Source organism: Podarcis melisellensis, assembly GCF_964234715.1.
Source record: "Podarcis melisellensis genome assembly, chromosome: 12".
NCBI classification, from domain to species: Eukaryota; Metazoa; Chordata; class Lepidosauria; order Squamata; family Lacertidae; genus Podarcis; species Podarcis melisellensis.
The window spans coordinates 60,216,176-60,346,545 of NC_138544.1; the positions used below are offsets into that span (position 1 = coordinate 60,216,176).

Genomic DNA, 130,370 nt, shown 5'->3' on the forward strand with positions numbered 1-130,370 from the left:
AACCTTATAGGGGAGCTGCACCCCCCCCCGCACGCCCTTGATCCTTTCAGTTCCTCTTTCTGAGCCGCCTTCTACAATATCCCTTCTGAGGCGAGGTGACCAGAACTGTGCGCAGGACTCCAAATACGGTCGCACCATAAATTGGTACGAGGGCCTGACGACTTCGTCCATTTTCCATTCCTTCCCTAATGATCCCTAGATCCCACGGAATGGTTTCCTTTTTCACTGCCGCCACATACTGGGTCCACATCTTAATAGAGTAATCCGCTAGGACCCCGAAGTCTTGTTCCTGGCCGTCACCACCAGTTCAGACCTCGTGAGCTTGTAGGTGTAATAATAATAATATTTTCACCAACATGCATCACTTTACGCTTCTATACGTGGAATTGCATCTGCCATTTTATTGCCCATTCAGTTTGAAAAGATCTTTTTGGAGTTCTCCCAGTGTTTCAACGAACCTGAGCGATTTAATATCATCAGAAAACTTGCCCCCCTTGAATGAGGCAGAAAGGGTCAGGGTTGGCCTTAGAACTGGCGCGGCGCCTGAGCTTGATGCGAAGAGGCGCTAGAGCTTCTCAGGACCTTTCCCTGCCGTTTCATGCGTGCGTTAAACAGCAGTGGGGTGAGAACGGGATCTTGTGGGAGCCCAGAGCGAAGCCGCCACTAGGTCGAGCAGGAATCTCTGGGTGGCCCCTTCCGGAATTCAGATCCCCTGTCCAGAGTGGCTCTTTGCAAAAACGTCGTTGGGCGACCTTCTTTTGAGCAAAACGGTGGGTGGGGGACACACACAACCTGTCATAGAATGATAGAGTTGGAAGGGACCCCAAAGGTCATCCAGTCCACCCCGCTGCAATGCAGGAATCTCGGCTCAAGCATCCATGACAGGTGTCCATCCAACCTCTGCTTAAGGACCTCCAGGGAAGGAGATACCACCGCCTCCCGTGGGAGTTCGTTCCCCTGGAAAAGGGGTTGGGTTCCAGGAGGGGTCGGGAAGTGACCCCGCAGGAGCCCCCCTCCAATCACCCCCCACAATCCCGCCGGCGAGGCCTTGGCATCTCCACCAGGCCGCCCCCTCCTTCGGGAAGAGTTTTCTTTTGAGTGGATAGCGGGCTGGAAAGGGTCTCAGCCCAAGAAAGAGCCGTCGGAGCTTTCGGGGGTCCTACATTCCTGAGCAAGAGAGGGCGATGCCCGGCCCAACCGGCGCCTTTGACCTCGGGTTCTCGCCCCCCGCAGTGGGCGCCGGCGGAGGGAGGAGGAGGAAGAGGTCCTGTCGCAGGAAGCAGCCCCGTCGGGCCCCTCCGGGGTCATTGGCGCCCCCGCGGACGCGGGGGTCCCATCCCATGGCTTGCGCCCCGACCTCCCGCGGGGCTCCTGTCCAGGGTCTGGGCGGCTCAGCGGGCCGAGAGGCGACGGGGCGTCCCTGGTCCCGTCCGGGTCTGCGCTCCCGTCCCCTCCCCCGTCCTCCCCGCGGAGCAGCTGGTCCCGCCCCACCCGACAAAAGGCCCTTGTGCGCCCGGCCAGTAATTGGCAATCATCAATCACCAGCCATAATGGCTGATGAGGCGGGAGGGGGCGGCGCCTTCCCAGGGGCCCCCCTCGGCCTCTCCAGTGGGAACCCGCCGCCGCTCCCTGGCCCGGCCGTTGGGCGGGCGGCGCTGGGGGGAACTCAAGCGGAATTTGAGGAAGATGGATGAGCCCCGAGGCAGGGCGACACCCCTTTCCCCCTCCCCTGCCATCTCCTCCCCTCCCCTCCTCCCTCTTTCTCGCCCGCCTTCTCTCTCTCTCGGCAGAAAGCGCCAGCCCAGCGCCAGGCGCGGCAGAGGCGAGCAGAGGCAGCGCGGCGGCGGCGGCGGCGGCGGGGCCAGGAGCGGAGCGCAGCGCAGCGCGGCTCGTGGGCGGCAGCGGAGGAGGCGCCTTCGAAGCAAGTCAGGAAGCCAAAGCAGGCAACGCCGTCTCCTGCGCCGCGCGCGCCGACGGACAAAGTGCCTGTGGCCGGGCTGGACCGACGGCGCGTCCGGCGCCCCTCCGACCCGCGCAGAGTCTGGCGCCCCGCGGGGCCCAGGCCGGGCAGCCCGGCTAGCAGCTGTCGGGGGCCGCGGCCATGCAGAGACCCACCGGCCAGGGCGCCGCCTTCTCCATCGACTCGCTGATCGGGCACTCGCCGCCCGCGCCGCGCTCCGGCCCGCTGCTCTACACCGGCTACCCAATGTTCATGCCCTACCGGCCGCTAGTGCTCCCCCACGGGCCCCTGCAGACGGCCGCTGGCCTCCCTCCGCTGGCGCCGCTGGCCTCCTTCGCCGGCCGCCTCACCAACTCCTTCTGCGCCAGCCTCGGCCAAGCTGTCCCGTCCATGGTGGCGCTCACTACCGCGCTGCCCAGCTTCGGCGAGCCCCCCGACGGCTTCTACCCGACGCAGGAGCTGCCGGCCGCCGGACGAGGCAACGCAGAGCCACCCTGCCGCCGCCGGAGCGCGCCTGACGGCGTGGAGAGCGACGAGCTGCCCCCGGGACGGGACAAAGGGCCGCCGGAGCCGCCCCTCCACTTCCCGGAGCCCTTCCCGGGCCTGGCAGGTAGGCGGGCGGGCGGGCGAAGGGAAGGGGCCCCGGTCGCCCTCCGAGCGCGGCTGCCTGAGGCGCGCGCAGAAACGTCCTGTGGGGCGGGAGGGCGGCGAAGTGAGGAGGAAGCTGCCGGAGGGAGTTGAGAGAACTTTTTTCCGAAGGGGGAAGTTTCCTTCCAAGCGTTTGGGGCAAAGAAGGAAGGATGAGCAAAAGTTCGCCCATGTCCGGGCCGAAGCAGGACCTTTCCCCGAACCCCACAACCAATCCGGTAGTAATGCCACTGGCCCCCTAAACGCAGGAACACGTCACAACAACACCCCCTTAGGCCAGGCATGTGGTGGTCTTGGTGAGACCACCCCCCTGAACTTCCTGGGTGGAACTTTGATTCAGGGTCTCACTTGGGGAGTCCTTTCGTCCACCACCCCCCCCTCCCGTGGGAGTTTCACTTGTGGTCCAGCAAAGGCGCCAAACATGCTCACGGAAGAAATTGAAGGGCGCGCGCGCTAGGGAAAGTATTTTCCATCACACAAGCACACAATCCAAGCCAGCCAAACTGGTGCAGTCAGGGGCCGTCTGTGTCAGGAGATGAGCTCCCCCCTTCTCTCTCTCTCTCTCTCTCTCTCTCTCTCTCTCTCTCTCTCTCTCTCTCTCTCTCTCTGTGTGTGTGTGTGTGTGTGTGTGTGAGGGGGGCAAGAGATTCCTCGCTGTGGGGTGGACGCATCGGCTTGGGGGGTAACCCTCCTCCCACCCTTCTGCGAAGTATACCCGGGCAGCGAGGGCGCGGAGTCCTGGGAAGGAGCGCGGTCCGCTGGACACCCCCGCAAAGAACTGTCCTCGGTGCTGGGACTTCTGTGAGCCGGCTCGGCAGGGGGGAGACCTAGAATCATAGAATCATAGAGTTGGAAGAGACCCCAAGGGCCATCGAGTCCAACCCCCTGCCAAGCAGGAAACACCATCAGAGCACTCCTGACATATGGTTGTCAAGCCTCTGCTTAAAGACCTCCAAAGAAGGAGACTCCACCACACTCCTTGGCAGCAAATTCCACTGTCGAACAGCTCTTACTGTCAGGAAGTTCTTCCTAATGTTTAGGTGGAATCTTCTTTCTTGTAGTTTGGATCCATTGCTCCGTGTCCGCTTCTCTGGAGCAGCAGAAAACAACCTTTCTCCCTCCTCTATGTGACATCCTTTTATATATTTGAACATGGCTATCATATCACCCCTTAACCTCCTCTTCTCCAGGCTAAACATGCCCAGCTCCCTTAGCCGTTCCTCATAAGGCATCGTTTCCAGGCCTTTGACCATTTTGGTTGCCCTCCTCTGGACACGTTTGTCAGTGTCCTTCTTGAACTGTGGTGCCCAGAACTGGACACAGTACTCCAGGTGAGGTCTGACCAGAGCAGAATACAGTGGCACTATTACTTCCCTTGATCTAGATGCTATACTCCTATTGATGCAGCCCAGAATTGCATTGGCTTTTTTAGCTGCCGCGTCACACTGTTGGCTCATGTCAAGTTTGTGGTCAACCAAGACGCCTAGATCCTTTTCACATGTACTGCTCTCAAGCCAGGTGTCACCCATCTTGTATTTGTGCCTCTCATTTTTTTTGCCCAAGTGCAATACTTTACATTTCCCCCTGTTAAAGTTCATCTTGTTTGTTTTGGCCCAGTTCTCTAATCTGTCAAGGTCGTTTTGAAGTGTGATCCTGTCCTCTGGGGTGTTAGCCACCCCTCCCAGTTTGGTGTCATCTGCAAATTTGATCAGGATCCCCTTGAGTCCATCATCCAAGTCGTTGATAAAGATGTTGAATAAGACCGGGCCCAAGACAGAACCCTGTGGCACCCCACTAGTCACTCTTCTCCAGGATGAAGAGGAACCATTGATGAGCACCCTTTGGGTTCTGTCAGTCAGCCAGTTACAAATCCACTGAATGGTAGCATAGTCAAGACCGCATTTTACCAGCTTCTTTACAAGAATATCATGGGGCACCTTGTCAAATGACCCACCTGCAGGTGATCGTGGAGGCGCCTCTCGTGGCCCCCGGCACCTGGGGGTGGGGGGCGACTAGCAGCAGAAAGGCCGCCTCGAAGGGCACTCAGGCACTGGGATCGGGCGACCGAGAATCTCGGCTTGGCGGCCAGCTGTGGTGCGCGTTGTGGGGAGAAAGCTGCTCCTGGTCCACTCCCGGATCTGCCTCCTCTTCGGCCGCGGAGAGCAGGCGTCCCCTAGCCCTGCGCCCCGTCTGGCTTCTTCCGCAAAGGCACCCCGATGCCCGCGCGGGTCTTTGGCGCCCCCGAGCAGGACAGAGCGCGCAGGGAGCGCCGGTCCAGCCGCTGCTTCTGCCTCCCGGTTCGAAGGGGCGCCCACAGATTTCCTCACTCACCCCCGCAGTTCCTCCGGAGCGACATCCCTTTGCCATCCAGCTTTTTCGGGGCCCCGGAATCCGAATTCTCTCCCGCTGACCAGCTGATTCCCGTGGCCCTTGCAGTGGGCAGCCAGGCTTTCAGAACAAGCGAGAATCAAATCACTTTAAAGAGAGAAGCGTCGCAACTCAGTCCTAGACACGTTTACTCAGAAGTCAGTCTCATTACGCTTAATTGGACTTACTCCCACTTAAGAGCCTGTAGAACTGCAATCTCCTTCCAATTGCAGCAAACTTGGGTACCCCGTGGCAAGAGGTTTCCTCTCGGGGAGGCCCGGCTTTCTGCCTTCCTCGCTTTCAGAGGGAAGCCTGAAGACCGACCCCCCCAGGAGGACCCAGGGCGGCCTCAATCCCGGCTGAGATTCTTCGCCTTCAGGAAGCTTCAGGCTGCTGCCATAGTTATTTTATTTGATTTATTAAATCTGTATACCGCCTTTCACCCGAAGATCACGGGGCGGTTCACAACATCAATACATTTCAAGCACATCTCTGCCCCCAAGAATATTTGGAACTGTAGTTTGCCCCTCACAGAGCTAGAATTCCCAGCACCCTGAACAAAATACAGTTCCCAGGATTCTTGTTAGGGTGCTTTGAATTGATGGTATGCCTTTACCTGGAAGTAAGCCCTCGTGGAAATAAATGGGACTTGCTTCTGAGTGGAGGGGGGGAATTGATTCTGGGGCCTGCAGCTTATTAATCGAGGGCTGGGTCTGTTTTAGTGACTGGGGTTTCCCCAACGCCACGCAACTGAAGGGCCCAGGATTTTACCTTCCCAGAAACGCCTCCTTGGTTTTGGCCCCTTCGCTGCGCTGGAGAAAGCGAGGGAGCCCCGGGTGGCGTGGGCTTTCACCACCAGCCCAGGGATTCTCTCAGCTTCCAAAAGGACGCTCATATCGAGGTTTGGGTGAATTTATTTGATTTTTAAAATATTTTTCGATTAATCAACTGAAAATATTTAGTTGGGTCAAGCCCTCCTCTGTATTGCGAAAACCCAGAAATGAGGAACGCCTCTCCGTTGACACCGGGGCCCCTCCCTCCCTCCCTCCCTCCCTCCCTCCCTCCCTCCCTCCCTCCCTCCCTCCCTCCCTCCCTTCCTTCCTTCCTTCCTTCCTTCCTTCCTTCCTTCCTTCCTTCCTTCCTTCTTCCCAGAGCTTTCCTGCCCATGCCATTTCTGTGCCAGGCGCACCAGCGGGTACCATTTCCCCTGCTTATAATTGTAGTGACCGCAAAAGCCATCTAGTCCAGCCCTCTGCGATGCAGGAATCTCAGCTAAAGCAGACCGATATCCAACTTCTGCTTGTCTCATGGAAACTTCTCTGGGCCTTGAAAGGCAGCTGGACATGGCTGAGCGGCAGCGGCGGGGGCTCCCTCCCTCCTTTTGGCATGGAGGGGTCCAAAGGCAGCGGCAACATATTTATTCAGAAATTCATTTGTATACCGCTTTAAAAAAAACAACACACACACAGCGGCAAATAAATGTATGTGTGTCTTTACATTTATTTGTTGTTGTTTTTTAAATAACATGTGTCAATAAAAATTTCACCTGGCCCTCTCTTCCGGGACTGCAGCTCTTCTTGGGCAAGGCCAGTTTCCCGAAGGCGAAAAGTTCTCTTCCCGCAAAGCGGTTTCGCAGCCCCACAACTAGAGAGGGGCGCTGATCAAACAGTGCGATGCCTAGGAGACGGCGAGCCATGGGGCGTAGGGGGGATTCGTTGTGCTGGGGGAGCTGGGGGGGTCATCTGTCCACCCTGCTTCCCTTTCCCCTCAAAATCGCCGGACTGTCGCTCCCCAGAGTAAAACGGAGTGGCCGAGGTGGCTTTACAAGGGAGTCACGGGAAGGACTCCGCCTGGCTTCCTCCAAGGCGCGGCATCCTGCTGGATCCCCAGGGATCGGAGATGGTGGGCGGGCAGTGAGATCGCGCGGGGACAGGAGGCTGCCCAAGGAGCTCAAGAGACGCAAATCGCCCTCCTCCTACCCAGTGACCCCTGCTCACTCCTAGTGGCCGGAGGAGCCTCTGCGTCCTCGAGGGCGCGTTTCCTTCGCCAACAGCCACTTCTGGGCGCTTCAGACCCATCGGTGCCACTTTTTATAGTGACATGGAATTGCAGAATTGGAAGGTACCCGCAACGGCAGTCCGGTCCACGCCATGCAAGGCAGGACTTTCAACAAAATAATCTCTGACTGGTTGCCCCCCCAACCTCCGTTGAAAAACCTCAAATGAATCATAGAGCTGGGAGGGACCCCAGCGGTCATCTAGCCCAACCCCCCGCAATGCAGCAGTCACAGCTCATGAATCCCCGACATGGCCTGGGGAGGGGGGGAGACTCTTAATTCTGCGCGCCAGGCCCACCTCGCGGGACTCCTCTTTCCTTCCGATGGCGCGGGGCCCACAGCCAGCGCTGTTCCTCTCCGCTGGACCCCGGGGAGGCAAGGGCGTGTGTGGGGTGTGTGCTTCTCTAAGGTGGGGTGTGCCCCTTGCACCCTGAGAGGAGGTGGCACCTGCAGCAGAACAGGATCCGAAGGGAAGAGCAGCGGAAAGGGCACCAGGAGAGCCGGGAAGCCGCCAGGCGGGAAAGCTGAGCGCGCTCCGGAAGGAGCCTTCGCGGTTAGGAGTCATCGGCAGCCTCCAACTCCTCCCTGAATTCGTCTCCATGTTGGTGGCCATCCCTGTCTCCCGTGGGAGGGAGTTCCACAGACGCTGCTTTGTGAAGAAGTCCTTGGATGCGTCTCTTCCGACGTCCCTTGGACGTGACTCCGCGGCTTCCTCGAGAGGGAAACTTCCAGTCCCTCCGCACCGCCTTAAACGCCTCTATCAACGCGCCCCCCTTTTTCTAAACTGAAAAGCCCCCAATACTGCAACTTATTCATAAGTGAGCCACTGCTGCAGCCACTTGAGTTATTCGTTTTAGTTCTTTTTTTGTACTGAACCTTTTCCAGCCCTGCCTGCAATACCGTTTCTTGATAGGAACGTGTGAAGCTGCTCTAGACTGAATCAGACCCGTGGCCCTGCAGGTCCCAGGCCTCCCCTGGACTTCTCTGCCCGTGTGAAGAGGTGAACCGGTTTGCCTCTGCCAGTGGCTGCGAGTCCTGCTTTGCAGAGGGTTGGACTGCATGACCCTCGGAGGTCCCTTCGGTCTCTAAAATTCTAGGACTCTACGGGGCGGCGAGGGGACGGCCTCGTGGCAGGATTCCCAGGGGCAGCAGATCCCAAGGCTGATCTTTATTCACCCCTGGGGCGTCATTTCGGGGTTCGCCTCAGGAGCCAACGTGTCTTGGGCCGGCCCTGCCCTCTCTCAAAATTGGCCGCACTGCCCCCCAGCACCGCTTGCTTGTCTCGTGCCTTCTTGAGAAGGCTTTTCCAAACCGAACTGTAGAGGGGGGGTGTCTCTTTCCTATTTTAACCTCCTCTAATTGAGGGGGCGCTGTCTCTGGGCGTGGGGTGGTCTTGCCCACCTTTTTATTGGCCACGCCCACCACTTACGTGCCATCCGGGAGGTAGGGGGGCGTTTTCTCAGAGGAAAGCCCCACCCGTCGACCACATTAACTGCCACCGGCTCTCGAGGGCGACAGACACGAGCCTTTCCCCGCGCGGTTTGTGAGGTAGGTTAGGCTGAGAAACAGCGACTGCCAGCCCCCCCCCCCCAGGGAGCTTCATGGCCGACAGGGTTGTTTTGAACCTTAGTTTCCCCTGTCCTACTCTAACCACTACCCCATACTGCCTCTCGACGGCTCCTCTCAGGGCCGTGGGGTGCTGGGCTTTGCGCACGGTCAAGAGAGGAGCCGCGGGGCAGGGTCTGGACAGGGCATTCTAGTCCCCTCGCTTCTCTCGAAAACCCTGGAAGCGGAGCCAGGATCAGGCTGGACGCCTGAAGAAGCCCAGACGGCGCCAGCGGTCCCTTCAGAGCCACATCTTGCCCAATCCACGCGTGTGGCTAGTCGTGGCCGTTTGAAACAGGTGGCTGTGAAAGGCCAAAGAACGACCTGGTGGAGGGTCCCAGGCTCAACGCCTGGCATGCAGCCTTTCTCAGCCTTAGGCCACAGTATTGTAGAATTGGAAGGGAACCCCTGGGGTCATCCAGTCCATCCCCCTGCAATGTAAGAATCTCATCTGAAGCATCCATCCCAGATTACCCCTCAATCTCTGTTTAGAAACCTCCAGGGAAGAAGAGTCCTGAACCACAGATGCCCCAGAGGGGGGGAGTTGGACTACAACTCCCATCATCCCTAGCTGGCAGAGATCATGGGAGTTGTAGTCCAACAACATAATTTGGGATCTCTTGTTGAGAAAGGCTGGTGGCTAGAGGGCTGTATGGCTCTCCTGTATGGCTCAGGCCCAAGCTATCGGAAAGATGGTATTCCCTCACAGGAACCTGCCCAGGTGCTCAGGTGAGGGTGTGAGGAAGCCCTTCTCTCAGTCTTGGGACTCTCACGGGGGACGTGGGAGGGAGCCTTCTCAGGGGCAACTTTGGAACTCCCTGCCTAGGGAAGCCAGACTGGTCCCTCCTTGTGCTTCTGCTGGCAGGTGAAGACCTTTTTGTTCCAACAAGCTTTTGGGAGCTGACTGCTTTTGAGATCTATCTATCTATCTATCTATCTATCTATCTATCTAGCTGTGTGTTTAATTTTTTTTCAATGATTATTTGCCCCCTATGATTTAACTGTTGTTCTTTTTATCTGTAAACTGCCTTGTCAGGGAGAAATAGAATAAATAGAATAATAACAATAACCATAATAGGGTTGGGAGAGAAATCCTGGAGGGTGGTTGCTGCCAGCCAGTGTAGACAATATTGAGCTAGACGGAGCAATGGTCTGGTTCAGCGAACGGCAATTTCCTCCACTCCTATGTCCACTCTTACTCCTCTCTCTCTCTCCTCGCCCCAACTGCCCCACAAGCTCAGCCAAGCCAGCTAGCCAATTTCCCGTGACCACTAGAGGCTGCCCTCATGCGGGGGTCTATCATGGAACGGGGGCTGCTGTGCAATGCCCAGCTCTGGGTGGCAGCTGCATGAGTTTATTCATTTCAGATGCTTTCATGCGAAGAGACAGAAGTAGGCTTGCAATGGGTTACAGTGCAAAGACCAGTCGCCTCCCCAGTTGGGAGTGGTGGGAGCAATGGGGCAGTTGTCACCTGACTCAGGAACTGCTGCCCCTGGCCTGTCACAGAGTCAGGGAATCATAGGGACACCAAGAGTAATTTAGTCCGGATACTGCCTCTTCTGAACTGAAACACCCCTGCTTTGCTTTTTATTGTGGGAGGCAGTGATGGGCCTGGGACATGATTTTAAGAATGAGAGTGCCTCTGAGCATATGCAGATTGCCCTTCTCTCACTGACTTGCTTTCCTGTGTTATGCAGGAAAGCAAGTCAGTGCAAAGTTTAGCTGTGACCACCTGGTATGGGGCCTCATCCTGCCTAGAGCAGACAGGCATCACCCTCAGGCAAAGAGTCCCACTGGATCCACCCCACCCACAGGGGCCTCTGGCAGCCTCCCTTCACTGTGGCCCCCTCCCCAAGAACTGGCACCCAGGGGTCTGCTACCCCTGAACAAGTTTTTTCGGGGGGGGGGGTTATAGAACCATGGATATTATTTATTTGACCTTATTAGTCACTTTTTAAATGAAAAGTAACTCAATGAGATTTACATATAAACAAACAAACCCACAGACACTGAAACCATCTAAAAGTAAAACAGCGAGTGGCCAAGCTGAAAATAGCATTTATTTATATATAAAAAGCAGGATTAAAACATCCCACCCACTGAAAGCAGCCACAGATGATTAAAGAACAAAGACCCGGAGAAAAATAACTCTTGCTCCTCCTCCATGTATTTTCTCATCCCCCTTTAAAGCCGCCGGTACATCTTGTGGTAGTGCGTTCCACGGATTAAGGCTCCTCTAGATTAAGGTTCCTCCAGGCTGAGGGTGGGCCCACGGCTCTCAGGAAAAGGGCAGGGGCGGCTCAGATGTGAGGTCTCCCACGGCCAAGCTATTTGCCAGGCGGGGGCTGCGTGGTGGGGGGAGGCAGGGACAGCCCAGCTTTTCCAGTCCCAGCTCTGTGCCATGCAAAGGGGCGGCGGGGGCAGGTGGCTCTGGTACTGCCTAAGCCCTTGCGGACCCTCCTCAGCCCACCACTGGTGTGGACGAAGGTGCTCTGCCCAGAGTTAGGCCATTGGCAGACACTGGCTGGCAGCAACGGCTCACCCAAACGTCCTTCAGGCTGCTTGTCACCTGATTGCAGGCGTCGGAGGTAGACTGCACCTGAATGAGGAGGTTTCATTCTGGGCAGGCAATGCTCTTGCCCACTGGTGGGCTTCTCCTGCTGCAGTTGGGTTAGAGCCCTTTCCCAGGCCAAGCCGGGGTGGGGGTCTGTGAGGGGAACCCCCACATTCTTTGCTGGCCAGGACTGGGGCAAGGTGGGGTGACTTTAATGACGTGGGGCATTTGACTTGCAGCCTGCTTGTGTTTGTGTGTGTGGAGGGGTCCCAGGAGTCATCTAGTCCAGCCCCCACTTTCTGGTTTGGCTTCCTAGGTGCAGAGAGCTTTTGAGCCTTGCTTCCCTGGAGGTTTATAAGCAGAGGCTGAACGGCCACCTGTCGTGGATGCTTGAGCTGAGATTCCTGCCTTGCAGAGGGCTGGACTGGATGACCTTTGGGGGTCCCTTCCAACTGTACGATTCTCCTATCAGGCTTCGCACACAAGAGTGATTCCTAGGAGCTTTGCTGCCTCCAACCCACAGCCCCTGGAACTCCAAGCCTCCCATAGCCCTGTGCTATCGAAGCACATTCAAAATACCCACCTGTTCCACACTTGGAATCATAGGAGGGGATCCCAAGGGTCATCCAGCTCAACCCCCCGCAACGCAGGACTTCTTTGCACTGCAGTTTACCACGCACAGAATGAGTTCCCAGAAACCCTGAACTAGCTTAGAGCACCCAGAATTCTTCGGGGTGGCAGAGGAAAAATGCGCTTTCGAGGCGAGCGGTGCACCCAGCCCGAGCCCCGCTTCCGCTGGCTCCGTTCCGGGGCGGGCAGTGTGTCGTGCCGCGACCCCCATCCCCGGTCCCTTCTCGCGGGGCAGGGCTCGGCTCGGCTGCTGCGTTTTGCAGCTGTAGAATTGCAGCAGAGTTGGGCGGGACCCGGGGGTCATCCATTCCAGCCCCGAGCAATGAAGGAATCGCAACTCGACCACGCGCAGGTGGGCTGGTGGGGCAGGGTGGGCGCGCCCGCCGGGTTCCCTTCGCCCCCCCCCTCACGTCTCCCCTCTGCCTGTCTGTTTTCTCTGAGCAGAAGTGAAGGCCTACAGTTCCGACGAGGAGAAGCTGGACGGGCGGCCCGGCGAGGCGGCGGGCGGCAGCGAGCGCGAAGAGGAGGAGAGCTCGGCCGAGAGCGAAGAGGAGCCCTTCCTGGACGGGGCGGGCGGCGGCGGCGGCGGCGGCAGTGCTCTGGGCGCCGGGCCCAAGGCCAAGGCCAAGCGGGTCCCCGGCGAGCCGGCCTCGTCGTCGTCGTCCTCGGGCTCTGCGCCCTCGTCGTCGGGGCCGGGCAAGAGCCGCCGTCGGCGCACGGCCTTCACCAGCGAGCAGCTGCTGGAGCTGGAGAAGGAGTTCCACTGCAAGAAGTACCTGTCGCTGACGGAGCGCTCGCAGATCGCGCACGCGCTCAAGCTCAGCGAGGTGCAGGTCAAGATCTGGTTCCAGAACCGGCGCGCCAAGTGGAAGCGCATCAAGGCCGGCAACGTCAGCGGCCGCTCCGGGGAGCCCGTCAGGAACCCCAAGATCGTCGTGCCCATCCCCGTCCACGTCAACCGCTTCGCCGTGCGCAGCCAGCACCAGCAGCTGGAGCAGGGACAGCACCCCTGAGCCCCCCCCGCCCCATGGACGGACTGCGCGGACGGGGAGGCGGGCGCCCCCGGCCGCCCCCGACCCTCTCCCTGCCCCCCGCACGCGCCCTTGTACCATAGCCCTTATTTATTCGGTGTAAAGTCTATACAGAGGGGCGCTCCTTCCTCAAGGCGGGCGGCGTCGGGGGCCCCGCACAACCCCCCCCCCGCCCGCGTCAATGTGTCAGTTCCGTGCAGAGTCGTGATGAAAGTCAATAAACTTACTTTTCTATTGGCGTGGCCCGCGGCTCAGTGTTGGGGCGACGGGGCGGGAGGTTGCCCCCCCCCATCCCGAAGCAGGAGTCCTTCCCGGCTGCGGCTGCCGTGGCTTCTGCAGAGCCCCCGCCGTACCGCCCCACTTCCTGACCCGCCCCAACGAGGCGGCCCCCTGGGGTGTCTGGCCCCCTGCAGGGAGGGGGGCGCCCCGTCCCCGCCTCCTTAGGCAGCACGCAAGTTCCGAGGGGGCCTCCTGCTTCCTGGGGGGCGGGGCGCGCGCGGTCCCAGCAGAGCTTTGCAAGCCAGATGTGCGGACGGGGACCTCCGACGAAGGCCAGGCGGCATGCGCTGCTCGTTGCGCAAAGAGTACAAGCCCGCTGCTGCCCTTCCACGGAGAAGGCACCCCAAGGCAGGCCCCACTTGCCCCCCTCCCAAGCCCAGTCAGTGGCTGAGCCCCGGCTGGCGGACCTGGGCCCATTCGGGCCACGTTGGAGAAGCTGCACAGGGCGGCCGGACCAAGCCTGGCCTGCTGCTCCCACCAAGCCTCCCGCGCCGAGCCCGCAGCAGCTCAAATGGCAAAGAACACGTCACATCATGTAACATGGTTTTAATAGCAGCAACCGGATCACACGATGCATGGTCCTGCTAGAGTTGTGTGCCTGCTGCCTCCGTGTGCGGGGTGCGAGTGTCACCCACCCCCTTGAAATGGCCCCCCCCCGTTGCCACTCCAAGACCCCATTCCCGCAGCTCAGACTGCGCTCCTGACTATCCCAAAGCCAAGCAGTCGCTCCCATTTGCAGGCAGCAGGGGCTCTTCTTCACCCCCCCTTCACAGGTCACAGAATTAGGTAGTTAGAAAGGATCCCAAGGGTCATCCAGTCTGACCCCCTGCAATGCAGGAATCCCAACTCCAGGTCCTTCCCCACAGGCAGGGCAGGGCAGCCACAATGCCCTGGAGGAGGAGGGAGCGCAACTCTTCTGGCAGGAGAGGCGGAGGCAACTTGTGGGGGTTACCCTGCTCCTGCTTGTGTCTGGACCCAATCCACCCCCCCAACAGGTCTGCCTCACGCACACCCAGATCCCCAGAGCGCAGGATGTGCTGTGGCTGAGCTTCTGCCTCCTCCCTCAGATGCCTCTGCTGTCCCAGGCAGAGCACAGGCAATTGATGCGCCTCCCCTGACGGACTGTGCCTGCTGGCCCCCTGCCCTTGACCTCCCCTGCCAGGGTCCCCACACCCTTGATCAACTGGGTCGCCCTCCCCTGCCCACCTTCCAGCTTGTCAACATCCTCCTTAAATTGAGGCGCCCAGAACTGGACACCGTATTCCAGGTGTAGTCTGATCAATGCAGAATCTCTTGATCTGGACACTAGACAGAAGTCTAGTTGATGCAGCCTGGAATAGCATTAGCTTTTTTTACTGCTGCATCACACGGTGGACTCAAGTTCAGCTTCGCTCCACCAAGACCCCTAACTCTGTTTCATACGGCCTGCTAGTTTGCCCGGCCGCTGGCCCTGCTCCCACCACAGCCAGGGGGTTACTGGGCAGGTGGGGGCTCCCCTGCCGCTCCCCCCCAATTCAGCCCGGCCTCTGTGCCCCCCCCCCCGTCCAGCCTCCCCTGGGCTGGGGGCAGCCCTGGCCCTGCTCCACGGAGGAGAAGAAGGAGAGAGAGCCACACTGTGTGGGGCAGTTGGTGGGTGAGGTGGGGCAGTTCTTTTATTGGGTAGCTGCTCGGTTGCTGCGGCAGGTCTTCCTCGCTCTCGCTCTCTCTCTAGCTCACACACACACACAAACGGCAAAGAAACCTTATTTACAGACCGTCATATAAATATTTCCAATGTACATTTTATACACAAGTGGCTGAGACGGGTGGGAGGCTGGAGAAGGGGGAGCAGCATCCAAAGTAGGGGGGCCACCCCAGGTCTGTCCCAGAAAGGCTGCAGCAGTGGACGCGGGGAAGGCAAGGGGGGGGCTCTATAGTACTGACACACCACAAGTGCAGCCAGGGGGAGGGGAAGGGGCTTCCCTTTCTCTTGGCCCTCTGGGGTCCCGTGTTCCCTTTTTCCTGGGGGGTAGGAAGGAGGGTTGCCCACACGGAGGATGGCAAGGAGAGGCCCTCGGGTGCCTAGGGCCGGTGCCTTTGCCCCACGCCCGTCTACCGCCAGGACCGGCCCCCGCAGCGCTGCCAGGGGGGCTCAGTGGGCCGTGGGGGACGGGGGCTCGGGGGAGAGAGCCCCGGAAGGGGAGGCGTTGTTGTTGAGGTTCCTGCGGGGCAGGCTGGGCGTGAGGGAGCTCATGGGGGCGTCGCTGGGGCACCCGTGCTGGAGCAGGATGTCCACACATTCTTGGCTGCCGGCCCGGCGGGCGTAGGCCATGGGGGTGAGGCCTCGGGCGTCGCGGCTCTTGACGTCCACTCCGTACTGCAGGCAGAGGAAAAACAGCGGCAAGGACGCTGGTCAGGGAGGGGGCAGCTGGGGGGTCCTCTCCTGCCAGCCCCCTGCCCGGCCTCCTCCGCTCCCCCCACCCCCCTGGAAGGCCCTGTGTTACCCAGATGAGGAGCTGCGTGAAGACCACGTTGGCCATGGCGCTGGAGAGGTGCAGGGCGGTCCGGCCGTCTCCGTCCCCGTAGGTCTCGTTCACCTCCTCCTTGGTGCCGTGCGCCAGCAGAGTGACCACGGCCCGCAGGTCGTCCTCCACCACGGCCCGCAGCAGCTGCTGCCCCAGGGGCACGTCCGAGTGGGGCAGAGGGGCCAGGAAGAGCTTCTGCTCATACTTGGCCCGGATCCAACGCTCCTTCTCCTCCCTGCAGAAGCAAAAGCGGGTGGCCGCCTGTCAGGGACGTTTCAGCCGCAACTCCTGCCTGTGTGTTTCGACTAGATGACCCCTGGCTTCCCTTCCGCCTCCACCATGCTGCGATTCCAGGGAAGGGGGCACTGCACAGAGACGTCTCCGTCCTGCACGCCCCCCATAAAGGCGGCCTGCCCCCTGGGATCGCCATCTATCACGCAGCCCCAGCGGAAAGGCCAGCCCCCGCGCTGGAGGGCAGGAGGAACGGGCTAGACGCCGACGGAGTCGCGGCTGCGGCATTATCGCCAGTGGCGTCTTGCCGCCCGCACAAAGGCGCTGGTGCCGAGGGGCCCCCGATCGATGCTGCCGGCACCCCATTGCTATCTGCTGGCCATTCTATCCATCTGCATCTTGCCCGGCGCGATCAATACTGGCGGCAGAGCATGCTCAGTGCCTCCTGCCCCCTGACCTGCTCTTATCCGCTGATAAGGCAGCAGAAAGGGCTCTTGTCTGGGTGTCGGGATGAGTGAGTGACAGCGCAGGGGCTCCGATAGGGACACACAAGGCAGCCTCCCCAGGGGCCGGGGCAGCCATGCAACTGCCTGTAACCCCTTCTTCTCCAGGCGCAGAATCAGCCCTCCTACACACGCTGCTCCTCCTGACTCTCCGGCAAGCAGAGAGGCTGCTGAGAGGGGACCTGCTCTCTTGCCCCCCGTGGCCATGGCAAAGGCAGGGCACCAGCTCTGCCCCAGTGAGCGCTTCAGATCCGTAACACACACACAGTGTCCCAGACAGTTTGGCACCCACTCTGCCCCCAAGGGGAGCTGGCTGGCACCTGATTTTGCTCTCCGCTGTGGCTCAGAGGTGGGGCTGGCCCAGGAGCGAAGGGGGTGCTGTGGTACCTCCTAGTTCAGGCATTTGTGGGAAGCAGCAGAGGCATTTGCCATGCCAAAGTGGGTCCCGACTGCCACCCCCCACCCAGGCAGCACCAGCCCCTCTCTGAATCACTGGGAGCTCTGGCCAAGAAAAGCCACCCGACTTGTGGGGCAGCCAAGCCCTCCTCTGACAGGAGAACCAAGCGTCTTCCTCCTCCAAGGGCTTGCTCAGAGATGGGGGGGCCTGTGGCCTTTTCCAGACGCTGTGAGGCCCCAGCTGCCATCTGCCCCCTGCAGCCAGCATGGCCAATGGTTAGGGCTAAGGGGGGCTGCACTCTAGCAACACATGGAGGGCCTCAGGCACCCCCAAGCCCTGGCAGAGAAGAGCCTGCGAGAACGATCCTTGCAGCTCCTGACAGAAATAGAAACAAACCAATAATAATTATAATAATAATGAAACCACCTTCCACCCGCATCACCACCTCCAGGTCTGGCCTTACGATGCCTCAGAGGAAGCGCATCAGAGCTTCAGAGACCAGGGGACGGGATGATTCCAGAGCGTTAAGCAGTCTCCAGCATTTGCATTTCCTCTTCCTGCCCAGCTGCGCTAATTGCGGAAATTAAGGCTTTACCTGTCTGCTTGGAGCGGGAAAAGAGCCGCGCTGCCTTCCCAGGTCAGCTGGAGAGCTGGCCCTGCTGCGGTGGAGGCACACTGGGCTCTAATGACTGCAGAGATCTCCCTCTCCCTGGGGGTGGGTTCCCCCCTTTGCTCTGCTGCTGCTCCCTTAGGGGTTGAGGCTGCACCATCCTGAGCCCCGTGCCAGTCAGGGAAGAAGCATTGCCACCCCAGGCTGGAACCTGCCTGCTCTCTTGCTGGCTCCCATCATACGGAAAACAGCTTTGACTCTTGAATGTTGAGGAAACTCCCCTTTCAGAGTCTCCTGGGGGTCTGGGCATCCTGGGCCTCACACCCCAAATGCCACCTTGCTAGTTAATGCGGAAGAGCCACAGCCGATGGGGGCCCTGCAACGTCCGTCAGAGGACGAGGGGGATAGCTGGTCCCTCACAGCTGAATGGGGAGGAAGGACCTCAGTCCTTCTGAGGTGCACAGGGAGGCCCCATTTTGAAAATAAAGAAATTTTCCCTTCCAGTAGCACCTTAGGGACCCACTAAGTTTGTTATTGGTATCAGCTTTCGTGTGCACGCACACTTCTTCAGATACCCATTTTGAGGCAGCCATATACAAACGGCCTCTTTTCTAGTTCCTCTATTAACCTGAGTGGAGAATGGGGGTATCTGGAACCATCCAGACACTCTTGCTCTCAGTCACAAAACTGTAAGCAGCAACCTATTATAGATTGTAGAGATTATTATTAGTGGCCGTTTTATTATGTTTGGTGTGACTGCACTGCAGAACTGGGCACTTTGCATGGCAATTTTTCGCTGTGCAATAAAGAGATATTGACTGACACCCCCCCTCCCCCCCAAGTCCATGCATGGGTTTGGGCTACTGCTCCCTGGATGAGACTTTAAATGTTCAGTTTTCAGACGTTCCTAAAAACCAGAGACGCCCATGAACCAAATTTCAGATAAAGAGCTTAGAATGTGGACTTCAAGAAGATCAAACCTCTCTATTCTGAAGGAAATCAGCCCTGAGGGCTCACTGGAAGGACCGATCCTGAAGCTGAGGCTCCAAGACTTTGGCCACCTCATGAGAAGAGAAGACTCCCTGGAAAAGACCCTGATGTTGGGAAAGATGGAGGGCCCAAGGAGAAGGGGACAACGGAGGACGAGATGGTGGGACAGTGTTCTTGAAGTGACCAGCATGAGTTTGACCAAATTGCGGGAGGCAGTGGAAGACAGGAGGGCCTGGCGTGCTCTGGTCCAGGGGGTCACCAAGAGGCGGACACGACTAAACGACTGAACAACAACAACACCAAGTCTATGAACGTCCAGTTCTCAGACTACATGTGTTTGAGGTCACAGAGAAGTGCTCTCGCAATTCTGACGCCCCCCTTTGTGAGTGTGTGCCTTTTGGGGCCTTTCAATCTGGCAGGTCTGAGATGCAAATCCACGCCTTCAAAGGGTCAACTCTTCCTCCTGTAACCTCCACCCTAAATTTACAGCCTTCTGGTTATCGCAAACTGGCTAGGTGTTTGTCCCAGCAGCAGGTGCTGGGGGAGGGTGCCCCCGCCAGTCCCTTCAGTTTGCTAGCCTGCTGCCTCCTCAGTTTTGTCAGAGGGCAGCTGCCCCCTCACCAGCGCAGGGGTAAGATTCAGTGGCCAGGCTAGTTGGCAGCTTGCCCTCGGCCTCAGGCAGCCAGATGTTTTGAGCCTCTCCTCTTATTTCTTGAAAAATGCACACACCACTTTTTTGTTTGCCATCTCAAACAAAAAGCAACTCCCACTTGACTGGAATTCCTTCAGGTTTCAGACCTTTTTCTGAACTTGGTCCTGCCCCGGGAAGGGATTCTTCTCCCAGCCTGAGGCTGTTGCCCCAATCCAACACAAGCACTAGAGAAGTGAGAGGACGGGGGGGCACCTCTGGCCCCCTTTCTAGAACCAGGCACAAGAGCACCTTCCCCCCACCAAGCGCATGGAGGCCCCCACGGGGCAGCCGCCTGAGTGGCGAGTCCTGGGAGCCCTGGCCGCAGGGGGCACAGCGGCCTCCGTCAGAAGCGGCCTACCTGCAGCTCTCCGGGGGCGGCTTGGGGTAGTTCTCGATGGCGCCTTCCCACACGGAGTTGGCCAGTGTGTTGCCGATGGCCGTCATCACCATCACCAGCTCCAGAGGCCAGTCGTCCAGGTCGAGGGAGCGTACGCGAGAGAGGTGCGTGCCCAGGTTGCGGTGGATGCCGGAGCACTCGATGCAAATGAGGGCGCCCAGGTTGAGGCTGGCCCAGTCCGGGTCTGCGGAGGGGCAGGCAAATTAACACCTGAAAGGGACCCCCGTCCTCAGGAGCCCGCCTGCCAGAGAGTGGCTTCTGCTGGCTCCCCCTCCCTCTCTCCCCATAGAAACCAAGTTCAGGTGAGATTTAAGGGTCCAGACGAGGGCAGGGTGTTATGGAATGCCTGGAGACGCCCCCAAAGGACCCATTCAGCACCCCAGGAGTTTCAGCAGAGCACCCCAATAGTCATCTGCACCTGAAGCTGACTTTCCCACCCTGTCCCTCCCTCCGACCCAATACCTTTGGGAATGGGCTGCAGAGCCAGCAGCCAGGACAACAGCTCCCCCCCCCGCCCATGTTTGGCTTTAGACAGAGATGCGTTTGGTGAGGGCTGACCGCTGGCAGCGAGGAATCATCTCAGGGCAAAAGCGCCCCTCTCCTGCCAGAGCCATCCTCACCCAGGCTGGGCAGGTGGGGGAGAAAAGGGTCTGGGTGGGTGGGGGCATCCTGGCTGCAGCCAAAACCCAAGAAGCACTTTTGGCGCAGGGCTTTCAGGAGCCGCTCTCTTCTGTGTGGCCTGGGCACACACTGGCAGAGAGCTTTCCCTCACCCCTCAAGGCAACAGTTTGCCGCCTCCGACTGCTCTGTCCAGACCTGTGGAGGAGCTTCTGTCAGCAGGAAAAGACACCCCTGCTCCTCACCACCCCCCGCCACCGCCAGGCCGTCACTCACTGGGCGCATCGCAATCCACACAGAAGCTGTTTCCGCGCACGGTGCGGATGGACTGCAGAGCGAGCGCATCGCTGTGGCTGCCCAGGCGAGCCTGAAAGAAAGGCAGACATTGCGTCCTGTGAGGGGTTCCTGTCTCCCCCCATCTGCCTCCTTCCTGCTCAGGGCCACTGGGAAAGGAGGGGGAAGCAACAGGAGAAAGCCAATGCACAGGCTGCAGGGGCTGAAGCGCCATCACTGTGACCAGCCCTGCCCAATTTCCTCAGGTACCATGAATCAGAACTGCCAGGATCTTTGGACCTGGATGCTCCCAGCCCCCCTGCTTTCAGATCTGCATGTGGACCCCCAGCAGTGAGAGAAAGTGAGTTTGCCCATGTGCAAGGACACTCCAGCAGCTGGGTCCTGCCTCGACGGCCAGGTGTGCTGTGGGCGTCTTGCAGGTGCCAAGCCAGAGAGACCCTCCTCAACCCAGACAGAGGTGCTACCCCAACCCAGGGCTCTTCTGCTGCCCCTGCCCTCACCCCATTGCTCCGCCTCTCCTGTCTGCCTAGGAGCAGGGCAACCCCACGCCCTTGACGGTGACACAGGATGGCAACGCGGCCCATGATCCCCTCCCGGCAGGCCGCGGATCACAGCCGCTTTGCCCCCCCCGACAGACCTACCTTGTTCTTGCTGCTCTCGCAGCCCTGGAGACTTGCCAGGATCTGGCTCTCAATGGCTTGCACCCAGAGCTCCCTCTCCTCTGCCGTGGAGGCCTCAAAGAGCCACGACTGGCCCGTCAGAGACACAATGACAAACTCAAAGGACTCGTCTTGCTCTGGGGGAGAAAGAGGGGAGAGGCTCGCTTGAAATGAACAACTGCCTGACTCTTAGAAGACATCTGAAGGCAGCCCTGTTCAGGGAAATTTTTAATGTTTGATGTTTTATTGCATTTTTAATATTTCGTTGGAAGCCGCAAAGAGTGGCTGGGGAAACCCAGCCAGATGGGCCGGGTATAAATAATAAATAATAATAATAATAATAATAATAATTATTATTATTATTATTATTATTATTATTATTTGAAGAGGGCTGCCAGATGGCCAAAGCAGGCAAGCTCTTTCTCCAACCCAGTCCCTTGTCTCCAGCAAAGGGGAGTCACGTCACAAACCTCGTTTCCTGGAGGAGAGTCGGGTGGTGCGAGGGATGGCAAAGCCCCCACGCTATTCAGGCTCCAAACCTTGACCTGCAGCCCCTGGCACCGGCTCCCAGGCAACCTTTGTCCCTCTGTTACTCCCCTCCTTTAGGGAAGCACTTAATCCATTTCTACCTGGGAGGAGAGAGGCAGCCCCTCCTCAGGAGAAAGCCTGGGCCCCTGAGCAGCAGCAGCAGCAGCAGCACTGCAGGGTCACCTGAGAAGGGAGGCCCCCAGGGCCCCCCACAGTCCAGGAGGAGCAACTGGTGGCCTGCAGAGCGACTAAATGGCCTCAGGCAAAAATGATGGATGGGTTTTTTTTGGTGGGGGGGCATGCTTTTATTTTAGGACCTAGTCAAGTTTGGGGAGGAGGTGCGCAGCGGCCAGAGCAAAACAGTCTCTCGCCCTTTCCTGCAGGGGCCTCCCAGAGTGGCCCCAGCCGGAGACAGGACAGGGGCCAGAAGATGGGCAGCTTGCAGGGGCTATCGAGGGGGGTTGCCCCCCAGGGCAGATGCCTGCCCAGCTGCTGCTGCTACCGCCCTGGAGGAGAGTTGCCGGGGGCCAGGAGTAATCATCCCATGCGATGTCACAGCCCAGCTCATAGCAAAATGATGTGTAATTCCCTAATTAGTGTTATGCAAATAACATCCTCAGCTCCATAATGTGGCTTCCTCACTCTCTGTGAGAGACAGGCAGGCAGGGCCAAGGGAAGGGAGTCCTGGCCCAGCATGGGTGAGCTCTTGGAGCCAGGCCCTTTCCCCAGACCCCACGCTCCCTCGCCCCCAGGGGCACCTGGCTTGCTCCCCCCACACCCAGTCAGGTCAGGCAGGGGCCTCCAGGGAGGGGAGGGGAACCAGCGAGCAGAACAGGCGCCCCAGAGTCCTCTCCCCCAGGGGGCTGGGAGCCCAGAGCCCGGCCTCCCTCTCCAGATGGCGCCCGCTCAGCTAGGGGTCGGGGCTCCCAGCTCCCTCCTTCCAGCGCCATGCCCTCCCCCAGTGCATCATGGGGAAGCTGCCAAGACTTTAAACCTGTTGCCCCCCACCTCTTGAGGGGCACAGAGAGACAGGTGGGGTCAAGGGAAGAAAGCCTTGGCCAGGCCTTCTCTTGGCTCCCCCCACCTCAGCATCTCCCTTTGAACCTTTCGGACCCCAAGGCCTGCCAAACCCTTCCTTGTGCCTGTCCCCCTGTCCTTGGCTTCATTGCAGGGGGCTGGGCTGGATGACCCTTCCAGCTCTGTGGCTCCAGGCTTCTGTGACCCCTTGTGACTGTCCTCTGCCCCTTCTTAGAGAGGAGAGTGGGCATCGCTGCAGGCTCCGTGGTGCCAGTCACAGGTGCAGCATCAGGAGGCACTGCTTGGGAGGTGACAAAGCCATGGCGCTCTGCCCACATTTCCTTGCCAGCCCGTCGTCCATCTCCGGCCATCTCTGCCCTGGCAGGTGGGACCTTGAGAGCTGCAGCAGGGCTTGGGGGGGGGCCCGGAGGAGACCCCTGGAGGACATGTGGCCTTACGCATGCCAGTCCCTTGCCCATCTCGCCCCCGCAGCCTGTGTCTGGAACAGAGGAGGTTTCTGCCTGGGCAAGGGGTCCTCTCCATCCCTGCGGGACTCCAATGCGGAGAAACAACGGGGAGGGGGAAGAGAGCTCAGCGCCTCGCCATGCAGCCCCCCCATTTCAGTGCATTCCTCTGGGCCCAGCAGCTCGCTCCCCCCTCCCCAAACTCATTAGCTCAGTGACTGACCAACTGAGAAATTAGAGGAGCATTTGGGTAATTTGACGAGAGACTGGGATGGGCTTCTGCGGAAAGGCTGGCGAGGGGGCCGTGGGGGGCCTGGCACGGAGAGTCTCCTGCTCCGGATCTCTCGCTTGCTGTGGGGCTGGCCAGGAAGGGTGTGAGAAGGGGGGAGGGCTAAGCCACGTCCGCGTGCGGCTCCCCAGGAATTAGTGGGCAGTGGAATGAGCGAGTGCGTTTCTTGATTATTTTTTGATGATGTTTCGCAGGCTGAACGCTCTGAAGTACTCCTGAGCAAGCCAGGCAGCCTCCTCGCCGCGGCAGCGGCTGCTAATGGGTGTTAACCCCGCGACCTCGTCTCCAACGCTGCCTGGGCAACAAGCCCTCCAAATGAGAGGGAAATTAGCAAGGCCACGAGGGGAGCAGGGGAGCGAGGCCAGGCGCCCCCCCCGCCAAGCCAGACCCCCCCTCGCCTGCACCTGCCCCCCAGGGCATCTTCCGAGGAGGGAGCACGTGCCGGAGGAGTCCCGGGGGGACGTCCCTTGGCAGGTGCCGTGGAAGAAGGGAGAGATCCGCCACCCCACTCTCTATGGGGTTGGCCCCATGCCACCCTCCGCTGCTCCGCGGCAAAGCACCTGCCCTCTTGCCTTCTTCACACCAGGGCTGCTGGTGCGAGCGGGATCTGCAGCCGGGCCCCTCTCTGGCCCCCCACGAGCGAGGCTGCCCCCTGGCATCATGGCAGCCCCTCATCGCTCGGAGAGGGACTTGGCACCTCCGCAATCGAGCAGGCGTTGTGGGGGGGATGCACGAGGCGGGCGCCATTCGTAAATGTCATTGCGCTACCGCCTCATTTTGCAGCTCATTAAACCCAATATTCCTAACCTGTATTAGTGCATCAGGGACAGACCCCCCCTCCCCCCTCCCCCCCACACTGCCAGGCAGACGGAGGGAGCCCACAAGCACACGGCTGAAGGCCGCCCCATGGAAACGGACAGGGGGAGCCCTCACAAGCGAGGAGTGGGGCCTCCCCCTGGCACAGCCCCTGTGGTTGGGGGCCAGGAAGGGGCAGCCAGAAGTAGGAGGTTGGGGGGCTGGAGAGGGGTGGGGGGCATGGCGGCTTCCTAGCTTGCCTCTCCATTGCAGGAAGTGGGGAGGCAAGGTTCCCAAAGGGACATGGGGCAGGGTGGGGGGGCAAGGATCCAGCAGGGCTGTCAAGGAGCAGGAGGAACATGGAGACCGGGCGTAATCCCTGGCAGTCTGGTGGGGGCCGCTCAGGAGCGCCCACCAGCCGGCAGCAAGGGTTCTCCAACAGGCCCTGACAGGCAGCATTAATCACAGCCACCGCCCCAAAGAAACTCTTTGCCAGCCGCGGTTTCCCTGCGTGGGCTTTGCAACAAAAGCACATCACTGGGCTGCTGCTCAAGAAGGTGCTGAGGGGCTGCCAGGCTGGTGCTGAGCGCCTCCCTCCTTAAGCCCAGGAGGACTTCATTGGCCAGGGACAGACAGACAGCCAAGGGACCCCGGCCGGGAGGAAGTAGCTGAGGAGGAACCCTGCCCCGATCCCTCCCACCCCAGCTCCACCGGCCACGTTTTGCTCCCAGGAGTTCAGCTGCCACACACCCAGCTGGTCGGGGAGTTTGCAAAAGTTGGGCGGGGGGGGGGGCTGCTGCTCCGCCGCCCTCTGCCACGGCTGCCTGACGCGCCCTGGTGCACTTTGCAGACGCTCCCTGAGCAGTTTGACACAGTGGCGGCGGCGCCTCGCTCTTTAACATGCGGCCATGTAAAAAAGCAACAGCTCCGTGCGTGATTTATGATACTTCAGAACAACGAAGATTCAATTGCGCTGCACGTCCTCGCCTCTGATTACCTCCTAAATGAGATAAACTGATGGCAATTCATCCCGAGACCTCACCCACTCTCCCAGGGTGCCAACCTGAGGCACTGGGGCCTGCCTGCCTGCCTGCCTGTGGGGAGCCCCCCTCCCCAGCCCCAAATGCCTCTTCCGCTGGGGGGGGGAAAGGGGGCCCTGGCCTGGGATAGGGGGAGGGGGATGCAGCGAGCCAGCAGATTCCTGGGCGCTGCAAAATGAGGAGCGAGCAGAATGCCAAGGGGGTTTGGGGGCCACCTCAAGCTGCAGGAAAAGAAGGTTGGGTCTGCCCTCCCCCCAAGTCTGCCCCAAATCGTCATTCTGCACAGCAGGTGCAGCGAGGGGTAAATGGGTGCTGGAGCTGAGAATGCAAAGCCCCCCTTCACCCGAGAGGCCCTGGGGTGTTGCCAGAAGGAGCCACGGGGGTTCCTGAGCATGTGAAGATATCCACTAACCAATGCAAATGCCTTTCCTCTGCATTGCCAGCAGATCAAGGGGGGAGGAGAAGGCCTCATCCTTCTTGCTCCGTCTGCGCAGAGAAGGGGCTCACTAACCTGCACCCCTGAAAGCCTCTAAGGATGTGCTAGACCCCCCGGGATATTGCTACGGTTTAACTCAGCCCCCCCGGGACACACAGCTCACAAGCCTAGGCGAGGGGAACAAACACACACACACACACACACACACACACACACACACACACACACTCACACTCCAGGCCAGGCACGGCACAGACTAGGAGGAGACAGGCTCAGCTGAGGTCTCCCTCCTTGAGGACTAGCGGCCTCACAGTCAAGGCAGCAGATATGTATTTCTTCCACCCTGAAACCACTTCTAATGGATATTTATTTCTTCCCTCCTGCGCAACCCAAGCTGCCCCGCTCAGCGCAACCTGGGCAGTGTCTCCTCCTTGAGCACAACGCACAACCCCCTGAGCGAGCGAGAAGCCCCTTCCCCACAGACCCCGGAGGGAAGGCTGGGAACCGTGCCGGACTTTCCTGGGAAGCACAACGCCCCTGCAGGCAGGCCCCAGAAAGAGGCAGGAAGGAGGGCCAGGCCTCGAGGCTCAGGACAGGCCCCTGACCGCTCTCAAGGCCCTCCCAGCTAGGCGGCAACAGAAAGGACTCTGCACATGCTCTGGAGGCTGAAGAAGGATTCACAACACGACTCCTGCACTGCGGGGGCTGGACGAGGTGCCTCTTGGGCTGCCTCCCAAATCTACAGTTCGGTGATTTCGCGCAGCCTCCGAGGAAGCAGCAGCTGCCTGCCTGGGACAGAAGCCCCCCCTCCGTTGCCCTCTCCTGGGGGCGCCTGCGCCTTGAAGGAGGAATCAGGCCCACCCTGGCCCATGCAAGTTCCCCAAGGTACCTTCGGCCACCGTCCCAGCCCCGTCTGGCCGGCTGGTGCCCGTGCTCTTTTTCCGGCGATGCTTCTTCCTGTTGGCGTGGGGGGAGGGCGGGGGCTCCAGCTTGGGGCTGGCGGTGCTGGACACGTTGGGGCTGGAGCTGAGGGAGTCGGCGGTGCCGTTGGCTGGGGGCGGAAAGAGGAGAGAGAGCATCAGATGCGCCGTCCGCGGCACACCCACCCTGCCGACCCCCAGGCCCCACGCAAGCGGGGTTGGTCTGGATGACCCCTGGGAACCCCCCAACTCTGCAATAAAAGCAGGCAACCTACCCCTCCACTACCTTTCTGCCCCTAGGAAGGCACCTCCCCCTTGGGAGATATCGATGCCTCCCCTGCCCCCCACCGAAAGGGCCAGGCCACCCCCCCAGGGGCAGAGCAGATCCCCCCCCACCAATGGGGCAGGAACGGGAGGGTCCCCGCGAGCGCCTTCCATATCCCTGCCTGCCACGCGCCAAATTTATCCTCAATCATACTGTTCCTTACAATTAATAGCAGAATTAGAAACAATCAGGGAGCTGGCTAATTACTGTCAATTAGAGTGCGCTAATCAAGCTCCGATCACACACACACGCACACACGCCGCCACAGCTCTCACCATTAAATGTCAAATTTCATTAGAGACCAGCAACAAAATCAGAAGCCTGACATTCAATTCCAGCCGCGGAGCAGAGAGCGCCAGCTCCCAATCAGCGTAAATGCGGAAGCCCCCCCGCCAGGCGCTCCAGACCCCCCCCGGCCCAACCCCACCCTCCTCGGCTAGGGATCCCGGGCAGTGCGGCCCCTGCACCCCCAAGGGCAGGGGCTTTTGGGGGGGCTCCTTGGGCTCCCTTCACTGGGAGTGGGCTGCCCCCGCCCTTCTGCAAACAGGCCCCCGGCACAAACATCAGGCTCACCTGCGTTACTCAAAAGCCCCCACCGTCCCACCCCCCTGCCGCTTCTCCTTTAGCGGTCTCTGGCCTGACCCCTTTGCAGAACTACCGTTCCCATGGGGGGGCATTTGGGCTTCAAAGTGACATTCTTTTTGCAAACTGCTTTGAGGTTTCCTACAATCAAGGGGCGTGCAAATTTTACGAAATAAAATGAATGAAACCACATCAAGTTGCACTGGATTAAATGCGCAGGGTAGGAGCCGATGTCCTTAATGCCAACTGTTTGTGAGGAGGACTTTGGCCTCCCCCCATAGAGTTTGGGGGAAGCCCCTCTTGCTTCGGAACCCCTGCCATGCCAGGGGGCAGGGGGGACAGGCAGGTGGGGGGGGCTGAACTTCCTTTGGATCCTGCCCTGCTCAGGATGCCCCCCCCCCGGCTGCAGAGGTTAGTGAGGGATTCAGGGCCCTGCAGAGACAAGCCAGCAGGGCCTCAGCCACAGGCGGAGGGGGCAGTGGAAGGGGCAGAGCAGAGAAAGGGGGTCTCTCTCAGCCTCCTCTGCAAAGGGAAAGGGGCCTGCCCACCCCCCAGCCAGGCCCAGGGGGAAGCAGGGGCCCAATCACCCTGGGGGATCCTGTCCTTGGGCTACAGACCCATCGTTGCTCAGCTGTGGGGCTCTGGCCACAGGTAAACGTCTGGCCATGGGGCAGCCCCATGCGTTGCAAACCCAGCCAGGGCCAATGTGGGGAAGGGGCAGAGCTTGGCAGCAGAGGGGCTGCCCTGCAAGCAGGTCTCAGACACACACACCCTAGGCATCACCGTGTGGTGCTGGAAAAGGCTGCTGCCTGTCCGTGCAGACACCACTAGGCCAGATGGACCAAATGCTCCGTCTCGGTATGAGGAGACTGCCTCTCTTCCCAGCATGGCTGCATGAACTGGATGGGGCCCAGCCACGGGGACCTCACCAAGTCAATGGCTTCTGGGCTGGCGTCCGAGTAGAGGACAGGCCCTGCCCTTCTTCTGCTGGCCCTGGAGGATCCACAGCCACGGCGAGTCGTGCAGTGCCAACCTCAGAAGGGCTCCCGACCCCTCAGCCCCCACCCAGGACAGGCGCCTGATTCACGGCCTCCTCCCCACCTCTCTCCTCTGCCGGGGCCCTTACTCCTGCCAGTGCCTCCCAGTCCCGGAGGCCACATGCCACCTCTGGGACCAGGAGAGCAGGCGTTGGGCATCCTAGGTGGCAGAGAGCTCCTGCCCTGTTTGCTAGCCTCCCAGAGGCATCTGGCTGGGCACTGGGGGAAGCAGGAGGTTGGGGCAAATGTGGCAGGAGGCTCTTCTTATTGCCAGATGGGGGGGGGAGGCCTTTCCCAGCCAGAGGGCCACTTTCTCTTCTGGGGGGCATGTGTGGGGCAAGAATGGGCAACCGTAGTGGGCTTCATCATCTGGGCAAGACTCTGCTCACGCCCACCTGTTAAGCAGAGCTCAAGGACGCCTTGGGGCCGGGCAAAAGCTCCCTAGGAGAGCGCAAGGCAGGGCTGGGGAGAGGCCCAGGGGCCAGGCGGAGAGAATGGGAGGGCCACATTTGGCCCCCCGTTTCCCCGTTCCTGCCGGCTGTTCTTCTTTCCAGAGGTTGAGGACCACGGGCAAGGAGGGGGGTGTTTTGGAAACTCTCCCACACCCAGGGGGACCAGGGTGGAATTCGACAGGGCTGGAATTCCTGCCAGGGCTGCAGGAAAAGCCCTGGGAACGGGGCCATGTGGTAGCGGAGGGCACCTCAAAGGTCATCCAGACCAACCCGCCTATACGGGAAGAGACTCCTCACCCCAAGCGACGCTCACGCAGGCAGAGCGGTGAACCTCCCCATCTGCCAAGGGCTCCCAGAGCCGCAGGGGCTCTCCGGCCACTGTTTGCCCCCCCTGGCCTGCTATAAGGACACCCTCCCCTCACTGCCAGGGGCCAGAGCCCCACTTCCACTGCTGTCGCCTCCGGCCAGGGCAGGTCCTGGTGGCGCAGGCAGGGTCCTCCCCACCTGGGCGATGGGCGAGGAGCCCTCTGCCATGCCCCACATCCACTGGCTGGCTGGCTCCCGCCCGCTCACTCGTTCTCTCCCTCTCTCTCTCTCTCTCTCTCTCTCTCTCTCTCTCTCTCTCTCTGCCCCATCAGCAGTAACAGTCTGATTAATTCGCTTCCAGCAGGGAGCTGATGGGGCCAATGATGGAGGCGCTGCATCAGGCGCGCCGAAATTGATAGTTTTTCACAGTTACAAATGAGGAGCCTCCCCAGCTCCAAATGGCGGCAGCGCAGTCGGACTCCGGTAATGATCATAAAGAGGCTCTCTTTAAACTGCGAAAGCCCCTGGGAGGGAGTGGGGGGGCGGCTGCCGCGCTAATGAGAACGACAAGGGGGCGAGCAGGCATGGAAATGGCTCCTCCACTCTTGATGTGCATTTAACTGCTTTTTTAGTGCGGCGGCAGAGCCAGGAAGCACCGAGTGATGGATGCCGCACAGAAGCATTTATTTTCCAATTCGGCAAAGTGGCTACGTTGGGAAATGTATGAATTATTTTAATTCACTCAACTGTCCTGAAACACCCGTGCAGGAGGGAGGGAGGGAGGGGGGAGGCAGGAGAGATTTTTGCTGGGGCTCCTGCTCACTGCAGCCAGCCAAGGGGTGCAGCACATCCGCAGGCAGGCGTGAGAGGGTGGCCAGAGCCTTCCCCTGGGAGGCAGAAGACCCTTGCTGCCTCTCTGCCCCTCCAGGCCTGACCTCCGACCTCCCCTGGCCCTGGGCAAAGCGGGGCCTTGCCTGAGGTGGCCCCTTTCCCCCGCCTTCTCCCCTTGCCAATCCCTGTGGAAACACTTCGGGGCCCCAGGCTTGGAATAAAGAGCAGGACATGGGGAGGGCAAAGAGGAGTGAGGCGGAGGGGACCCCCTCACCTTCCTGGGAGGGGGGGCAATTTCTGGCCTGCATCATGGCAGCAGCCCCACTCCATGGGCTGAGCTCTGAAGACAGGGGCTGAGAGATGGAGGGGCAGCTGCAGGGGCAAACCGCAGCAGGTCTCCCACAGCACAAAACTCACCCCCCCCATACGCACACACGGCTGCTGCTGCCCCTCACTCACCTGGGTTTGGGACGCTGCTAGGCAGGACGACGGCCTCGTTCCACTGGTCTGCGCTGGAGACAGAGTAGGAGCGCTGGTGCATGCCCCCTCCCCCGCCGCCATCCGGCTTCATGCTGAAGCCCACCAGGTTGGTGCCGCTGCCCGAGCGCTCCGAGTGCAGGGAGGTGCTGCTGGCCGAGTGGGGGGCGCCTGCAGGAGAGAGACAGCCCCGGGTGAGGGGGAGACCCATCTGGGCGTGGGGGATCTGCAGGGAGGGATGGAGCCAGACCCAAGGATTTGGGAGGCCACTGGGACCTCTGAGGACAAGAGGAGGGCAGGTGGAGCCACTATATTTCGGCATGGGGGGCTGGCTGCCCTGATGCCCCCCCCATTGCTTGGAGCTCCAGTCCCTCTGCACGCAAAAAGGCACCTTTGCTCCTAAAGGCTACAGGTAAGCTGCTAAATGGCGCTGTTTTACGATGCCTGAGAAACACCTGTCAAGGGCCGCTTGGGGAAACACCACCAAAGTGGGGCAGCAACAAGCTGTGCCCCCCTCCCTCTGCCCCCAGTATGCGGTCCTTGGGGCCACTTGCCCGAGAGGCCAGTCGCAGCTTCCTGTGGTGGGGGAATTCACAAGGGAGCCCGCAGGGAGCTGGGGCTGTGGGGGGGGGGGAACAGACAGAATGGGGCTACGTTCCTGCTGCCCACAAGTTCTGACCTGCCTGTCCGCCTGTGCCTGTAGTGGCCAAGCCCACCCACCTCTGGCCTGGCACCTCCTGACTCATCTGATGGCAAGGACAGCAGGAGGGGCATCAGTGGGAGACAGACAGACAGTGGGGTCCTGTGAGGGATCAGCCTGAACCTCTGGCCAGAGAACCACGGAGGGGATATTGCAGAGCCCTTCAGGATTCCCTCTTTGGCACTGCCAACCCCTTGGCACACAGGAACTCTCACTCTGCCGGGGTGTCCCGGCATTTATATCTTCTTACATTACCGGAACGAAACCTTTGGGAAGAACCAAGCAAAAGCCGCCAGCGCAGACGCTGCTCCCCTCCCATTGCACTGCGCAAGGGGGCCAAGCAGCCCCAGCTGGCCAGCCCATCGCCTGCCCCATTTCAAGGAAGCCCCCCCATCTTCACAGCCCTGGGCACTTCCAGAGAGAAAGTGGGAGAGGACAGCCGCTTCTTCTCGGCCCAAGACTGATCCCGGAAGGCAAGGCCTGGGAGAGCGAGGACCAGGGCAAGGGCGGCAGGGAGCCACAGGCTGGGGCTGAACCTGCCTTGCGCCCCCCCCCCCAGATGGATGGGGCAAGTGGGAGGGAGAGGCTGATGGGGAGACAAGGGGGCACCATCCTGGCTAGACTCCCTCCTTGGAAGGGGGCGGACTCTCCTTCCCTGAAGGTTTTTAAAGAGAGGCTGGATGGCTGTCTGTCAGGGATGTGTTGGCTGTGATTGCTGCATTGCAGGAGGTTGGACTAGATGCCCTTTGGGGGTCCCTTTCCAACCTCTAGGATCTCGGAGCTGGGGGGAGGAGAGAGGCTGGGCCCCCGAGCCTCTGCTGCCCACCCCACACAGCTGGGGCTCCAAGCAACCGCAGCTGCTCTCAAGCCAAACCCGGCCAAAGCCTTGTGGTCCTATTTATCTCTGTGCTATAGAGAGCAAGCCCCGAACCTGACCATTGCCAGGACAGGTGTAAAGGGGTCTGGGGTCCGAGGAGAGCCTTGCTGCTCTGCTGGCCACATCCCCTGCCCCACCCTGGGATGAGTGACAGGGCCGCCCGCTCTCTGCTCCGCTGAGCTCCCCCTCCCTCTGGCGGTTCAGCGCCTGAAAAACACGTGTAAAACCATGACACTGACTTTGCCTCTAATTAGCCCTTAATTTACAAGACATACTCGGAAGGGTAATTAGCTGGTGCTCGGCTCCCGGCTGCCACATCCATCTCTCTTGCTGCCTTGCCTGGCAGGAGGGGAGGGGCCGCAGCAGCGGCAGGCAGGAGCAGCCATGGTCAAGACCCCCCCAGCCAGAAGCTGGAGACGACGGGGAGCCACAAGGTCCCAGCCAGGGCTGCCCGGGAAGGAGATTCACTAGGGCAGCAGATCCCAGCGTTAATCTTCCTTCCCTCCTTGTTCCTAAGGCAGAACTTCTCTTGCCCCTTCTTCCCTGGTGGGGAGAAGGACAGCATTCCGGGGTCCATCTCAGGGGGCAAAATGTCTTGGACCTGCCTCTAGCAGCAGGAGGAGCAAGAGGAGGAGGGCAGCCTTCTCAAGACCTTGACTCCCCCCACCAGCCACCCTTCCGCCTCTGGGCAGAGCAATGGCATCGTGGGCACAGGCCCTCTGGAATGCCCACCCGGCGTCTCCCGGCCTCACACTCCTGACTTCCATCCTAGCGCAAGGTGCAAATCAGGTCTTATTTCACTGGCTCAACAGGCGCATGAGCTTTATGCAGGGAGAGGGAGCTGCCAGGGAGACTAGCCAGGCTGGGTTTTCACAAAAGAAATGGATAATAATAAATAATAATAATAATAATAATAATAATAATAATAATAATAATAATAATATATTATACCCCGCCTATCTGACTGAGTTGCCCCGCCAGAAGCAGAAGCGCTGCTACCTCCATCTGGGGATGTCAGAGTCCGGCCATTGTGCCCATGAGCCACCCAGAGCCCTCCTGGCCAACCCTCTTTTCCAGCCACCCAAGCGGGAGCCCACCACGGCTTTCTGGGGGAGCAAATTCCATTGTTTAACTTTCTTTTATCTGCCCTGAATATTCCCTGGAGTACTGTGTCCAGTTCTGGGCACCACAGTTCAAGAAGGACACTGACAAACTGGAAGGTGTCCAGAGGAGGGCAACCAAAATGGTCAAAGGCCTGGAAACGATGCCTTATGAGGAACGGCTAAGGGAGCTGGGCATGTTTAGCCTGGAGAAGAGGAGGTTAAGGGGTGATATGATAGCCATGTTCAAATATATAAAAGGATGTCACATAGAGGAGGGAGAAAGGTTGTTTTCTGCTGCTCCAGAGAAGCGGACACAGAGCAATGGATCCAAACTACAAGAAAGAAGATTCCACCTAAACATTAGGAAGAACTGCCTGACAGTAAGAGCTGTTTGACAGTGGAATTTGCTGCCAAGGAGTGTGGTGGAGTCTCCTTCTTTGGAGGTCTTTAAGCAGAGGCTTGACAACCATATGTCAGGAGTGCTCTGATGGTGTTTCCTGCTTGGCAGGGGGTTGGACTCCATGGCCCTTGTGGTCTCTTCCAACTCTATGATTCTATGATTCCCACATTCAGCTTCCTAATTTGGAAGTCCACCTGAGATAAGTGTCGTTCCTGTCTCTCCTTAATTTTTTAAAACTACCCCTGCTGAGAAGAAGAGCAGCTCCCAAACTGCTCTGGACTAGAATGACTCAAATTTGTCACTCGCCTGAGATGCCAGACAACCAAGACCTGCAACACACCTGGCTAGGGGGCTCAGAGCATCAGTTAGGTTAGCTGAAGTACTGTGCTGGGCACAGAAAAGGAGGGCCAATGCCCTGCAGGCAAGGATGCCCCCCCCCCCGTGGGGAGGCAGGAGCCAAGCTGCCAGACGTGGTCCCTGCCTGGTGCTGAGGGGGGCGGGCAGCAACTTGTGTTCATGGTGGCAGCTCTCCCTCTGAAGGTTCCCGGTCCTTGGGAGCTGGCATGTGCCAGGCAAGGCAGGTGGAGCAGGGGGGCTTGGGCAGAAGGAAGCTGGAGGCTGAAATTGCCCATCGGCGGCAGCAGCAGGGGGAAAGGGAAGGGGGCACAGGTGCCCCCACAGCCACAAGCTCATTCTGCAGTGCTGCAGAAAATGGGCCCAGCACAGTCCTCAGATGGAGGTCCAAGGGGGTGGGGGGCTCAGAGGACTCGCAGGGGCAGAGCCTCCCCTTGAGTCCCCTGTTCGAGTTTCAAATGAGGAATTCTGAAGAAAGTGGACAATGGGTCACACAACACCCCCCCACACACATTCATTTGCTGTCGTCCTTCATCCATCCAGCCACTCGCTGTGCCAGTTCAAATCCATTGATGGGGAATCAGTCTCTGCCTTCCCCTCCAAGAGTGGGCCTGGAGTGTGTGTGTGTGTGTGTGTGTTGGGCGGGGGGGGGGCAGGTGGAGGCTGCTCCACAGCAAAAGCCCCCTGGAAGGACAGCTCACTCACTGCACCCCCTCTGGGCTGGGCTTTGCCAACAGCGCGTTTGGGAGCAGCAGCCCACAAGGGCAGGAACGGCCAGCCCCATGTGCCCGTGGCAAAACAGGGGCCCACAGCAAAGCATTACGTGGAACCCCTGCCAGGCTCCCTCCCTGGAGGCCTGACGCTTGACAGACAGAAAAGGCCCCACAGCGGCCTCTGGAAGCTTGGAGCCACCCAGTTTGCCCGCTAGGAAACTGGCAGGCTCCAGCCACTGCCCAAGGCACCAGAGGATCCTTTGCCATCGTTCTCTGCAGGTCTCCCGGGAGGCGGCTGAGGGCCAAGAGCGGAGGGGGGGGGGCCTTCTCTTGCAAGGCTCTGGGGAGTCAGGAGGGAGAGAGGGAGGGAGTTTGAGCAGAGAGACACCTTGGAAAGCTATTTCACAGAGCTGTGCAGCTGGAAATGGCATGGCAGGCAGGCAGGCGAGGAGTCGCTGGAGCAGCCCCTGAGTGTCAGGCCCATCAGCACAGATCCGGGCGCCGGGAAGGAAGCAGCTAGAAGCCAGGCTCAGCTGGCAGAGGGCCTTGCTGAGGGAGAGGCCCTGGGACAAATGACCCCCACCCTCCTCTTTATCCTCCAGGTGAAGGGACCCCTGACCATTAGGTCCAGTCATGACCGACTCTGGGGTTGGGGCGCTCATCTCGCTTTTCTGGCCGAGGGAGCCAGTGTACAGCTTCCGGGTCATGTGGCCAGCAGGACTAAGCTGCTTCTGGCGAACCAGAGCAGCGCACAGAAACGCCGTTTACCTTCCCGTCAGAGTGGTACCTATTTATCTACTTGCTAGGTTGGCAGGAGCAGGGACCGAGCAACGGGAGCTCACCCCGTGGCGGGGATTCGAACCGCCGACCTTCTGATCGGCAAGTCCTAGGCTCTGTGGTTTAGACCACAGCGCCACCCGCGTCCCTGAAGGCAGGAAGAGGCTGTGCCAATTGTCTTCTGCTGCTTCAGAGGGGAGGACCCGAACCAGCGGATTCAAAGGAGAAGAGATTCTGATTAAACCTCAGAGAAAGCTTTCTGAGGGTGAGAGCTGCTTGCTGGTGGGATGGACAACCTTGGAAGGTGGTGGGCTCTCCTTGCTGGGTGGTTTCAGAAGTTGGTTGCCACCTGTCAGGGATGCTTCGGCTAGGATTGCTGCATTGCAGGGGGTCAGACTTGATGACCCTTGGCAGTCCCTTCCAACTCTACAATCTGGATTCTAGGATTGCTCACAAGGACAGATCCCGATAACTGCTGAAACACATCAAGGCAGCTGATGGATCTTGCTCCCCTTAGACGGCTCTCTCTGGCAGAAACGGGCACACCTGCGCTGGGGACCAGCTCACCTTGAGCTCCTTGGCGAAAGGTGAGGGGCAAAGGCAGTAAAGGAAGCAAACACCTACGAAACCCCTCCTCCAAAAAAGCCAGCCTTGCGGGGCTCAGGGGCTTAGCTTTCAATACGATATCTTTATTGTCACTGCCCCATACGGAACAATGAAATTGAAAAATCTACATAAGACATTCAAAAACCCCTAAAAACTCTGAAACCCCATTTTAAAGTACAATATACTACAATACAATATACTATACTCCTTATACTGCATTTAAAACCAGAATTGCATTTGGGTAGAAGCTGTTTCTCAGGCAGCTAGTCCTGGTCTTTATAACCCTGGACCTTCTTCCAGAAGGCGGAAGCTGAAAGAGATCATTTCCAGGTTCCCAAGCTGTGTCTGATCGGGAGGGACAGGAGATGCTTAACAGGACATTGTGCTCTTTCTTATCCTATGATGCTCATTTTGCATCAAATGTGCAAGTTGCTCCTCAACTAAAACATGATGCACAACAGCGCAGGGAGCTGCCTTCTACTGACACGCCCCCCTCCGAGGGGCCACCGAACCCAGTCCGGCCAGCACCCCCTGAAATCCCCCTGGCGTTGCTGCCAGAGACCTTGTAAGCAGGAAGTGCCCTGAGAACTGAACGTGGCAAAGCCTGAGCTCCCTGGCCTCCGCCACTGACCAGACTCCTCCCTCCTAAGGCAGGAGCATTCATTCAGTGCCTCCTCAACCACAGTCTCAAGTTGATTCACATATAAAATAAACAGCTAAAAACACAAAGAGCCTCAAGCGCACTTGTCTAAAGCCCTAACAGGTGAACAGTGGTGGCAAAGACCCATTTCTGCAGCTGGCAAAGCCTGTTGAGAGTCGAGAGGAAAAGGCCCCTGGACCCCTCCCCCACCCTCTCTTTATTTACTTGACCTGTGCCCCCTCCATCAGTGGAACTGGCACTATCCCAGGCACCCCATAATACCCTTTCCACATTGGCAAGAACTCAACGATTCCAGAGCTACCCTGTGGAACTCCCTGCCTCTTGACATCCAGCAGGCGCCTTCACTGGACCTTTCACAGAGCCTGCTAAAAATATTCTTGCTTAAACCAGCCTCCCCAGACGCTTAAAAAGTTGCTGTGAATCTGAACTGGTTTTAGTATTTTAATTTTGTGTGTGTCTTAAAACTATTGAAATGTTATCCTGGCAAACCACAACCCGGCGGTGTGCCATTTTACGAAATAAAAAAAACCAAATAAAAATGGAGACCCTTTCAGAATAAAGAGCGGAACAGTAATACTGCCAGGGAGTGGCGCTTTGTGAGGAGAGCTCTGCCGCTGCTAGATTGCTCTGGATGACCGAAGAAGCAGCACTGAGGGAGGCGCTGGAAGGAACACATGCCAGGGGTACATGCCAAGGGTTTTACAGTGGTGCCTCGCAAGACAAAATTAATTCGTTCTGCGAGTTTTTTCGTCTTGCGAATTTTTCGTCTTGCGAAGCACAGATTCCCATAGGAATGCATTGAAAATCAAACTTGCAAGACGTTTTCATCTTGCGAAGCAAGCCCATAGGGAAATTCGTCTTGCAAAGCAACTCAAAAAACGAAAAACTCTTTCGTCTTGCGAGTTTTTCGTCTTACGAGGCATTCGTCTTGCAAGGTACCACTGTAATCTGTTTTAGTATTTTAACTTTTGCATGCTTTAAAGTACAGCTGTATTTTCATCTTGATTTCCTTCCTTTATCCTTTGTAAACCGCTTTGAGGTTTTGGTTTTTAATAATCAAGCAGTGTACAAATTTTTATGACACAAATCAAAATATAAAGGTGCAGGCCCCCCAAGAATGAGCGGCTGGTGCGAGCCAGGCAGACCTGCCAAGCAGACCCCCCCTACACAGTGGTGAGGCCGCTGCTGGCGCCTCCCAAACTCAGGCCCCCTCCGCCCACCGGAGGACGGGGGAAGCTTGGCAGGACCCCTGGGAACAAAGCCAAGGGCCCAGCCAAGGTGTGCCAGCTCCACACCCAGATCACCACCTGAATTCTTAAAGCAAAAATAAAACTTTAAAAAGTGTGGGGGGGGGGGGGGAGCTGAGGGAAGAGACACTTTTTCTCTCCCAAGCTTCTTTTCATGACCGAACCTGCCCCCCCCCCCAGGTGCCTGTTCCCAGTGCCAGGCACAAGGGCATGGGGAATTTAGACAAGGGAAGGGGAATGGCAAGTGGGAAAGGATGAGCAGCCCCCCCCTCCCCAGCCGCAGCTGCAACCTTCCAAGTCAGAACTGCTGCCTCATGGCCTTTGCTAGCCCACCTCTCTGGGCTGTTTTTCAATTTTACAAAACACACGCAGAGGCGGACAGAAGAACGAGAGGAATGGAAAAACAAGCAGATGGACTATGCCGAAATGGCAAAGTTGACTGGAAAGCTCAGGAACCCAAGAGGACAAAAACTTTTAAAAAGAATGGGGGGAAATTATAATCTATTTAGGAGACCACTGCAAGCGGATGAAAACATCAGCAGGATTTTAATCTCACTTGTAACGTAACAAACAAAATAATATGGATAGATTGATTACAGAATAATATGCAGTTTTAAATGTAAATAATAGGACCCATGAAGGGGATGGGGAGAAGTCTGGAGATTCAGAGTAATCTCTATATATATACCTTGGGTTGAAGTAGCTTCGGGATGAATATTTTCGGGTTGCACTCCGCGGCAACCCGGAAGTAACAGAGCATGTTACTTCTGGGTTTCGCCGCTTGCGCATGCACAGATGCTCAAAATGCCATCATGCGCATGCACGGAAGCAGCAAATTGCGATCCGCACATGTGCGGATGCACGGATGCGTTCGCTTCTGGATGCGAATGGGGCTCCGGAACAGATCCCGTTCGCATCCAGAGGTACCACTGCATTTGGACTGTTATAAAATTATATTTGCAAAATCAAATAAAAATGATCAATCCATTTTACAAAACATCAAGAGATCCATGGATCTTCCAGGCATGGATTCAGCGAAGAGAAATGAGTCCATGCCAAAGGTGTGCCTCTTGCTTGGGCTGTGTGGGGCAGGTGTAAAAGAGACACACCTGAGTTAAGGGCAACTCCCATCAGTCTCAGTGTCATGTAGCCCTTGGGCTGATGGGAGTTGTAGTCTGGAAGGCGCCAGGATGGGGAAAACGGCATGCAGTTCAGCGGAAGAGCTGAAGGCCCTGCTGCTCATCACCGATTACATGACGGAGCGGTTTCATTCTCCGAGCCTTAAAATGCAACTTTCTACAAGATTATAAGGTCTGCAGGCTGCTTCTAACCCCCCAAATAACACCTTCCATTTATGATGCATAGCTGGGTTTGCTAAGGAGTCATACACTATATCATTGCATGCTTTTAAAACAGTAAAGGCCTTTGTCTAATTAAGCCATCTATGGCCTTTTAGACTAAAATTTCATTATTGTTGCTGTTATTATCATTTATTTGCATTTCTGATAGATTTCAACACAAGAAAAAAAAACTTTACGGAGGGGGGGGGAGGAAGGGCACAGCTAAGGGGGCATTTAAGGAGGCAGCAAAGGGGATGTGCAGGGAAGAGCAGGGCTGCCTGGACAGAGAAGAGGGGCCGGCCAAGATCCAGTGGGGAGCCACATGGACATTTCTGCCAGGAGAGGAACTGTTTTGCAGCCATGCCTCGCACCTGAGGCCGCTCTGCCTTGGCAGGGAAGAGACCTCTTGAAGAAGGCCGCCCCCATTCCCAGGGCAGGGGAGTCCAGAGACCCCTGCTTCCAGGGGCGAGGGAGGGGTCTTCGCTCTGCCTGCCTCCCTCCGCTGCCCAGCGCCCCCCGCCTCTCCCCCTGCCTCAATGTCATCACCCCCGTAGTGAGCAGCAGAGCAGCAGCCAAACAGGTTTCCCTTTTCTTTGTTAATTCTTCCCTCATTACATTTGAAATTCCACAATCAGTGTGCACTGTAATTGTCGAATTTGATGCTAATGATTAATGAATTAAACATGGATCCATCAATTAGTCCTTGGAGAATAATTCTGCATAAAGCAGCGGATAATGTAATTACAGTAACAAAGATAATGAGATGTTAACATCGACAGAGCCCGACGTGACATGATCACAGCAGGCAAAGCAACCGGGCTTGGGGGAGCCAATCGCGCTCTCTGCCCCTGCGGTGCGGGCGGGGGGACGGGGGGGGCAGGGCACGTGCCTGGCCGGGGCGAAGGGCAGAGCACATGCCAGCCATGCGCGCTTAAGAGGGGAACAATCAAGCCAACGAGCCAGCCCCACGCGCACCAATGACGCCACGGGTGGAAGGGCAGAGCAAGCCCCACAGTCCGGATGCACTCTGCCCCCCTCCACAAGGCCCAAACCTCTCCTTCCTCTTGAACCCAGCGCAGAATTCCAGACGCGCACCAGGCAAGGTGAGGAGCAGACCCCTGTGGAGCCTGGGCAGGCATCCCAACCCGTTCCCCTAAGACCTTCAGGAGGAAATACACCCTTCCACCCTAACATCGACTCCCTTCTAGATACACCGAGGTCCCCTCTTCCTGTGCACCAAGCGCCCATCTGCGTGCCACCCCCTTTGCCCTGCTGGGGTGGGAACATTGTGGCACTGACTCTGCACAGCACCGGGCACTCCAATGTTCAGCAGCAGCAGCAGCACCAGGCAAGGGCAGGGCAGGGCAGAGGCTGCCTGGGGGCCCAGCCCCAACCCATCTGTGGCAGGGCATGTGAGGCTGGCCGGGACCTGGCTCCCAGCTGCAGCGTTGAGAGGCCCCCCCCAGAAAGCCAGCTGGAGGGAGCTGGAGCCATGAATGCCAAACATGCGCATTGGAGCAGAAACAACAAGGAGATTTGTTGTGGATGCAGCTTTTGTGGGATCTCTGAAAAGATTCCGCCACCAGCGGCCAGTGGGCCTTCAGAAGGGCCAGAGGGGACTCTGTTTCCATCGCCACCCATTAAGACCCTGGCCTTGCCCCTCGGTCAGAACACCAGATTTCCTCTTCCAAAAGACTTCTCCCCAGCCTCCAACTTGCCAGACTGAAGGGAGAGGTTCAGCAGGGCTGGCAGGGGAGGCGGGCAGAGGTGGGCAGGCGCCCCGAGCCGGGGGAAACTGCTCCTTGCCGGCACACTCTGTCCACCCACCTGCAGGCAACGGCTGCGTTCGCCCGAGAAACAAAGCCCCCACTTTGCAAACTTCCCAACTTTGGAGGGCTTGGATGCTCAGCCGTAATGGGGCTTTAATGCTAGTTATTTGCATTTAATTAGACACTGAAAACCGTTAATAGAGCCGGCACTTTGCTCATCTTCTCCCTTCCCTCCATCACTCCATCTACATTCCATTAGAGGAACATTTGAGCTGCGAAGTCAAGCGCTCCAAAGTTGGGCAGCGGCGGCCATCCTCTTGCCAGGGGGTGGGGGTGGGGAGAGAGACAGGGGCTGGCCTGTAGCCCTGTGGCCCCTCCTCCTGCAGGCACACAGCAGGGGCAGGCAAGGGGCACCTAAGAGAGGCTGCAGATCAAGGGAAGGGAGGTCTGGGCACTGGCAGGAAGCCGCAAGGCTCCTTGCCAGGTTTGGGCAAAGGGCATGGCAAGGGCAGGCAGCCTCTCCTGTGGGCCTCTGACTGCACCAGCACCTTCCCCCCCCCCCCGGGTCTTTGTGCTTTTGGCTCCCATATGCCAGCCCCACAGCATTTCTTGACTGCCCAGGCCACGCTCCCCCTGCCCATCCGTAGCCTTGCCCCATAGCCAACGCGCCCCGCTCTTACTGGAGCCTCCGGGGAACTGGATGCTGCTCCTCTCCTTGGCCAGCCCGTTGGTTTTGGGGCTGGCGCTGGGGGCAGCGGAGGTCGTGGCCCGCGGAAGCCTCTTGCCTGGCACCTTCACCGTCGTCCTCAGCAGGTCAATCTCCTTCCCGTGGATGTTCTGCATGTAGTCCTGGGGGGGGGGCAGAGGAAGTGGGGCTCAGTCGTCTCTCGCACCATCGGTCTGGCATCCCCCCCCTCGTACTCAGGTTGCCTCCCCCCCCGACCTTGAAGGGGCCTTTCTCTCCGCACCACAACCACAAGAGAGCGCAGTGGAAGCAATGTTCGTGGCCCAAGAACCGGCAAAGCCCAGGACCTGGACCAGCAAGAATTCTTTGCCCAATGGCAGCTGCTCCTGCGACAGCCCCCTTCCTACTCAGGTGAAAGGGGTGGTTTAACCGAGGGGGTGTCTGTGAATACCCTTGGGAGCAATGTGTGCTTTGGAAGAAGTGGCTTTCCGTGAACACAGAAATGGGAGAGAGACTCCCCTTCCCACGCCATCTGGCCACAGGAACCAGGAATGGGCCGGGACCCAACCACAGAAACTCCGCCCCCCCCCGCACTTGCTGATGGAGCTCCCTCCCCCCTCCCATGAGTCTCTGGCTTGCTCTTGCTCTTCCACCCCCCCCCCCAATTTCCAAGCATCTTCTAAGGTCAGACCAAAGAAGCAGTGCTGAAAGAGGGAGGGAGCGCTGTGTCCCCATGTGCACTCTCAGTCCCTGCAGCCCGTCCCCAGCGCAAGGCAAGGAGTGCAGGAACTTCGCCTCCAAGAGAGAGGCGGCAAGGGTCCGCTCCAGTTCCCAAGGAGGTCACCAAGCCGCTTAGGCAGAGTCAGCAGCACCTGCGGCACCAGCACCTTGAGACTCCGGCGAGGAGGAGGAGGAGGCATGATCCTGAGACGCAGCCCAGGAGAGAGAGGAGGAGGCCTCACGGCCGCTGCGGCCTCAAGACACAGGCCTCCACCTGCCGCTGTGCCCCAAGGCCTCCCTGCTCCGCCCGCCCAGCGCAGGGACCCCCAGGAGCCCGAGGATTTCCCCTGTCTCAGCAGAACTGCGTCCTGGTGCTGGCTGGGCTGCCTGCCTGCCTGCCTGCCGGAGAGCACCGCGGTCACCAACGCACCGCATTTATTGCCTGCCATAAAACAGCAATTCCTTCCCAAGCCTCCTCGCTAATTACCCAGCCAGTTCTCTCATTTCATTTTATTACTGGAATTAACAACGAGTTCAAAGCGTGGAAAGCTATTAAGATGTGTGATTAAGCCACATTCAATTAGCTTCTACAAACAATTTAATTGATGTTGCAGATAGAATTAACAGAAGGTGATTGTGTGAATGGCTTCAATGGCTGCAGAATGGGAGGCGCCTCCTTCGTGCGGGGGGGGGGGGGAGAGGGAGGGAGGGAGGGAAGGAAGGAAGGGCAGAGAGGCAGAGGCTGTGCGTGGAAAGATGCTCCAGTGCTCGAGGGGAGCCCAGCCAAGGCAGAGAGAGCCAAGGGTGACCCCCTGGGCGGACGGAGGCTGCCTGATGAGCCCAGGAGGGACCAGGGCACCCCCAGAAGAAGTGGGAAGGGGGCCGGTGCCCCCTTGGCTGCAATGGCCACAGCCCCCCAACCCCCACCCAGAGAAGTTGTGAAACAACCTGTCCCCAGAAAGTCTTTGGCACTTGCTCTGCACCTGCCACTTTCCCTCTGTGCTTGAGAGCCGTGTTTGGCAGAACGGTTTTCCTGCTCTCCAGATTTTATGCCCTTGAGCATTTGATTTATGGAGTGGGGGGCTATATCTCTTTGTCTGCTGCGGAATCCGGAGTATTCTGGTCAGCTGACTAGAGAAGGAAGCCTGGTGGGAGTTATGGAGGAAGAGGGAACCAAGAGGGGAGCGTCTCCATCTTCCAAGACTGCTCCCTGCACAAGGACAAACTTTGCTCTGCAGCTTTGAGATCTAGAACCGGGCTCCCTTCTTTCGAAGGGAGGCCAGAAAGCCAAATTCCAGGCAGGCCACCTGCGGTCCATGCTCTCGGGCGTCCTGGACGCTCTGTGGCCACACAACGGAGGGCTTCTCACTGCCCCCCCCAGCTGAGGAAGACCAGAGTCCCCTGTATGACTGCAGGGTGGGGAAACGGGTCACACTCTTCAGGGCTCAAGCTGTGGTTGTCCAGGGCCGTCAGGAGCCAGGGTCAGGGCCAGGGTGGCCAACGGGCACAGGCCGCCCGGCCTGGGGCAGCCCAGAAAGTGCCACCTTCCCACCCCCCCGCTCCCCGTCCAAGGGAGCCACGCCTTGGGACGCGGCGCCACAGGTTCCCCCTCTGTGTCCGTGGCGGTTCTTCATCTCAGCAGCAAACTGTGCTCAAGAGAGAGAGCGCAGGAAGAAGATGGGGAAGAAGCCATTAGCGCCCCAGCGGGGAAGTGACAGAGACGGATGGGGCGGCCGCCACACACATGTCCCCCCCCTCTTGGCACTGGTGACAAAGAGCTGAGCAGCCACGCAGCAGCCCCCCCCCAGCTCCTTAATCACAGGCCAGGCCAGCCTGGGACCCCGCGGCTCTCCCTGGCGGCGGAGGGGACTCACGTGCAGACTGGGGTGGTAGGTCAGGACTCCGTTGTCGCACAAGGTCACGTACTTCTTCTTCCACTCCTTGTTGAGGGATTTGCTGCTGCGCTTCAGGAGGACGCCCTGGGGGGGGCACAGAGCGGGGAGGTGTTAGAGGGATTCTGCTCAGCAGCCCCCTCTGGCCACAGGGGCGCCCAGTCAGGGGCTCCCCCTTCCCTCAGAAGCTCTCTCCCCCTCCCTGCCCCTGAGCCCAGGCTGCCTGGGCCCCTCTGCCCCTCCCCACCTGGGGACCTGGGGTGCTCGGCCTCTTGGGACAGCAAAGGGGCCCTCAGGCACAGGCAGATCCTTGAAGGGGAACAAGGCCTCTTGCCTCAGCGCCTGGTCAGTACAAAGGCGGGAGGCCTCTTGCCCAAATGCCCCCTGCCCCACCCAGGCTGTGTTTTCCTGCACGGTGAGGGGGCGCCCAGTGCTGCCTCTGCAGGATTTGGCCAGACCAGGCTCCCCGCTGCTTCTGTGAAGACAGCCCAGCCTGAAGAAGCCAAGACAGGCAGGCAGAAATCTCCTGCCCTCCCCAACCGCACCCCAAGAGCTAAATTGCATCTCACGCCAGGACCCGGCACCATCGTCTTGGAGTCGCTTCCTGTCTGTGATCTCCAGAGTGCAGCCAAGAGCCGAGGAAGACGGAGGGGCAGCGAGAGAGCAGCAAAGAGGGCCCCCACAACTGAGCTGGGGCAGCCAGGCCACAGCCCCTCTGCCCAGCCCTATCAGCACAGAAGGTGTTCCCCCCTCCCGCAGAGACTGTGCCTTGTACACACGGCACCCGGATGCACCCCCCCCCCCGCCGAGAGCGCAGTCCCTTCCATGGAAAAGTCCAGGGATGCCCAGAAGCCAAGCTTGCCCTGCCTCAGTCTCTCCACTATGCAATCGACATGGGGCCCAAACATTGGCAGTAAAAAAAAAAGGGGGGTTCATGTTACAGGAATCCAATTTGAAGCAATCCATTTCAGGCATAGGAAAAGGAGAATGCAATGTGTTCCAAAGCAAAATGGACATTCCTGGAAGCCCAAGGGGCTGCCTCTCCGTGGAGGCTGCCTGGCTGCCCTGCGGGAGGCAAGGCCTGAGCCCTCTTCCGCAATCTTCTCAGGCCCCAAACCGAGAGTCAGAGACCAAACTCCGCTGCAGGTGGGGCAAATCAGCCCCCCTGGCCCAGCAGCCCGACAGGCAGGGCCGTTGCCCAAGGGCCAGAGATGGAGGCACAGCACACCAGCCAGTTTAGGGGGTGCCCTGCCCAGTCTCTGCAGGTGGTGCCTTTCCCCCAGCTGTGCCCAGTTGGGGCCAGAGGTCAAGGCTGAGCCGGCCAAAGCCTGCAAGGAGACCACGGGCACTTGGCGGGGGCTGAACTTGGGGTCCCCACAGCCCAAGGAGGCCCCGTGGATGCTCATCCCTGGTTGGGCTGACCATAACCGAGGAAGCCTCTAGGCTTCCCACAGTCCACTCCTTCCCCAGGCAACTGGGAGGGAAGGCAAACGCGGACAGCCAATAGACCAAGGCTAGGCAGGCCAGAGGCAGACCTTGGCTGCTGCTGCTGTTGAAGGGAGGTGGGGTCCAGAAACAGGCCCCTCCATCTGCCTCCCATGCCCCCAAGCAGGCAGACCCTCTCAGACCCTCCTCCTTCCCCACAAAGGCTCCCACCTTGAAGGACGCAAGAACAGCCCTGCTCCATCAGGCCCACCTAGTCCCACAGGGGCCAACAGGGTCCCAATGCAAGAGCCCCCTCCTCTCTCGAGGTTTCCAGCACATTCAGGAGGACACGGCCTTTCGCCCCTGCTCCTCTTTCTTCTCAGGCCACCGTGGGACCACCTTGCTGCTGCTGATGGTCCAGGAGGAGGCCAAGTTTCTTCTGGTCAGCTGAGAACCTCCCATCCTCAGGTCCCCAAAGGAGCAAAATAAAGCCCCCACTACTGCTGGCAAGTGCAGAAAAAGGACACCACCACTGCGGGGGCATGAAGGGAAGTCCTGTTGGGAAGCCCCCTTCTCCAGCTGACAGGGTGAGGGGCCCCCCAAGCATTCCTGGGGGTGGGGGGAAGGTCTGGTTTCTGCGGCGCAACAGACTCCCGTCTAGTCAAGTGTGTCCAAGGTCACAAGGCAGAACGGGTTTGGGGACAAAATGAACCAGGCCAGGAGGCAGGCAGCCCCCCCCCAACACAAGAGATGCCTTCAGCCAATAAAGGGCACTGCCCGCCCCCTCCAGCCAAGCCACCCCCTCCGCCCGGCAGCCACTTCTCCCCCAACCAGTGTGTCCCCACCGGGGGAAAGGGGTCTTCCATGATGGGACAGGCCGCCTTCCTCCCCACATGCACGCATCTCTCCCTCCCCCCCGCCCCCCGCCAAGCCAGGCTGCTAGATTGAGGCTGGAAGAGGAGGCGGCAGCGGCGGCGGCAGCAGCAGCAACAGCAGCAATATGCAGGGTAATGAAGCAGGGAGCAGCAATGGCCCCCACAGGACTCGTTTACTCCACAAATCTCCCTTCCACTCACTTTTCGCTAAGAATTTTAACACCAAACTTAATTGTAAAGTCGCGTATTGATTGGAAAATGCAAATGGCAATTTAAATGTAATCTAAGCTCCCAGCATGATCCCGGCTCCCTCCGAGGAGAAGCCACCCGGCCCAGGCAGCCCAGGAAGGGAGAGCCTCTGCAGGATGGGATGGGGCCGCAGCAACTGCCCCAGGGGCCGGGGAGGATGGGAGCACCCCAGGCAGGACGAGGAGGGAGGTGGTGGGGGGCTGCTCCCCTCTTGCTCAGCCCCACTGAGGAGCCCAGCTCTCCACCAGTGCAAGCCAGGCATGGAGGGCTGGGTTGGGGGGGCTTCTTCCCTCCTGCCTAGCTGCCCCTGGGGGCTGCTGGGGGCAGGGAACCCTAGACTGAGCCCTGTGGCCTGACTCTCAGGCGGTAGGGGGCTGGAGCCGGCCGGGAGGGTCTGCAGGGAAGCTCTGGGGCTAGGACCCTGCCTGCACCTTCCAGTTAGCGCAGAGGGGCAGCCTTGGGTTGGCCTGAACCCTTGGCCACGGGAGTAAAGAGTGCTCTTGTGGGAATCCCACAGGCAACTGTTCAGCCGCAGCAAGAGCAGGATGTTGGACAGGACGGGCCTCTGGGCTCTCCTTCTCCCAAGTCACCGTGGGGAGCCTGCTTCTGCCCCCAAGCTCCCAGCTGGGAGGAGGGAGACTTTGCTAAGGAACCCCAGCAAGGCTCTGCAGCCCAACAGAAGACCTCTGGCAAGGGCCCTGGACCGAGTTCACACAGCAGCCCCGGGTTGGGGCACGTTGAGGGGCTAGGAGTGAGGAGAGCCCTCCCAGCCTTGTGGCCTTGCAGGCGTGCATTTGGGGGAGAGGAGGAGAGAGCACCCCAAAATGGCAGCCCAAGTGCTACACAACCCAGTCAGAACTACCTGGATGCTGCACAGAAGGCGGCCCAGCCACCACGGACAGAAAGCCACAGGAGGGCTGTGTGGCCTGCAGCCCCGCCCAGCTGCCACCAGTCACCAAGGCCAGGAGGGGGCTCAGTCAGCCCCCCGACACACGGCCCCCGAAAGAGCGTGGGAGGCCCCATGGCTGGCAAGCAGAGCCAGCACAAATCATGCCCTGTCCCCCGAGGCCTCCATGGAAGGGAGAGAGAAAGGGGGGGTCCAAACCCTTGTGGGGAGTGGGCTGCTGGCGGGTGGGGCCCCCGAAAAGCCAAGGGCCGGCAACAAAGTCCTGGGGAAACAGCTTCCCTTTCCCACAAAGGCTGCCTGAACTGCAATACCCTCGGCTGCACCTTTTCCCTTCCTGCCGTTTTCCTCCTTCCGATTCCCCCTCCTCCAGCTGCCCGTGTGTGTCAGTGACAGAGAAAGGGGTTGGCGAGGGGGCGGACGACACTGCCCTAGTCCTGCCCCTGAGACTTCCAGGAGACGTTTTGCACCAAAGCCCCAGAAGGCCCCTCTTCCACAACCAGCAACCACGACTCCTGTCCACCTTCTTTGACCTGAGGGGCTGCCCACTGGGGAGAGAGAGCTCAGCTTACCAGGTCCTTTCCCCAAATGGGGCAGACAGCAAGGCAGGGGGCTTCCTCCAGAAGACCTGGCGCTGTCTGGAGGAAATCTCCCTGCAGAGACCTTTGCTGTAGCGGAGATGGCAGCAAAACCACCTTACGGGATTGCAGAGCTCGGTCTCCTCTCGAAGGCGGTCTGACACAGAGAGCCAGCCCAGCACTTGACCGGCTCCTGGGAAGGACGTCCTTTGATGCAGGCCTTCTTCAGCCAGGCCAGCCACCCCGGCCCCTGGAATCTACGTTCAGGGCCAGGGCTCAATGCCAGGCGAGGCTGCCAAGTGCCAACAAGAAGCTGCAACCAGCCTTTGCATCCTGGCATGGCGGGCAAGGCCTGGTCCCCAGCAACCTTTGGAGATCCATGCTGAATGGTGCCCGCCCCCCACACCCACTGACCGTTGCACGAGGGCCCAAGCAAGCAACATGGAGTCCCACAGATGTCGCCAGCCAGCAGATGGTGCTTGGCAGCCCCCCGATGGCACCTTGGAGAGCATAGCAAAGGCCTCCCCTCCTCCCTGCCGCCCAAATGCACACACGTAGGCACACAGAGTAGCCGAACACAGAGCTGGTGACTGCAACACTGGCATGGAGAAACACAATGGGCCTGAGAAAGAGATGCTCCTCGGTCGCGGGGAAGGAAAAAGAGTGGGTGAGCCCCAGGCGCCCCTTCTGCCCGCTCCCCCCCCGCCTGGCCCCCCCGCCCTCCCTCCAGGGCTGCAGCGATGGGGGAAGAGCGCGAACCTGCTTAATGGGAATGGCCCGCCCGCTGCCGATGGAGTCCGCCTTACACTCCGGGGCCTTCTTCTCCCGCTCGATGTCCGTGCCTTTCCGAGACTGGAAGAGAAGAGACATGGGGCGTTAGATGGGCAGGGAGGGCAGGGCAAGGGAGGCTGCCCCCTGGAGACTCCGGGGAGCCCCGCCTGCTCTCTGCTCCAGCCCCAGGCCAGAGGAGTGGAGGCGCTGCCGTGGCCTCGGCCCCGCCTGCCCGCCCGCCCGCCCCTGGTCCCCGGGATGGGTGACAGACGAGAGCAGCATGGGATGGGGTGAGCATGGATGGAGGAAGCAGCAACAGCAGCAGCAGCAGCAACAGCGGGAGCAGCAGCAGCAGCAAAAGCACCGCCGGAAAAGAAGGCACCAGCCCGACTAATCCAACCGTTTATTTGGTGAACACACGGGCACCATACAAAGTCGCGGATGTCACTGGGCCACCGTCAGCCCCTTACAAAAGAGCTTTGACAATAAACAGCTACTTTACATTTAGAACATGATTCTTGGGGAGAGAAAGAGAGAGAGAAAGGAGGAGGGCGGGGAGAGGAAGAGCAATAACTCCAGTTCATCATTATCATCATCATCATCATCACCACCATCAGCTTAATAAATAAACGGATCACTAGATGAAGCTGGAAACCACAGTCTGCTGAGAAGCGGTCCATGGAAGGTGCTGGAGAGACAGTGGAGAGCCTTGCGGGAGTCACGGCGGGGGACGCAAGCGATACATTCAGAACCACAAGAATGGCGGGAGGAGGCAGCCTTCGGCCCTCGGCCGGCGTCCGTCCATCTTACAAGCCCTTGCGTTGTCTGTCCATCAACGCAGCCGGCCGCACCAGCCCCTGCGCACTTGGAAGGGGGTCGGAAAGGAGGAGCTGGCGGCGGCGGCAGCAGCCCTCTTGCCCCGCACTCCGACGAGCTCAAAAGAGGGGACCTCCAAGAGCCATAGTCGTCTGGGGAGGCGGCGGCGGCCGTGGCAGAGAAGGAGGAAGAAGAGGAGGAGGAGGAAGAAGAAGAGGAAGAAGAGGAGGAGGAGGAGAGGAGGAGTCCATGCAGGAGGAAGGAGGGAGCCGGAGAGCAAGTAGCAGGGCGCGACCAGCGGCAAAGCGTCCCGTGGCCCCTCCATCTCCTGGCACTTCCTGGCGGCTCTGTCGGTCTTCCTGTCCCCGGAGGGCCCCTTCTCGGCACGCGGACAGTCCAGCTCGCCCAGCAAAGTCCCGGCTTAGAGGGCTGGCGCAGCAGACTCCCTCCGAGAGACTTTAGAGAGGGGGGGAGGAGGAGGGGCTAAAGGCTCCTGCGTGTCTCCGGGAGGAGGGGGACCCAGGCGGCAGGTAGGGCAGGCCGCTAATCTGAGATCACTCCCAGTGCCTGTCCCTGATCCGGCCCTGGAGAGGCAATGAAAAGTGAGAGAATTGGTACTGAGGTGCCTGCTGGGAAACCAACGGGATCTTCTAATTTGGAAGGAGTTGAAAAGGCCTTTTGGTTGATGAAAAGTTGGAAACAGTGGCACATATCTGCAAATATCGAAAGAATAAAGAGTTTGGCATGTTATACTCAGAAAAGGACGTGTGTGCGCGTCTGTCTGTCTGTCTGTCTGGGGCACGGCAGGAAGGACACAGAGAATCAGGCCGGCCAGCCCAGAGGTGGGGCGGCGGCGGCAGCGGCAGCAGCAGCAATCAGGCCGAGCAGATGAGAGAGAAGGAAGAGCCAAGGGAGGGAGGGAGGAAGGGAGGGAGGGAGGAAGAAAGGAGGAAGGAAGGGAAGCAGGATTCTGCCTCCACCTGCTGGCCAGAGACACACTGACACCCTCCGTCCTCCTTGGCTGGTGCAGAGAGCAGGAGAGGCAGCCAGGAAGGGGCAGAAGCAGCAGGAGTTTGGAGAGGGAGGCAGGGGGAAGCGGCAGCCATGGGAATGAGCTTCTGGGAATGAGGGGTGCACAGGTGAAGACCAAGGAAACAGGGTCCCCTCCCTCCCCCCCACCCCGTGCCCCAACAGCCAAAGAAGCCCCGGCTGCCAGACCCTTCAGGAGCCCCCGTCCGGAGCCCCCCGCCAGTGCCGCCCCCTGGAAGGACCCCCACGTGAGAGCAGCTGCGGGGCAGCAGTTTGTGGATGGACGTGAGCAAGCATGGTGAAGAGAGCAGATCCGCAGGGAGCTCGGGGGGGGGACGCCAAGCAAGAGGGGTGGTCTCACGGCAAGCCATTCCGTCCGAGTGGCAGTGGGGGCAAGCGAGCGAGCGAGCGAGAGAGGGAGCAGGCCAGCGCAGCGCTCACTCACTCAAACATCCGCCCGCGAGGAGCAGGGAGGAAGGCAGCAGCCAGCGGGAGCAAGCAGGAGCGTCAGGAGGGGCCGCGTGCAGTGGGGGCAGCAAAGCAAGCAGGAGCAAGGACAGCCAGGGCCCCCACCGGACCCCACAGCCAGGAGCAGCCCCCTTGCAGAGGAAGAGCCGAGACCCAGGAAGGCAGGGTGTGTTTGTGTTTGTGTGCAGAAGTGGCCCAGGGACCCAGAGACTGGGTCTGGTCAAGTGGGCTGAGGGGGTGGGGCTTGCAAGAGAGAACAAGGGTCGTTTGTCTTTGCAAAGGCTGTGCCCCACAGCCCCCGCCCGAGCGCCAGACAGGCAAGCCCCAGCTTCCACATCCTGCCCACCCCCCGGATGCAGCAGAAGACCTCACAGCCAAGCCAAGGAGCCCCAGCACGACCCACAGCCTCTCCAGGTGCCCCCACCTCCCTCCCGAGGGGCATGCACTGCTCTGTGGCCCTTGTGGGGCTGGGCGGGGGGGGGGGGCTGGGCAGCTGCTTCCAGGCCAGGTGATGCCGGCTCTGGGGTTTAGCGTGTCTGTGGCTTTTCTCCGATTGGAAATCAGGAAACCTTTGCCCATCTTCAAAGATACAGATTCTCTACAATGGTCAAGACTTCAAGACAGGACAGCCCTGGCCCCTGTTGCAAACAGATGATTGAAAAACGGGGAGAGCTCTCACCTGAGGATTCTCTTTGGAAGGGATGCAATTTTTCAAAAGTATGGACTGGCCAACCATGTCCCCTGGCCATTCTTTAAGATGGAAGACCCCCCCCCCGGGGGGGGCAGCCTCTTTTGCTTCCCTGAAGGGCAGCCACACCCTCCCCACCAGGATTTTCCAAAATGAATTTGCACTTTTGTCTTTAGTGCTTTTTGCAGGAAATCTGCACTCCCCCCCCCCCCCCGTGGTATCTGGACTTCTGTAGAAGAACAGAAGCGGGGAGGGAATTGGGCCCTTAAAACTGAGGAGGAAGCAACAAGGGTCCTCGGAATCTCTCCGGGATAGCAGCAGGAAGCTGCGCTGGAATAAGGGAATTTCCCGCAAAAAAGGGAAGGTTGACAGCTATGCCTTGGTGTTGCCCCACTTTGCCCCCCGCAGGCAATGAATGGGCTGCTCTGCGCAGGCAGCCCACCCAAAGGAGCCCGCCACCCACCCTCTTCCCGTACGCACCCCCCCCCCAGACACTCAGGCACTCACTGTGAAGATGTTGGACCGGCGCTTCGACTGCTTGCGGATGGGGGTGGGGGTGTTGGAGGCGGCAATGGTCTCGATCCGCAGCTCTCGCTGGCTGATGCTGGGGGTCGAGGGCACAGAGGACGAGTAGTCGCTGAAGGCCCCGCTCCCGTTGGCAGCCTGGGGAAGAAGGGGGACACGTGAGGCCAGGGGGTCGACACTGGGGGGCCTCCCACACCACCAAACCACCTATCCTACCCCCCAAAAAAGGGGCTGCCTCCCCCCCCCCCGCCGCAGCAGAATCAACAAGAACAGCCTCGCCTTCCTTGGAGGTTTTTAAACAAGGGTTTGGAGCCACCTGCCAGCGATGCTTTATTTGCGATTCCTGCATTGAAGGGGATTGGACTGGATCATAATAATAATAATAATAATAATAATAATAATAATAATAATTTATTATTTGTACCCTGCCCATCTGGCTGGGTTTCCCCAGCCACTCTGGGCGGCTTCCAACAAATATTAAAAATACATTAAAATGTCGCACATTAAAAACTTCCCAAAACAGGGCTGCCTTCAGATGTCTTCTAAAAGTTAGATAGTTGTTTATTTCCTTGACATCTGGTGGGAGGGTGTTCCACAGGGCAGGCACCACCACTGAGAAGGCCCTCTCCCTGGTTCCCTGTAACTTGACTTATTGCAGGGAGGGAACCGCCAGAAGGCCTTCGGAGCTGGACCTCAGCGTCCGGGCTCAACAATGCAGGTGGAGACACTCCTTCAGGTCTACTGGACCTTTGAGGCTGTTTAGGGCTCTCAAGGTCAGCACCAACACTTTGAATTGTGCTTGGAAATGTACTGGGAGCCGATGTAGGATGGATGACCCACAATAGTCCCTTCCAACTCTACTAGTAAGAGCTGGAAAAAAAATCACATATGGAAACCAATTTGCCCCTTGGGTTTCAGATGGATAAAAAGTAAAGGTACCCCTGACAGTTAAGTCCAGTCGCGGACGACTCTGGGGTTGCGGCGCTCATCTTGCTTTATTGGCCGAGGGAGCCGGCGTGCAGCTTCCGGGTCATGTGGCCAGCAGGACCAAGCCACTTCTGGCGAACCAGAGCAGCTCACAGAAACGCCATTTACCTTCAGATGGATAGGCAAGTTTAAAACGTCTAGGACACAATATTTCATGGCCCTCTAGCGGCTCTGGTGGCCCATTGACCAGAAGTAAAGTATTTAGCATTAACTCTGGAAGCATCGACTCAATTCTGACCAAACTACGCCTCCTAGAGCAAAATATACACCATGAAGCTTTGTTTGGTCAGAATCGAGTGGACAATAATAATAATAATAATAATAATAATAATAATAATAATAATAATTTATTTATACCACGCCCATCTGGCTGGGTTGCCTCAGCCACTCTGGAGAGCTCCCAACAGAATATTAGTAAAGTTAAAGGTACCCCTGACCATTAGGTCCAGTTGCGACTCTGGGGTTGTGGTGCTCATCTCGCTTTATTGGCTGAGGGAGCCGGAGTACAGCTTCTGGGTCATGTGGCCAGCATGACTAAGCCGCTTCTGGCGAACCAGAGCAGCGCACGGAAATGGTGTTTACCTTCCCACTGGAGCGGTACCTATTTATCTACTTGCACTTTGTGCTTTCAAACTGCTAGGTTGGCAGGAGCAGGGACCGAGCAACGGGAGCTCACCCCGTCGCGGGGATTCGAACCACCGACCTTCTGATCTGCAAGTCCTAGGCTCTGTGGTTTAGACCACAGTGCCGCCTGTGTCCCTAACAGAATATTAAAAACACAATAAAACATCAAACCAGGGCTGCCTTCAGATGCCTTCTAAAAGTCAGATAGTTGCTCATTTTCCTTGACGTCTGATGGGAGGGCGTTCCACAGGGCGAGCGCCACCACCTAGAAGGCCCTCTGCCTGGTTCCCTGTAACCTCACTTCTCGCGGGGCGGGAACCGCCAGAGTTAATGCTAAATAGATGACTTCTGGCAAATGAGCCCCCAGAGCCGCTGGTGGACTGTGAACATTTCTGTCCTGGGCTTTTAAGACTCGTCTACCCAGATACTATCTGAAACCAAAGTGGAGCATTGGCTGCCAGGTGTGAAATACATTGGCATCCTTTTCAGCTCTCCTACCCACCAGCCTGGCAAGGGAGCCTCGCAAGTATGCAGAAAGTGCTGGTTGGCGTTAAGGTGGTGCTGGTTGGCACTCAACCCCCTGAGTTTGCAAAGAGAGGGCATCACAGACACCCCCAGAACCAGCCCCCCCTTCTGCCACTCCAGCTGAGGTCCAGCCAGCTCTTCCCCTCCAGTCAGGGCAATCCTTCCTCTCTCCATCTTTTCCATTGAAGGCTACCGGGGGGGGGGGTGGCGGCATCTGGGTGCCCTCTGCAAGGACAGGATGCTGAACAAGGTGGACCACCAGCCGCAAGGGCTTTTCTTATAGAGATCTATTGCGATAGCAGAACCTCCATGCCCAGGGGCAGTCTACCTCTGAATACTGGAAGATGGGGAATAACAATTGGAGACTCGCTGTTGCTTCCAAGCTTCCCATATCGAGCATTGGGGAGGCCACTGTGAGGACGGGACCAGATCCTGCAAGGCCCTTTTGGGTTCTCATGTCCCTTTCTAGGCCTGTCTGGCTCGGTGAGGCTACACCTCTGAGCAACGAGAACTCTGCTTTCCTGGTGAGGATGTTTACAGCAAGAGTAATAAAAAGAAATTGTTATTTAGGGGAATTGAATTTAATTCTAAATTATATTCCGGAAACGTGGGAGATTACAAGGGGTCAAAAAAATGGATGTACCGTGCTATATTAGAAGCAAAAAAACTTGCTTTGATGAATTGGAAGAGCTGCAAAGAGATTCCATTGAGCACATGGATTGATAATATGGACAGATTAGCTACATACAAACGAACTGCATGTCGATGCAAATTAATATGAAGAAATCTGGAAGGAATGTTTAAGCGATAAGGCGGATAGTGGGGGGAGGAGAGAGGTGGGAAAACATTCTTGAAAAGGTGTAGTCATAGGTATATCAGTGTATTCAAATCTGAATTGTCCAATTGTGTTATGGTTTTTGTTGTATGTGTCTTTTGCAGTTGTTGTTTGTATTGAAAAAATGATTAAATAAATTTTAAAAAACAACAACAACTCTGGTTTCCTGCAGGGCTAAGCCCAGGACAGCCTCTTCCCTCTCATGGGGCTGGCCAGAAAGACCCTCCAAGCTCCCAGGAAAGACCCAGGGCCCTCCCCAAAGATGCCCTCCCCCCCCCGGCCCGCCCTACCTGGTTGATGTGCACGGAGGGGATGGAGGCGGCCGAGACGGACGAATGGCTGGGAGAGTTGGGCAGCGACTTGCAGGGCCCAATGGAGAGCTGCTGCTTCTTGCGCAGGGCCACCACCTTCTGGGCCACTGGAAAAGCGGGGGGGGGGGAGAGATAAGCCCCAGGCGACCATCGGGGGGGGGGCAGTTTCCAGAAAGGGGGAGCAGCCCCCATCTCTGGCACAGCAGCCACACTTGGGGTGCCTGCCCCCCCGATGGGCTGGGGAAAGGCAAGAATGGGGGGGGCGAGGCTGAACCACAACAGGTTTTTGCAGGGTGTGTGTGGCAATGGGTTGCCCCACCTCTATTTCGGGGTCTCTGGAACTCCCTGCCACCGTAACTTCCCACTGTTACCCTCCTCCGCTGCCCCTCTGAGATTGGGTGCTGGCAGGCCAGGTTCGCCTCAGAGCCATAGCTGTCAATGTTTTCCTTTTTTTAAGGGAAATTCCCTTATTCTGAATAGGCTTCCTCGCAAGAAAAGGGGAAAGTTGACAGCTATGCTCAGGGCCAAACGTCCGCCCTTGGCCCAAGCCCACCAAAAGCTATCCCAGTTGCACTTCTGCCTGCTGGGGCAGCTGACCCCTTTGGGACTCTTCGCTCACCCATGTTTTGGGCAGCCTGGCAGGGCTCCCTCCCTCTGCTCTTCACCCCAAGTCTCTGCCCCCCACTTTCCCCTCTGCCACCAGGACTTTCTCATAGGGGCAGTTAACTGCCTGTCTTCCCTGAGCGGAGCCCTCCAGGTCCAATCACAGGCTGCTGTTCCCCAGACCAATCAGAAGGCTTTCACCCGAACCAGGCCCCGCCTCTAAGCACTGCAAGGGCTCCTCCCCTCTCAGCCAATAATAATAATATAAATAATAATAATAATAATAATAATTTTTATTTATACCCCACCTTCCCCAGCCAAGGCCGGGCTCAGGGCGGCTAACAAGCAATAATAAAAACAAGTTGAATGAATACAATTTAAAAACAAGATTAAAATACAACATTAAAACATTAAAATGCAGCCTCATCGCAGGAGAAGAAAGAAAAAAGGGAAAAGAAAGAGGGGGAGGGAATCAAATTGGCTCCAAGCCAAAGGCCAGGCAAAATATCTCTGTTTTACAGGCCCTGCAGAAGGAAATCAGATCCTGCAGGGCCCTGGTCTCATGAGGCAGAGCGTTCCACCAGGCTGGAGCCAGTGCTGAAAAGGCCCTGGCTCTGGTTGAAGCCAATCTAACTTCCTTAGGGCCCGGGACCACTAGGGTGTTGCTATTTATGGACCTTGAGGCTCTCCGTGGGGCATACCGGGAGAGGCGGTCCCGTAGGTATGAGGGTCCTAGGCCGTGAAGGGCTTTAAAGGTCAAAAGCAGCACCTTGAAGCTGACCCTGTACTCCACCGGGAGCCAGTGCAGCTTGAAAAGCACTGGGTGAATATGCTCCCATGGCAGAGACCCCGTGAGGAGCCTCGCTGCAGCATTCTGCACTCGCTGGAGTTTGTGGATCAGTTTCAAGGGCAGCCCCGCATAGAGCGAATTACAGTAGTCAAGCCTGGAGGTGACCGTCACATGAAAGCCACTGCTGAAAAGGCCCTGCAAGAGCGCCAGGCCTCAGCCACCCCCTTGGTCCCTATAAAATGCATTATGCAGGAGAGCTCTTTGCATGACCCAATTGGGAAGATGTAAGCACAACACAATTAAATACAGTGACAATTACTTGGACTCCTATTCAAATTACAACTCTCTTAACCCAACAAAATGCATGAATTTGGGCTGGCATCGCCAGACCGCCTTTTCCATGGGGCTGACTGGGGGCTAATGGGAGCTGCAGCCCAAAGCCCCTGGGGGGGTATCAAGTGGGCAAATACTGCCTTGCCACCAACAGAGACCATGCAAAACATAAAGGGACCTGTGGAACTCACTGCCACAAGATGGACCAGCAGTCTCTACTCTAAATGGTGCATTTCTTTAAAAAACAGTCCACATACCATGGTAAAAAGGGCAATTCGGGGCAAAGGCCGTTGCCCGCTTGCTGCCAGGAAAGATGGGCTTCCTTCTTGCGCCCCATCAAGGCAGCCCCGCTCCCCTCCTGCTGCCCCAGCCAAGGCTGGCCAGGCGTCCACTTACCATCCTGGAAGACTCTCTCCACATTGAGCCCGTAGGTGGCACAGGTCTCGTAGTAGGTGCAGCGCTTCAGGTCGTTCGACAGCTTCCTGGCGCGGGAGTCATCAATCACCCGGGGGTTGGTGGCGCTGATGGCATCTGAGAGGGAGGGAGGGAGTCAGGGAGAGGCCTGAGAACATCTGCCCCCCTGATGCCAACCTCCCTGGGGCAGGCAGGGGTCACTGCTGCCCCACACAGTGCCCCAGGGCCTGGGCACAATGCCAGGCCGGCCATTGCCAGCGCCTTGTGCTGCCACTCAGTTGCCTCCGTGGGCAGAATGGGCACTGCCACATCACACCCATTTGACGCCCTTGTAAAAACTCAGTCGTTGAGTGTGTCCTTGGGAACTCCCTGCCTCTGGACCTCAAGCAGGCGCCTTCCTGGCTCTCTGATAAAAACACACCTTTCAAAAAGCCCGTCCAGACACTTAGGAAGTTGACACAAATCTTAAAGGCGCTTTAGCATTTTAACTTTTCGCATGTAATTTTGCAGTAATTTTGTCCTTGGTTTTCTTGTCAAACAAACGAACAAAGTCCGCCATGCCTGGGGGGCCAGGCCAGACTCCCCCCACTTGCAGCAGCCCCTTCAGCCAGCTTGCCCAATGGTTAGGGACAAGGGTGGGAGGCCAACCACATTTTTTTGAGGGGGTGTCACAGGAGCTCCCCCCTTCCTGCTCTAAGTTCAGGGGGGAGGAAAAGAGGCCCCCTTCCCTTTCATCTGTCAAGGGGCTGGAGAGGGGCGCCCCCCTGTCCCCACTGCCTTTCCAAGCAGACCCCCCCAGGCCTCCTCCTCCTGATAAATTGCTTCCTGTGAACAAAAACTGCTGCCCCCACAGCACCCCAGACATGACCCCCTCCCCGGGTCCACATCCACCGCGGAGCCCAGGTGCCAAGGGGAGTCTCCCACACACTTGCTTTTCGCTACGCCCGACCCCCCCTTCCCCTTTTCTCCTCCTGTTGCCACTGCACTGGCAAACGCTAGACTGTAAGCTCCTCGGGGCAAAGACTCGCAGTCTCTCCCCTCTGCAGCAAAGCCCTGAGAATGTGGAGACCGTGGGGCAAGTGAGACCTGGGACAAAACGCTGCTGTGGGCCAGCCAGCCAGGCTGGAAAAGGCATTCTGTTCTGGTCCCCATCCTACAGAACGGGCTGGGGGGGGATTTGGCCATTTAAGGTGGCTTACCTTTGTATCTGTGCCAACCCCCTATTATTATTTTCAGGCAGGTAGCCATGTTGGTCTGACACAGTTGAAATAAATTAAAAAATTGTCCAGTAGAGACCAGTGAAGTTTGTTCTGGGTATTAGCTTTTTTTGGTATCTGAAGAAGTGTGCATGCACAAACTTAGTCTCTAAGGTGCTACTGGACAATTTATTATTATTATTATTATTATTATTATTATTATTATTATTATTATTATTATTATTATACCACCCTATACCTGGAGGTCTCTAGGGCTGGGCAATATATCGTCCAAGTTTTGTATCGTAATATCGGTTTCATAATTTCCGACCTGACAATATATATCACCAATCATGATGTGTGTGTGTGCACGCTATGCAAAAATCACAATGTAGGAAAAACTGTGAAGCCAGCCAGATGGGTGAGGTATAAATGAATTATTTAATAATAATAATAATAATAAATAATAATAATAATGGGGGGAGAGAACAGCAACGACAGCCCCCTTGCAACCCAGAGGTGAGTCCACAAAACCAGCCTCTCGCCCACCCTTCTCTGGGACAAGACAGTTTGCTAGGGGTGGGATTCCTGGTTTTCCTTCTCAGAGCAGGGCAGCCCAGACCCTGCCATGATCCCCAGACCAGAGAGAGTGGCTTCCCACTGCCTGACCCTCCAGTTCACTGCGAGGCCGGACGGAGGGGTCCTGCCCTGCGCTGACCAGCCCCACGCCCACTCACCTTGCGTGCCGACCAGCACCATGGGCACCTCCGAGGTGTTGCGGTAGCTGCAGAGACGCAGGTAGTAGTTGTAGACCGTCTGGAAGCTGATCTCATCCTCCAGGCTGAAGACAAAGACCACGGCGTCCACCCAGGCCGCAAACTGGAGAAAGAACGGGGGGGGGGGAGTCAGAGCAGCATGGCCTCCGCCGCCCCCAGCGGCCAGCAGGACCCCATGAGAAGCCTTTCCAACAGGACAACAGAGGAGCCCCATGTTTGGATCTCCCGTCCGAGGGGTCTCTCGCTGCCCTGGAAGTGTTTCTTTTTTTCAAATTCGTCTTTATTAATTAAAAATACCATCCTACATATGTATTACAAATGGTTACAACAAAATTAAACACGAAGATATAAAACGAAAAGTATAAAGAAAATAAAAATAAACAAGAACAAGAGAGAATTAACAATAAGAAATAAATATTAGTTATAACATCCTGTCTTATCTAATAAAGTCTTCTGAAAGAAACTTCCGATCTTTCTCGTTGTACTTTTTCTATTGTCTTAATTTTATCTCACAGTTTTTTTCATAGCTTTTTCCTGTATATTTTTCTGGTATATTTATTCAATTTGTTTATTATATACAAGTATCGTTCAATTCTGCTAGGATAATATCATTTTTTAGAATATAATCTTATACAGTCCTTGAATAATCTCCATTCTCTGTGTATTTTTTGATTTGGGGCTCCTCTAACTTTCCCGGTCAGCTTTGCTAGAGTACCCCAAAGCCTGGTCTTTCAGAGGTGACCCCCAGAGGCTGAGGGGGACCCACAGCAAGACCCCTCCCTGACCCCCACCAGGAAGGGGGGCCCAGTGATTTACCTGCAGCTCCGGAGGGCCTCCTTCATCACGGATCAGCAACAGGTAGCTCTGCCCATCCACCACAATCTCCTTCTTGAACCGGCCACCTGGGGAGGCAGGAAGGCAGGGCAGGGGGCGGAGTGGGGGTTGAGATCAGTGGCAGAGCCAGTCTGGAAAAGGTCCACCTCCTGGGCAAGGGATCTGACGCCCCCCCCCAACCGCAAGAAAGAGCACTGGGCTTGGCTCCCCAAGTCTCCCCAGCCCTGCCCTAGATAAGTCCCCTCTCTCTTTCTCTGTCTTCCGTCCAGCATCAACAGGGGGGGGGCTGACCTAATGGTGCTCCTGTTGCAGGAATTTATGTACAAGTTGGGGGGGGGTGTTGCCCCTCCAGCAGATATCATGCACATGCAGCCCACTACCAAAATCAGCACAATCACTTTTGTGACTTTTGTGATTTCTCCCCACAAAACACTTCATCACAGTTTCTTCCTATCTATTCAAAGGGCCTTTGCTGCATGATACCAAATGTAAGAATTCACTGATAAATGTTATCTATGTACTGTCTCACTGGGAAAACTTCAGAAATTCATGTAGACCTGTGAGCTCAGCTGCTCAGCAGCCCCTCTGCCTGAGGGATAATCCCTGGCATCCTGATACCTGAGTGCCAGACAGGTAGCCATTCCAGAAATAACAAACCCAGATGAAGACAAAAGGGTGGGATTAACTTGGCTGGGAAACAGGGAAATGTAAATATCTCTTTTGTTCCACTTGATGGGTGTTTGGTGGAGGGCAAGGGGAACCATGGGGCAGGGTCCAGGATGCGCAGATTACGGCCACCAGACCTCCCCTTTCATGATGTAACCATGATGTAGTTTTTGGGGGGTGTAACATGGGGATTAGCAGCTAATAAAAGTTTGGGGGCTCTTTTGTTCGGGGCTTCCATCTTGTTCCACCTGGTGGCAGGTGGGAGTCCTGTTGCGACAGTCTTCAGTAAAGACCAAGCCGACTGGCTGCTGTTTTGCTCTGGTCTTCCTGGCTGGTGTCCTTGTTTTTTGTCCAAGGGAGCCCTCAGATTTCTCCGTTAACACTCCCCACAGACCCACCTCCCTGGGGCACAGGGAAACTGGCGGCCCAAAACATCAGGCCCAAAGCATTTTGCTCCCACTGCCTCAAGCTCTTTGGCTTTGGCCAGAGGAAACTGCCCCTCTCTCTGGCCACTGGAAATCTGCCCCTGGCCATCACCCCTTAGACCACCCTGCCTGGGATTTTAGGGGTCTCCCGGTCAGGGCCAGTGCCATTAGAACCTGCCCCCCAAGTGTCATTCTCAGCAGAGCACATTGTAAGTAAGAGAGCAGAAAACAGGAGGAGGCAGCAGACGAGGCCAAGAGTGGAACTTGGGCCTTGCAGCAGAATCGGGGCCGCCTCAGAGCGACACGAAGGAAACCGGTTCCTTCACACCAGCAGCACGGAGGCTGCGCTTGGCCAAGGCATAGCTGTCAACGTTTTCCTTTTTTTAAGGGAAATTCCCTTATTCCGAATAGGATTCCTTGCAAGAAAAGGGAAAAGTTGACAGCTATGGGCCAAGGATGCTCCAAGCTCACTCGCAGCCACCCCTACTCTAAAGGTGGCAAACAGGCAGTGGGGAGGCCTGGGGGGGTCTCTGTCCTCAGCAGCTCCCTTGCAGTCCCCAGTCCCAAGGTTATTTCGGATGGGTGCCTGGTGGGAAGCCAAGTGGATGCCAGGATTAAACCAGAGGAAAGTCTCTCCCAGCAGGTTGGAGAAGCACAGCAAAGAGGACTTCCGGATCCTGTGGCCCATTGAATTAAGGAGAGGGGCTCCTCTGGGGAGTCATGTCCGCTTGACCCCCAGGACCAGGAGGGTCTGAGAGATGGAGGGAGCCCTCTCCCACAGGAGGAGACCACAGGAAGGGATGGATCCTGCTCTCTGCCCTGGGCACAGGAACAGGGCAGAGAGTGAAAGGCACAACCCCACATCTGTCCCTACCGGACATGGACTTGGGCCCCCCCCCGCGCCCCCTAAACCACTTTGATTGATGGCCCTGATGCTGCTGCAAGGGTCCTATAAGACAGGTAAGAACTCAAGTCTGCCTGAGTGGCAGCGACTGAACTTTGAAACTCCCTGCCTATTGGCACCTTCCCCTTTCTGGCGCCTGCTAAAAACATTATTGTTCAGACAAGTCCACCTGGGTATGTAGAAAAGAGATGTGAGTTTTAATCTGTTTATTGTTATTTGAACTTTTCGAAAGCCATGCCTGGGACTCCCTGCTGTACGAAATTTATGCACTGTATAATTGCAAAATGCACACACTGCACGACTGTAGAAAAAACAACAGCCCTCAAAGCAGTTTGAAGGAAACATTCCCTTTTTGTAAACTGCTTTGAGGGTTGTTGTTTTTTCTACAGTCATGCAGTGAGGGCATTTTGCAATTATGCAGTGCATAAATTTCGTACAGCAGGGAGTGCCAGGCGCGGCTGTGACCCACAAGAGGGCCAGAGAGGGCCTGCCCCCTTACCTTCTGGCGATTCCTCCTGCACGTAGGTCCCCGTCAGATAGCGATGAACCAAGGCTGACTTCCCACTGGACAGATTCCCCACGATCCCCTGAAATACAGAAGGCAAGGCTGAGCACCGCGCCCCGTCTGCTTGGGAGGTGGAGGCTGGATCGGGGCCTGGAGGGGTGATGGAGGGAGCCACGCTCTTCCCTTAAATGCACCAAGTGGTCTTTTCCAGCACAGAAACGGGGGGGGGGGGGGGAGAGAGATCCCTTTGGATTCCAGTCAAGCTCAAGGAAGTCGGACAGTTGCCTCTGAGGAATCATTCGTCTGAGAGGCAGTGTGGTGTAGTGATTAGAGTACCAGAAGGAGGCCTGGGAGAGACCAGGGTTCGAATCCTCACTCGGGTGGGGAGCTCACTGCGTGAACTTGGGGGCCAGTCACTTATTCTCAGCCTAACCTACCTCACAGGGTTGCTGTGAGGATAGAAAGGGGAGAAGGACAACCAGGAGCTCCTTGGAGGGGATATAAACACAGATAAATGAACAGTTACAAAATAGAGAGGAATAGTTTTCTATATCAATCCTGCACTTGAACCCAAATTGATTCAGAAGGATGAGAAATCTTAGAATCTTAATAATACAAATAAAAATTCAGGGAGAGAAAGTGATTCTGGTTGGCATTTATGCACCCAATGACAAAAAAGCAATCTCTTTCAAAAAATTAGAAAAAAACAGAACTACTCGAATTTGCAGATCAAAAGATGATCTTAATGGGAGACTTAAATGGAGTTCCTTCTCTGGATAAAGACAGATCAGCCAAAAAAAAGAGACGAAAGAAGGTAAGTTACCAGAGGCTTTCTTTGATACAGCTCAAAATTTAAATTTGATATGGAGAATATGGAGAAGAAAAAATTTGTTTCATAAAGAGTTCATTTACTACAGTCACATACATGACAGTAGCTCGAGAATAGATTCCCTATGGATTTCCAAAGAATTGGAGACAAAAGTCACAAAAATTGAAATCAATCCCAGAACCTTTTCAGATCATAATTCCTTGATTATGGAACTACAAAAGGAAAGCCAAATCTCCTTTAGATGGAGACTAAATGATGATTTATTAGAAGATCAAAAATTTATGGAAAAAACAAAAAAGGCCTTGACTGATTATTTTTAAATAAACAGTCAAGGACAGACAAAATTACAGACGGTCTGGATTTATTTCATATTGCTGTTTATATTGCATGTTGCAAGGTATTGGGGCTCCAATGAGAAGGGCAGGAACAAACGGAACGCAGAAAATTGTGCTACGAGTTCCTGAAAAAGCTGAACCTGGCAATGTCAGCACTGGCTACAAAAAGCTCAAGCCCTGCTGGGCAGGGGCCTCTGGCCCATGCTGGATGCCCACCATGGGCACCGGCCCTTGCTTGGCAATATGGGCAAGATGGCACCAGACCTTGCTCTCCCTCTCTGCGGTCCCAGCATGCGCAAGACGGAAGAGTGCGCCAGGAACTGTGGCCCCTGCCTGCGTTTCTGTGGAGCTTATCCAGCAAGGAACGAACAGCCTTGGAAAGTGGTGGGCTCAAAGGATTGGAATGTCACTTGTAGTTTAGTGGTGAACTTTGGAGATAATGGAGACGTAAAAGATTTGGATTATTATAAAAGATGCAGGAGGGAATGATTAATAATAGGACCCACAAAGGGGAGGATGGAAGTCCAGGAGGTTCCTTGGAATCTTGTTAAGATTTATTTCAATATAGGATTGTAAAATTTTAATCTGAAAAACCAAATAAATATTAAAAGGTGGGCTCTTCCAAGCAGAGGGAAAAGAAGTTCTTCTCTTGCTAGTTTTTTTACTCTTTATCTTACTGTTCTCTCTTTTTCTTTTCTCAATCTTTGTTTCTATTGTCCTTTTCCTTTCTATTTTTAATTTTATGGTGCAATGGAAAAAGTAATTAAAAATAAGAAAGAAAGAAAGAAAGAAAGAAAGAAAGAAAGAAAGAAAGAAAGAAAGAAAGAAAGAAAGAAGACATGGATGCTTTAGTTGAGATTCCGGCATTTGTCACTTCCAAGTCTACGATTCTGAAGGCTGGAAGGGAGAAAGATGGGGCACACTAAGGGGGCAGTGCCAGGCACTTCTTGACACCTCACCTGGCACCTGCCGGAAAGAACTGCTCGCAACCCAGAGCGCCCTTTTCCACCCCAAACTGTCCTTCTTTGCTGATAGGAATAAAATGCAGGTTGACTCCCATCAGCACTGCAGCCTTTGCCCAGAAGGTGGTGCTCTTTGCCTTTGCAGACAATAAGTGCCAAAGACTAACAAAGGGTTAAACCGGTTAATTTGGGAACTCCTGCCCTGACTCTCTTGGCTCCCAGGTGGTTTTAAAGGCACAGGTAAGCTCTTTCCCAAAGGAGGCAGCGAAGGCCACCAACCTGGATGGCTTAAAAAAAAGGATTAGATAAATCCATGGCTGCTATTGGTATAGAAATGAAATTATTGTCCATCTTCCACGGAATAGAAAACGAACGAGGTCCCAACTACAGAAGAATGGCAACTTAAGCTGACAGAATATGCTCAGCTTGCAGGCTTTACATACAGAATAAGAGAACAAGAAGAACATACGTTTAGAGGAGATTGGAAAACGTTTATTGGATACAGTGGTGCCCCGCAAGACGAATGCCTCACAAGACGGAAAACTCGCTAGACGAAAGGGTTTTCCGTTGTTTGAGCTGCTTCGCAAGACGAATTTCCCTATGGGCTTGCTTCGCAAGACGAAAATGTCTTGCAAGTTTGTTTCCTTTTTCTGAACACCACTAATACAGTTGCGACTTGACTTTGAGGAGCAACTCATAGAACGCAGTGTACATAGTAGCTTTTTTTGAGGTTTTTAAAGACTTTGGTGATTTTTGAAGCTTTTCCAAAACTTCTTTTGCAGCCATTTGGTAAGTTAAGCTTTTAAAACCTTTTTTGGGGGGTTGGATTTTGGGTTGGGGTGTTTGGAATTCAAGGACTTGGTGTTGGGGAGGGGTTTGCAAGAATCTGGAAGCTTGTGCGTGTTTTTCTGCATTTTTATGATTTTCTGTGACCATTGGGCCACTTTGCTGGTTTTTTTAAAAAAAATTCTGGATTTGAATTTCTGTGTGCTGGGTGGCTGGGGGAACAGTTGGGGAGGGGTTTGCAAGAATCTGGAAGCTTGTGTTTTTTCCCCTGCATTTTTATGATTTTCTGTGACCATTGGGCCACTCTGCTGTTTTTTTAAAAAAATTCTGGGTTTGAATTTTGAAATGCTCTTTACAGTATGTGTGACTTTAAAGAGCACTTAATAAACTCTTGTTGTACCAAATTTGGCTTTGTTTGGACTTTTTTTGACCATAGGAACGCATTAATTGATTTTCAATGCATTCCTATGGGATTTTGTGCTTCACAAGACGAAAAATTCGCTAGACGAAAAAATTCGTGGAACGAATTAATTTCGTCTTGCGAGGCACCAATGTATATGGAAAACAATTGCAGACAGCCGAATACGCTGGCAGCGTTAAGATAAATTCAACAGTGTAAATAAGTTTTGATGGATGCAATAATGGAATGCTGAAAGGTATAGTTTTGGTAAAATATGCAGGGATTTATGATATGTAAAAAGAACCATAGAAAGAGAAGGGAGGTCGTTGATATTTTAAGGGTGTTTAAATGAGTATTTAAAATTGTAAAGCAGAAAATTTAATAAATATATATATATAGAGAAAATGAATTTATTCTTATTCTTATTCTAGACTTCATTGGGAGAAAATGGCACCTAGACATTCCGTTGTGGCGACCCTAACCCAGGTTTAAGGCACCATTTGGCAATTAGATTGTATAGCTGAGTTTCTGCCAGTGGGGAGGGGAGAGGGCTCTTGTGTTCGAATCCTGCTCTCTGTCTTCCCACTGCCCGGCCTCTGTGAGAGCAGACGCTGCCCCAGATGGGCCACTGGCCCGGCCCAGCAGGCTCTCCTTATTTGGGGTGGCTGGGGCTCACCCCTCATTCTGCTGGCTCTTTGGATCTTTTTTTGTGGGGACAGACCAGCTTCCGGGGGTCTTTGGAGCACCAGGGAAGACAGATCCTGCTCAAGCTTCCCCACCTGCAGGCTCAGACACGTCTCTTCTGGGGCTCAGCCCCCAAGTGGGGGGCCACTGGAGACCTCAGTTGCTGGTGGCTGCTCTAACGAAAGACCCAGCTGGCAAGGCAGCGGAGCTCAGTGGTCAACCCAGACTGCTGGACAACCCCCACCCCAACCCTCCGTTCTCTGCCATTTGGCTCTGAAGGGAGTCAAAAACCACACGTCCTACACTGATAACCCCCCAGTTTCTGCCATCCAGGTGCTTCTCGGGACCAGGCGTGGCAGGGGGTTAGACTAGATGACTGCTGGAGACCTTCCAACTCTGCAATTCTACGATTCTTCCAGCCTCCAGTGGAAGCAGAGACCCACATCTCCTTCCTTCCTTGGACCACCAGAGATTTACCATATTTTTTGCTCTATAAGAAACACTTTTTCCTTTCTAAAAAGTAAGGGGAAATGTGTGTGCGTCTTATGGAGCGAATGCAGGCTGTGCAGCTATCCCAGAAGCCAGAACAGCAAGAGGGATTGCTGCTTTCGCTCCCTCTTGCTGTTCTGGCTTCTGGGATTCAGAATATGTTTTTTCTTGTTTTCCTCCTCCAAAAACTACATGCATCTTGTGGTCTGGTGCGTCTTGTAAAGCGAAAAATACGGTATATGGGGTGTCATCCATGGCAAGGATAAAAAAAACAACATGGGCAGGCGTGTATTCCTGAGCCCCCAGCTGTCATACCCTGGGGAGTGAAGGGTGAGGGCACATATCTAGGACCAGACCCAGACCCCAAAGGACCTCCGAAGTGGGGAGGATGGGCGTTCATACTGTGGCCGCTGTTGGAAGAGGAGGCTGGGCTCGGTGGGCTCCCTTGGGCCTGACCCAGCGGGACTCTTCTCGTGGAACCTCCAGGTCCAGAGGCAGTCTATCGGGATTCCCAGAGAGCTCCCATGGGGCAATCAGCCACCGGGAGAAGAGTCCAAATTATAGGCCAATCACCTTAATTATTGTAGTCAGCAAGATAATAACAGGAGTCATAGCTAACCAGACTGGGATGGCTATAGTAGAACATTAATATTATTTGCCAAAGATGGGGAGCAGATAATTTGAGGTTAGTAGGAAAAGGGGGTGCTTCAAACAATGAAAGAGCTGATGGGGCTGCAGTTATTTCTCTTGATGCTAAAAAGGCTTTTGTCAAACTACATTGACAGTTTATTTCTGTTACTTTGGGGGCGGGGTAGGATTTCCTCAGGAAGTTATGGATTGGTTTAGGATCTTATGCCTTTTCTCCCAATCACAGGTGAGGACAATTGGAATTTGGCTCTTGAGGACATTCCTACACTTTTAAATTGCTGTAACATGGGGACTTATAGACAACAAAAGTAGATTCTGCAATATTTTAGAAGACACCTGACTTTTAGAAGGCAGCCCTGTTTAGGGAAGCTTTTAATGTTTAATAGGTTATTGTATTTTAATATTCTGTTGGAAGCGGCAAATTATTATTATTATTAGTAGTAGTGGTAGTAGTAGTAGTAGTAGTATTAGGGTTCTGGGCTAGGCGGGGGCCCTTGGACTCTCCCGAGGTTCTCAGGTACAGCCACGGAAAACTCACCACTTTCAGCTCCGGCACAGACCGGCTCAAGGTCCACTCCTGGCTGTTGACAAAGGAATCTGCAGAGAGAGAGAGAGAGAAGCAGAGGGTGAAGGGAGCCCCTCAAAGCCAAAGACACCCCAGAAAACCAGAGGGGAAGGGGGGGGCTTGTCAGAGCATCACATCTCTCAGGCTGGTCAGTGCTGGGTTGCACACCCTGTAGATTTCTGCAAGTTATGCCCCTTTCCCCTTTCATGAAAGAGCCCAAAGAGGCAATAAAACACCACCTGATTCTTCTTCTTGGGCCAGCAGCTCATCTGAAACCTCCCAGAGACGGGGAGCCACTGCAGAAAAGGCCCTGTTCTTATGTTGCCACCCTGTGACCTCTCAAGGAGGAGGCACACGAAGAAGGGCCTCAGAAGATGATCTCAGGGTGCGGGTAGGTTCATATGGAAAGAGGCGGTCCTTGAGGTATTGCAATCCTGAGCCATTTAAGGCTCTATAGGTCAAAACCAGCACTTTGAATTGGGTCCGGAGACTAATTGGTAGCCAGTGCAGTCGGACCAGGATTGGTGTAAGCCTCTCAAACCGTCTTGCTCCGCTGAGCAACCTGGCCGCTGAATTCTGCACCAGCTGAAGTTTCTGAACAGTCTTCAGAGGCAGCCCTATGTAGAACTCATTGCAGTGATCTAACCTTGAGGATACCAGAGCATAGACAACAGTAGTTAGGCTATCCCTGTCCAGATAGGGGCGTAGCTGGGCCGCCAGCCAAAGATGATGGAAGGCACTCGGGGCCACCGAGGCCACCTGAGCCTCAAGCGACAGCAAAAGATCCAGGAGGACTCCCAAGCTATGAGCCTGCTCCTTCAGAGGAAGTGTAACCCCATCCAGTCTAGAGAACCATCCACTACCTACCCAGTATTGCCTGCACTGACTCGCAGCTGCAGCTCTCCAGGGTTTCAGAAACTGGGACTGGACCTGGGAGCTTCTGCATGCAAGGTAGTGCTCTAATACGATGGACCTTCTCACTGCCCTCGGCTGCTCCTTTCCTCCCATGGCTGCCAGCAAGCTCTTTGCCCAGAGGCCATGGCAGTGCCACTCCCAGAGGGCAAAAGAGGCATTGGCTCAGCTCATGCCCTGCCCCATCCCAGAGATCTGCAGAGGCGCCAGTGGAGGTGCTGATGGAAAACGGAGGGGAAGCAATTCTTGGCAAGAACCAAATGCACCCCTGCCCAACCACTAAAAGCACCCCGTTTGCCCCCCCCCCCACTGTCAAGTGCTTGGCAAAGGGCAAATTGGCCCAAGCGTCTTCCTGCATGCCCCTGGAGGGTGGGGGAGCAGCTAGCCCTCGTTCAGTTTTGGGGGTCACAGCCAGGCTCACCTCCTAAAGGACACGGTGGAGCTGGAAAAGGGGAGCCAAAATATTAAGGAGACAAAGAGCTCCTCTATGAGGAGACACGGCGGAGGTGAATAATGATAAGCATAGAACAGAGAAGGATGGAGAGAAGTTTCCTCTCCTCTGTCCCAACAGTGGGAACCTCCAAAGCCCTACAGCACTGAGTTAAACTATGGAACTCCCCAAAAATAGTTTTATTAAATGCGCCAATAATAGTGCTGGAGGTGCAAGATGCAATTAAGCAAACTAAAATAGATAAAACGCCAGGGCCTCACGGTTTGTCAGCAAAGTATTATAAAAAGTTGCAGGATTTACTGGTACAGCCATTAAAAGAAGTATCAATGAACAAGATTTCAAATATGGGTAAAGTACCAGAGAAAGTACCTTGGAAAGAGGCCTATATTACTTTGATCCCAAAGTAAGAACAGTGTTTCCGTGCACTGCTCTGGTTCGCCAGAAGCGGCTCAGTCATGCTGGCCACATGACCCGGAAGCTGCACGCTTCGGCCAGTAAAGCGAGATGAGCGCCGCAACCCCAGAGTCGGCCACGACTGGACCTAATGGTCAGGGGTCCCTTTACCCTTTACCTTTAAGATGCAGACTTACTTTCACTTAAAAGTTATAGGCTTTTAATTTCCTTATTAAATAATGACTATAAACTATTTGCCAATATACTTGCCAACTGAATGAAAGCAGTTTTGGTAAAAATAATTCATCATGATCAGTCTGGTTTCCTACCAGGACACCAGATGTAGGATAATACAAGAAACATAGAGGTCAGGAATGAGAAACAAGCTGCTTTAATGTTTATAAACGCTGAAAAGGCCTAATATTTCATGGGCTTTTATGAAGAAGACAATAAAAAAGATGAATTTTGGGAAACTATGGAACTTCCTCCCACAGGGTGGCCACCAACTAAGAGATGCCCATAAGAGGCACCTGGTTGGCCGCTGAGAGACCAGGATGCTGACCAGACGGGCCACTGGCCTGATCCAGCAGACAGGCTCTTCTTATGCTTTTAATGGAACCTCCAGGTCCACAGGCAGTCTATCTAGAGTCCCAAGTTTGCGGGGGATATTTGGCCACACTGTGAGAACAGGGTGCTGGACTAGAAGGGTCCTCTTGGGCCTGATCCAGCAAGGTTCTGGTCGTGCCCTTAAGGCTGAGGGAGGCAAGCGCTGCCTGCCTCAACTGGAGATCCCAGAGCAGCCCAAGGCAGCAGCAGGCAGGAGGAGGAGGAGGAGGAGGATCAGCCCCTGGCTCTGGGCTTGCCAGAACAGCACCCAAACTGGTTAGGCGGGTCTGGCTGCTCCAGGTCTCTGCAGAGGCAGATGCCTCTCAGTGTCATGCCCCCCCCCCAGAGGCAGGGAAGGAGGAGGCACCACAGGCAGAAGGCAGGGGGAGGAATGGGGTCTGTCCAAGAGGGAGAGCCCCCCCTTTCAGGAAGCCTTGGGAGCCACACAGACAAGCAGTTCATCTCCATCTCTTGAACCTGCCCCGTGGAGGAGGCATCTCAGGATGGGGGCAGGGGCGAGGGCTGCAGACTGGGTGGGGCCCCACCCAACACGCCTGCCCGGGTCAAAGCACAGAGTTCAGCAAACGGGGAGGCCCTCCCACCCCCCACGGGATTGAGCTCAGCTCCAGCCGCGCCCCAGCCCTGCCCAGACAGGCTGAGCCAGTCTCTTGCACAGAGCCCCCCCCCCCCAACTTCTGCCATCACCTCTTCCTCCGCAGCCTCTATGCAGAGACTCAAAGCTGGCCACGGAATCATAGAACTGTCAAGTTGGAAGGGACCCCCAAGGGTCATCCAGCCCAACCCCCTGGACTGCAGGAATCTCGATCCAAGCATCCATGATGACAGATGGCCGTGCAATCTCTGCTTAAAAACCTCCAAGGAAGGTTTAAAACCTCCGAGGGAGAGTGGTCGAAAGCCAAACTGCTCTTGGCTCCTCACAGCTATTCCGTAAGACCCAAAGTGGGGGAGGCTGGGGTCCTATCTGGAGCGGATGCCAAGAAGGCAGGCAAAAGGGTCCCCTACCCCCGACACACACACCTCCAAAGCCCTGAATGACTCAGGCCCCCCATATCTGAAAGGCTGGCTCCTTCCCTGCAGACCCTCTCGGGGGCTGGTTTGGGGTGGCGGTTAAGGGGAAGAGGGCCTTCTCTGTGGTGGCCCCTAAACTGTGGCACTCTCTGCAGCGGTGGGTCTGGCACCTTCACTATTCAGCTTCTGGTAAAAGCAGAGGACACCCCACGGGAAGCGTATGCCTTGTTTTTTGCGACTGAAAGTTGTTTTGAATATTGCATTTTAATGTTGCAACCCGCCTTGGGACCTTGGGGTGAAGGGTGGGCAAGAAGTAAACAAACAAAGCTGCTCAGATTCATGAGGGCCAGGAACTTGGGGGAGGGTTTAGGGAAAGTGAGTCAGAGCAGACTGCCCTCCTCCTGGAGACACACAGGACTGCACAGACAACCCCAAGGAGACGCCTCAGTTACCTCAACACATTCTGACTTCCTTTTCCCAGGCAGAAAAGAGGAACAATGCAATATTCAAATGCAAATATCTGGAAGATTCATATGCAGATCGGGGAGAACAGCCTCCCCACAAAACATGAACCTGAGCCAGTTATCCCACAACTGGGAATGGCAGGATTGGAAGCGGAAGGCACCTGCACCCTCCAATGTCCCCGTCTCCCCCCTGACCCCCAGTGCCCTGCATCCCTGCATTGCAGGGGGGGGACTAAATGACCACTGGGGTCCCTTCCAACTCTATGATTCTGTGATTCAAGCTAGGCTCCCTCCTTTATTCCGACAGGCCTTCAGGAACTGGCTGCTTTCATAGACAGGCCTGCTGCTCTGTTTCTCTGCATTTTTAATAGATTTGATTTTTATATTGTTTACATTTTATTCGGACTTAATACTTTCCGATGACAAACTTTCCCCCCATGCTTTTAGTTTTTCTGTTTTATCTCTGTGCTGCATTTTTTATCCATAAGTATAATTGGGACACGGGTGGCGCTGTGGGTTAAACCACAGAGCCTAGGGCTTGCCAATCAGAAGGTCGGCGGTTCGAATCCCTGCGACGGGGTGAGCTCCCGTTGTTCTGTCCCTGCTCCTGAAATCCTAGCAGTTCAAAAGCACATCAAAGTGCAAGTAGATAAATAGGTACCGCTCCGGCGTTTCTGTGCGCTGCTCTGGTTCGCCAGAAGCGGCTTAGTCATGGTGGCCACATGACCCGGAAGCTGTCTGCGGATAAACGCCGGCTCCCTCGGCCAATAAAGTGAGTCAGCCACGAATGGACCTAATGGCCAGGGGTCCCTTTACCTTTATAATAATAATAATAGTAATTCCTACCTCACAGGACTGTTGTGAGGATGAAATGGGACGGGAGGAGGAGGAGGAACTGTGTGTGGTGCCTTCAGCTCCTTGGGAGGAAAAGTAGATTATAATGTTCTAAATGAATGAATGAAAACGTAAGGGCCCTCCAAACAGTAGCCAAATATACATCCCCCCCCCCCGGCAGAATCTCAGAGCTGCCTGTTGCATTGCAATTCTGCCCTGAGACTGAGATGGAAAGGGGTGCACTGACTTCAGTCCAACAAACACAATTCCTTGTGGTTTTCCTGACCCGCAACTTGGCTCCTTCACTGCTCATGCCTCACTCTAGATGACTACGATGAACTCGAGGAATTAACTTCCTACGGGTAACAGCAAGAATATTACACACAAAGGCTTGGAGGTTACACAGAAAACCCACAAGGGGGGGCATGAAAGAGAGCGGAGGAGATATATGGGAATTGGCTTTCATGGCAAAATGGACATTTTTGCCTCCGCTGGTAAAAAATAACAATCAAAGAATGCAAAGAAGAGAAACATGTTCTCACAAGTGGTGACTATTAAGGTTTATTATAGCTCTGTGTGTTTCAAAACGGTGCTTGCTCCTCCAGGAACGACCCTGAGACGATCAAAACTGCAAAAGTCAGCTACTGCTATATTAGAGAAGCACTACGCAACAGCATTTAAAATATCTGTGATTGAAAACAGCCACCCATCATTTGAGACCACTGCATCAAACGGAGCAATGAAAACTGTCAGGACTACACAGACGTCCCTGCAGAAGCCACAACTGTGAGACTGCAGCATCTCTGCAGCAACCCCAAAGCCTCTCTGGCCACTTCAGAGAGTCTCCCTGCAATTCAAAATTCTGGTCTAAAGAGACACCTGGGGAGGGGCCCTCGCCTTGCCATGCACCTGCCCTCACAGGTGGAAGAAGCTGCACCACTTTGCCCAGGCTAGGGGGGGGAGGGAGGCCCACTGGGCACCTGCACAGATTTATTTTGCATCCGAATTCAGCCTTTTGTCTTCTGCTGCTACACAAGACTGTGGAGGCAGAGTCTAGACCTCCTGACTAGCAGCCAGGGTTCGAAACCCGCCTGGCGCATTTTGCACCTGGCTATTGGCCACTTGCGACCAAGTGAAGATGCCTGTGAGCCAGGATGGGGCCTGACATCTTGGCCGCCTGGGGATCCTTGGATCAGGACTGTTTTCACACACCAAGGACCCCCCCCCCCGTCCTGCAGAATTCTATCTGTGATATTTTATCTGCACAATCAGAATGAACTTCTGTAACCAAAATGCTTTTTCTGTGCAGCCAGAGCAGGAGCAGCGAACGACGTGATAGCGAATTGTTGCTTGTCCTCATTCGCCCCCCCCCCCCGCTTTGCTCACATATGTGAAGAACATGCCTACATTATGGATGGTCACCATTGAGAAAAATAAGCTTGAATAGGCTATATCTGCAGACTGTCCCTGGATCAAAGGACTTTCCTTCTTAAAGTTTTCAAAAATCTTAACCCAAAAATCTTAACCCTCTGAACTAGCCAGATGTTTCACTGAGAATCAATCAGTCAGTTCGTCATTTGAAAAATAAAATTTTGGAGCAGTACGGCCTTGAAGGCTAACAAATTCATCATGGCACAACCAGCTTTCGTGGACGGCCATCGACCGGCATCAGGCGGCACAATCCTGACTTGCAGGTTCCCATTAAGGTGCCTGCAAAAAGGGAGCTCAGAGGAAAGGGAACGCAGGAAAGCCCAGACAGGGACAGTGGAACGGAGGGAGCCGCCTGGCGCAGAGTCAGGCCGCGGGTCCATCTATGCAGCGCAGGACTGACGACCCCAGCCCCACAGGCTTCGCTCAGGGGGACCCGGGCGTCTCTGCCAGGAACACTAGCAAAATCTGAATTCTGTGGAATTGCAGTGGCAATGCAATAAAATGTAATATGTTTTAAAGAAGGTAAAAGGACCCCTGACCATTAGGTCCAGTTGTGGCTGACTCTGGGGTTGCGGCGCTCATCTCGCTTTATTGGCCGAGGGAGCCGGTGTACAGCTTCCGGGTCATGTGGCCAGCACGACTAAGCCGCTTCTGGCGAACCAGAGCAGAGCACGGAAATGCCGTTTACCTTCCCGCCGGAGCGGTACCTATTTATCTACTTGCACTTTGACTGGCTTTCGAACTGCTAGGTTGGCAGGAGCAGGGACCGAGCAATGGGAGCTCACCCTGTTGTGGGGATTCGAACCGCTGACCTTCTGATCGGCATATTCCACCTAAACATTAGGAAGAACTTCCTGACAGTAAGAGCTGTTCAACAGTGGAATTTGCTGCCAAGGAGTGTGGTGGAGTCTCCTTCCTTGAAGGTCTTTAAGCAGAGGCTTGACAACCATATGTCAGGAGTGCTCTGATGGTGTTTCCTGCCTGGTAGGGGGTTGGACTCTATGATTCTATGATTCTAAGTCCTAGGCTCTGTGGTTTAACCCACAGCGCCAAAAGGAGGGATAAAAATACAATTAGAAATCACTTGGCATCGCAGTGGCTGCAACAAGCATAATAGGCATTGGGTGGTCTGCCAGGACCCTTGGAAATCTTCAAGTGGGAGGGGGCATTTGGCTCTCCAGGGTTTCAGGCAGGGGTTTGTGCCAGCCCTACGGCCCCCTCCTGCCCCTTTCCTTCTATCCACAGAGCTCAGGTGTTGCCTGACATCCCTGCCCCCACCCAAAACACACAAGCTCCTGGTTTGGCCTCCTGCCCAGCTCCTTGGCTTGGCTTGCCATCCCTGGCGATGATGACCTCACCTCACCCACCGGCTGGTGCCCAGGCACGTCCCTCTGACGTTTACCTGCCCTTCCTGTGCCAAATCTGCTTCCCACTTGGCCCCTCCTGCCTCCACCCAGCATCTTCCCACCAGAGGCTCCCTCCAGGCATCTCAGGAAGGCCACTCGACCTCAGGGCTAGGGAACAAGCAGAGGACCCCACCCTCAACCCCCAGCAGAATCTCCCGGTAGAGACCCTAGGGTCTGAAACCAGGGTTAGAGACTCAGGTATCTAAGCAAGGCGGCAAATAGCCCCTGAAACCAGGCTGACAGTCACCAAAATGGGTTGCCCAGTTGCCCTTTGGGGGCCTGACAGCTCAAAAGTCGTATTATTCAGTATGACATTTGGGTTCCTGAAATTTATTCTGCTTCTGCAGATAAAATAGAAGAGATAGAATTGTACAGGACGGGGTCTTAGTGTGTGAAAACAGTCCAGGGCCAACGATCCCCACATGGTGGGCGTATCAGGCCCCATCCTGGCACCTGGGCATCATCACTTGGTCACAAGTGGCCAAAATCCAGTTGCAAAATGTGCCTGGCACTTGGCGAATTTCGAACACTGCTCCTAGGTGCTACTTTGGGGTGCCGGGATGGGGGCAGATAGAGCCTTGGGCCTTCTCTCTGGGGCCCTTACCCCAAGTGCTGTCCCTGACCCACTTCACCTCCCACCCCAAATCACTGGGCCTGTGCTTCGTCAGAGGCAACGCTGGATCAGAGCCTCTTGACTCCTCCCTGTGTGGACCACCGCCATGAGTAGTCTGCCCTTTATTGCATGCAGATCTGGCCAGGTCCCTGGGAAACCTCAGAGGATCAAACTCTGCCCCCCCCAACATTGAGAGCCAGGAAGTTCTCCCATGGCCAGTGACAGAAATGGAGATCTCTGGGTGCCGCGTTGGCGAATGGGGGAAAGCCAAATGAGCTGAAATATTTTCCTTGAAGCCGGAATTAGTTTTACTCTGGGTTGTTTTATACAATGTTTTAATTGTGTTGTGAACAGCTTTGGGATTTGTTCTTTAAAATATAAAGTGGCATAGAAACGGAATTACAGTCGTACCTTGGTTTTCGAACAGAATGCATTCTGGAAGTTCGTCCGACTTCCAAAAATGTTTGACAACCAAGGCATGACTTCCGACAGGCTCCAGGAGCGTCCTGCAGCCAATTGGAAGCTGCAGAAGTGGCGCCGGATGTTCAGCTTCTGAGGCCAAGTTTGCAAACCGGAACACCTACTTCCAGGTTTGCAACGTTCGAGTTCCAAGTTGTTCGTGAACTAAGCTGTTTGAAAACCAACAAACAACTGTAATAATAATGATGATAATGATGATGATGATGATAATTCATTGGGAAAAGGCACCTAGACATTCCATGGTGGCGACCGTACCCAGGTTTAAGGTACCATTTGGGAATCAGATTGTGCACCTGAGTTTCTAGCACTGCTCATGACTCTCTTCCCTCTGCGCCCCCCATCGCCCCCCCAGAGAAGACCCCTCTGCTCCCCCTTCCCCCCAGCAGCTCCTCTGCTTTAGCTTCTGCCCCGGCCAAGGGCCTCATGTCTTGAAGGATCCACTCGCAGCAAACCAGGGGGGAGTAGGAAGCTCCCTTGCACAGCGTCAGAGCAGGGGCCCCTCCAACTCCATACTGCCGGCACGGACTGGCAGCAGCACTCAAGGATTTCAGGCAGAGAATCTCTCGCCCACCCCTGCCTGGAGGGGCAGTGGAGACAGAGGCATAGCTGTCAACTTCCCCCTTTTTTTAAGGGAAATTTCCTTATTCCGAATAGGATTCCTTGCAAGAAAAGGGGAAAGTTGACAGCTATGGACAGAGGTCTTCTGCTTGCCCCGGCAGATGCACTGCCCACCGAGCCACGGATTAATAGCCAGGTCTTTGCCACGGAAAACAAGTGTCTGCAGTCCAAACGAAGCGTCCTCTACCTGAAGCTGCCTGGGGGGGTCGAGGGGCCTGTCCTGTCCCCCCACCCGGCCCCCTGCTGGGGTCTCTAACCGCCCAGCCGTGCAGAAGCCTGCAGCGGCGGCAGAGGCTGCCTATGTGGCCAAGCTGTGGGGGGCAGGGCTGCAGCGGCTCAGACGCCCCGAATCCTTTGTCTGCTGGCACCCACCTCTCTCCTCTAGGGCAGCTGTGCACCAGGTGCTCTGCACATCTGGCCTTGGAGAGAGGAGGGAGAATGGCTCTTTCCAGAGGTTCTTGGTGCAACGATTCTGGGGGCCCCGAGGTGGTGGGGGGAGACTCCCACATCCACATTCCTGGCCATCCCTAAACATCCTCTGCATTCCTGCCTGCCCTTGGCTTCTTGTCTGGGGCTGGTCTGTGAGCAGCCAGAGGGAAAGGATCACAGGGTTGAAAGGGACCCCCAAGGGTCATCTAGCTCAACCCCCTGCAATTCAGGAATCAGGGGGGATAAAAATCGATGATTTTTCTTAAATCAAAAAATTTGGATTTTTAAAATTTAAATCGGATTTTTAAAATAAAATGCTTTTGGAGGAAAAATCTTTCTAAAGATAGTTTTCTGTTTAAGTTACATTATAGTCTAAAGCAGGCATAGGCAAACTCGGCCCCCAGATGTTTTGGGACTACAATTCCTACCATCCCTGACCACTGGCTCTGTTAGCTAGGGATTATGGGAGTTGCAGTCCCAAAACATCTGGAGGGCCAAGATTGCCTATGCCTGGTCTAAAGGCTATTCATCAGGAAGTAAGGATTTGTTTTACGTTTTTCATTCAGTCATATATATATATATATATATATATATATATATATATATATATATATATTGTTTAACCACATCAGTTAACAAACATGGATACATAAGTTACAATGTTATTGTTTTAGTTAAATAAACTATTTAAATTGTTATTCAGGAAATGATTATTTTTCTCTTTTCAATAAAGTACAGCAGAAAAGTTGTCCAAATATAAACAGTTAACTTATTAAACCTCACGATAATTTCATAATTATCTATGTATTTCTGATAGTATAACCAAATCAGTATTTTTCTTATATAACTGTAAAAACTACTCTGAAAATGTATTATTCCAACAATGAAACCTCCATCTGGTTGAAAATATTAAGATTATACCAGTGAGAATGAGTCTTTCTGTAAAAAAAAAGAAAGAGAGAGAGAGAGAGAGAGATATTTAAATCAAGTCTTACTGACTGGTCATTTAAATAGTGATTTAAATCGATTTGATTTCCATCAAATCTACCCTAGCAGGAATCACAGCTGAAGCATCCCTGACAAGCGACCCTCCAACCTCTGCTAAAAAGCAGCCAGGGTGGGGTTGGGTGAGAAGAGAACATTTCAAGGGAGCCCCCTCCCACTGTAAACCACACCACTTCCATGCCCCTCCCTTGCCAGCTCCTAGACAGACTCCAGCTAAGCGCCCCCCCCCCCCGCAAGAGAGTTTGGCTGTCCAGCCTCCCTCCAGAGCTACATTGGCACCAAGGGCAAAAGTCCTCCTGGCACAGCCTCAAAATCTCTCCCCAGCCCAGGCAAGGGACACTCCTTGGCCACAGTGGGACTTCAACCAAGGGCTCTCGTGGGGTCTGCAGATGGCCACTGGGTCTAAACACCCCCAGAAAAAGGAGTGGACGCCTGCCAGCTGCCCTCCAGCAAGCCCAGTCTCAGATAACAATGCTAGCAGCCTACTCTGCAGGGCTGCTGGGTAGACAACCAGTCAAAGTTGCAATCATAATAATTATTTCAGCATACTGTACGCAGGGCTAAAAAGTTGCAAACGAGAGTTCAGGCATAGACCACTCAAGGGGGCAGGAGGAAAACACACAGGAAGGAGCTGCCTTCAAACACTCTATACTCAGCATTGCCAACCCAGACTGGCAGCACCGGAGGTCCTGTGTGCAGCTGCCAGTGGAGCCTGAGCCAGGAACATTCTGCATGCAGAGCGGGTGTTCTGTTGCTGAGCTACGATGCCCGAGAGCCAGTGGTGGAGCAGTGGTTAGGGTCATAGAATTACAGAATTTAATCAGAAGGGACCCCAAGGGTCATCCAGTCCAACCCCCTGCAATGCAGGAATCTCAGCTCAAGCACGACAGCTGTCCAGCCAAGCTCTGCTTAGAAACCTCCCAGGCAGGAGAAGAGGACCGCTGTCTAAAAGCTCTTAACTGCCAGAAAGTTCCTCCTGTTCCCACAGTGGCCAACCAGAGGTCTCAAATGGAAACCAGCAACCAGGATTCGAACTCAAGCCTGGGGTTTCCAGCAACTGGGATTCAGGTGCATTGCTGCCTATGACTGTAGAGGCAGAACAGAGCCGGTAGATATTAAAAGCTGCCTCCGCCATGAATTCTTTTACAGCCATCCCTGTCTCTTGTGGCAGGGAGTTCCACAGTTTAACTTTATTAAACTGACCAGCCAACCTCTGCTTCAATGGTCAGATGGGAGAGACAAGGGTTCAAATCCACCAGCTCAGCCATGAAGTGGCCAGTCACTCCCTCAGTGCCCAGCCTACCTGGCAGGCCTGGTGTGTGTGTGTGTGTGAGGGGGGAGGAATAAGCAGACCACCCCCAGCTGCATGGAGAAAGGAGTGGGATACATATGCAACAAAGAAATCAATTAAATATAATACCGTCCACCTCCCCAGACCCCCCACCAAAGAAGATCACAGCCTTGGTGCTACTTCAGCGGTGTCCCCCCCCCCGGCTTTTCTCCGTCCTTACCGGGCGCCCTCCCGCTGCTGCGGCGACTCCCCACCGAGACGAGGACGGGCTCGGCCCCCGGGAGGCTCCAGAGGGCGCTGGCGGGGCTGGCGCGGGGGTCGAGGGGGCTGAAGGAGCGGCCCGCGCAGCGCTCTCGGCGCCGGAGGCGGCCCGCCAGCAGCTTCCAGAGGCTGCCTCCTCCGCCGCCGCCGTCGGGGCGCGCCCGGTCCCCGCGGGGCTGCGCGGCGTCGGGGTAGAGCAGGTCGCGCTTGCTGGGGAACGTGTGCAGGGAGCTGGCGTCGCCCTCGCTGCGGGTGCGGAGGCGCGCGGGGCGCAGCAGGCCGGAGCCCGAGCGGTGCAGCTCGTGGCCGCGGCGCAGGCGGAAGCTGAAGCTCTTGCGCAGCGAGCTGAGGCCCTTGCGCGCCCCGTCGGCGCGGGCGCCGAACAGGTTCCAGCGCCGGCTGCCCCACAGCGAGCCGCCGCGCAGGAACCCCCCGGGCTCCGTCGGGGGCGCCTCGGGCGGCGGGAAGGCGGCGCTGGCCGGGCGCGGCGGCGCGCCTTCGTCGTCGGGCCGTCGGGGCGAGCGGAGGCGCAGGAAGTCCAGGAAGCCGCTGCGCGCTCGCGTCGGGGGCCGGGCGGCTCCGAGGGGACCCACGCTCAGCCCGTTGCCCACCGAGCAGAGGCTCTTGGGGCGCTGGCGCTGGCGCTCGGCCGCCTTGAGGGCCGCCTGGACGGCGGGCACGCCTTGCAGGTCCAGCGACTCGCACACGCTGACGGCGCGGCGCGGGCACGCGCGGGGGGTTCCCGGCGGGCGGCCCGCTTCACGCCAGCGCCAGCCCTCGGCAGCCATCCTCGACGGCGCGCCCTGGCCGGCTGCTGCCGCTGCTGCACATCCCCGCGGGGCTCACGGCCGGGCCCCGGCGGCCCCGCGCCCCATGCCGCCGCCGCGTCCGCGCTGGCCTGGCCCCGTCGCTGGCAGAGCCTCCTCTGGCTCGCGCATCGCAGCCCGCGCCAGGCAGCGACGTGCCCGGGCCTGGCCCCGACAGCGCCTCGCAAACTCTGGCGCGGATCCCGCCCTGCCCGGAGCGGAGGCCCGACGGCGCGCAGCTGGGAAGGCGGCCTCGCCCAAGACGGAGCGGGCCGGCAGCGGCGCGGCTCCCACGGCGGGGCCGAGGAAGAGGGCGAGCCGTCGGGCCACCCAGCCCTGGGGCGCGGAGGGGCCAGCCGAAAGGCAAACCCGGGCTCGGCCGCCTGGGAGGCTGCGGGCCAGATCCACTCCAGAAAGGCTCGCTGTGGGGCCAGTTCTGGAGGCTCCAAACCCGGCCCCCGAGCTCGGGCCTCTGCCAGGAGGGACGGGCACCCATTAGCCCCCACCCCCAAACCCAGCCCCAGACCTTCCGAACCCCCGAACCGTTTCTTTCCTAATGCAACAGCACCCTCTGCTGGACCGTCGAGGCCCAGCCCGCAGCCCGGCCAGCTCTGCGCAAAGATAAGGCCCCCCAGGTCAAGGAAAGGTTAATCCAGCAGCCCAGAGGCCTTTCCTCTGGCGAGGGGCTGTCACTCACCTGGGACCGTCTGCACACAAAAGAGCCTCCTGCTCTGGAGGGCAGGACTCGAACCCATGGCTTCAAGTTACAAGCATTGAGATTCCGACTAAACATCAGGAAGACCTTTCTGACAATAAGAGAGCTGTCCGGCAGTGGAAGAGTCTCCTTTGGGAGGCTGTGGCCTCTCCTTCCTTGGAGGTTTTGAAGCAGAGATCGGACAGCCATCTGTCATGGGTGCTTGAGCTGAGATTCCTGCCTTGCAGGGGTTGGACTAGATGACCCCTGGGGGTCCCTTCTAGGTATACAATTCTGTGAAAGCAGGGCGCTCTGCCACCAAGCGTGGCTTCTGCCAAGAGTCAGCACATGGAAGCTTCTGGGTGCAAGAGGTGAAGGGGGAAGGACAGCTGTCTCTGCCTCCACTGAGGAGCAACATCTTTGGCTCAGCTTCCACCAGAAGAACCCCCTGCACACGAGTAATAGCATAGCAGTTACAGGTACCACATAATCTTTTAGCGTGATCTTGGCACCTGCACTTTGGAACTCCCTGCCTATTGATAGCAAGCAGGTGCCTTTACTGCAATCTTTCTGGCACCTGCTAAAAACATTTGTATTTGGATAAACCTTCCAGTTGCTTAGGAAGCTAATGTGAGCTTTACTGGGGGGTTTTGTCTGTTGTTATTTTAACTCTTTGAAAGTTCTAAATCTTTCCTATTTTATTTATGAGATTGGGGTTGATTTGTTTTTCCCAGCAACTGGTGTATAACATTTAGGAAATAAAATAGCCCCCAGGCAGAAGCTCACAGCCTCCCTTTATACTGACAGCCGCAGATCCGCCTGCCAGGCTCCCTTGGCACACGCTGGGCATTGGTGGCCAATCTGAGGTTTGCAGGAGGTGGCACACGCCATTTCCTACCCACCGGAAGCTGCCACGTAGAGCTGGCTTGTTGGATCCCCGGCCAACGTCCACACAGAGCCGCGCAAGTTCCTCCCCTCAGACTTTGCCGCTTTGCGTGTGAAAGTCCAGCCTGCCTTTGGCCGGGAGAGGCGGCCTCTGAAGGGGCACAGAGGCCCAGCGACCCATCCAGGTTCGGGAAAAGTGGGTCACTCCTGGAGCCCCTTCACAGAGACTCAGCCCACTGGAGTGACTCTGATTCTCAAGCCGTTATTGGCATACGTACAGTGGTACCTTGGATCACAAATCTGATTCGTTCTGGAGGTCCATTCTTAACCTGAAACTATTTTTAACCTGAGGTATTCTCCCATTGCTCGGTCCCAGCTCCTGCCAACCTAGCACGTCAAAGTGCAAGTAGATAAATAGGTACAGCTCTGGCGGGAAGGTAAACGGCGTTTCCGTGCGCTGCTCCAGTTTCGCCAGAAGCGGCTTGGTCATGCTGGCCACATGACCCGGAAGCTGTACGCCGGCTCCCTCGGCCACTAAAGCGAGATGAGCGCCACAACCCCAGAGTCGTCTGCGACTAGACCCTAACGGTCAGGGGTCCCTTTACCTTTACATTTACCACTTTAGCTAATGGGACCTCCCACTGCCACCGCACCGCTGCTGCATGAATTCTATTCTCATCCTGAAGCAAAGTTCTTAACCCGAGGTCCTATTTCTGGGTTAGGGGAGTCTGTAACCTGAAGCATCTGTAACCCGAGGTACCACTGTACAAGATTCCAGGAGGGTTCAATACAAATACAAAAACATCCCATAAAAATACCCTGCATCTGACCCTCAAGTTAGTGCCATCTAGCATTCACAAATCCTCACTGCAGGTTGCAGAAACTTGGCTACTACCTCCATCCTGAGTAAACATAAGGCAGGCTACCTTGCAGTTGTCCAAATTCCACTCCCTGATAGCAACCAACTGATGAATAAACATAGATCGAACTGTCCGATACCAGGGTCAGTGCAAAAGAACATGCAAGACTGATTCCATTTGTCTCTGTCCAGAGAGGCACATTCTTCCTGCCAGTGCTGTTTTCTGGAATCTCCCCTGCAGCGCTGCTGAGGGCAAGCCTCAGCAGTCTCATCGGCATCTTGGCCCTGTGTCCATTTGGGTTGGTCCAAGGGGAGAGAAAAGTCGGCCCAGGCTTCTCACCTCACACAGTCCCCAGACTTGTCCAGGTGTTCTTCCCAGCTTGGCTGCCAAGTTATTGTACTCTGTGGTTTTAACAATCTGCGTTGGATTATCTCAAACATGCAATTTTCGGACAAGCCGCACAAGGTCCTCTGGTGAGATTCCTCTCCTTCTCTCTCTCATTTTATTCTCAATCCCACTTAACCATCCCGATGGTTGGTATTTGGCTAACATGTCCGTAACCAGGCTATTAGGTTCAGCCCCGCAATGCAGCCACATTCGAGGCACAGGCACAGGACAGCGTAGGGGACACCATTTGGTACATCAAAAATTGATTGAAGGATAATAAAACCTGTCTAATGGCAGCAAAGTCCACAGAGCAGCTTTGCAGCCGCAGGGGCCTTGCAAGATCTCTTCAGAAGCTGAGGAATCTGACCCTGTTGCTCTGCTCCAAATCTTGCTCCTGGCTGTCTCCCCGTAGAAAGCCCCCCAACACAGAGGCCCTGCTGTCTGCACCAGCCTGCAGTGGGGTAGATCAGTCAGCAGAGCCTGAGACTCCTCACCTCCTTACCTCTCTCGCCCTGATCTTGCCACTGTGATCCAAGCGACGGTCACCTCCAGACTGAATCATTGTAACTCGCTCTACGTGGGGCTGCCCTTGAGACCGACCCAGAAAATCCAGCGGGTGCAGAATGCCGCAGTGAGACTCCTTACGGGGTCCTCACCGCGGGATCACATTCACCCGGTGCTCTACCAGCTGGAGTACAGGATCAGGTTTAAAATGCTGGTTCTAAACTTTAAAGCCCTATAGGGCCTAGGACCCTTGTACCTATGGGACTGCCTCTCCTGGTATGTCCCACGGGGGACCTTATGGTCTTCAAACAAAAACATCTTGAAGGTCCCAGGCCACAGGGAGGTTAGGCTGGCCTCAACCAGAGCCAGGGCTTTTTCGGCTGTGGCCCCGATCTGGTGGAACGCTCTGTCCCAAGAGACCAGGGCCCTGCGGGACTTGACATCTTTCCGCAGGGCCTGCAAAACGGAGCTGTTCCACCAGGCCTTTGGCCAAGGCACAGCCTGACCCCTTCCTTTGGCAATCCTCATAGAACTCTAGCCCAATGGTTGCTATGAATTTGATTCTGAATTGATTATAGAATGAATTGATTTTAGAACGTATTTAAATTAACTGATTGTTATTTTATGTAAATGGTGTTTTTTTTACTGTTGTTAGCCGCTCTGAGCCCGGCCTTAGCTGGGGAGGGCGGGATATAAATAAAATTTTATTATTATTATTTATTATTATATCATGGTCACGGGTTCAAGCCACACGCTGGGCAAAAGATTCCTGCATTGCAGGGGCTGGAGCAGCCGATCTCCCCGGTCTCTTCCAACCTGTACAATTCTGTGGTGGCCACTGGAGGGCAGCCGAGGCCACTTGGAGGAAGGATCTGAGCTTTTCCTTTGCCTTCTGGTTTCTGGGCCAGAGTTCAGCAGGTCAGCAGAGATCTCTGGGACCCCAATCCGCCCCCCCCCTCTTGCAACAAAGCCTGCCTCATCAAGGGCATCCATCATCTGCGTGTGACACAGAAGTCGGGGCCACCACCTAGCCAGGTTTCTTAGCTGGGGAGTCCCTGCTCAGAGGCCCCTGCTGGCCCTCCAGCTCTGCCCTCCTGGGGGGAAGGGAGTGAGAAGGGTGCCCCAAAGCCCCCCTGAAGCCCCTGGGGCCACAGAGCCAGAGCTGCCTCAAGGAGCCCTCTTGACTCACTCAGCTGAGGAGAGCCCCCTCTCCTCCTTGGAAAGGCTTCGGAGTCACTGGGGGCTGCATCTTGTGGCAGTGAGTCCCACGAGCTGCAGACCCCGGCTGCTGTCTTCTGCAGTCTCTGCTGCTGCAACTGTGCAAAGCCCCATCAAGGCCTTTCAATATCGGCACCTGGATGGTGTATTCATTTGTAAAAAGACTTGTATGCCTGTGTGTCATGGACAAATGATCAAAGCAGTTTGCAGCAGTAAAACCAGACAAAAAAAGGTAGCAAGAAGGCATCAGTTCCCCATGGATTAACCCTGAGATTAAGGGTCTTCTGCTCTACCAGCTGAGCTACCCCTGTTTCCTTCTCTCTCCCACTTGCGTTGGGGGCATCCTGGGGGAGGGGCCCTCCCCATGTCCTGACTGAGGAGACGCTTTGAAAGGGGGAAGAGGAGCAAGAGGGGTTTCTCTTAGGGCTCCAGCCAGGAGACCAAGAGAAAGGCAAATTGGGAGTTGTAGAATCACAGAATAGAATCACAGAATTGCCAAAGAATAGATGCTTTTGAATTCTGGTGCTGGAGGAGACTCTTGAGAGTCCCCTGGACTGCAAAAAGATCCAGCCTCTCCATTCTGAAGGAAATCAGCCCTGAGTGCTCACTGGAAGGACAGATCCTGAAGCTGAGGCTCCCAGACTTTGGCCACCTCATGAGAAGAGAAGACTCCCTGGGAAAGACCCTGATGCTGGGAAAGACGGAGGGCCCAAGGAGAAGGGGACGACGGAGGACGAGATGGTGGGACAGTGTTCTCGAAGGTACAAACATGAGTTTGACGAAACTGCGGGAGGCAGTGGAAGACAGGAGGGCCGGGCGTGCTCTGGTCCAGGGGGTCACGAAGAGGCGGACACCACTAAACAACAACAACAGAATCCCAGAATGGCGCATGGGGAGGGACCCCGAGGGTCATCCAGCCCAACCCCTGCCAGGCAGGACTCCCAACTAGAGCGCCCATGACAGGCGCCCCCCCACCTCCGCTTCAAAGCCTCTGGTGAAGGTCTTTCGCGTGGGATCCACGTCCTACTCAAGAGTAGACCCATTGGGTGCTCTCAACTGCTGGTCCCCGGCTGATAATAGCAACGGGACTGAGTTGGGTCCCTTCATTTCAACGGGTCGCCTCTGAGCAGAACTGACTCAGCGCCCGGAAGCATGGGGGGGGGGAATCTGAGGACGGGGGGCCCAAGACCCTCCCCCCATCACAGGCGAGGGTGCCCCCCCCGTGCCAGGCTGCTGGCGCCTGGAGAAACGTCCGGGGGATTTGGGGGGGGGGGAGAGAGTGACGCCCGCCTGTCCGGACGTCAGTCGTGGATCCGGAGGGGCTGCGCAGTTGGGCTCGCGCGTCATTCGAGGACGGGGGGGGGGGACAGGAAAGAGCTCCGCCCCCGCACGCCCCTCCCCCTTCCAAGCCGCTCCGTCCGCCTTGCCCCCCCCCCGGCTGCATCTCTCCCCCCAAAGCCATCTCTCCCTCCTCGCAATGCAGAAAACCCGCCTGCGGAAGAACAGCCCTGCAAGCTCCGCTTATAGTGAACGGATCCCGGCGTCGCCGCCGAGTGAGGAGGGCTCCCCAAAGGGCATCTAGCCAGGAAGCGCAGCTCAGAGCCTCCTCTTCCAGGTCTGCCCTTCTGCCAGCTGCAATGGGGTCCTTCTGCTGTGCACCCATCCAGACATCACCCATCACCCTTCTGGTCACTGCTGAAACCCTCACTCCCCCCCCCCGCCTCTGCTCCAGCCCTTCATTAATTGCACTCCTCCTGCAAGTGACCTCACAATCCCACCCCACCCACGTCACCAGATTATTATTATTATTATTATTATTATTATTATTAGTATTCCTCTGCCTTTTTCTCTGACAGGTACTCAAGGCAGCTCACAGATAAAATAAGAACAGCTAAAGACATTGGGGGGGGGATGAATAAAAACAAATAAACATTGATAGAATTAAAACTATCTATATAATAAGAATAGCACAGCACCAGCCCTGATGAAATATGGAAATATTGTGAGACTTGGGGTTGCTTTGATGTTCAGGCTGTGGGAAGTAGCAAAATTAGAATTAAATTCAGAATTGGATTTGTTTTTATGTTAGTTTTTAATTTTTATTGGATTATGATTTGATATACTAATTGGACGTTTTTATTGGAATATTAATAAACGCTTTAACAAAAAAGAAAAAGAAAAAGTGGCCTACTTTGCAGGGCTGGCGTAAGCTGCCCTCTCTCAGCCACCTGCAAGATGGGCCAGGCTGCATTGGCATCAACAGTGCATTTTAAACGTTTACAGACTTAGAAGATTTTATTTTGGCATATGAAGTGCTACCCGGGTCTGCGCTCAAATGCTGGATCCCAGAGCTGAATCTCTGCAAGGCAGGAAGCAGAAAGACCAGCAGAAAAGGCTTGAGGAATGTGTGTTTTGCTCTGGCTTTCCCTGTGTCTATTGGCTGGATCCCTCTTCCCAGATGCCAGTCATTGCTATGACTCTCTCACTGGCTGGAAATGCCAGAGAGGCGGGAGTAGCTGAGTTTCCCCGCAGAAGCAAGGAGGATGAAGGGGGTTGTTGCTCAGGAAGGAGGAAAGAGCCACATTCCATGCGCAGACCCACGTGGTGAGGAGGAGAACACTTTGCAACGACAGCCCAGCATTTGTTCCCAGTTAATGACAGGGTTAGGTGTAAATCTGCCCATCTGAGGCAGCAGGTCCAGCGCATGCCATCCTGTGATGCCTTCACTTCCGAGCAGCCGATCACACACGTGTGAATGTCTGCAGACATGCGCCCAAACATGCGCACTCTGGCATGCAAGGCAATTTCCGGGAGTCCAGCCTCCTCCCTGGCCTGATCTGGCAACCAACACATGATTATTGATGATCAAGAAGCTCGTTTTTCCGAGCTCTTATGCACAGGGTGCAGATGTGAAAATAAAGGGCTTTCGAGCATTTATTCCACCATTTCAGACAGGTGTTAAATCTCACAGAAGTGCCTGGAAAAGGGGAAACAGGTGCCCCACAAAGAGCCCCCCCCATTTGCCTGGTAGAGCATCAAATGCGTCACTGGCAATGCATTAGAACCGATCAGAGAAAGACCTTCACGCAGGGCAGAGTCAGACAGTGGAACTCCCTGCCACTGGAAGAAGTGATGGCTTCAACCAACCTGGTTGGCTTTAGAAGAGGGTTATACAAATTCCTGGAGGAGGAGGAGAGGGCTAGGGGTGGCGACTGACCTCAAGGGCTCTACTCTGCCTCCACAGAGTCAGCCATGCTTCTGAATCCCAGAACTTAAGACGCCACAGGAGGGGAGAAAGAGGTTCTTGCACTCAAATCCTGCTCCAGGCCAGGAGAGGAGTTCATATCTGTCTCCTAAAGGCAACTTCAGAACAAATCCTGCTTGCAGGTTCTCCGTAATGGGCATCTGGTCGGTGACAGTAAGAACTCGAGGGTGTTGGACTAGACGAGTCCATGGCCTCATCTAGCAGGCTCTTCTTACAGAATCAGAGTTGGAAGGGTCCCTGAGGGTCATCTAGCCCAACCCCCTGCAATACAGGAATATTTTGCTCAACCTGGGACTCAAACCCATGACCCTGAGATTGAGAGTCTCTATGGATGGAGCTATCTGCTATGTCTTCAAAAGCATCTTAAAAAGCAGAGACATCACCTTCCAACAAAGGTCCATATAGTTCAAGCTATGGTTTTCCCAGTAGTGATGTATGCAGTTTAAGTAGCGGTTATCAAGCCGCTTCCTACAATCCATCTTTAGATGCTGCCAATATGGCCAACTATCTTGAAAGACCTACACTGGCTCCCAGTACGTTTCTGAGCACAATTCAAAGTGTTGGTGCTGACCTTGAAAGCCCTAAATGGCCTTGGTCCAGTATACCTGAAGGAACGTCTCCACCTCCATCATTCTGCCTGGACACTGAGGTCCAGCTCCGAGGGCCTTCTGGCAGTTCCCTCACTGTTCCCAACCAGGCAGAGGGCCTTCTCGGTAGTGGCGCCTGCCCTTTGGAACGCCCCACCACCAGATGTCAAAGAGAAAAATAACCACCAGACTTTTAGAAGACATCTAAAAGCAGCCCTGTTTAGGGAATATTTTAATGTTTAATAGGTTATTGTATTTTAGTGTTTTGTTGGAAGCCCCCTAGAGTGGCTGGGGGGGGACTTCTTCTTCTTCTTCTTCTTCTTCTTATTATTATTGAAGTGAGAGCTGGACCATAAAGAAGGCTGATTGCCGAAGAATGGATGCTTTTGAATTCTGGTGCTGGAGGAGACTCTTGAGAGTCCCATGGACTGCAAGAAGCTCAAACCTCTCCATTCTGAAGGAAATCAGCCCGGAGTGCTCACTGGAAGGACAGATCCTAAAGCTGAGGCTCTAAGACTTCATGAGAAGAGAAGACTCCCTGTAAAAGACCCTGATGTTGGGAAAGATGGAGGGCACAAGGAGAAGGGGAAGACAGAGGACGAGATGGTGGGACAGTGTTCTCGAAGCTACCAGCATGAGTTTGACCAAACTGCGGGAGGCAGTGGAAGACAGGAGTGCCTGGCGTGCTCTGGTCCAGGGGGTCACCAAGAGTCGGACACGACTAAACGACTCAACAACCACATCTGCTATGTTCTTACGAAAACCACAGGAGGGGAGAAGACTTGTACCCGTTAGGGATTTCCCTTGGGGCAACTGGCTGGCCGTTGTGGGAACAGGGGGCTGGGCTGCGTGGGCCCAATCCAGCAGGCACCTATGAAGGTCTACATCATTGCGCGGCCACAAGCTCCTCGATGGGGATGGTGGGAATGTGAGAACTCTCAGCCTTGAACCAGAGAGGCTGCTCCACACGGCCCAGACCCTTGTTCCCGGGGCTGTCGGGATGCGGTGCAAGGCCTTTCCAGAATGGGGGGGGGGGCTCTCTGTTTCCCGGGAAGTAAAGTGGGGGGGTCGTTGAACAGGGCTGGCATAAGAGACAAAAGGGGTTGGGATACGTGGGCGAGTCTGTGACCTATTTGAGGCTCCCCCCCCCCACTTGCAGAGACTGCTCAGACACCTGACTCAGCCTGCAAAAGTGTGCTGGGGGCGTTATTTGTAAATATCTCCTCCCCCCCCTTTTGCTTGGGTTGCTGAGTCACCTCATCTGGGTCACCCGGCTCAGCCAGCTGTGGCTTCTCAGTGGGGGCCAAGCCCACAGCTGAGCCACCAAGTCAGGACCCCATTTGCTGGTGGGCAAAGAGAGGAGGACTCTGTGAGGAAGGCTGGGGAGGAGCCCAGGAAAAGGGGGGTTCACCTGGAGATCCAAGCACGGGGGGGGGCAGATGGGGGGGAAGGCTTGGGGGGCACCTGGCACCCAGGTTCACTTTCCTCCCTGAAGGCAGATGGAAAGATATTTGCAGAGGCGGCGAAGGGGCTGGGGGGGGAGGGGAGATGCAGAGCCAGAAGAGGCAGGTGGGGGAGGAGCGTGACCCCCCCTCCGGAAAAGCAGGAATTCCACGAGGCAGTCTGTGCATGAGAGGCTAGGCGCTTCCCCTAGAGTGGAAGCCAGGGCCCAGCACACCGTTCGCCACAGGACAGCCTATAGATGGAGGGGCACATGCAGTGGTGGTCAGAGGCTCCCCGAGGCTGAGAGGGACCAAAAGTGCACAGAGGCAACATGTCGTCTGGGGACCTGCCTGGCCTTAGAATAACAGCAACAACAACAACAACAATTATTATTATTATTATTAATACGCCGCCCATCTGGCTGAGTTTCCCCAGCCACTCTGGAAGGCTCCCAATCGAGTGTTAAAAACAATACAGCACTAAATAGTAAAAACTTCCCTAAACCGGGCTGCCTTCAGATGTCTTCTAAATGTCATATAGTTGTTTATTCCCTTGACATCTGGTGGGAGGGCGTTCCACAGGGCGGGCGCCACCACCGAGAAGGCCCTCTGCCTGGTTCCCTGTAACCTCACTTCTCACAGGGAGGGAACCACCAGAAGGCCCTTGGAGCTGGACCTCAGTGTCCGGGCAGAACGATGGCGGTGGAGATGCTCCTTCAGGTATACACAGTGGCATAGCGTGGGTTGTCAGCACCCAGGGCAAGGCAAGTAATTTGCGCCCCCTAACCCATGGATTTGTGCCCCCTAACCCTAACCCCCAGATGTTGCGCCTGGTGCGGCCAGCCCCCCCTGCACCCCCCACGCTACGCCACTGTGTATACAGGACCAAGGCAAAGAATTGTAAAGTTTGGAGGGACCCTGTGGGTCATCTAGTCCAACCCCCTGCTATAGCAGGAATCACAACTCCAGAGACCCTGGCGGGTGGCCACCCGGCCTCTGCTTAATAACCTCCAACGAAGGAGAGTCCACCGTCTTCCGGGGAGTTGAAGAGCAGAAGCAGACAGCCGGCTATGCAGACGCCTTGGACCCCGGCCTCCCCTGGGCAACTGAGGGGCTCCTGCCTGGCAGAAGAGGAGCTGCCCCCCGTGGGAAGAAGCACACTGCTTGGCAGGGGCATCTCAGGCCTTTCAACAAGAGAGGGATTTAGACTGGCCAAATCCCAGAGGCAAGAAGGAGCAGGAGAGTGGAAGCAGCGAGCAGATAATTGCAAGCAAAGGCAGAACAATGCGCTGAGTCTTTGTTCTCAGTTCTTCCTTATGTCTCCCCTTCTGAGTCTGGGATGGCCTTGAAACAAAGGTAACCAAATTCAGACAGGTGACGAGTGACCCCAGAGGTCCAAGGTGCTTGCTGGGCTGCATCTCCTCTAGACTACTGCAAGGCGCTGGCTCTGGGGCCTCTGCTGCAGAAGTCTGGGGAGCTGCAGTTGGCGCAAAAGGACACAGGAAAAATAGTTGCCCATGGGGGGGGGGGTGCTATGACATGAACACGCTGCGTTCCTGGCCCCGTGAAACTCCTTTCTCAGAGGGGCTTCCCTGGCACCGACTGCATTCCCTTTCTGTGGTCCCTGGAGCCGAATTGCCCAGGGGCAAAAAGCAGATCTTGGTGTTTTTTTTCTTTTAGAAAGAGGGTGTTGAAATGAAGCCGCTGATCGGCCAGCGATTGGGAGGGGAGATAAGGGACTCTAGCGATAAAAGGAGGCTGCCTGGGAGGGGGGAGGTAAAAGCACATGGATCCTCAGTATTTTTGCATTGGGTCACCCCAAATTCACCATCAGATCACATAGCATGTCCATGGCTATAACCTGCACCAAAAAATCACACATCCATTATTTCATGGGGCCGCAATGGTGCAAAAACGTGGTTACAAAACACGGATCCACATGGATCCTCAGGATTTTTGCATTGGGCTACCCCAAACTCACTGTCAAATCACATGTCTGTGGCCACAGCATGAACCACAAAAATCATACACCCACTGTTTTGTTCGGAAGGTTTTTTTCTTGTTTTCCCTCTCTAAAAACTAGGTGCGTCTTATGGTCAGGTGCGTCTTATGGAGTGAAAAATACAGTAAATAAAATTTATTGTTTTATTATTATTATTATTATTATTATTATTATTATTATTATTATTATTATTATTTCCATCAAGCCGTTTCCCTGTAGCATGGGGCTTCTACCTGCTGCCGTTTGTCCCTGACCTTGCGTGGCATTTCTTCCGATTCTCAGGCTGCGTCCGTTGCTCTGGGAAACGAGGCTGAAGAGCAGCTCCCGTTCAAATAAAAAACGGCAAAGAGGGGGAAAGCTGTCCCCCTGAACAGCGACCAGAAAACATTTTGCTCCCTGCAGGTCTGCGTGATATTGCAACCCCAAAGGCGACCCAAATCCATCTCCCTGCTTGCTGGCATCTCCCCGCTGCTGAAGGGAGGAGTCCGGCGGGCGCTTGCCCTTGCCCCCCCCCGGTCCTGGCAGCCCCTCTGCAAGGCAAGGCCAGCCGGGCATTGAGACCCAAAAGCTTCTGCAGGCAGTGGCTGAACGGGCAGAGTCTGCCTGGAACCTCAGGCGGGTTTATTAATAACAGCAGAATTTGGGGCTGCTCAGCCGAGTCTCTAAATCCCACCTGCTCTTCTGCAGGGATGCAAAATATTGCTCTGCCCAGGCGTATTTCAGAAGATACAGGTTGCACCCACTCCTTCCTTAATGGATTCAGATGACAAGGACCAGCCCTTTGGGATCCGGGTGGCATTTATCCTGAGGCAGGGAAGCTGCCAGAACTGGCGCCCACCAGAGCCCTTTCCGAGCCTCAAAGGGGACATTGTGTCCTCTCCTGGAGAACTTCTGCTGCAGCCTCCTTGTTTCTGCAGAGGCCACAGGCTGAGCTTCCGTCTCGCTTGGAAATCAGGAAACTGAGCCCCCGGCAACACGCCAAAGGCGCTTCCTTCCCATTTGCAGAACAAGTGTCAAGAGAAAGAGTCCCGTTTTGCTGTCGGAACAGGAGCAGCTGTCTGGGCACCACAGTTCAAGAAGGACACTGACAAACGTGTCCAGAGGAGGGCAACCAAAATGGTCAAAGGCCTGGAAACGATGCCTTATGAGGAACGGCTAAGGGAGCTGGGCATGTTTAGCCGGGAGAAGAGGAGGTTAAGGGGTGATATGATAGCCATGTTCAAATATATAAAAGGATGTCACATAGAGGAGGGAGAAAGGTTGTTTTCTGCTGCTCCAGAGAAGCAGACAGGGAGCAATGGATCCAAACTACAAGAAAGAAGATTCCACCTAAACATTAGGAAGAACTTCCTGACAGTAAGAGCTGTTCGACAGTGGAATTTGCTGCCAAGGAGTGTGGTGGAGTCTCCTTCTTTGGAGGTCTTTAAGCAGAGGCTTGACAACCATATGTCAGGAGTGCTTTGATGGTGTTTCCTGCTTGGCAGGGGGTTGGACTCGATGGCCCTTGTGGTCTCTTCCAACTCTATGATTCTATGATTCTAATTTGTTCCTCCTGGCGGATGAAGAGTCACGGCAGTCGTTCCCTTAAGCCATTTGCCACCTGCCTTTTGCAACCTGGCTAAACAGTGGGTCCCTGCAGCTGGTTTGGACCACAACTCCCATCAGCCCCTGCTTGACACAGCTCCACGGGGGTGGGGCAGCGGGTGGGAGCACAGTCAGGCTGGACTGGGGATGATGGGATTTGTAGTCCAGCTTGGAGGGTGCCAAGTTGGGGAAGGCAAGGCTAAGGAATTCCTGGGCTCCTGGAAGTTTCGCTGTTGTTGTTGTTGTTGTTTAGTCGTTTAGTCGTGTCCGACTCTTCGTGACCCCATGGACCAGAGAACGCCAGGCACCTCTGTCCTCCACTGCCTCCTGCAGTTTGGTCAAACTCATGCTGGTAACCTCGAAAACACTATCCAACCATCTCATCCTCTGCCGTCCCCTCCTTGTGCCCTCCATCTTTCCCAACATCAGGGTCTTTTCCAGGGAGTCTTCTCTTCTCATGAGGTGGCCAAAGTCTTTGAGCCTCAGCTTCAGGATCTGTCCTTCCAATGAGCACTCAGGGCTGATTTCCTTAAGAATGGATCGGCTTGATCTTCTTGCAGTCCATGGGACTCTCAAGAGTCTCCTCCAGCACCATAATTCAAAAGCATCAATTCTTGAGCAATCAGCCTTCTTTATGGTCCAGCTCTCACTTCCATACATCACTACTGGGAAAACCAGAGCTTTAACTATACGAACCTTTGTTGGCAAGGTGATGTCTCTACTTCTCAAGATGCTGTCTAGGCCTGTCATTGCCCTTCTCCCAAGAAGCAGGCGTCTTTTAATTTCGTGGCTGCTGTCACCATCTGCAGTGATCATGGAGCTGTTGTGGTTGTTACTAACTTGTGATTCTAGGTTCCAGGGAGCGTTGCAGCAGCAGCACAGGAAAATACAAGAAAGGCTAAAGAGCCCCCAGTTCCTTGCACATCCTTCCATGTATCCCCCCCCCCCCATCTGTAGACCTCCGGGTGGTTCACAACATAAAACTGCAGTATATAAAAAGTGGGGGATTTGAGGCCAGGTCTCCCAGACAGATGCTTTATAGTCAGATTTTAAATCTGCACCAGCTCATTCAGCACAGGACTTAAGAACCAGGCTCTGTGCAGAACTGGAAAATGTTTTACACCCCAAGGCTGCATATTTGACTGTGGAACAGGATCCCTCAGAAAGAGGTGGTCTCTCCTTGGCTGGAGGTTTTTAAGCACCGGTTGGATGGCCACCTGTCAAGGATACTTGAGACTGGGTTGGACTAGATGATCCTCAGGGGTCCCTTCAAAGTCGGCCATTCTAGGATTCTATTATTCTCCCCTGTCCCAGTTGGATACTTTATCACCAAACCTCCCTCCCTCCCTGCTGTATTGTTTTTAACACTCGATTGGGAGCCGCCCAGAGTGGCTGGGGAAACTCAGCCAGATGGGTGGGGTATAAATAAAATTACTACTACTACTACTACTACTACTACTATTATTATTATTGTTACTCAAGGAGACAGAGCTGGAAAATATTTTGCATCCCAAGGAACTGCACTCAAGTGGGAAAGTTAAGCAATATAATATATAATCCAAAACCAGTTTGAAGTCCGTATTGTGATATCGTGACCTGGCAATATACTGCAAATCTTGATGTGTGTGTTGGGCCTGGGATTCCTCCAGCCCTGCCTGCCTGGTCCCGCCCTGCTCTGCACTAGCGATGGAGAGGAAGGTCACCGCAGGACAGAGATCTTAAGCCCCGGTTGGCACTGCCAGATGGGCACACACGTCCCCTCGCCCCCTCCCCCCGCTCAGCGGTTTGCCTTTTGCTTCTGACCCCTGGGGAGCCTGGCAGGCGGGCGGAGAAGGTCAGGCAAGCTTCCTCTCCAGCTGTGAGCTTGCTGGCCAGATGTGCAGCAGCTCAGGCGGGCAAGAGACTCTGGTGGACTCTGCGGGTCAGGAAGGCACCGATCCTGCGAGGGCTGCAGGGCCCTGCCAGGTAGAAAAATGCAAGCTGGAATCTAGGAACCTTGGGGGCAGCCAATCTGTGGGGTAAAAGCCTGCTGGTTTGGGGAGAAGGGGGTTGCAGGAAGCGCCATGAGGGCAGGCAGCTCTACTAGCATAAACTGCAATGGATCCGCACCCAAGACCCCGATTTCTCTTAAGAAATCAGCCAGGAAGCTAAGAAGGCCAGTTGAGGATGAAGAACACAAGCAGAGTCTGCCAAATTAGGCCAGTGGCTCATCTCGTCCAGCCTCCTCTTCTCACAGTAGCCACCCAGATGCCCATTATGGGATACCCACAAGCAGGATTCGAACACAAGAGCCTCCTTCTCCCCTCCTGTGGCTTCCAGCAACTGGTATTCGGAAGCACTGCTGCCTCCAACTGTGGAGGGCAGAGCCAATAGCCCTTTCCTCCTCCCTGAACTTGTCCAATCCTCTTTTAAAGCCATCCCTGCCTCCTTGTGGCAGTGAGTTCCACCGTTTAACTCTGCACTGCATGAAGAACTTCCTTTTGTTTGTCCTGAATCTTCCAGCTTCATTGGACACCTGGCCCAGGAGCAGGTTCAAGGTGGGGCTCCCCACACACAAGAGAGACCCCCACACTCCACAGGCTGCCCTTCCCCTTGCCGGGGTTGAGCTAGATGACCCTCAGGGATCCCTTTCTGCTCTTCAATTCTATGAATCTGCTATTCTCCCTCCACAAGATGGAGACCTTCCTCGCTGGGTTTCCTAGGCAATGACAGAAGCCAAAGAGGCTCTGGGCTCTGGGGCCAAAAGGCTTTGCCAATTCCCACGTTCAGCTGCAGGACTGGGAAGCCTCCTCTCGCCTTTGGCAAGGAAAGGGGGACGCTCCGTGGGAAGAGGACAGAGGCAGATTTATGTTGGGGCTGTGGTGAGCCAGCAGGCCTTCAGGAGCAACCAAGAACCCGGTGGGTGGTGGGGAGTAGATGAATCGGAGAATTACAGCGTTGGGACCCCAGGGGTCATCCATCCCAACCACCTTCAATGCAGGAATCACACCTAAAACATCCAGGACAGACGGCTATCCAGCCTCTGTTGAAAAACACAAGATGAAGGAGACTCCAGGGGAGTCTGTTCCACTGCCCAACAGCTCTCCCTGTCTCAATGTTTACTTGCAATCTCCTTTCTTGTCATTGGAAGCCACGGGTTTGAGTCCTACCCTCTGGAGCAGGAGAAAACAAGCATGCTCCCTCTCCCATGTGACAGCCTTTAAGATATTTGAAGGTGGCTCTCGTATCTCATCTCAGTCTCCTCTTTTCCAGGCTCAACATACCCAGCTCCTTCAGCCGTTCCTCACCAGGCTTGCCTTCCAAATCCTCTGCCCACGTTCCAGCTTGCCACAGAGTAAGAGAATACGAGAGCTGGAAGGGAACCCCAGGGGTCATCTAGTCCAACCCACTGCGGGGCAGGAATCTCAGCTGAAACATCCCTTGTCCATATCCTTCTTAAATGGTGGTGCCCAGAACTGGGCACGGGACTCCAGGACAACCTGCTCTTGGGTGGGGGGCTTCGAAGCCTGACCAGCCTGGTCAGGACAGAGGAAAGGAAGCCCTTCTTCATGCAGCACATAAACTGTGGAACTCCCTGCCACTTGGGGCAGAGATGGCCACCAACTTGGAGGACTTTAAAAGAGGGTTAGGCAGATTCACGGAGGAGGAGAGAGCTGCCAGCGTCTCTTAGCCACCCTGGCACGGCTCTGCCAGGGGCCAGGAACACTTCTGAATCCCAGCTGCTGAAAAAAATGTTTAAAATAACCTTTTCTTAAAGAAAACCCCCAAAGCCTTCCTTGGAGGAATTCTAGGTGCCAAAATCGCAAGGGAGCAGGAAAGACGATCTGTGTTCACAACTACAGCTGTGCTGATGTTACTGGCCCAGAGATGGAAAGAAGATAAAGTCCAGAGAAGGCAGGCAGATCAAGTGGATGAATTATGCCGAAATGGCCAAAATGACCGGAAGAATCAGAAATCAGGAAGACCAAAATTTCAATAAGGAATGGGGAACATTTATAACCTATCACAAAAACCATTGCAAACAGTTAAAACCTTTAGTAGGATTGGAATACCACTCGTAGTTTAACGGTGAACTTTGGACACAATGGAGAGGTAAAAGATTTGGATTATCATAAAAGATGCAGGAGGAAATGATTAACAGTAGGAGCCACATTGCTCTTCTTGGGAGAAAAGCAATGACAAACCTAGACAGCATCTTAAAAAGCAGAGACATCGCCTTGCCGACAAAGGTCCGTATAGTTAAAGCTTCCCAGTAGTGATGTATGGAAGTGAGAGCTGGATGATAAAGAAAGCTGATCACCGAAGAATTGATGCTTTTGAATTCTGGTGCTGGAGGAGACTCTTGAGAGTCCCATGGACTGCAAGAAGATCCAACCTCTCCATTCTGAAGGAAATCAGCCCTGAGTGCTCACTGGAAGGACAGATCCTGAAGCTGAGGCTCCAAGACTTTGGCCACCTCATGAGAAGAGAAGCCTCCCTGGAAAAGACCTTGATATTGGGAAAGAGAAGGGGACGACAGAGGACGAGATGGCTGGACAGTGTTTTCGAAGCTACCAGCATGAGTTTGACCAAACTGTGGGAGGCAGCGGAAGACAAGAGGGCCTGGCGTGCTCTGGTCCAGGGGGTCATGAAGAGGCGGACACCACTAAACAACTAAACAACAACAGGACCCACAAAGGGCAGGAGGAGGGAATTCTGGGAAATTCCTGGGAATCTTACTTATATGTTTGATATGTGACTGTAAAGTTTTAATCTGAAAAACCAAATAAATATATGTATTGGGGGGGGGAGAGAACCCCAGTTGCTGGAAATTGTGGGATGGGAGAGAGCTCTTACATTCTGCTCCGCCTTGGGGAGTCTGGCTGGCCACTGCCCTGACACAGCAGGCTCTCCTTGGATTCCCAAATCGAGCCTCCATGGGCAGAGCCAGTCTACCTTGAAATGGCAGAGAGCAAGAGTGGGGAAAGGCTCCCCTTTGGAGGCATTTGGTTGGCCGCTGTGAGAAGAGGCTGGAGGGCTGGAGGAGCCACTGGCCGGATCCAGCTAAAGGCTTTCCTTGTTTTGCCTTTGTCCACACATAGTCAAGGAAGAGGGAGGGAGGAGTCCCTGGAAGGTGACAGGGTGACAGCCGTGCCTGTCCTCTGGCCCCCCCAGGGAGCCACCACTGGGGAAACCCAGGCGGAAGCCGCAAGAAGCCGCCCACAACCACCTGCGCAGCCCAACAACTTCCTGGTGCTGCCCGCAGAACTTCCTGCCTTCCTTCCTGCTGCTCTGAGACAGGCAGGGTCAGGCAGGCAGCGCCAGGGAGGTGGGCAAGGCATGCCCAGAAGGGCACTCCTAGGAGGAAGCCTCAAGGAATTCAGTAGTTTGGCAGAATCCACTGCGGGGACTCCAAAGAGCTCAAAGAATCATTGAAATTCAGGGCCAGAAGGGACCCAAGGATCATCTAGTCCAACCTCTCTCCAAACACCTCTGTTTCCTACATCTGAGAGCCAGGTCACTGTCTTTCTGAAGGTGAACCTCTTTTTAATATTGTATTTTAATATTGTATTGGAAGCCGCCCAGAGTGGCTGGGGAAACCCAGCCAGATGGGCAGGGTATAAAAAATAAATTATTATTATTATTATTATTATTATTATTATTATTATTATTATTATTATTATTATTATTATTATTTCAATACTCCCCCCTCCCTTTTCCCTATTTTTGGACAGGCATAAAATTGAGACTAATCTCTTTATTGCCAGATCCTGAAAGGGAGCTTTTAGCTGTGATTTTTGAATTGCAGGCGGTGGGACCAGATGGCCAATATCATGTTCCCCCTATACAAATCTAGGGTGCAACCACATTTGGAATAATACTATAATATTGTAGAGTTTGAAAATGTTCAGAAAAGGGCCACCCAAATAATTGAGGGGAGGGAGCAACTCCCTTAGAAAGAAATGTTGCAGAGTTTCGGACTTTTCAGTTCAGAGAAGAGGCTAGTGAGAAGTGACCTGTTGGAATCACAGAATTGGCGAGTTGGAAGGGAACCCACAGGGTCATCTAGTCCAGCCCCCTGCCATGCAGGAATCTTTTGCCCAATGGGGGGGGGGGCTCAAACCCACAACTCTAATAAATCACAGTCGTACCTTGGAAGCTGAACAGAATCCATTCCAGAAGTCCATTTGACTTCCAAAACGTTTGGAAACCAAAGCACGGCTTCTGATTGGCTGCAGAAAGCCCCATCAGACTTTCGGCTTCCAAAAATAGTTGGCAAACCGGAACACTCACTCCCAGGTTTGCGGCGTTCGGGAGCCAAAACGTTTGAAAACGAAGGTGTGACTGTATTATAACGCGTGGAGAACTTGTGGACCTTCAGTGATGTTGAATGATGAGATTCAGGGTGGATGCAATAAAGTTAACCTGTGGAACTCCCTCCCACAAGAGATAGGGGTAGCTTGAAGAGAATATTAGAGGAATTCATGGATACAGATATCCACAGCTGGCTCTCTTCTGCCTCCACAGTCAGAGGCAGCAATGCTTCTGAATCCCAATTGCTGGAAACCCCTAGAGGGGACAGCATTGGACTTGAGTTCGAATCCTGATCACTGATTTCCATTTGAGACATCAGGAAAAACTTTCTGACAGCACTGGCATTCAGTGGCAGCCACAGAGCATGCCAGGCAGCCTGGTCGAAACGGCGGCTGAGGGCAGTGCCAGCCTGTGAGTCAGAGGGCAGAGATTCCTCATCCAGCTCCATCCTTCTGCCCCCACCCTGCCAGTCAGCTGGTGACCCAGCCCCCACCCCAACCCCCACGCCAGCTGCCAGAGGGGAGGGAAGCAGCTGCCCCATGGCTTGCCAAGGCCTGGAGGGCAGTGACCACGGGCAGCTCAGGCCCCTTCATCACAGCAGCAGCCCCTCGACCGCCCCATAGAGCAGAGGCGGAAAGGGAGCCTGGAACAGGTGGGACCCCCAGGGAAGGCAGGAAGCGCCCCACCCCAAGTGGGCTTCAGCCAGCCCCCTTTTCCAGCCTGGCCTGCCTCCCAGGGCTGATGTGGGGACAAGGTGGGGAAGATGGGAGAGGCAGGCAGCAACCTCCCTTTGCCCCTTGCCAGCCAAAGGACTTCTGCATTTTTCAGGAAACTCAAAATTGTTGCCTCTGCGATTCCATTTGTAACCAGCTCAACGTTGTATTTGGTGTCACATCCTGGAGCCCTGACAGCCGCCACTCCCTCTTCCAGTTCTCTCTCTGAAACAAGGCTCCCTCTTTGTAAAAATCCACCACCAAAAATCCCCTCTCTTGTTGTTGTTGAGTTGTTTAGTCGTGTCCGCCTCTTCGTGGCCCCCTGGACCAGAGCACGCCAGACACTCCTGTCTTCCACTGCCTCCCGCAGTTTGGTCAAACTCATGTTTGTAGCTTTGAGAACACTGTCCCACCATCTCGTCCTCTGTTGTCCCCTTCTCCTTGTGCCCTCCATCTTTCCCAACATCAGGGTCTTTTCCAGGGAGTCTTCTCTTCTCATGAGGTGGCCAAAGTCTTGGAGCCTCAGCTTCAGGATCTGTCCTTCCAGTGAGCACTCAGGGCTGATTTCCTTCAGAATGGATAGGTTTGATCTTCTTGCAGTCCATGGGACTCTCAGGAGTCTCCTCCAGCACCAGAATTCAAAAGCATCAATCCCCTCTCAAAACACCTCAATTCCCTGATTCTTAGAGCTGAGCCCTCTCTCTTAAGGCAAACCTCTTCTGCCAAGTCTTCGTTTCCTTGACAAGTTACAGACGGGCATAAAATTGAGATCCATCTTGAAAATCACATTATTTGTAGATGGGGGGAGGGACACACCCACCCAGCCCACCTTTTGCTGTGCTTCATACATTGCAGAGGGTTGGACCAGATGACCTTTGGGATTCCCCCAATTTCTACGATTCTATATGCCAACTTTGATTTGGGGATGCTTTCAGCTGGGAGCAGGCGAGTTTTCTAGGGACCTGGGGGCAAATTCCTGACTTCTTAGCATGGGGGGGGGGGGTTAGGAATCACGGAGCCCCAACACAATATAAGGTTCAGTGCAGTTAACATTTCCAAAGAACAGGATTTGGGGGAGCCTGCAAGACCCCAAATATCTGAGCAACAGGGTGGATAAAAATCAATGGTTTTTAAACAAATTTAATCAGATTTTTTAAAATGTAAATTGGATTTTTAAAATAAATGTTTTTGGAGGAAAAGGCTTTCTAAAGATAGTTTTCTATTTAGAATACATTATAGTCCAAATGCTATTCATCAGGAAATAGGGTTTTGTTTTAAGTTTTTCATGTGTGCTAAAACTCAGTCTAAGGGTTGTTTTTTTTTTTAAAAAAATGTTTAACCACATCAGTTAACAAACATGGATACATAGGTTCTAATGTTATTGTTTTAGTTAAATAAATTGTTTAAATTGTTACTAAGGAAATGATTGTTCTTCTCCTTCCATTAAAGTACAGCAGAAAAGTTATCCAAATATAAGCAGTTAACTTATTAAACCTCACAATAATTTCACAATTGTCTGTCTATGTATTTCTAATAGTATAACCAAATCTGTATTTCTTTATATAACTGTAAAAACTACTCTGAAAATTTATTATTCCAAAAATGAAACCTTCATCTGATTGCAAATATTAAGATTATACCAGCAAGAATGAGTCTTTCTGTAAAAAAATAATAATGATTTAAATCAAGTCTTACTGACTAGTGATTTAAATCGATTTGATTTAAATCAAATCCTCCCTGCTGAGCAACCACGCCCTCAGACAGACCCCACCACAAACACACACACACACCCCAATCTCTGGGGCGAAGTTTGGCCCCGTCACCTGCAATGGGGAATCTGCTGGAGGGAGGCCAAGCTCCACTCACCCGCCTGGCCTTGGGCAGCCCCCTGGGCATCACATCTTCCGCATGTGCCTCTCCCAAGCAGATGCCCCCAACAGCACCTGCCCTCTCCCTGCTCAGCTGCCCCGGCGACCAGCCCAAGGGATAGGCCAGGGTGGCACAACATGGCAAGATGCCCACTCAGAGGCACCTGGGCCCAGGCAAACTCAGGGGTGCCAGGTGCTCTTTCTGTGTGCAACAGGACTGGCACCACCTGCCCATCTGCCGGGCTCTCCTTGGCTTCCCTGGCAGGAGGGAAGTTGGAGAGGGTGGCATCAGCCCTGCTTCACACGGCACAGTCGCCTGAAGCCAAGCAGAGGGAGCTCAGTTGCTGGAGAATAATAATAATAATAATAATAATAATAATAATAATAATAATAATAATGAATTTTATTTATACCCAGCCCTCCCCGGGCTCAGGGCGGCTAACACCAATAAAATCACAGTAAAAAGATAATAAGGGGGGGATTTAAAATACAGGTTAAAATGCAATTTAAAATGCAGTCTCATTTTAGTAGTAGTGGCCCATAAATAAAACCGTAAGGGGAGGGAAACATCAGGGTCAGACTGAGTCCAAACCAAAGGCCAGGCGGAACAGATCCGTCTTGCAGGCCCTGCAGAAAGATGTCAGGTCCCGCAGGGCCCTGGTCTCTTGTGACCGAGCGTTCCACCATGTCGGGGCCAGTACTGAAAAGGCCCTGGCCCTAGTTGAGGCCAATCTAACCACCTTGCGACGTGGGACCTCCAAGCTGTTGTCATTTGTGGACCTTAAGGTCCTCCGTGGGGCAGACCAGGAGAGGCAGTCCCATAGACTCTTAATCTCAGGGTTGTGGGCAAAAAGATTTCTGCATTCATTGCAGGGTGCTAGGCTAGATGACCCCTGGGGTCCCTCCAGCTCCAGAATTCTATTTTTCTCAGGCAGCGGCTGTGCCAGTGTCAGGATGCCTCTGCTGCACACAAGCTACGTGGTGGCAGGCCCCAGAGTGCCACGTGGTGCCGTGGGGAGTGCTGTGGGTGGGTGGGGAAGGGGAAAGGTGGCCCCCACATGTGGGCAGAGGGTGAACGTCCTTCTGAACCTGGGCCTCCACTGCCAGGTGGCAATGGTTCTTACGGTCAGGCCGATGTGCAGGATTTAGCCCTGTGAGCTAGACCGTAAGCCCAAAGGACTCGCACTCAAGACCAGCAGAGGCAGCTGCCAGGAAGAGGGGTGCTGAAGCCCCAAGCAGCCCCCACTCCCCCCCCGGCAGCCCATATAGCAGACGGCAGCTCCCTCCTCGCACCGCCCCCCCCCTGGTTTGAGAGGAAAGAATCTTTGAAAACGTGACAGAAATGTCTTCTGTTGCTTGGAAACCAAACGGCAAAACCAAGCGAACCCCCTAAATTACTATTCTTAGGTTCTGGAGCGGGTGGTCGTAGACCAGATCCAGGCGCTCTGGGAGGAAGCGGGTTTTCTGGATCCGTTTCGGTCGGCGTTTAGGCCTGGTTTGAGCACAGAAACTGCTTTGGTCTCCCTGCATGATGACCTCTGTTGGGAGAGGGGGGGGGGATGTGCCCCTGTTAATTCTCCTCGACGGCTCAGCCGCTTTCGATTTCATCAGCCATGGGATCCTTTTGGACTAGGGGTGGCTGGGACCGCTTTGTGGTGGTTCCGGTCCTACTCAGACGGTTTGTTCCCAGAGGGAGATGCTTGGGGGGGGTGTTCTTTGGCCCCATGGAGCCTTCACTGTGGGGTTTTGGAGGACTCAATGCTATCCCCTATATGCTGTTTAACATCTACATGAAACCACTGAGTTGTGTTATTCTGAGGTTTGGGGTACGTTGTCAGAAATATACTGATGACACACAATTCTACTTCTCCTTGACACCTGCAGGTGCGGCAGTGGAAGTGCTGGATGTCTTGCCTCAGTAATGGACTGGATGAGAGCCACAAACTGAAGCTCAATCCAGATACGACTGAGGCTCTTAGTGGGTGGTTCCTCCGACCAGATGGCTGGGAGGTGGCCTGCTCTGGATGGGGACACGCTTCCTCTGAAGGAGCAGGTTAGTAGCCTGGGGGTCCTCCTGGATCAGCTGGAGACTCAGGTGGCCTCAGTGGCCCAGAGTGCCTTCCATCATCTTCGGCTGGTGGCCCAGCCACGCCCCTATCTGGACAGGGATAGCCTAACTCCTGTAGTCTATGCTCTGGCAACCTCAAGGTTAGATCACTGCAATGCGTTCTACGTAGGGCTGCCTCTGAAGACTGTTCAGAAACTTCAGCTGGTGCAGAATTCAGCGGCCAGGTTGCTCAGCAGAGCAAGACGGTTTGAGCATATTACACCAATCCTGGTCCGACTGCACTGGCTACCGATTAGTTTCTGGGACCAATTCAAAGTTTTGACCTATAAAGCCTTAAGCGGCTCAGGACCGCAATACCTCAAGGACCACCTCTCTCCATATGAACCTACCCAGACCCTGAGATCACCTTCCGAGGCCCTCCTTCATGTGCCTCCTCCATGTGAAGTCCAGAGGGTGGCAACACGAGAACGGGGCCTTCTCTGCAGTGGCTCCCCGTCTGTGGGATGCTCTCCCCAGGGAGGCTTGCCTAGCACCACCATTACATATCTTTAGGCACCAGGTGAAAACATTTCTCTCTAACCAGACCTTGGCTGATGAACATTCTTTGGCCTTTTCTGTTTCTGGGGGGGTGGGGCGCGAAGGGTTTGCTTTTGCTCTTGTTCTTATCACGCATTTTGGCTTCTCGCTTCACATTTCTATGTTGTGAATCGCCCTGTGGTCTTCAGATGAAGGGTGGTACACAGATTTAATAAATAATAATGAATAATAATACTATGGTGCTCGTTCCACAATAAATGGTGACCTATGAGATTAGGAAAAGAGATACGAGGGAGTTGCCAGTGCCCGCCCACCCCACAAAAAATGGGTAAGGCTGAGTGGCCAAGAAGCGTGTGGGAGGGTGGAAGGAAGGAAGGGAAGACTAGAAGCTTGTCTTTGACAGAGCCACAGAAGACGGGCGGGTGCCTGTCCCCACCCCCAGAACACTTGTCGCCTCCGGCACAAGACGAATTGCAAGAGACAGGCCAACGCCCAGGAATCTGCCACACTCCAGCCCCCCAGAGCTGCCTGTGGGTCAGTGGAGCTCTTGAGGCACAAAAACAAGGCAGCTGCTGCAGGATCCAAGCACAGCAAAAGCCACAGAAAACCCAGAAGGAAAAATGTGGGGCGTTTCGTACCCTAGCCGTAAGAGCCTCGAGGAGAGGGTGTGGCTGGGAGCGACCCACAGAATCATGGAATTGTGGAAGGGAACTCCAAGAGACATCTAGTCCAACCCCTGGCATTGCAGGAATCAGAGCCGCCTCCCTGCCACACCACCCCACACTACAGTTCTTCCCACCGCTGGACTCCAAAACCCAGGGTTCTTCAGAGACCCCCAAGCAGCCCAAACGAACCGTGCAGCCCAAGCAAAGGGGCACAACCCACAAATCTGGAATGCAATGGGGAGGCCATGGGCACTGTGTAATATATATATATATAACCAGCCCTCTGCCCACAATACACTTTTTGGGGGGTGGGGTGGAGAAGAGCAGAGTTGACCACTAAGCCAGTTGCCCACTGTCTGGCACCAAGCAAAAGGCAATTTGCTCCAAGCCAAGCTTTCCTTTGCAAATCCAGACTTGAGTGTCTCTTCAGTGAAGGTGGAACAAGCTGGTTTTCTGCTGCCTGGATTCAAACTATGAGAAAGGACATTCAGACTAAACACCTGGAAGGACTTTCTGGCGGAAAGAGCCATTCAGTGGCAGAATGGACTCTCCTTCCTGGGAGGTTTTTAAGCAGAGATTGGACAGCCATCCGTCAGGGATGCTTGAGCTGAGATTCCTGCATTGCAGGGGGGGGGTGGACCAGAAGACCCCTGGGGTCCCTTCCAACTCCGCAGTTCTATAATTATATGATTCCCTTTCCCATGGTTAGCTCAGAGTTAAGAGTCCCTTAAATGGGAAAGGGCACAGGAGCAGAACCTGTTTCTGGGCCCAGGAGGGCTGGATGTCCCAGAGGCAGAGAGCAAGAACCCCTTGCAAGCCTTGCTCTCTCCCCACCCCCCCAGCCCAAAATTGCAGAAGGGAAGGAAGCAACTTCTGCCAGAGCTTCACTGTGATACAAAATTGCCTGTAACACACATAGGAATATCTCAAATATATTTACCGTAATTCAACTGAGATCTTAGAAAGATTAAACTACAAGGCCAAAAGTTTCAGCTGTGTGAATTCGTCTTTCGCTAGTGGGAACAAAACAAAGAAGCAAACGACACACTGGGCATCTGTACAGTTTTGCCAAATTATATACAGTCATACCTCGGGTTACAGACGCTTCAGGTTGCATGTTTTTGGGTTGCGCACCGCGCCGAACCCAGAAGTACCGGAACGGGTTACCTCTGGGTTTTGGCACTGAAGCATGGATAGAAGCACTAAATCACGCTTTGCACATGCACAGAAGCGCCAAAATGCAACCCATGCGTGCGCAGACGCGGCGCTGTGGTTTGCAAATGCTGCGGGTTGCAAATATGCCTCCTGCACGGATCACGTTGGCAACCCGAGTGTCCACCGTACTATATTTGGAAGAGCAGGTTAAAAGTTCTGTAAGAGCCCCTTTCCTTGATCCATAGGAACACAGGTGGACTAAAAGCAAGAATGTCTCATTTTGCATCAACTGAAGGGGAAACTGTATCCAGTTAATGACTAAGCAAAATATGCCTCCTAAGAGGCGCCACAAAAAGACCAGAAAGTATCGTCCTTTATGCTGGAAACCTCAGGCCAAGAAACTCCCTTTCCATTATGGTGTCTCTTTCCCAGAGAAGAAGCTCTTAGGGGATATGTGAGACCACCGCGACACTGAGACCTTCTCCCCCTGATGCTGACGGGGCCTGAAAGCAACACAGTCACCTCAACGAGTCCTAACAAGAATCAGAGAAGTGCAGAATCGGAAAGGACCCCAAGGGCCATCTAGTCCAGCCCCTGCAATGCAGGAAGAACCCAGGATGATCCAAAGAAAGGCAAGCCAGTTATTGGGGGCTACACGTTGGTGCTGACCTATCAGAATGGCCCCTGGTTAATGGAGATCTTGGCTAAAGACTCCAGAGGAAGCTGGATGGTCGTGGGGCGAGAGGAGAGGTCCTCCTCTTTTTGAATCAGAAGCTGGCTAGAGAACTGGAAGTGGGGAGCAGAGACAAATGGGGCTGCTCCCCATAGAGGGATGCGGAAAGCGCCCCCAGAAAGAGCAGAATTAGGGCATGAGCTTTTTAATTTGTCTGGAGTCGGGTGAACAGTGAGGTGAAACTGGAATCACCAAATCCCCCACGCGAGAGATCATTAGGAAAGGAACCGGAAATAAAACTGCCACCATGCCATCTATAATGTGATTTGGGAGGCCTGCGCCCTGTTCTTTTCGCCTCTCCTCCAAGACGATATCGCACAGCTGGAGAAGGTTCTGAAAATGATGGAGAAGGGGATGCAGAAACTCCCCTCTGGGGAAAAGTTGCAGCATTGGGGGATTTTCCGTTTACAAAAAAAGGTGAACAAGAAGCGACAAGACGGGTGTTTATAAAACTAGGCCCAGTGCAAAGTTTTTCTTCCTGTCTCGCAATGCAGCTTCGTGAGCCGCCAACGAAAGGGAGATCCAGAACTGGCAAGAGAAAGTCTTCCTTCAAGCCACTTGTAGTCAACTTGAGGAATTTGATCTGGCCCACCTGCAGGGCTCCTCCGAGGTCCTCCTGGCCTGATCACCGCTGGCACACGCCTGGTGAACAGGTATGGCACAGGTAACAACGCCAGGGCTTTTCACGTACTGGAGGTACCCAGCTGGCGTCCAGCGAGTGGCAAGGCCAAAGAAAGGCAATTCCTAAAGGCTGAGGACCACGTGGGTCAGGCAAGTCACCGGCTTCAGCACCCAGCCTCCCCAACGGGGCCACCAGGGACTTGACCAGCCAGCTGCTGAGGTGCCCCCCAAATCTGGGCAACAGCAATCTAAACATGGCCAGACCGGTGTTAGAAACTCAAATATATCAGCTAGGCGCCCAATGGCACCTGAGAACTAAGGCTATAGTCACCAAAACGGAATGTCTACTTGCCATTTTTGGGCAAGATGGCTCTCTAAAGTCATTTTTCAAATGATGGATTGAGTGTGACTGAACATCCAGCCAGTTCATATGACAAGGCTGAGATGGGTGAAGAGCTTTGAGAACTTAAAGGAGGAAAGTCCCTTGATCCAAGGACAATCCACCTATATATTGGCCTATCCCACCAACCTCTTTTTCTTAAGGGTGACACAGATCATTCATAAAATACGGACATTCTTCGCGAGTGTGAACTAGGCTGGGGGGTGGGGGAAGCAAAGACAAGCCACAACAATTCACTTTAACATTGGTCTCTTCTCCTGCTCAGGCTGCACGGAAAAAGCATTTTGGTTCCTGAAACTCATTCTGATTGTGCAGATAAAATAGAATGGATAGAATTCTACAGGACGTGTTCCTCGTGTGTGAAAAGAGTCAGGATCCAAGGATCCAGGGTGCAGGCACGCACCTCCAGATGGCGGAGACGTCAGGCACCCTCCTGCAACTCAGGCATCTTCACTTGGTTGCAAGTGGCCAGGAGCCAGGTGCCAAATGCGCCTGGCAGATTTCGAACACAGACCCAGGCCACCCAAGGAGGCTGCCTTTGAGGAGTGCCCTTGGCTGCACCTGGATGCCACATAGAGATTCTGGAAAGGAAAAGGACACCCACAGAAGGATACAGGATGGGTGCAGGGTTCAACGCCACCCTCACCCCTGGACTTCCAGCATTGAAGGCCAGAGCTGGATGAGTCCTTGGCATAAGGCTGGCACCTGTGGGTTGACCTGGCATTTCCAGCTCTTGACAAGATCCCCGCCTCCGAAACCAGTGATGCCCCCTCAGTCCCAGGTGTCTCCTTTCAGGGGGGGCTCTTGCAAGGCTCCTCCCTTCCTACCAAGCAATGAATGCCAGGCCACAGACAGACAGATGGCACCTTTCCCTGGCTTCTCCTGCTGCCGCCAAGGCCCCATCCTGCCCCCGGCAGCAGTGGACATACTTTTGAGGCTCCTACCAGCTCACAGCGCTGCTCTGGTTCGCCAGAAGCAGCTCAGTCCTGCTGGCCACAGGACCCAGAAAAACTGTGGACGAACGCTGGCTCCCTTGGCCTGAAAGCCAGATGAGTGTCACAACCCCAGAGTCGTCCGTGACTGGACCTAACAGTCAGGGGCACCTTTACCTTTTTACTAGCTCCCAAATAGTAGCAGGAGGCAGAAATCCCCCTGCCCTGATGGATCATCAGCGGAAGCTCCCTGTGTGGCTTCCATTCCCTGCAGCAGCAACCTCCCTCCCTCCCATCCTGCCAGCTTCTGCATGTCTCTTTCCTTCTTCTTCCGCCCAGGGATGCTCAGGAACAGTCCAGACTCTGCCCTTCTCTTCACAGGGGTCCCCCCAAGTACACCCCAAGCTCCCCCAGATGCAGGTGGCGCTTCCCAGACACCACCCTCTCTCTCACCCCCCCCGCCCTTTGTCCCACGCCAATCTCTCACCCGGAATCGTTTCCTTCCTTTGAGGCTCCCCGAGAGCTCCTGCCAAGCAGCACAGGTGGGGAGGTGGCGCTACAGGTTTGCCAACCTGCCAGCGGAGCGCAGGTGCTGCGCTGCCTCAGGGCAGGGCTTTCAGAGCAGTTCCACGCCCAGGTCGTGCGCAGAAAGTGCCACCCGCCTTCCCTGCCTGACAGCTTCCACTCCCCCAGGCTGCCCTTCTTAGCAAGGGAGAGGGAAATGGGGTGCAGGCAGAACAGCTGGCATGGCTCCCCCCAGAGCCCCCCGCCACGCAGAACAACAGCAATGGGCGCAGGCAGTGCCACGCAGAAGTGCCTCCTGCGCAGAGAGACGGAGCCACCAGCAGAAACCAAGGGAAATGGAGGGTGCTGCCATTGCCACCACCGTCTCCATGGCACTGAGCCCCCACCCCCAGGGTCTGCCCCAGAGGGATGCTTTCACACCCTGACCCCAGCCAAAGGCAGAAGGGCTCTCTGGCCTGGGCACTCCAGCCCCAGGACCCTTCCAGAGAGCACTGCTGGGCCTCAGAGCACCGGCATGAAAACAGTGCCTCTGAGCTCGTGCAGAGAGCGTTTCTATAACTGAAGCCAGGTTCACCGCAGAGTTTACCAGGCAGGAGAAGTAGAGGGTGGGCAGCCTTTGGTTCCTTGGAGGGGTTTGGGGCCCTCCTCACAAACTGCCAAGGGTCCTTGCCTGCAACAACGCCCGGTCAACCTCCCAAGCGCAGGACCCACTTGCTGGAAGGTGGATGATTTGGGGATGCCCACCTGTTTTGGGGGGGCTTCTTAGGGTTCAGAATGAGCTGCTTTGCACGCCAGGCTCCACTGCCCAACCCTGGAGGTTCTCCAGACCCCCAGCTGGCCAACAACCCCCCATTCCTTTGGGGCGCATCTGGCAGCATCAACATTTGCCAGCCCCCTCTCTGGCCAGGAAGGGCACAGCCAAGGGCAGCCACAGGCATGGGGTGGGGTGGCACAGCGCCACCCAGGGAACCTGGCGCAAGAGAGGCTGGCTTTGTGCGAGGAGGCCAAGAGGGTCTCCTTTCTCCCCCTCCCCGCACCCAAAACCAGGGTCCCTTGCAAAGTGCCAACAAACTCTGCCAAGTGCCAAAGCACGTGGTGCGGTGGGGGGGGGGGATGCAAGAGGAGAGAACGGAAGGAAGGAAGGAAGGAAGGAAAGGAGGAAAGAAAGGAGTGACATTTGGCAAGGGATTAATCACAGCCTCTCTGCAGAGCCAATAAAACCTCCCCCCCCCCATCGGGAGCTCCATTTTCTGCTGCAGGAGAGAGAGATGCACACATAACAGCCCCCCCCCCGGGCGGAGGAGGCGGAGGCGGCTCCTCTGGCAAGGCAGGCGCCGCACAGCCCCTTCGGCCGCATCCTTCCAGAGCATCCCCGAGGCCGCCTGAGAGCCCCCGCCCCATCCCTCGACCTCCCCCCCCAGCCGAGGCCGCCGCCCCTCCTCGCCCCCTGCCCTGCCCCCCCGCCCGCCCGCCGGGGGTCTCACCCTCGATGGAGATGACGTGCTCGCGGATCTGGCTCTGCAGCGCCAGGTCGTCGACGCGCTCGACCAGGTCGTAGATGGCGTAGATGTTGGGGTGCACCGACTCGAAGCGCCCGATCTCGGCGCGGATGGCCGCCGAGTTGGACAGGCCGAACTGCGGCGAGGACGCGCCGCCCGCGCCCGACGGGCCCGACGGGCCCCCCGGCGCCGCCAGGCTCTGCTGCGAGCCCGGCCCGCCGCCCTGCCCGCCCGGCCCGCCCTGGAAGTTCATGGCCGGCGCGGGAGGAGCAGGAGCACGACGACGGGGAGGAGGAGGACAACGGCGAGGGGGCGGCGGACGAGGCTCGACGGGGCGGCGGGCGAGGCGCGGCGGGGCGGCTCAGCGGCGCGGGGCGGCGGCGGCGTCCGGGGCTGCGGGCTCCCGGCGCTGCATGGCGGCTCCCGGCGCTGCTCGGCGGCGGCTGGTGGTCCTCCTCCTCGTCCTCTCCGGCCGGCGGCCCCGCCAGCAGCACAAGCAGCAGCGGCAGAAGCGGCGGCGGCGGCGGCCCCGCGTCACGCAGCCGCCCCCGCTCCTCCTCCCGCGTCAGCGCCGGGCTGGCACCGCCCCCGGACGGAGGGAAGGAAGGAGGGAAGGAGGAAGGCAGGAAGGAGGAGAGCGGCCGAGGGGAGGAGGGATGCAGGGATGCGGGGCCGGCGGCGAGGGAAGGAGCCGCCTGCGTAAGCCCGGCCAAGGCTTATGTAAGGCGCGCGGCCGCGCCGTCGGGGGGAGCCGCGCGTGGCCCTCGCCCGCCTTGCGGGACCCTCGGAGGGGGCCGGGCGGGGGTCCCGGGGCAGGCCGTCGGGGCGAGGAGCCCGCCGGATGGATCAGCCCAGTCCAGCAGCCTTTTCCCACGGGGCCTCCCGGGAAGCAGCCCTCCCGAAGGGGGAGCCGAGACAACGTGGCTCCTAGCCTTCGCTAGCCCCCTCCCCAACCTGAATCAAATATGGTGGGGGCGCCCTGCATAACCAATCACAAGATGTGGCACGTGCACACCATTTTAATGGCAATGCCCATTAACTTTGGGGGGCTCAGCCCCCTCAGATATTTTATTGGGGGGGGGCGCGAAGGGATCTCGCCCCCTAGGAGATGGCTCCTGTGCCTCCAAGATGGCCTTCTCCACCCCCACAGCTTGGCCAAAGCGTCCTTTGGAAGCCCATCACTTGAACTCTGTGCTGAGAAGCCCTTCCTCCCTCCCGCCTGCCCAGTTTGATGCCTCCAACAGGAGAGGGGGCAGCGGCTGCAGTTGGGGGGTGACCCACGCCTCCTCCAAGGCCAGGGGCTTAGCGAGGGGCTGGCTCCCACTGAGGGTCCAGGCCCAGGGGGAAGGATGCTTCACAAAAAATTCAAAGAAAGATGGCAAGAGCCAGAGACTGAGAGAGCTCCTTGAGCAAGAAGGGGGCCTGGAATGGGTCAGTCTCTGCCCTCAGCCCAACCCAGAGAGCAGGGAGTCCATTTCATTTATTTCAGAGACTTCTGCCTTTCAAAACACAGTTTTCTCAAGGCTTCTCACAACATGAGAAAGCATTTTTTGAGTAGGAAACATCAAGATCTAAAATATTAGCAACAAATATAAAACAAATTTTAAGAAGCAAACACCAGTATTTAAATTATTAAAAACTAGCTGAACAGCGTAAATCAGGCCAGCAAAGCAAGATGGGAATGGCAGATTCATAGGTTTTTTTAAAAAAACAAAAACCCAATAAAACACAAAGAGGATCATTAATTGAAAATCCAGTCCATCTTCTCTCTAAACTTTCTAAATATGTTTTTTTTTATCACTCATTGCTTCCTTATCTTTAGTTACATCCAGGGCTTTTTTCCCAGCTAGAACTCACCAGAACTCAGTTCTGACCCCTCAGGTGGGCGCCATTGCCATTATAAGAGAACAAGGGAGGCCTTCACGGTGAGTTCCGGCACCTCTTTCCCCCAAAAAACAGCCCTGGTTACATCACAGAACTGTAACACTGGAAGGGACCCCCCAGGGTCTTCTAGTCCCACCTCCTGCAATGCAGGAATCACAGCTAAAGAATCATTGACAGATGACCATTCAACCTCTGTTTAAAAAACCCAGAGAAGGAGGGTCCAAAATCTTCCCAGATAGAACATTGCACCATCAAACAGCTTCAGGAAGTTCTTCCTGATGTTTAGTCGGAATCTCCTTTCTTGCAACTTGAATCCATAGGTCCAGATCCTGCTCTCCAGAACACGAGAGAACAAGCACGCTCCCTCCTCCATATTGGGAGATGGCTCTCATATCTCCTCTCAGTCTCCTCTTTTCCAGGCTAAATACCCTCAGCTCCTTCAACCACTCCTCATCAGGCTTAGTTTCCAGCCCCTCCATCATCTTGGCTGCCCTCCTCTGCCCACATTCCAGCTTGTCAACATCCTTCTTAAATTGTGGCTCCCAGAACTGGACACAGTATTCCAGGTGTGGCTTGACCAAGTCAGAAGAGAGCAGAACCATGACCTCCCTCGATCTGGACACTAGACTTCTGTTGATAGCATCAGCTTTTTTTTGCTGCTGCATCACACGGTTGACTCCTGTTCAGCTTGTGGTCCACTAAGACCCCTGATCCTTTTCCCCATGTCCTGCTGTCAAGCCAGGTGTCCCCCATCCTGTATTTCTGCAGCTGGCTCTTCCTCTCCAAGTGTAGAACTTTGGGCTCCTTCCAGCTCTATGATTCTATGCCCTGAATCAGGGATCAGCAAACTTTTTCAGCAGGGGGCCGGTCCACTGTGCCTCAGACCATGTGGTGGGCCGTACTATTATTTTGAAGGGGAAAAATGAATGAATTCCTTTGCTCCACAAATAACCCAGAGATGCATTTTATATAAAAGCATACATTCTACTCATGTAAAAACACGACGGTCCAGATTTAGAAGGCAATTGGGCCGGATCTGGCCTGCGGACCTTAGTTTGCCCACCCCTGTCCTGAATCTTCCAACCTTCAGAGTGCACATTGCAGGATCCAGCCCAGCCCCTCGTCTGTATGGGTCCTGAGTTCCCTGTTCCCTTTGGTTGGGGGTGTTGCTCCCAGCCCAATCCCAGATGGGCTGTTCAGAGATGCTCAGGGCATGGCTGTCCTTTTCACACCATTCTGGGCATCTGCGTGTGCTTCCTCTCCCCCCCCCCACTCCCGGACCCATGTGGAGTCTTGGCATTTATCCCCCCCCCCCCCCGCCTAATTGCTGCATGGGATTACTCTGCCCAGGAAGGAGATGCGCTCACTCAACATGCCTCCCCAGAGAAGCCCAGTTTTGACCAGCAGCCCTGTGTCTTCCGGGAGATCAGCTAACTGGGGGTCAGCGGAGGGCTGCAGACCCAGCCCCCACCCCATCGCTGGCATCTTCTTCAGGCCCAGAGCAGCACCCCCTCCAAGTGCCTGCACACACATCCTGCAGTTAATTGGCACCAGCTGCCAGATCAGCTGGGTGCTAATTACCCCCAGGCCCTAATAGGAGGTTTGGGTAGCAGAGCCTGAGTGACTCATCCAGAGGGCAGCAGGAGACAGGCAGGGAAACCTCCCACAGCTGGCGACAGACAGACAGACAGACGGACGGACGCACACAGCCTTCACACCAAGGCTGGACTGCAGCTTCTTTGCATTCCTCGGGATGCCCAGGAGGAAAGAGCTCCCCTTGCTGGGTCAGGCCAAAGGGTGCCCAACTGACCCAGGATCCTGTTCTCATAGTGGCTGAACAGATGCCCTCATTGGGAAACCAGTAAGCGGGATCTGGGCACAAGAGCAACTCTCCCCTCCTGCCGTTTCCAGCGAATGCAGACCCTCCAAGTGCCCCCATATTCCAGGGACAGTCCCAGATGTACAGAAGCCACCACAGTTTCGGTTTTCATCCTGAAATGCCCTGCTTTTCCTTAGGACGTCCCTATTTTCATTGGAGAAATGGTGGAGGGGATGGTGGTCTTCAGAAGCATCGCTGCCTCTGACTGTGGATGCAGAGCACAGCATCCTGGCCAGGAGCCACCGACTGCCTCTCTTCCTCCTCCATGAATTTCTCCAATCCTCTTTTAATCCCTCTGCCATGGGAGCACATCCACCCAGTGCTTTTCCAGCTGCACTGGCTCCCGGTGGAGTACAGGGCCAGATTTAAGGTGCTGGTTTTGACCTTTCAAGCCCTTCACGGCCTAGGACCCTCGTACCAGTGCAGCTGGTATAGCACCGGGTGAATGTGATCCCGCGGTGAGGACCCCGTAAGGAGTCTCGCTGCAGCATTCTGCACCCGCTGGAGTTTCTGGGTCAGTCTCAAGGGCAGCCCCACGTAGAGTGAGTTACAATAATCCAGTCTGGAGGTGACCGTAGCGTGGATCACAGTGACAATCTGCTCCTCCATGGAAAGCCTTTTTCGGGCGGGAACGCAAATTCCTTCCCTGCCCCCCCCCCCCCCGTAATTCGAAAAATGTGAGGAAGACTTATATGTGGGGAAGGCTCCAGGTCCATATCCTGTCCCCCAGAAGGTACTGTTTGCTTATTTCAAGCGCGTGGAGGAAAGGGCTGTTGTTGGCTCTTAGCCAAGGGAGTTCTGCTTTGCCTCCATGAATTCCCGTTGCTGGAATCCGCACTCGGGTCTTGCTTGCGGGTTTCCCATTGGGGGCAACTGGTTGTGAGAAGAGGCTGCTGGTTTAGATGAGCCAGCAGGGTCTCCTTATGTTTTTATCTATTAAACCTATTAGTTTCTTGTCACCTAAAACCGTCTCCAAGCAACATACACAGAAGAACACTATAAAAGAGAATTATGATTATCACCATTATTATGTATAGCACCCTTCCTCCAAAGATCACAGGGTAGTTCACAACATGGATCATTCTTCCTGTATTGGCGGGATGGAACTAGATGATCCTTAGGGGTCCCTTCCATGATTCCACAAAATATTAAAATTCCATGCAGCATATAAAAAAACAAAAACAGAGTGATCACAATGGCAGCACAGGAAGGAAAAACAGCATGTGTCCCGCCCCCTCATGAACCAGCAGATGAAAATAAGGACTTGAACGATGACACACACTCTGCTCCAGCCCAGCAGACCTAGAAGCATGGCATTGTAGTGGGACCCCCAGAGGCATCTAGTCCAACCCCGGCAATTCAGAAATCCCAGCAAACCCATAGTGGGTCCAACAGTCATGAAGGCATTTTCTGCCTCTGCCATGGAGAGAAACGAAGGGCTCGTCAACCTGGGAAAGTAGCCCATCCAGGAGAAGGAAAACTCTTATCCTAAACCTCCATTTGTGAGAGAGTCTTCAGGAGTAAACCCCAAGGTGCAATTTGTAGAGAGAGAAGAGAAGGCAAGGAGTGATGTCCAGCGGATTGCCACACAATGTGCCTGTGATGGCCTGGGACTCAACTCGGAACCAGAGGAGACTCAGTCTGCACTGGATCCTTTGCCTCAGGCATCATCTGAACCAAGCCTGGGGCCTGATCCTGAAGAGTCCCAGTCTGCACAGGCTCCCCTGCAACAAGCACCAGCTGGGCCAAGTCAGCTCCAGATGCAGGGATGACCTCATTGCCTCCAGCTGGGCCTTCACTTCCAGCTGCTCCACTACTGGTTGGGTCAGGGGAGGCTGAGGCGGCCTCTGGGTCTAGTAACCCATCGACGTCTCCTGAGCTGCAGAGACTGAGGTCTGAGAGAAGGAGAGACCTGAGTACTCGCAGGAGGAGTGCTCACCTTTGGGTGAAACAGGGAGGTGAGTCGCTGGGGGATCAGGACCAGCCGTTACCCCGACAAAGATAAAAGGCTGTCGGATCCCACCCCAGGTTGCGGGAGCAACATTGCTGTATGCCAGATCCTGCCTGAGATCCTGTACCTGTCCTGGTCTGGTTTCCTGCCTTGGCCCTGTTGGACTAACTCCCAGCAGAACCTTTGGATTCTGGACCGGTCCTGGACTGTGTTTCACGGGTTACCCCCGGGCCCAGAACAGTGCCAGTGGCTACTGGCTAAAGCTGTGTCCAAGCATTCTGCTCACTGCTGTGAGCAGCACCGCTTGCAAAATGTACGAAGGCATGAAGAAAGCCTTTGGGCAACAGTCAGGAAAAATGCACCACGGAAAACATTGTCCGGAGAGATCATCACAGACTGCAGCAAGCCAATAAAGTGATGGGCAAAGCACTCTCAAGAACGCTACTCACAGGAAATTGACAGAATCCAGACTCTGCCTGTCTTGGAATTCTAACAGGCTGTCCCTCCCTTGACCAACTAAAGAATGCCCTCAACTCTCAGGCATGTGGAAAAGGCGCAGGGCAGGATGGAATCCCCCAGAAGTGCTGAGAGCCAGATTCCGTTCCTCCCTCCCGACTCTTCCACAGCTTCTTCTTGCAGTGTTGGGAACAAGGATCCGTGCCACAAGACATGCACAACTCCAGCATTGTGACAAAGGTGACCACCAGGACAGCAAGAGCTACCATGGTCACTCACCCACAGGGTTTATCCCGAGTCACAATGTTGTGAGCACAACACTGAGCCACAGTTGACATGATGTTCTCAGTGCGCCAGCTGCAGGAGGAATGCTGAGAGCAGAGACGCCCCTTGTACATCGAGGCCTTTGACCTCCTCAGCCAAAAAGGACTCTTCACGTGGCTCCACCAGATAAGATGTCCACCTCAGCTTCACAAAGCGATGGTGTCTTTCCACAAGGAGATGCGTGGCACCGTCCCATGCGATGGCTCATCCTCCGACGCCTTCCCCACAAAGAGTGGTATCAAGCAGTTGGAGGATCGGTGGTGGCTAACAGATTGAGGTTGAATCCTGACAGGACAGAAGTCCTGTTTTGGGGGGGACAAAGGGTGGGTAGGTGTGGAGGACTCCCTGGTCCTGAATGGGGCAACTGTGCCCCTGAAGGACCAGCTGCGCAGCCTGGGAGTCATTTTGGAGTCACCGCTATCCGTGGATGCGCAGGTCAATTCTGTGTCCAGGGCAGCTGCCTACCAGCTCCATCTGGTATGCAGGATGAGACCCTACCTGCCCGTGGACTGTCTCGCTAGAGTGGTTATCTCCTGCTTGGACTACTGCAATGCGCTCTACCTTTGAAGGTGACCTGGAAACTACAACTAATCCAGAATGTGGCAGCTAGATACCCTGGTACTGGTTTGAATTAACCAAATAATGTTTTTTGTTTGATAGGTATTTCTAGTCTTGTAAATCTTTTTGTTTTAATGTCGTGTATTTTTATTTTTTCTCTATTTCTTTTATATAACACACATTTATTCTAGATGTTTGATAATTTGATTATGTTGTTACGGAAGGGGGGGCATGTCTTCCTCACCTTCTTCTTCGCTACAATATATCAATTTATTTCCAATTGTCAATGTCAAAAGGGACTAAAATCTATAAAATTCATAGAAAATCAGCGTGCCAGTTTGCTCAATTACCCCAGGACTCCATCACATTTCCCCTGTCCAGCAAAATCCCTCAAGCAAGGTGTCAAGACCCTAATCCTTTCAAATTGCTCTGATCAGCCTTTCCTCCAGACAATGTCAGGTGGCAGACTATGCATATTTGAGACCATTGTTTTCTCATCCCCAGGAAGTGTTTATCTGTGCATATCTCCAGCTCTGCATATTCCCCCCTCCCTCCTCCTTATGTTAATCCGGTGTAGCTCTGCATATTCCCCCCTCCCTCCTCCATATGTTAATCTGTGTAACCCAACCTCCCTTTAATATATTCATGATGTAATCTGTGTAACCAAACCTCTCTTTAATGTATTCATGACGTGTTTTGCACTGTATTCTGGGACATGGAGGGAGTTTCAAAAACTCATGTCACCCCTTTCTCACTGTTCAATCTCGCCTTGAACCTGTTGCGCCATAAACTTGGATCTTCTGCAGTTTGCTCCTGTCTCCGGCTGAGCTCATTTTCCTCCGCAGGGACCCACGGACTTAGTCCGATGAGCTGGGTGGCAGAGCAGCCTCGCACCCAGATTTTTGCCGTAACAGGACTTAGTCCGATGAGCTGGGTGGCAGAGCAGCCTCGCACCCAGATTTTTGCCGTAACAGTTGGCTGCCCAATGTGGGGCATGCGGTTCTCCCGTGTTGCTGACCGGGGGCCCCGAAATCTTCAGCCGGCACCAGGCCATTTTGCCTGGGAAGATCCTTTGGACCCCCGGCCATCTTCCGGGCGGTAATCGAAAGTCCCAGGAGTTCAGCCGGGGAGCAAAGAGGGATCCAGCCGGCTTACTCATCAATCCCGGGATCATCATGGAAAACACGTGAGTATAAGGAAAAGGAAAAACCCAGTGCACTGGTGGGAAAGGGGTGGAAATCTCCTGGCAACTGAATTCTCTGCCCTCCTCTCTATCGCTCCTTCTCGCCTGTCTCTTGGTCCAGTTGGTGAGAGAGACCGTGGACTGCTGCTCGACCCGAAAGGGGGGTTCTGAGCTCTATCTCTTTCTCTAAAACCTCTCCAGCCAGCCGCACCAATTGGGAGTCCGAAAGTAAGACGGAGAGACCCGACTTGAAAAACAGCCGACTCTCCGCAACGGACGTCCCAGTTGAAAGCAAGGGGTTGGAATTCTTCTTCCGAACTTCCCGAGCGTCCTCACCGAGGGGGCAGGAAGGGGTCTGGCTTTCTATCCAATCCCAGCCGCACTGGTCGGTGCCACGTAACACGTGTATCGTGCGTGAGCCCGCTTCCAAAAGCAAGGGGGATTTTCGGTTCGAAACTCTATCCAGGGATCACCCGATCTGGCACCGCACGGCGCGGGCGTTCAGTAGGGCCCCTTTTCCTGAGATTGACGATAGGTAGGAGGTTGCCAGGAGGGATAGCCCATGAGGAATTGGGCAGGATCGGCAGAGTGGAAAAGGACCCCAGGTTATTAAATAGGAAATAGGAAAGAATAGGGAAAGGAACCGAGTGGGTAGAGCTCGTTAAAAACATATAACTAAGAAATAAGACAGGAATAGGAAGAAAAGGAACCGAGTGGGTAGAGCTCATTAAAAACATATAACTAAGAAATAAGAAGAAATAAGACAGGAATAGGAAGAAAAGGAACCAAGTGGGTGAAGCTTGTTAAATTGTTAGGAAGTCGCCAAGCAACAAGGAAAAGAAAAAACCCTAAATAGCCCCTGTACAAGTTACCCAAATCTAAACCAACCCCTCTCTTTCTCCCTTCTCTATCCCAGAAAAAAAAAGAAAAACCAACAACAAAAAGCAACAATAACAACGCATGCATATATAAAGGGGTACCCAGTCAACTAAGCATTATGAGCCCTGCCAGTTTGGTTAACTGGTTGTGTTTGAAGAGGCAAGGAGGCTCTTAAAACCATGTGGGACCTTCCTACTAATTTCACTTAATGAAGCCAAAGGGAGAGGCCCAACTCCTTGCAATAACCAACTAAAAAAATGAGAATATATATGTTTACATGTTGTCTGTTATGTGTGTTGTCTGTTAATACATATATGAAAATATGTATGTTTACATGTTGTCTGTTATGTGTGTTGTCTGTTCCTTCTGTCTCTGACAGACTGCCTTTCTTAAGTGCGCATAGTTTAAACTGCAAGCTTGCTTCAAATTTAAATCTAGGGAAGCCATGCTGGACCCTATCAATCTTAAACAAGTCAAAAATGAGAATGTAGTGTTTGTTATTTGTTATGTTTATATATATATATAAATGTTTGTTATTTGAGAGAGGCTCAAAAGAGTCTTCCTCCTTGTATGTACTTCATTAAGAATATGCCTATGAAAGTATGGTCTTCCTTCTAAGGAAAATATCTGAGTCCAGTTTTAACTTTGATTTGGTTGGACAGAAGAGTTATTGTAAGGCTCCTGATATCAGTCTCTATAAGACTTCCTGGCCTCTTTTCTTAGAAAATGCCCCCCTTGTTTCATTCTGTCTCTTTCAGTTTTTTTTCCTCCCTTCTTACTTCTGTGCCAGGTAAATTTACTCCCGAGTAAGCATCCTTTAAAGGAAACTGCAAAGAGGGGGGAGCAATCTTTCCTAAGGTACCCTGCATCTCACTTTCCTATGTGTAGTTATTTAATAATAATAATAATAATAAACTAAATTAGGCTTACTATTCCTCTGCAAATTCAGGAAAAACTGTCACTTTTGTATTCCTTTTAAATCAAAACTATGGCTGTTTTAACTATGCTTTATAAGAGATCCTCTCCCTCTTAGGAAAAATGTTCACTTCAATCTTCCTTTAAAGATAATTTCTCTAGCAACTGGAAGGAAGCAAACTCACTCAAACTATCTCAAGATCTGCTAAAACGGTTCTGTGTAAAGTTGGCTACTTTTCTTTTCCTCTTCCTTAGTACATGATAGGAGCATAGATGTTTCCTTTCCCAGTTGAAAATCTGTACTTAAATGTATATGCCCTTTTGGTAGTGGAAATCTTGCTTTGAAATCTTGCTATGAACACTGTATTTAGGGTTGGACTAGATGACCCAAGGTCCCTTTTAGCTCTCCCAATTTGTGGCTGTGTGGAGGGCCATGTGCCTGCAAGCATGTGATCAGTTGAAATTCAGCCCAACTTTACTCTTTGTTGTTGTTTTTTGGTTTGTTTTTTTTAAAAAAGGTGAGAGGTAAAATCCGTGATGTTTTGAAGCAGAACGGGGTGATATCAGGCATTTGAGTGATTACAGTGCTTATCATTTTGTCTATTATTTACAAAAAATCAGACTTAAAAGTCTACACAAAGTTTAAGCACATACAAATTCATATAATCAAGTAGAATGGGCCTTGACATATAATTGAGTAGCCTTAACCATCCTGTAAATAAAGGGCAGGAAAATTTTGTCTGCAAATGGTAAGGCTGAAATAACTGAGAATGTTAAAAAATCTTATGAATTCTGACTCTCTGGCCATTTTTTCCCCCATATATAAGGGCGTGGCATTGTTCCGCGAATGGCCAGATGGATATTAGCCCTTTCCTGTACATAAAGGAAGCAGTCGCTTTGCTTGGGCTGAAATTGCTAGCTTTTGTTGGTGAATACTTCAATTGCTGAGTTTCCCTTTTTGTTTTAAATCTAACCCTCTTTTAAAATCTACTCCTTACCCTTCCCTTATTCAAATTCTAATTTGCCAAAAGATGCAACATTTCAATAGTATAAAAGATTTGCTAAGACATGAACTCCACACATGCACAGAGACTAGATCAGCTAAAAAAAAAAAAATTAGGAAAAGGAGAGAGAGAGAGAGAGGAAGGAGGGGGAACTGTAGGGGGGGAAGAGGAGGTTTATGTAAAACTTGGAGCCATTGAGAGAAATCACCCTTAATGTGTCTCAAGTTTGAAATCTTAACATGCCAAATTCTTTTCACAGGTAAATATCAAAGCATTCCACCCCTCAATGGGATTTAAGTCACAGACTTTGTTTGTGTGCATTTTAGGAACAGCATTTCCTGACAGGCTTCTCACATGAAATAATTTTCCCTTTAACAGGATATGTGAACCCCGATAACAAAGTGTTTGTCCCTTTTTCCTCCCACAACAACTTTCTTTCTGTTCTGTGAAATCCCTGTTGTATTAGTGACTTCCATCCCTTTGTGTCTTTGACACTTTAAAGTTATAAATAATCTGTTTCCATTTATTTAATCCGTTTTTTCATGATGTCTATGAAATTAATTGAAGCATAACCAAACATTGTTTGTGGAATGGTATTTGTTTACCTTTTGCCTGAGCATTTCTTATTAATTCTGTCATTTTGGCTAGTTCAAGGTACTTGCACAAAGTTACATTGCCATTAAGTCATTTTCCAGTATTTTGCTATTAACACTCTAGCCGATGTTGTCACATCAAGAAACACTCTTTTATTTTCATTGTTACTTCAGATCTCTTAAAATTCTGTGTCTTAGCATTTATTTATTTTGGTTCCTCATAGGTCATTGTGTGTGTGTGTTTGTGTGTGTGTTTTATTATTATTTAACTGTGTCTTTTAAGTCCACCCTGTCCTTACAGGATATCACTTCTACAAGTGTGTTACTACAGATCCAATGAAAAGCTTCGCTACCACGAGACTTATTACCTGCAACAACAAATTTCTTTCAAAGGGGAAGTGGGGCTGACAAAGAGGGGAGGAGTTGAATTGCAAGGACATTTTTTGACTCTTATATTCAACTGATATTTAATTAGTTTGTTGTGTATTATGTGTTATTATGTAGGAATGTTGAAATGTGTTTGACAGTGTTATTTCCACAAAGGGAAGAATTTTGTGTGTGTGTGTGTGTGTGTAATTGTCTTATGTTTAATGTATACTGTCTTATTCCTTATACCCCAATGGAGGATTTTCATACATTTTATGCTTTCAAATGGATCAGGCTATTGTGTAGTTCAATGTTTAGATAACCACATTTCGCTGTCCCACCTGGCACACTGCCAACCTTCCCTACCCATTTTAAAATGTGTTAAAACTCACTTTACCAAGGAGAAGCTTCAGGAAGGTGTATATGCCTTGATTTAGCAGGAATGATCCCTTATAGAGTTAAATTGACTTATTTGGACAAGTGCCCCTTTTAAGAATGGTTTTCTTTTAACAGATTGGTTTGAAGAGTTAAGAACCATGGGGCAAGATAAATTCAAATTGGACCCAGTGTGAATTGGTCATGTGTATCCAGGCTGCAATTAGCTTTTGGTCCTTTTAAGTGCAAGTGAGCAACTTCCCATGACTGTTGACCAGAGCCTCTAAAATAAAACCCCATAGAAAGGCCAAGGTAAAGACATTTCCCTCAGGACGTGTCCAAACCTGTGCCAGCTGTGATGGGTGCCAGGCAACATGGCTAATAGGAAAGCCCTAAGTGGATTCACCAGGGATTGCCACTATGGTGACACGTGAGACCACAGAAGAGCTACCTTGACACCTGAGAACACAAAATGGCGGGGGGCAAAGCGAACTGCATTTTTTCCCAGTCAATAGTGGACCTTCCTGCTAAATGTAAAGCATAGACCACTACTGAACAAAATACAACAGGTGTTCCTTTATGCGATATCCTATACCCAGCTATCTGCACTACTATACTTGCAAATGGCCTTAAGAGGCATGATTTGCAAGTCCCCTTCAGGTTTGCACAAACCCACACATCTAGTACGGTAGATACAAAGTTATTATTTAGTGCATATCTATATAACATAAACATACATTGTATTGGTCCGTGTTGCTCCCTCCTTTGTTGCCCTGCTCAACCAACCTCCTTTTCCATTAGGGCCTATTCCCACTCACACGGCACCCCTACCTTCACCGAGATTTAGGGTGCGGAGAAAAGATTTGCAAGTTCTTACAGAACTTTAATGCAAATCTATCTCCGAATGGGGGACTGTTACGGAAGGGGGGGGCATGTCTTCCTCACCTTCTTCTTCGCTACAATATATCAATTTATTTCCAATTGTCAATGTCAAAAGGGACTAAAATCTATAAAATTCATAGAAAATCAGCGTGCCAGTTTGCTCAATTACCCCAGGACTCCATCACATTTCCCCTGTCCAGCAAAATCCCTCAAGCAAGGTGTCAAGACCCTAATCCTTTCAAATTGCTCTGATCAGCCTTTCCTCCAGACAATGTCAGGTGGCAGACTATGCATATTTGGGACTATTGTTTTCTCATCCCCAGGAAGTGTTTATCTGTGCATATCTCCAGCTCTGCATATTCCCCCCTCCCTCCTCCATATGTTAATCTGTGCAACCCAACCTCCCTTTAATATATTCATGATGTAATCTGTGTAACCAAACCTCTCTTTAATGTATTCATGACGTGTTTTGCACTGTATTCTGGGACATGGAGGGAGTTTCAAAAACTCATGTCACCCCTTTCTCGCTGTTCAATCTCGCCTTGAACCTGTTGCGCAATAAACTTGGATCTTCTGCAGTTTGCTCATGTCTCCGGCTGAGCTCATTTTCCTCCGCAGGGACCCACGGACTTAGTCCGATGAGCTGGGTGGCAGAGCAGCCTCGCACCCAGATTTTTGCCGTAACAATGTATACTGTAAAAACTATATTAAGTCTAGAAATAGCCAATGTAAGATTAGTTTGTGGGTTTTTTCTTCTTTGTTTTATTTTTTGCATGTAATGTATGTTTAATAAAAGTGAAAACAACAACACAGAATGCGGCAGCCAGACTGCTGACTGGGAGCGGCCGCCAAGACCACATAACAGTGGTCCTGAAAGACCTACACTGACTCCCAGTACATTTCTAAGCACAATTCAAAGTCTTGGTGCTGACCTTGAAAGCCCTAAACGGCCTCAAAGGCCCAGTAGACCTGAAGGGGCGTCTCCACCCCCATCGTTCTGCCCGGACACTGAGGTCCAGCTCTGAGGGTCTTTTGGTGGTTCCCTCCCTGTGAGAAGTGAGGTTACAGGGAACCAGGCAGAGGGCCTTCTCGGTGGTGGCTCTCGTCCTGTGGAACGCCCTCCCATCAGATGCCAAGGAAATAAAGAACTCTCTGACTTTCAGAAGACATCTGAAGGCCGCTTTGCCCAAGTCTGCGGGGAGTTTGGCCTGATCCCCGGCCTGACAAGGACCAAGATCCTGGGCCAGGACATTGCCAGCACTCCAGGCATCAGCACTGGGGGCCACATGCTTGAGGTGGTGGAAGATTCTGTTACACTGGGTGTGCTGAGCCCAGGGGTAACCTGTGAAACGCGGTCCAGGTCCAGTCCAGAATCTGAAGGTTCTCCTAGGAGTCAGTCTGATAGGGCCAAGGCAGGAAACCAGGCAAGGACAGGTACAGGATCTAGCACACAGCAATGTTGCTCCCGCAACCTGGGGCGGGGTCCGACAACCTTTTATCTTTGTCAGGGTAAGGGCCGGTCCTGATCCCCTGGTGACTCACCTCCCTGTCTCGCCTGAAGGCGAGCACTCCTCCTGCGAGAACTCAGGTCTCTCCTTCTCTCAGACCTTAGTCTCAGCAGCTCGGGAGACGTTGGTGGGTTCCTAGACCCAGAGACCGCCTCAGCCTCTCCTGACCCAACTGGTAGTGGAGCAGCTGTAAGTGATGGCCCAGCTGAAGGCAACAAGGTCATCCCTATATCTGGAGCCAGGGCAGGATCAGGCCCCTGACTCGGCCCAGGGGAAAGGCGGTATACAAATTAAAAATGATGATGCTGCCCTGCAACTGAAGGATTGGGGGCATCACACAACAGGACAGAATTCCAAACCAAGCAGGGCTCTCCCAAGGCCACACTCCTGTCTCAGCGACGTCTGGCTTGGTCGTGGCCGTAGAATGGAAGATGGCAGGATCCCCAATGGGGTGCTGGCTTTGGCCACCAGGCCAACTGGCAGAGCAACTCTGCCTTACCAAGATGTCTGCCAGTGTGACATGAAGGCTGGCAACATCAGTCCTGCCGTGTGGGAATCCCATGCAGACGACCCCAGTGCCCTGCCTCCATAACAGTGACCAGAGAAGGAAGGACGGCTGGGAGGAGAAAGGCCCTGGTGCATCTGCAGCAGCACAACTGGACACCTCCATCTGCCCCGGCTGCAACAAAACATGTCTCTCCTGTATCAGTCTCTGCAGCCACAGCAGGTGCTGCTGTAATAATAATAATAATAATAATAATAATAATAATAATAATAATAATAAAATTTATTTATACCTCGCCCTAACACCAAGAAAATCATAGTAAAAACATAACAGGGGGAAAAGCGGGGGGAACCAATTTAAAATACAGGTTAAAATGCAATTTAAAAAGCAGTCTCATTTTAAAATAGCCGATAAATCAAGACCATAAGGGGAGGGAAACATGAGGGTCAGACCGAGTCCAAACCAAAGGCCTGGTGGAACAGCTCTGTCTTGCAGGCCCTGCGGAAAGATGTCAAGTCCCGCAGGGCCCTAGTCTCTTGTGACAGAGCGTTCCACCAGATTAGAGCCGCAGCCGAGAAAGCCCTGGCTCTAGTTGAGGCCAGCCTAACCTCTCTGAGACCTGGGACCTTCAAGATGTTTTTATTTGCAGACCTTAAGGTCCTCCGCGAGGCAAACTAGGAGAGGCGGTCCCGTAGGTACGAGGGTCCAAGGCCGTGAAGGACTTGAAAGGTCAAAAGCAGCACCTTAAACCTGACCCTGTATTCCACCGGGAGCCAGTGCAGCTGGAAAAGCACTGGGTGAATATGCTCCCATGGCAGATACCCTGTGAGGAGCCTCGCTGCAGCATTCTGTACCCGCTGGAGTTTCTGGGACAGCTTCAAGGGCAGCCCCGCATAGAGCGAATTACAGTAGTCAAGCCTGGAGGTGACCATCGCATGGATCACTGTGGCGAGGTCGGGGCGAGAGAGGTAAGGGACCAACTGCTTAATGCGGCGGAGATGGGAAAATGCCACCTTTGCCGTGGCTGCAACCTGCGCCTCCATGGAAAGGGAGGCGTCAAAGGTTACATCCAAGCTCCTGACAGAAGGCACTGGCACAAGCTGGGCCCCCGCAAGAGATGGGAGTTGCCCCCTCAATCCCATATCGCCCCGTCCCAGCCAGAGGACCTCTGTCTTCGAAGGATTTAGCTTCAACCGGCTCCCATGTAACCATCCAGCCACAGCTTCCAAGCATCTGGTCAGTGTGTCCGGGGCCGAGTCAGGACGGCCGTCCACCAACAGATAAAGCTGGGTGTCATCAGCATATTGATGACACCCCAGCCCAAAGCTCTGGACAATCTGAGCAAAGGGGGTACTTAAGATATTAAAAAGCATTGGGGAAAGGATTGCGCCCTGTGGGACTCCACATACCAAGGTGTGGCGCGGCGACAACTCCCTCCCTTCCAACAGCTTGACTTTGCCCTCAAAGGTGCATTTTCCCAATGTCTCCCTAGCCAGACGAATGCCATTTAAGCAGACCAT

The 130,370-nt window shown here is 54.5% G+C and overlaps 2 protein-coding genes across 4 annotated transcripts; one reads left to right on the forward strand and one right to left on the reverse strand.

Annotated features, from left to right (window-relative positions):
* Positions 1-2,078: 2,078 nt before the first annotated feature.
* GBX1 (gastrulation brain homeobox 1) lies at positions 2,079-12,899 on the forward strand. Its single transcript, XM_081883109.1, has 2 exons — positions 2,079-2,570; positions 12,265-12,899. Exons 1-2 carry the CDS (start codon positions 2,102-2,104, stop codon positions 12,831-12,833), a joined length of 1,038 nt encoding a protein of 345 aa, XP_081739235.1. The 5' UTR covers positions 2,079-2,101; the 3' UTR covers positions 12,834-12,899.
* Positions 12,900-14,764: 1,865 nt separating this feature from the next.
* AGAP3 (ArfGAP with GTPase domain, ankyrin repeat and PH domain 3) lies at positions 14,765-113,856 on the reverse strand. 3 transcript variants are annotated; one of them, XM_081931533.1, is made up of 18 exons: positions 113,574-113,856; positions 69,095-69,153; positions 63,418-63,505; positions 60,906-60,991; positions 60,051-60,192; positions 58,100-58,234; positions 55,957-56,084; positions 52,678-52,833; positions 49,158-49,250; positions 44,350-44,454; positions 41,751-41,919; positions 30,506-30,694; positions 26,483-26,644; positions 21,007-21,161; positions 20,348-20,438; positions 19,415-19,637; positions 15,614-15,869; positions 14,765-15,486 (listed from the first exon to the last, which is right to left on the reverse strand). In XM_081931533.1, the coding sequence occupies exons 1-18, from the start codon at positions 113,839-113,841 to the stop codon at positions 15,262-15,264; spliced, it is 2,730 nt and encodes a 909-aa protein (XP_081787659.1). In that variant the 5' UTR covers positions 113,842-113,856; the 3' UTR covers positions 14,765-15,261. The 3 variants fall into 3 exon arrangements, with proteins under 3 accessions (XP_081787659.1, XP_081787658.1, XP_081787660.1); XM_081931532.1 differs by lacking the exon at positions 113,574-113,856 and adding an exon at positions 81,304-82,147; XM_081931534.1 differs by lacking the exons at positions 14,765-15,486; positions 15,614-15,869; positions 19,415-19,637; ... (5 more) ...; positions 44,350-44,454; positions 49,158-49,250 and adding an exon at positions 50,558-50,698.
* Positions 113,857-130,370: the final 16,514 nt, after the last annotated feature.

What these genes read in the sequence shown, in the direction of transcription:
- GBX1 (XM_081883109.1), top strand. Translation starts at nt 2,102, where the DNA reads ATGCAGAGACCCACCGGCCAGGGCGCCGCCTTCTCCATCGACTCGCTG. An exon ending in GCCCTTCCCGGGCCTGGCAG is followed by an intron (nt 2,571 to 12,264) that starts GTAGGCGGGCGG and finishes TTCTCTGAGCAG; the next exon opens with AAGTGAAGGCCTACAGTTCC.
- AGAP3 (XM_081931532.1), bottom strand. Translation starts at nt 82,132, where the DNA reads ATGGCTGCCGAGGGCTGGCGCTGGCGTGAAGCGGGCCGCCCGCCGGGA. An exon ending in GCAGGAGGAATCGCCAGAAG is followed by an intron (nt 60,992 to 63,417) that starts GTAAGGGGGCAG and finishes CTGCCTCCCCAG; the next exon opens with GTGGCCGGTTCAAGAAGGAG. An exon ending in TCACGCAGCTCCTCATCTGG is followed by an intron (nt 15,487 to 15,613) that starts GTAACACAGGGC and finishes CTCTGCCTGCAG; the next exon opens with TACGGAGTGGACGTCAAGAG.